General features: G+C 47.5%; 1 pseudogene; it reads right to left on the bottom strand.

Annotated features, from left to right (window-relative positions):
• Positions 1-61,090: 61,090 nt before the first annotated feature.
• LOC131571268 (uncharacterized) lies at positions 61,091-132,009 on the bottom strand (annotated as a pseudogene).
• Between the last annotated feature and the right edge of the window lie 12,170 nt (positions 132,010-144,179).

Genomic DNA, 144,179 nt, shown 5'->3' with positions numbered 1-144,179 from the left:
CACCTTTGGCATAGATACAAGAGGCTTTTCTTTCCTTTTAATAATGGGTATGTAATGGGTCAAATTTTCTCTTTTCTTTTTTAAAGAAACCTTCCTACAGTTGAGATGGAGCTGTGGCTGAGCCAATGAAATTTTGAATTGCCACCACAGTTGCTTCTATTGACAATTTACTAATGTTTGTGACTTGTCTGTATTCTCCTCATAAGTGACATGTTGGGAGACCAAATAGTAGTCAGAGAACTTCATTTTATTTTTTGAATGAAAAAACAAGTGGTGTAGGAAAACTCCTATGGATGTATAATTTTTCGCAACATAAACTTCTACATATTTGAAATCATGTTAACCTTCCCAGCTCTGCCTTGGGAGGTTTTACAATTATTAAAAAATGTCTGGCTACATTTTTCAGATTTCATAATAAGGAACTAAAGAATCCTAACAGAAAACAAAAAATGTCCATGAGGAATGGTTCTCTTCACCTTCCTCAACTCCTTTTCAGTGGCTGTGCTGTCACCTCAGTGGCTGTGCTGTCACCTCAGCAGCAGTGCCATTGCAGCAGTGAGTCTGAGAGGCGGCAGCTGTCTGGCCCACACGGGGCTGCTGGCAGAGCCGGCTGCTGCCTACTCCAGGCTCAGGCAGGCACCTGAGCAGCCTCGCTGCACGGCCAGAGCCATCTCGATGCTGCAGTGCAGGCCAGAGGCGCCGCTCAGCCGGAAGCTGCAGGACTTGCCGCAGGGCAGTGCCGTGAGCTGGGAGTGGCGCGACTGCGGCAGGAGCAGCCAGGCCGACAGCACCAACATTTGCACCCAGTGGGTCACTTTCTTGGCATCCAAGTACGAGCCTGTGCAGAGGGTGTCCATCAGGTACCACTCCTGATCCGTGGGTAGCTGGCCATCAGAGGCATGCAGAAAGCACGTGTGCCCGAGCAGCTGCTGCCCGGAGCACAGGCACTCCAGGGCCACACGGATGCGCCTGGCTGGCCGCCACTTCCTGCTCTCCAGGCTGAAGGAGTGGCCGGGGGGTGGCCGCAGGATGACCAGTGTGTGGTAGGTGCTGCTGTTCTCCTGGATGCTGCAGACTGCAGGGCTGGTGTCCGTCCCAACAGCTGGGTGCAGCTCTGGCATGAAGCTCCTCCAGGACAGCACTCGGCAGACACCGAGGAGCTCATCCACCAGCTCCTGCAGCACCTTCGTGCTGGGCAGGCCCTGCTGCAGAATCACAGAATCACAGAACAGCTGGGCTTGGGGGTGACCTTTATGGACCATCCAGTGTAACCCCACAGCAATGAGCAGGGACATTCCCAATGAGATCAGATTGCTCACAGCCCACTCCAGTGTGCGATCTCCCCACCAACCTTTCGGGGAGGGATCAGCCCTGAAGAGCTGAAGAGCTGAAGAGCCAAGAGGGCAGCTCCAGCCTAAGACGAGTTCCCAAGAGAGCACTGATAACTCCTGAAGAGAGAAGCCTGAAGAAAAAATAAAAAACAAAAACGGCCAAGAGAGTCTGCAAAAAACAGCAGTCACTGAGAATTCCATCTCTCAGCTTCTGCCAAAGAAAGTTCGTAGCAGAGCAGTCCAGATCAGAACCAGAAAAGCGCCTCTAAATCCTTCTCCTGTGACCTGTTAGACAAAGACCGGGAGCCTTCAGACAGCTCTAATGACAAATTCAGTGAGAAAGTCAAAAATAAGAACATGAGGAGCGCACTCTCCCAAGAACAGCGAGAAATTTTGTCCGCCTTACAAGGCGTGGCTGAATCATACACAAAAGAGATCCCAAAGAAAGAATTAAAACAGTTATTGTTGTGAGCGAAGCTCAATTATCCACTTGCAGAAACATGCCTACTATTCGAAGTGAGGTTTTAGCAAGAAATTAACAGACATTTATATATCTTAGTAACGAAAAAAGATGAGACAGCGTTGAAGCTGCTCTCGCCAGCAAGAATAATGCTAGAAAGCATTTCAGTGCAGTCGAAAAGACTAGAAGAGCAACGAAAAGGTGCAAGACCCTCAGAAAGAGGGGGGGAACAAAGCTCTGAGAAAAAATTTGCTCTGGCCTCAAGTAGCCAAAGAGAAAGAGCTCTCAAAGAAAGAGAGCAAGAAATAATATTAAAGCCTCCAGTCCCAAGACCCAGAAACCCCAAAAAACTCCTAAAGTGTCCTGAAACCCCGGAGAGTACAAAAGAGTCAAGATCAGAAAGAAAGATGCAAGAAAGAGAAAAGAGATCGGGAGGGGCGCTTTCTCGCAGCAGCGCAGTGACAGAGCAGAGCAGCCAAGCTGCGGCAGTACAGGCGGGGGGCGCAAGTAAAGAAATAACGAGAAACACGAGTTCCAGTGCAGCTTTAGTCTGTGCAACGCCGGGGGCAGCAGCCGCCCCGGCCGGCAGAATAGCAGAGACACACGCGAAGAGCAAAACTCGCAAAGACCCGGGGGGGGGGGAATCACAAACCAGCGCAGAGGCGTTAAGCACAAGCAGCGAATTGAGAAAAGCTGCGCAGCCCCAAAGGGCCACCGTAAAGAGACGCAAGAAGCGCGCAGTTGTGACGTCAGACCCAGTGCAGAAGTCGGCTCAAATTGCAGAGCAGGCCCGAGAGCTGGCGAAAGGCAAGCTGCGCACACCAGTGAGAAGAGTAGTCACAGCGTCAGAAGAAGAAGAAACAGAGTCAGAGACAGACCGAAAAGAAGAGACTTCAAAAGTAGAACAAAAGAGAGAGAGTGACGTCAGCTCAAGAAAGACAGAGAGCGGCTTGGAGAGCACGCATGCGCAGAGAGCAGAATGCAAGTGGGGGCAGGCCAAGTCCCCTGTGACGTCTCAAGCGAAGAAGAGCCGTGCTCGAGATTCTACGTCCCGGAGCTCCACACCCTCTCCAGACTTAGTGCCTTTATTCAAAACCCTTAGAGTCCAAAGCTCATCCCTTCAAGAGAGACGTTCTAGTGTTCGAACTCCAGCTAAATTAAAAGCCAAGCAGACTCAGTCTCAGACACGGCAGTCGACCAAAAGAAAAAGAGCAGTCGAGCTCATTCCATCATCCGAGCTGGGGAGGCCAGTGACAGCTCCAACTAGTAAGAAGCAAGAGTTTCGCTTGTGTTTCCACAAATCGAAGTCTGAAGTGAGTGTCAGCATGACATGTGAAGCCATTTCGAACACGAGAACACAAGAACGCTAATCCAAAAAACAAAGAGACGAGTACTCAAACTGCAAAAAGGAATTCAGAAGAGAAATAAAAAGAAACTAAAAACTAGTTAATAAGATTAAAAAGTATTGGAGAAAATTGATAAATATTGTATACGTAATTTTGAGTATAAAGATAAGTGACCACCCCGAGGGCTCTCAGTGTGCTCATAGCTAGCTTGCTGTGCAGACCTCTGTTAAGCTGAGAAAAAATCTTTAAGATAAACAACTAATAAACACCGAGACCGAGAAAAAACCTAAAGCCTCTTCTCGTCCTTTGAAGCGTGAGCTATCCAAAGGCACCCCGAACCTTTCCAAGTCATTTAAACGGCCAAAAAACCGACACTCCAGCCTTACCCTGGTTGTGCCCATTGGTGATGGGCTGGGCACAGACAAAATGCTGCCTCCCCAGTCTGCACCTTTGTCCTTCTCATGCTCACTGACCTTCTCCTTGCTGCTGAACTTCCCCCTGACAATGTTCCACTTGCTGCTGGATCCCTCCTGCATCCTGCAGCTGGCAGAGCCACGGTTCCATCTCCTGACCAGCCAGAAGGCCAGAGAAAAAACAGCCTCAGTGAGCAAAGGCAGCCACAGCAGCTGCTGTGCAGAAAGGAACTGGCTTTCCATGATGAAATTGTTGCCATCCATCTCCTGCAGGAGCTGAATCCTTTCCTGAAGCAGATACTCCTCACGCTCCTTCATCCATTCAGCTTCACTCTTTTCAGTTTCTGGATTCACCTTCTGCCCAGTGTTGGTGAGCCATGGCAGCCACAGCAGCTGGCGTGCAGAAAGGAACAGGCTTTCCATGATAGACTTGTTGTCATCCACCTCCTGCAGGAGCCGAGTCATCTCCTGATGCAGAAATTCCTCCTGCTCCCGCATCCGCCTGACCACATCCTTATCAATATTCATGTCTGCTTTCAACCCCCTGGGGGTGCATAACAGGGCCAGGATGAAGGCCAGTGTTGGAGACATGGCCTGGTGGGAGAAAGGGGGCTCAGCACGTCTGGCTGGGAGGGAGCAAGGGGCTGGAAACACTGCAATGTCCCCAGAGCCTCTCTGGGCACCTGCCATGCTGAGAGCCCCAAGCCCCACTTCTCCCAGCCCTGGGGACAGTGCCCTGCCCTGAGAGTCCCCACTCTCCCTGTGGCTTTAAATCCCCAGGGCATCTTTCCCAGCCCCCATCCAGCCCAGCTGTCCCCCTGTGTGTGCACTCACTGACTGCCAGAATCCAACTGCCCAGTGCTGCCCTGGACACAGGTGCCAGTGTGACCTGTCCTCTGTGATGTCACGGCCATCAGAACCATGTCACTCAGCTGCCAAGCTGGCCATGCCCCTGTGCGGAGGATCAGTAACAGGACATCATGCCATCATCAATATGATCAGTTGAAATGGATTTATTATGAAAAGCAAACTATATTTATGCTGTTCTCTATTGTTCACACCTCAAGCTAATACATGATTGGTCAAATCCTTTTTATGCATGCATTTTAATATTTCAGGTAATTTTGGTTAGTCTTTCTTCTTCATGCGTCTCGCTGCGGTTTTCTTGTCTGCCTTTGCATCCTAAACTGTCTGCTTCTCAGTGTATTCTTCTCCTTTCATGTCCTTCAAGGGCATTGTGACCTTACTCAGTTTCTATGAAGGCTGGATTGTGCATATGTTGCATATGTCCAGTGTCCTGCAAAAACTCTCAACACCCCTGCTAACAGCTCCCACTGTGACCCATGCCCTGGCATGTCACAGCCCCCAGAGCCACACCTGCCAGGCCACAAGCCCCAGCCCTGGTCCCCACTGCCGACCTCAGCGGCTCCTGGGCATCCTCAGCCTGGGTGCAAAGGCAGCCACAGGAGCCCCCCAGAGCGCTCTGGATCCAGGCTGCAGACACCCTATAGCCACCACTGAAAGGGACATGGATGGGGACTGCAGCTGGATCTTCCAGTGCTCACCACTCCTGTCTACCCTCTAGGGGAACCCAAACCTCACCTGCAGCAACTTCAGAAGTCTAGAAGACTCTTTGCTCTATATGTGTGAATGTCATGTAAAGTCATATACCAATGTTCAATTGCTCAAACACATGCAAGTCATCTGACAGAAAAAAAAATCAAAGAAACACAGAAATATCAAAGCAACTGCTCTGTTGCTTTGATATTTCTGTATTTCTTTGACTTCATCTATCATGCCTAAATGTTTACTTCTTCCATTTTTGAACATCCTTCCTTAACATTCGCTCTCATCTCTTTGGTCTGTCTGGTGTATCATAAGTGAGAGCATCCAGGGGAACAAGTATGTTTTCTTCAAAGGGACGATTATACTCCTCCTGGATACGGCTCATGGCGGCCACGAAGCGGGCGTTGCTGCACCGAAGCCCCTCCTGCACTGCAGCCCCTCCTGCACCGCAGCCCTTCCTGCACTGCAGCCTCTCCTGCACCGCAGCCCCTCCTGCACCGCAGCTCATCCTGCACCACAGCCTCTTCTGCACCGCAGCCCCTCCTACACTGCAGCCCCTCCTGCACTGCAGCCCCTCATGCACCGCAGCCCCTCATGCACCGCAGCCCCTCCTGCACTGCAGCATCGCATTTCATGGCGAGGAGCCGCTCCTGCCACTGGCCGCTCCCCATTCTGCACACGAATGAGACTCTTTGTTCTATATGTGTGAATTTCATGCAAAGATACATACCAATGTTCAACTGGTCAAACACACACAAGTCATCTGATACAATAAAATTTAAAAAAAAATTTAAAAGGCAGAGCTCTTTTATAGCTGTTTCTTGTGAGCTTTTAAGAATGCTTTCCATTTTCAAAATTCTGTTATATTCTAACTGCACAGCTCTGTCTCCTTTTTATAATGGTAATTAGAAGATCCAACTGAATTTGTCTTAAGAATAAGGAGTCTTTAAAGCCAGTGAGAAGCAGAGAGCTAAAACTCTCTAACAGCCTTACTAAAAGGATGTGTAACTAAAAACAATTTTTTCTCTCTATGTATTCTAGACGTAACAAATCCGTGAACTGAAATTTGCAAATACTCAGTCTTTATTAAATCTTGCAGCCTATTACAATTTAATTTTTTCTTGCAGATGTAATCTTTTTACAGGTTGTTTTTTGAGAAATTACTTCTGAGGGAGCCCTCCTTGCCCATGCAGCCTCTTGGAAACCTTACTAACCCACCAGCAAATAAATGGTCCCATGGCCAAAGTGACCCACATGACCTGGGGAAGCCTGCTCTGCCAGCACCTAACATTACCATAATTAGTGACCAAAACGATTAAGCTCAACAGATTTGTCCATCAGTTTAAACCTGGCTGCAGACACTAAATTGAATTTTGAAGTAGAAAAAAGAAAATAGCAGCCTCAGTATTGGTCCTTGGGGTTACTGCTGCAAAAAACTTTAAAAAAATGCTAAGTGAATTGAAACTGCTAGCTCAGTAAGCAGACCCATGCTACATCCTAAGCACCAAGTGAGCTGCTAACAAATGCTAATGGCACCAAGCATGTAACACTATAAAACCAGCAGCAAGAGACTTTTCACTGCTTGCCTGTGGACACAGCTGCCACGACTTCGAGAGGATGCTCTGCTTCAACTTTTCTTCACACTCAGCATCTACACATGTAAACATCCAGGGCTGAAGGAGCAAGTAAAGGACTTAAAAGTTGAGAAGAACTCAGATGACATCAATGAACTTTTTGGACAATGGAGGTTGACAGGATAGGTTTCATCATTTCTTAGAGGAACTTTTTGGGTTGTAATCATTGTTTATACTCCTGTTTCCCTGTTTAGTTAAGTGTCTGCAGAGGTCCACTGAGGAAGTCTTCATAGTCAGGAAAATCAGAGGAGTTGTGGAATCCTCTGACTCCCCCCCTCAAACTCAGTATCATAGAGTTTTCCCCACCTAGGCTAATAGAGAAGACTTAACCCATGATGCTCTGCAGCACTACTGCCAATCTACATCAGTTTGTCTCCCCCATTGGCCCGTTGACACTGCCCACCCCAATTATTCATCCCTCATCCCCCCTACAGGTTGTTGTTGCCCTTGGCCCTGCCCTTTGCCCGCCCCTGTGCCCTCCGGTCATTGGTCACTGACCCCACACTTAGGTCGTGCAGAACAGATGGTTTGCTCCTTTGTCTCTGGTCCCTCTGGTGTGAGGGATGCAATAAAACCCTCCCTGGAATATCTCATGCAAAGACCCTTCCTGTTCTTCCTCCGCTGAGCTATCTGTGAGTCTATGAGTCCATGCACACATGGACTGGAAATGGCTGTTCTTGTGGCCTTCCTCTGAGCAGCTTCTGAAGGTGTGGTGCTTTGGACCAGAAATGAGACTTCTGGGATGCTGTAGTCACTACCATCAGGCCACCAATGGATGCTCAGATTTTAGAATTGGCATTTGGTACCCCCACTGAGGACCAGATCCGCCTCTGAGAAAAACACAGGGGTTAAAAATTAGAGCTGCGCCCCTGGTAAGCTCTCTTTGGACTTCCATTGGGAAAGGCTTTGGATCTCTCCCCTGGTCCCAGCTGCTGGCTGGGCGGGGGGAGGGGAAAAGCCACGCGGCCATGAAGTAGGCCCAGCCCAAGGATGGAAGGGTGGAAGAGATCAAGAGACATTGGGCAGCCACACCCTACCCAGGGAAGAGAGATAGAGAGAGAGGGAGAGCCGGCGTCTGAATTTGATAGCGGTGCCGGCCCAGGAGGAGAAGGGGCAGGGAGAGTGCGGTGAGAAGGTGCTGAGGTGCCAGGAAGGGCAGTGTGGGAGTTCCGGAGCTCTGGGACAGGCAGAGACTGAAATTTTTACCCCTCTTCTTGCATGATTGAGACTTTTTAAATGCTGATCCTCCTGGAGCTGAATAAGAAGAGAGATAAGAGATGAGATAAGGGATAGGCCCGAGGGAAGTGCAGAAGACCCTTGAGTGGGTCGAGAGATGATAGAGTGACCTTTTGGCTGGACTTTTCTTGTGTGGCCATAGACTGAACCAGTTTTTTTCCTGTGACACAGAGACTGCATTTAGGGGGAGGCAGTGCCTCAGAACCAGGAGGGTTCAGTGTGGGTACCCCTCGGTCCCAGGGGGTGAAAAATTGGGGGGGACAGATGTCCTGAAGGAGAGACTGTGCCTTTTTGGAGTGAGACAAGGCATCCTTGAAAGACAACCCTAGAAGCAGGTCCATGCACAGTGGTGAGAGCACTGGGCATGGGAGGAAGGTGTCACGATGGCAAAAGGACTTTCTGGGCAGTGCTGAGTGGCATGGAAACGCACGACGTTTCAATGTGTTTCCAGGGGAAGCCTATGGTGCAAGAAGGACTCCTCTTCATGAACTGAAGATTGAGTATTCTAAAGGGTGGTGCCGGACTGAGAGTTGGTGATTTGGGGGAATGTATTGCATTGGGAAATTTGGTGGGGGGGAGGAGGAAAGTGATTTTGTAAGGTTTTCATTTTTTCCCTTATGAGTTTTTTTTTCTTTTTTTCTTGTAGCTTAGTTAGTAAAGTTTTCTTTATTTCTAAGCAGGAGCCTGCTTTGCTTATTCCTGGTCACATGTCACAGCAGACACCAAGGAGAGGGTATTCTCACAGGCGAACTGGCATTGTGCCAGGCCAAAACCATGACAGAAGGAGACACCTCAAAGAAGGCTGCAGCATTTCCACCACCCTGCAATGCTGCAACAGTGAACAAATACACAAAAATCAACTTAAGTTTAAAAAATGAAATTTTTTATAAATTACTACACCTGCACTGCCAACATACAAATATCAATTTAAGGTTACAGAAGAAATTTATTGTTACTATCATGCAATGGAAATATTTACAAATATTGCGGCGAGGTGTAACAGGCCTTCAAGGTCAGTGTCTGGCTAGCTGAGGTTAAGGCCGACACCCAGCTGCATATCCTTCCAGCACCCCTTGGCGTCGTAAGGCCTTGGGCTGTGCTGGTTGTGAACTGGATCGCTGCTAAACAACAAGAAGAAAGGAGTTGGAAATTCACTGAGGGTGAAACAGGTTTATTGGAAAACCCACGATGCCATCCAGGGAGGGACCCCCTGATGTACCAGCGAATGACACAGAACAAAAGGTGCATCAGGGTTGTTGTAGTGTGTTTTTAAGTTTCTCGGTTTGCTCCCCCATTTTATGTATGTTCCCCCTATTACTCTTTGTAAATGGTTCCCTCCTCTCCAGTTTTCCCCCCTCAGAGTTTGTTACAGTTATGTTACTATGGTTACCCCTTCTCCCTCAGTTGCCAATCCTCTAAGTTATGTAACTTCCCCTCCCCTGTCTCTCCTTATAAGTAAGATTTCCTCCTCCCTGGGCCCAGTCAATCACCCCCCTCCTCCCAAGCTTCTGGAACCTTCGGTTAGCTGGGGGCTGTGGTTGGCTGTGGTTGGCTGTGGTCCCAGGGCCCCTCCTATTGTTTGTATTCACTGGTTATTTTTGTATGTCAGTTATGTTCGGTACTTCCCCTAATGATTTCTTATTGGATAGCTGGGCTTCCCTCCCTTCTCCACCCCTCTGCTTTAAAACACTGTGTCTCCCTCTATTCTTGGCCATTTGCTGTTGGTTCTTCTTCCCTGTGTTGGTTCCCGTGGTGTGAAGGTCCGCCCGAAAGAAACGGGTGACGAATGATTTTTGGGTGCAAAAATAACCAACACAAGGCACAGGGGTTTTGCAGTAATAAATCAACAAGGTGCAATTTATTGATTATAACCACAGCTAAATATGCGTTTGGTTAAGGGATCCGGGGAAGAGAAGGCTAAGACAAGTAAAAAGGGAGGAAAGGAGGTCAGGGAATGGGGTATAGCTACCAAAACGTGATGTCTTGGGGGTCCTGCCGCCGAAACTCGCTGGTACACGTCGTGGGGAGATCTCAGAGGACAGTCGGACCGAACCCCAATATATATACTGTTCTTGGTTGGGGGAAGGTAACTGAAATTAGGTTTCCATGGAGGGGAGAAGTCCATTGTTTTCATGGCCGAATGCTCACATGTACGTTAAGTTTTCCCCCTCCCTGAGTTGGGAGGGAGTACAGTCCCAGTCTCTGGAAGGAGGTTGCCAGGGGGGTGCCATGGGGGTGCCAATAGGGTGCCAGAGGGGTTCTGGGTTCCTTGACGAGGGGATTCGCATCTTGGTTGGTCCATCACGGTGACTGAAGACAGGCAAGAGGGGTCTTCTCATGGTGCGGGGGGGGAGCCACCCCAGAGCTCAGTCTAGCCAGCTCACGAGTTTGGAAGAAAGTCCAGTTCAATTGTCCAGAAAAGGGCAGCATGCCCCCTTCGAGTACAGCATGGCGTGTTCTGCAAGCATCACTTGTGAACACACTAGATAAGCAGGAGACTTTCTTTCCCAACCGGCTCAGCAGTTTTAACCCTTCGGTAGTCTTTTCTCATGACAATTGTGAGGCAAAAAATGAAGGATTTTCGGATGGACTTCTACACGACCCTGTGACTCACGATTGTCTTGAGGAATCTTCATCAGCAGAGCTCTAGAGTATCTTCGAAACTTGTTGCACGTCGGTAGCATAACCCCGGAAAAGTAGGCATGACAGGGGAGAGGGGATAAAAGGGGAAGAGAAGGATAAGAAAGAGGGGAAAAAGGGAATCAACAAACATCAACATAATTAATATTGATCATCATAACAACTTCACACGTGGTTGTTTGTTATAACAATTAAAAAAAATTATGATTAATTTTAACAATTTCAAAAAATATTCATCAATTAAAGCAATATCATTTGTTTAACAATTTCAAAATGATTAAAACAAATCACAAATAATCAACATAACAAACAAATCATAATATAATCATCATCTTTTAAAATTATTTTCTAAAAATTAAAGTAACTTTCTGCAAATCATACTTGATATTCAAGAAGTTGTTCTAAAGCCCATATGCCTGATTCATAACCGTTTTGTATCAAGTGTTTTGGGGACATCTTTTGTATTGAGTACATCAGCTAAGCGGTGTGCATTGACTACAGTTGACAGTTTCTTAAGCTTTTTCATCATTCTCCAATTCAAAATGAATAGGGCTGCTGACAAGATAAAGCCAAGCGTAACTAGGATCAAAAGAACAACAATTGGATGGCACACACTGTTCAGAACACCTGTGGCAGTAGGTGACCACCCAAAAAGAGTATCCCACCACCTATGCTCAGCATCCTGCTTTACCCTCTCCATAACCCGGTGTATTTGTTCCATGTTGTGATGAACAGTCACCAGGGTCTTCTGTCCGCTCTCCTTGATTTTCTTGAGGATGTCAATCAGGTCCTGATGGAGCAATAGTTGTCTCACGAGGGTGAGGTTCATTCCGATAGGAGTGGGCATCAGCTTCTGGATCAGTGTGTAGTTGGATTGCAGTAGGTGGTGAGAAGTGACTGGAGCTTCATAAGAGAAATCGCATCCTACTATCTTAGTAAAGTTACAAGCACAAAAATTTGAATGATTTTTCGCATCTACCACAACATCTTCTACAAAAGCAGAATCACATGTCGTTCTAAAGCATGCACAGCCATTGCCTGTGTATATAAGAACTGTCTGGGTATCCTCATGTGGACGAATCTCGAAATGACAGATGTTCTGCTCTGTGTCCAAACAGATATCCTGAGCTACAATTGCATTGCTTTCACAGATAAACCCTTGCTGTTCTCGGACAATACAAGTTTCCAGGTTAACAGTTTGCCATTTGTCATCAACCTGACGGGCCCATCCCCTATGTTCAGAAGGATAGAGAACAGCTCCGTCATGGTTTAATCCTAATGCAATAACAGGGAAGACCAAATGTACAGAGGCATTGCATATGGTTAGGACAAAAGCAGTGGCTGTGTTTGAAATGGGATCATAGGTAAAGTTCACCAGGTTCCACCAGGATTGGAATTCTCTTTCAAATTCAGTGGCACTGTCCCAAATTATTTTCCGAATTTCTGTGGGGAAGGTGCCTTCCTCGCCCTCTCTTATGATTGCAGCAGAGACAGATTGCATCCACAATGGTGCCTGGATACAGCTGAGGGCTAAGGAAACATTGTTCTGTGTAGCACTAAGTGCATCAATTACCAATTTATGATCATCCACATTCACTTTTTCCCAATTTGGCAAAATGTTTGACAGCAGCCCCAAGGCTGACAGAGATGACCTCAGTGGTTGCTGCAGTCCGGCCAGATCTCTAGTTGTAGCAGCCAATTTGTTCATTAGTACTTCAGAGTCAATGCTATTCAGAATTCCCAATCCTGTACCCACAACACCGGTCACATCCCTTGGTGTCCTCTTAAAGGAGCTTCGTTTCCGAAGCCAAGTGGTCCAGCCTTCAAAAGAGGTTTGCAGGAACGGAGAACAGGCTGGTTCAATATCTGAAACATTGTTCTGCATTAGCAATTTGACCTGTTTGAGAGACCATGCCGGATTGAACAATATTTGTTGTTGGCCAGTTTTCCTGATCACATAAGGTCCAATCTCGAAAATTATCGGGATGAGTGTGACCGGTGGTATGGGTGAAGTGGTAACAGTGGTGACAGTGGGAACAGTGGTTTCAACATTAATTACAAATTTAAAAGAAAGGCCTTGAGTATCCTTGGCCCAGAGACAAATTACCTCTGTAGTGCCGGTTAATGTGAAACTGTACCAGCAATCCCGTACGCTTGGGTGCGTGCAGATTTGCTGCTGTTCGTTTTCCCGATCTGTGGAAACACTGATTGACCTCGCTTTGCTGTAATTAGACCCATTAACCATTCGGCACCCAACACTAATTTTTTCACCCACTACTCCATGAACCTGCCAGGTTTTGCATCTTTCCCATTCTTGTCTGGTGTACAACATATCTTCATGTGTAACTACTGTTAGCAAGTTCAGACCCGTGACATCTCCCGTAGATCCGGTGGATTGCAGGAAGGCATGAGACCAAGGCCACTTGAAAGAGTTCCCTGCTGCTCCTGCCATTCGGGATGTGAAGTTAGAAAAAAAAGGCTCTCACTTAGGGTCTGAGAGAGTGTAATTACAGCACTCGGTGTGGGTTGTGGTACAGTGTTTATCTTAAATGTGTAAACCAAGCCTCTCAGTCCTAATGGACTAGCTGTGTCATTCTCCCAGCGACGTGTCACGTAAGTGGATTTGGCCAAAGCAAAACTGTACCAGCAATCAAGTGATTCATCATTACAATCTTTTGTAATTGCAACATTGGTGGTTTTGGCACTAGAAACATAACTACCAACATGTTCCTGGCGGCAACACAGAGTAAGGGGACTTTCTATTTTGGAACACCCCCATTTCTTTGTGGGACACAATCTTGCTGAGGGGATGTTCAGATAATTCTTTCTGCCTGCTTCCATAAAATTTCCAGCAATTATGATGGAGGTGGCCTTTTCATGGAAGGTTCCTTCCACTTTTCTGCATGTTACCACAATTGACTCACCAACCATTCCTGTAAGGGTTCTCATCAACTCATTCTGGTCCCACCTCCACTCATTCGGGCGGTACACCTTGGAGTTATGCTGCACTAGGGTTGCCAGGCTCGGGTAACGACCCTTAGGATAGGTTCCAAGGGCACTGGTGTGTTGAACAATGGCTTCAAGCCACAGCTGCTCACCGGGTGGTTGTCCATGAAATTGCGGTAAAATGCAGAGAAGTATTAGCAAGGTTATCATGTTTTCAGACGACTCTCATGTCCCTCGGGGTTCACCTGTAAAAGCAAGAACAACAAAAAATCCTGCCACTGAGAGGCAGAAAGGAGTTTAAAATGAGGGGATTATCCAGCATGTGTGTATGCGGTGCTCTTTTCCAAGAGCGTCAGAGGCTACCCATGCATATTTATTCAGAGGGGTTTTCAGCACAAGTGGTACTTCGCCCACCGAGGGGAGGTCCACTAAGACAGGTTGTCCAGGGTAATGTGATGGATTGTTTGCATCGTCGGGACCTTCCAGCGAAGGGATGATGCTTGGAGGTGTGGGGTAAAAGGCAGTGACTTTGGGGCAGCCATTCACTCCCCACCTGCTATTTACCCCTTTAACAGCCTCCCACAGTCGACAGTCCCAGCTTGCTTTGTGGGGCCTAAGGAACTGCTTTAAAAAGGCCATTTGTCCTTTCTACGATCCCGTTAGCCTGAGGGTAGTAAGGAGTGTGAAAAGTCCACTTTATGCCTTTGGCTTTGGCCCAATCCTGAACCACCTTGGCAGTAAAGTGAGACCTGTTGTCAGACTGAATTTCTTGCGGCTTTGGAAAAGTTCCAAACCACCCCTGCAAAGCTTTAACTGTATTTTCACCTGTGGCCCTTTTAAAAGCATCAGCTTGTACTAAGCCAGATACAATTTCCACTCCTACTAACACAAAATGTTTACCTCCTGATTTCTTAAAAGGACCAATATAATCTATCTGCCACGCATCCCACAAGCCTTTACCTTTCCTCAAATGCAGAGGGTCATCCTCTAAAGGATGCCTTTCCAGTTGCTTGCGGCACTGTTCGCAGGCCGATATGCATGTTTTACACATTTCCCTGGTGACTGGCCAGCCGCAGGCGTGTGCTTCCTGGTACAGATCTTTGGCACCTGTGTGCTGCCTTTTTACATGTAACCATTCTAACAGTTGATTCCAATCCTCTGAGATAGTTTCTTTTTTCAGGGGGCTAAGCCTTGCTAGTTCATCAACTTTGTTGTTCCATTCACCTGCTTGATTCCCATCAGTTTGATGAGAAGCTACCCAACCAACCAGAAAGTTTCCTTTACTGGCAATTTCTAGGATTTCTTTCCACTTACCTTTCTGCCACACTGGGATTCTGTTAACTTCCCAGCCATTCTGTTGCCAAAAAGGGAGCCACTCAGTGCAGCCTTTGTATACCACATATGAATCAGTATAGATGTAAACAGGAGAAGTGTTTTGCGCCTCACGCTGGAAAACACTCCAGAGGGCTATGAGTTCTCCTACCTGAGCGCTGCCCTCCCCTTCTGTGATAATCTTTTCACCAGATGAAATATGTAAGGCAGCCGCCTTATATTTACAAATTTTTCCTTCCCGCTTTGAGGAAGCATCTGTAAACCAACAGTTTGCTGCTATTTCAGGTGAGAATGGTGGTGCTATTTTTATTACAGAAGCAGGTTTGTGTTGGCTACTATCTAGGCTCTCAGTATCTTGTATTGCTAAGAATTTTGCAGCACCTTCTGTGACAGAAAAGCTATTGCAGTAATACTCTATTTGAGCATACCATTTCCTGACTGATGACTTTTGAGCTATGCCGTCAGGTGGAGGGGTCCCATTTGTGACAGCTTTAATTACCTTGAAGGGACCTCTCAAGATGATAGCTTGCTGCTGTGTGATTTTTTCTACTTCAATGAGAGCTAAGCTAACAACAAACAATCCTTTTTCCCAGGTAGTGTATCTTTATTCAGCATCTTTAAAACCACGGGAAAAGAAGCTGACAGGCCTTGTTGGACCCTCAGGACCTCGCTGCCAGATGTGTATTGATAGCCCTGAGGAGGCAAATCCCCATTCCACTTGGAAAGGGTCTTTAGGATGGATGGGCCCCAATGCCTGATGTGCAGTGGCTTCAAAAATCAATAACTGCAGTGCTTCCTCCTGAGAGGGAGTCCAATCCCATTTGATTCCTTTCCTCAGTAAATTGTAAAGGGGCCTAGCAATGATTGAGAAATCTGGGATGTGTTTCCTCCAGAATACTAACAGTCCTAAGGCTTGCTGGAGGCCTTTTTTGTTTTCAGGCATTTTCATCTTCTCTAGAGAAGTTAAAGTGTCAGGTGGGATGCATGTGCTGCCAGATCGCCACCAAATTCCCAGGAATTTCACTTCCTGAGAAGGCTTTTGGATTTTCTCTGAGGGGATCTTTAAATCAAGGCTCTCCAGATGAGAGATTATATTCTGCTGGAGATCTCCCACCTCTTTAATTTCCTGTCCTCCTACCAAAATGTCATCAATGTATTGGTACACAGCTACAGTGTCAGGTTTAGGTATTTTTTCTAATTATTTTGCTAAAGCATGATGTGCTAGGGTTGGAGAGTGTTTGTATCCCTGAGGGAGTCTGGTGAATGTGTACTGTTGTCCCTCCCATGTGAATGCAAAGCGATCCATGTCCTCTGGCTGTATAAGTATCATGAAGAACATGTCTTTGACATCTATGGTTGCCATGATTGTGTGAGCCTTTTCTTGTATTGATGTTATCAGTTCAGCTAAATTTGGCACTGCTGCAGTCAGAGGGTCAGTGTTGGCATTCAGCCTATGGTAATCAACCGTAAGCCTCCACTTCCCATTAGGCTTTCGGACTGGCCACACAGGTGAATTGTATGGGGAGTGTGTGTTAATAATTATTCCTTGATCACGCAATTCCTGAATAACTGGTTTGATGCCTTCTCTAGCTCCAGAAGGCAAGGGATACTGTTTCACATTGATTGTTTTACTGTAAGGCAGTGCGGGTGCGGTCTGAAGCAGTCTAATGTTAAGTTGTGGAGTGCCAAAAGACCACAGGAAACCCTCAGTGTCTTCCCACTGCCTTCCTGAGAGGACATCCATCCCTAGCAGATTATTTGGTATGTCCCCAATTACCATTTTGACAATCAATTGATTTTCTTCTCCAGGGAGTGTTATTTTGACTAAAGCAACGTTCATGGGTTCTATGGTTCCTAAAGCATTAAGAACGCAGCATTGCTTTTTTGTTGGAACAACTCCACACTTCTGGGCATCTCTATGTGTTAGTGCAGAGGTCTGGGCTCCCGTATCAACAATATAGGTTACCAGAACCTTTTTAGGACCCGTGATTGCTGTAATTAACATGTCTCCTGATTTATTTTTTGTGAGCCTTCGTAAGTAAACCCAATCTCCACCCCTTCGCTCACCTGTAAGCGGTGGAGATATTAGTTTCCCGAAAGCTCTGTTGATGAAGATTCACTGTTTGTGTTTTGGGGCACGGGTGGGTGGGCAGTTATGTTGCTTAGATTCTGTGAAAGAAGTTGCGAAAGAGTTGCTTCCGGCTTACTGCTGGCGCTTTTCAGGAGACACGCAGCCAGGGTTTCACTGTCCAAGTTCTGTGAAAGAAGCTGAGAAAGAGTTAATTTTGGCTCACTGGCTGTGTTCTGTGGGAGAGGCTGAGATGCAGCCTCACTGCCCAGGTTCCGAGGAAGAGACTGTGAAAGGGTTAACTTTGGCTCATTGCCTGTGTTCTGTGTGAAAGACTGTGATGTATTGTGTGTACTGAACTGTGTACTGGTAGGAGTGTTTGTTAATTTCTGGTGAGGGAGGGGGATCGGGGCACTAGGCTGGGTATTTGTTCTTTTAAAATTCCAGTTAGTTATGATTTTCTGCAATTTTTCAAGTGGTAAACCATCCATTATGTCCCAGGGAACCCCTTTCTTTATTCCCAGCATCCACCAGCATTGTCTGTTGGAAATCTGTTTTCTTGGTTCTATGTTTTCAGTGTTAGGGGTTCCCATAAACCGGACACCTTTTGTTTTTTCAGATTTTTCTTCCAGGGTTTTTACAGGCCCATACTGTCTACAATAGTTTATTAAATCAACTGCTACCTCACCCCATGTCCAAGTCTTGCGATTACTATTAGATGTGTCAGATGGTGTTGTGGGAGCCTGTGTTGGTGTGTAGGGTGAAGGTGCAGTGTCAGTGGACTCAGACTGATCAGTGGAGTTGTTAAGAAATCTTTCTAATCTATCTATTGGGCTTAGAGCCATAACTGTTTTCTGAATAGTGATTGCGGTTGATTTCAATGTTTCTGGAAGCCCACGAATTAAAGGGGTCATAATTTCAGGCTTCACAGGCAATTGCATTGGGGATTCAAAACCAGGAATTAATTTTTTCTCATGAATCATTTGCAAACATGCAGCTTTTTGTACACTTTCTAGGATTTGGTCGGGGTAGTGGCAATTGCTAAGGGATCACCCCTTTCCAGGGGATTTATTCCCCCAGCCCAATAGGCTGCACGTTGTGTTAGAGACCAGGCATCACGCTTATCTCCTGTTGTTAGGAAAACACCATGTCCCCAGTAACCACTGGCTTCTTGTTCAGTTAACTTAATCTGGTCTCCGCCAGTGAGGGACACACGGAACACATATTCTGTTTCTGATTTGTGGGGGAGGCGACTGAATTCCTTTTTCAATTTAGCTAATTCGGTAGCGCTGAATGGTGTTTTGTTTGGTTGTTATGTGGGGATCCATGTCTTAAAAGGTCTTAAATGAGGACAACAATTTTCCCCACAATTTTTAACTATTTCAGATTCTTTTTGTTTTGCTGCCTCAAGTTCTTTGTAAGGATAAATCTTTTTAATGCAAGGTGTTACTTTTTCTTCCTCCTCTGTAGAGGAGTTGATTTTGTGTATGGCTTCCCTAAGAGCAGCTCGCAGCATGTAAATTTCATTTCTGTCCTCATTTAACTGTTTTTGCAAAATTTCAACCAAATTTTGAAGGGAATCTATAATTACCATTTCCTCAGTTCTCCGTTTACAGCGGTTTTCTATGGCTGCAGTAAGACTTGCTCCAAGAACTGAGCAAAGAATGTTTTTATTTTTACCCATTTTAAATTTTGATTCATGTTGCAGAGAACATATTCTATCAATGACATTTTCCAAATTAAACCAATTGTTCTCTGCCCAAGTTTCTCCGCCGGATGACGATTTAGCATGGTATTTAGCAAGCAACATGTAAAAGTCAGCTTTTGCTTTAGGATTGAGATTTTCACTCATTTTGTGTGAAGGGACTAGGACTATACCAGGGAGCTGATTTGCGAACTCAAGTTACACAATCATACAGACTTTTGTTCCACTCTGTCTCTCTAGATAGCTGAAGAAACCAAATCTGTCTGGAGGGCACTGTTTTAATTGCTTCAAATTGTCCCTTCCTTTCCAGACAGTCCGGACACACACACTCACACACACACAAATGTTTTCTCTGTGAGGGGACTAGAAACCTAGGACAGGGAAAAGCCACTCAGCATTCGCTGCGCTGCCCCTCGCTCCCTGTGTAGGTGAAGGGACAATATCTGTCTAAAAGGCACTGCTTAATTACTTCAAGTCTGTCCCTTCCCTTTTAGACAGTCCAGGTACACAAAATACAGCAGTAAAAAAGAGTAACAGGTTCAAATTCAGCTCAAAAAACAACAGTAACAGGTTCAGATTCAATTCAAATACAACAACAACAATATCAATATCAGTATTGATATCAGTAACAGCATCAATGTCAGGATCAGGAGAAGTATCAGTGTCAGTGTCCGTGCCAGTAAAATCAGTAACAGAAGTGACAGTAACAATTTCCCCTGCTTTTGCACCGAAAAATCTTTTGTGTCAATTCCGGAGCCTGTGTGCTCAATCGAGCATGAGATTTGGCTTTGGCGTGTGTAGTCTGTGAGAGGTTACAAACTACACAAAACCTGCAAAATCTCACTGGCTGCTGGAATCCTTGTCCGTGACGCCAATTATGTGAAGGTCCGCCCGAAATAAACGGGTGACGAATGATTTTTGGGTGCAAAAATAACCAACACAAGGCACAGGGGTTTTGCAGTAATAAATCAACAAGGTGCAATTTATTGATTATAACCACAGCTAAATATGCGTTTGGTTAAGGGATCCGGGGAAGAGAAGGCTAAGACAAGTAAAAAGGGAGGAAAGGAGGTCAGGGAATGGGGTATAGCTACCAAAACGTGATGTCTTGGGGGTCCTGCCGCCGAAACTCGCTGGTACACGTCGTGGGGAGATCTCAGAGGACAGTCGGACCGAACCCCAATATATATACTGTTCTTGGTTGGGGGAAGGTAACTGAAATTAGGTTTCCATGGAGGGGAGAAGTCCATTGTTTTCATGGCCGAATGCTCACATGTACGTTAAGTTTTCCCCCTCCCTGAGTTGGGAGGGAGTGCAGTCCCAGTCTCTGGAAGGAGGTTGCCAGGGGGGTGCCATGGGGGTGCCAATAGGGTGCCAGAGGGGTTCTGGGTTCCTTGACGAGGGGATTCGCATCTTGGTTGGTCCATCACGGTGACTGAAGACAGGCAAGAGGGGTCTTCTCATGGTGCGGGGGGGGAGCCACCCCAGAGCTCAGTCTAGCCAGCTCACGAGTTTGGAAGAAAGTCCAGTTCAATTGTCCAGAAAAGGGCAGCATGCCCCCTTCGAGTACAGCATGGCGTGTTCTGCAAGCATCACTTGTGAACACACTAGATAAGCAGGAGACTTTCTTTCCCAACTGGCTCAGCAGTTTTAACCCTTCGGTAGTCTTTTCTCATGACAATTGTGAGGCAAAAAATGAAGGATTTTCAGATGGACTTCTACACGTGGACCATCAATAAACCGACTGTTAACCCCAGCAAGTGGTCGCCTCTTGTTCTCGTCTCTCCTGCACGATATCCAGCTCCGCCATCCAGCCCAGCCCGAGGCCAGGACGCCAAGGGGGGCTGGCACTCCTATGCGTGGAGGGTGTCGGCCATCTCTCACCTTCACAGCTAGCCGGATCTAGGGCCACTTACGCCCTCGCGCAGCTGGCGCCCAACGTAGGGCCTGAAGAGGTGGACTTTTGACCATCGAGCGGACCCCACGGAGTTGGATTTAATTTTCCTGTTGGACGTCAGCTACCCCAGGTAGTAGCAGGCCCCGTTTTAGGGGCAGCACTCCCTGTGGGATTGGAGTCGACACTCTTCGCACCTGTTGAAGACGACTCCAGAGACGAAGACCACCGCCTGTCCTTTTGGTTTCGCCGCCGCTGGTTTTGGTAAGCTCGGGCCCCGACCAGGGGACTTTCCGGGTTTCCCCCCTGCCCTTTTTAAAGCTCCCTAGGGGTACTTGCCCTGTGTTGGGGACCTACCCCCTGCCATTGTTCTTTGAGGACTTTCCTCACCCCCCGCGTTCTTTCTTTTCTTGTTCCTGTGGGTGCCGGCTTTCCAGACACACCTCCCTAATTTCATTCTTCCCTCCAGTTTTGTCCCAGACTTTGGGGCGGTTGGGGGGAGTGGGGGCCGGCGGCGTGCGGCTTGGTGTTTAAGTTTTCGTTGTTTGGCAGGCGCGTGGCGGTAACATCGGAGGATTTTCCCCCTTTCTAGTGACGGAAATTTCTGTCCTAGAAAGGAGCCATGGGTGCTGGCCTGGGAAAATTGCAGAAAGAGGTGTATTATGTTGTTAAAGATTTGCTGCTTGGGGGTGGTCATCGGGCCCCCAAGCAAGAGTTAAAAAGTTTGGTTAAGTGGGTCTTTTCTAAGTTCCCCAACGTCTCACCGGAACTTGCTAGACAGCCACGATTTTGGGCAGCCGTTGTGGCCAAATTAGAAGAGGCCGTTATCTCTGGTGAGACGCAAATGGCCACCGTGGCTTATTGGGCGGGTAGAGTGTACGCAACACTCCGTCCATCAGGACGGAGAAAAGTCCTGCATGTTCTGGTTTATCCCCGCGTTCCCCTTGTTCTGTTGCCCTTGCCCCCAAACCTGTTCCCTCTTTCCGTCGGCTGGAGCCCTCGAGGGGGATTCTAAAGGCCGACCAGAGGCAGGGGGTCCATCCTGCCCCTGCTCCCCCTCGACCTGCTCGGCCTCCCCCTTCGAGGAGCCCTGGCCAGGCTTCTTCTTTTCCCCCTCCTTCTGCCCCAGTCCCCAAGTCCCCAGTTTCTAACCCTAAGTTTGTTAGGTTTGCTGATGGTTCCCAAGATGGCTTCCTGGGAGCCCGAAATGGCGGCGACCACGTGGTTGTTCCCGCCACGGCTCCTTTTTCTCCTCCCAACCCTTTCCTCCCCTGTGGCAATCCCTTTCTCCCCCCAGACCCTGCCTCTCTCTCCGAAGCCCCTCCTTCGTATCCTCCCTCCGTTCCTCCCATTTCCCCACCTTCCGCTCCTCCGTTAGCTCCTCCTCAAACTCCTCCCTCGGTTCCACCCTCGGTTCACCCCTCCCCTGTTCCGCCCTCCTATGTTGCTCCACCTCCGATCTCCATCAAGGAGGCGGAGAATGTGAGTGTGCTGCGCCCACTCCCTCGCCCCACCTCACTGCCAGACCCCGCCTCTACCTCCTCCAGTTCCGGTTCCCACGCTCCTCCTTCCGGTTCCCACGCTTTGTGTTCCGGGGGGGTGGCGTGGATGACCGGAAGCTGGGGCAGGCACCTTTATTGGAAGCTGCCCCGGTGACGTACCACCTTACTGGGGAGGGGAGTTCTCAGGCCTTGTGGGTGCCGCTTGCACAGGCCCAGATCAAGGAACTGTGCAAGGCGCAGAAGGACTACTCCTGGGAGTCCGAGTACTTCCGGTGGATGCTCCGTAATGCCCTTGCGCGGGGAGATTTGGTGCCAGCGGACCTGAGAGCTCTCTTCTCCAGCCTTACAGGGCCCATGGAGTTCCGGGTCTCGGTGGCTGAATGGAGGAGGGAGATCTTGGAGGCTCTCCCAAGTCTTTGGGCGAGTCCTTCAACATCTCATGATGCGGACGGTCTGGTAGTGTCCATTGAACACCGTTTGGGCGAGGGACAATGGGCTGAGGGGGCAGCACAGGCGAAGGCATTATTCCCAACGCAGCTTGTGGAAACATCCAAGGCTGCTGAGCGAGCCTTCCACAAGCTGCGGGGAGTGACTTCCCAATGGGAAGATGACGAGATCCGGCAGGGGGCACAAGAGCCCTACATGGCCTTCATCGAGCGCCTCTACCGGTATGTGGAGGCGCACGCGACTGGGGACGATGATAGGGAGAGTACACTCCGCCGAATGGCATACAGCAATGCCAATGTGGAGTGCCGTAGAGCCATCTGAGCTCTGCCTAGAAGTCCCCGGCCCACGGTGGAGGCCATGATCGAGGCAGTAGTAGGGCAAGTTGTGTTACCATCGCGCCCCAAGAGATCTTCAGTGTCTTTTGTAGAGTGCCCCGACCCGGATTTCGTCGAGCTAGAAGCTGCCCCCGTCGCCGGACCAGGAACACCAGGGTCCGGCCGAAGATCCGCGGCCACCCACCCTTGCCATCTCTGTGGCAAAATCGGGCACTGGATGCCCCAGTGTCCAATGCGTCAAGACTATCTTGAATATAGGAGGAAGCGGGAGAAGGAGGAGGCAAAGGGCTCAAAAAACTGAGCCCAGAGCGCAGCCCCTCCCTATGTGATGACACAAATGCGGCGGGACTAACAACGAAATGCAGGGAGGGAGGAGTGGAGAGAGAGCCGCCCGCCTTCATTTTGCCGGACTTGACATACCTTACGGATGTGACAAAGCCTACCTGTGGTACTGTGCCTGCACTTAACACCTTGTCCTCTGTTTCTCCATACAGGCTGCAGCTAACTAGGGACTTTTATTTCCCTAGCAGCGATATCCAGCTGGTGTCTGTCGACCTTCAACACCCAGGTCGCTGGAGGAAACTGGGACTTTGCAGGTGGACCGTCGTCGGAGACACCAAGCACACACCACAAGACATCCACATCATCCCAAGTTTGGTAACCACCGACCGGGACCGTTTCGCGATAGGGCTGTACTGTGTCCGACCCCCACTCTTCCTCCCCAAGGGACAGATAATTGCCCAGGCTATCCCAGTTCCAGAGAAAGATCACTGGAAGAACCCTGCGGAAAAGTCATCACCGCCGGCGGTAGCCTGGGCACAGTTAGTGGGGAGGGAGAAACCCCGCCTGACCTGTCAAATTTCGTTGGGCGGGGACAAAAAGATCGTCAGGGGTCTTTTGGACACGGGTGCAGATGTGACGATCATTCCCTCTCGGGAGTGGCCGTCACATTGGGACTTGCAAAGTGCAGTGGGCACGATTTCGGGTGTCGGGGGTTTACAATTGGCTAACCAATCAAAGAACATTGTCCAAATTAAGGGGCCTAACGGGCAATTGGCTTCCATACGCCCGTTCGTTTTGGATTACACGGAGCCTCTCTGGGGGAGAGACCTTTTAGCCCAGTGGGGAGCCCGAATTGACTTACCTAAGGCTCCCCAGGTTTTTCGGACAGTGGCCACTGAAGAGCGCCCGACCTGGAAACTGAATTGGCTATCAGATAAACCAGTACAGGTCTTGCAGTGGCCACTTAACAAACAAAAATTGAAGGTGCTCAATGAGCTCATTCAGGAGCAGCTACTTAAGGGCAACATTGTGGAGACTATGTCTCCCTGGAATTCTCCAGTTTTTGTTATCAAGAAGCCCAATAAGGATAAGTGGCGGCTCCTGACTGACCTCCGCCAAATTAATGATTTAATAATTGATATGGGTCCTCTCCAGCCAGGGATGCCCTCCCCAGCAATGCTCCCCCAAAATTGGAATTTGGCAGTGATTGATATCAAAGATTGCTTTTTTCAAATTCCCCTTCACCCGGACGATGCCCCGCGCTTTGCTTTCACGGTTCTGTCCATCAACCGTGAGTCCCCAGCCAAGCGCTACCATTGGCGGGTGCTTCCGCAGGGCATGAAGAACAGCCCTGTGATCTGCCAATGGTACGTTGCTTCGCTGCTGTCACCTGTACATACAGCCCCCGGGGATGCCGTCATTGTTCACCATTACATGGACGGCATCCTCGTGTGTGCACCCGACCACAGTCTGCTTGCCCATGCGCTTGACCTGACAACCAATGCGTTGGTTGCTGCAGGGTTCGAGCTCCAGCAGGACAAAATTCAGAGGATGCCACCTTGGAGATACCTGTGCCTGGAAATTACAAAGCAGACCATTGTTCCGCAGAAATTGGCTATTCGGACTAAGGTCCAGACCCTAGCAGATGTCCATCAGCTGTGTGGGTCCTTAAATTGGGTGAGACCCTGGCTGGGCATTTCGACCGAGGACCTAGCCCCCCTTTTCAATTTGTTGAAAGGGGGAGAGGGGCTTAGTTCCCCTAGGGCTCTCACCCCAGAGGCACAGGTAGCTCTGGAGAAGATCCAAAAAGTTATTTCGGCCAGGCAGGCCCATCGTTACCATCCGGGCCTGCCATTCAAATTCATTATACTGGGAAAGTTGCCACACCTTCACGGCATGATCCACCAGTGGGACGAAATCCTGAAGGACCAGGGCTCAGGAGATAAGCTCTTAATCATAGAGTGGGTCTTCCTGAGTCACCAGAGGTCCAAAAGAATGACACAGCCACAAGAGTTCGTAGCCGAACTGATCCTCAAGGCTAGATCGAGGATCAGGGAGCTGGCAGGTTGTGATTTTGCGTGCATACATATCCCACTTAAATTAGAATCGGGCCAACTTAAATTAAAGACCTTTGAAGAACTGCTGCAAACTAATGAATATCTTCAGTTTGCACTTGACAGCTACACTGGGCGCATCGCAGTAGATCGGCCGGCCCACAAATTGTTCAATTCGGAATTTAAGTTGTCTCTGAAAAAGGTTCAGAGCAGAGAACCGCTGGATGCTATGACAGTTTTTACCGACGCGTCTGGAGCATCCCACAAGTCAGTAATGACTTGGAAGGATCCTCAGACTCAGCAGTGGGAGACAGATGTTGCTATTGTGGAGGGCTCTCCACAAATTGCTGAGTTAGACGCAGTCGTCAGGGCATTCCAGAGATTCCCTGAACCTTTCAATTTGGTTACAGATTCTGCGTATGTCGCAGGTGCAGTGTCGAGAGCTGAATTTGCAGTTCTTCAGGAGGTCACCAGCCAAAAGTTATTTGAGTTACTTAATAGGCTCGTCGAATTAGTCTCCCACCGCGAGCACCCTTTCTATGTCATGCACGTAAGATCACACACAGATCTGCCCGGGTTTATTGCGGAGGGCAACCGTCGTGCCAATTCTTTGGCCGCGGCTGCCGTTACGCAGGGTCCCTCTCCCAGATGTGTTCGGCCAGGCTAAGATCAGCCACCAACTGTTCTACCAGAATGCGCCTGGTCTGGTCCGGCAATTCAATCTGACACAGGATCAGGCCAAGGCGATTGTGGCCACATGTCCCCAATGCCAGCACGACCAGATGCCCACTGTGGCATCGGGGGCTAATCCCCGAGGTCTGGCAAGCTGTGAGGTGTGGCAGATGGACGTAACACACATTCCATCTTTTGGCCGATTGTGTTACGTCCACGTCTCAGTGGATACCTTCTCCGGGGCTATCTGTGCTTCTGCCCACACAGGTGAGAAGGCAGCAGATGTCCAGAAGCATCTGCTTCAGGCATTCGCTGTCTTGGACATCCCTAGGGCCTTAAAAACAGACAACGGCCCTGCGTATACATCCAAGGAGCTGCGGAGCTTCCTGCAGCAATGGGGAATAGTTCATAAGGCCGGCATCCCCTGTTCCCCAACAGGCCAAGCCATGGTGGAGAGGGCCCACCAGAGCCTCAAGAAGATTCTGTCCCGACAACAACCGGCAATGAAGGTGGAGACCCCCCACATCCGGCTGTCGAGAGCGTTGTACACACTCAACTTTCTGAATTGCTCTTTCGACAGCCAGGATTCTCCAGTGGTCTGGCATTTCGGCAGTCACCAGCAGCTGCAGCCTAAGGCCAGGCCACCGGTTCTTGTAAAAGATCCGGAGACCTGGCGGACGGAGGGCCCTTTTGACCTGGTGACCTGGGGGAGGGGATATGCCTGCGTGTCCACTCCCTCAGGCCCCAGGTGGATACCATCTAAGTGGGTTAGGCCCTTCGTCCCGAAACAGAGGACCAAGCAGGAGACAGTGCCACAGGTCCGGCAAGCATGTTGGCGGCAGCGGAGGAAGCAACACCATCCAGCTCCTTCCCTTTCTCCAGCTCTTCCCCAAGTTCCCAAGGAGCCCTCTCCTCCGGCCTCTCCTCCTCCTCTTGATCTTATCTATCACATCTCTTCCTATTCTCCCCCAGCTCCTGAGATCTCTCCCCGTATGTTTTATTTGAACTGGCTGTTTGGAGAGGAACCATTTTTATGATTTCGTTATACTTTCACTATTTTCTTTCGTTTCAGTTGCATCTCCCCGATGGCCTCAACCACATCACCGCTGGTCCCAAACCCTTGCCTGCTGCTGGTAGTCGCAATGACCTTCAGACTCCTTCTGACACCATCGGAGCCGTGGGTCATCCCCCAGCCAAAAGTTAACGTCTGGCGTGCCTTAGCTCAATCCTTAGGTCAGGACAGCATCTGCCTCGACACCGGCGCAGCAGAGGACCCGATGTCGTCTTGCCTTGTGGGGATCCCTTTCTCTCCAGGCGAGTTCCCCGTTACGTTCCAACGTGCCTTTTCCCCAGTCCTATCCCAGAGTCTTACCATTCTCCCCAATTTTGATTCTTCCAATGCCTGGAGAGACGGAGTGGTCAGGCTGGATCCTGCACCCTCTGAGCCCACCGAATTACATCTCCTTGGGTCAGCCAACGCCTCCATTTGTTTTCAGTTCGACTACGGTATAACCCCGATAGAGAAGGGTAGTGAGGTGGTCCATCAGTCCAAGGAAGAGTATCAAGCCAAGCAGTGGTGCCGGGCCGTTCTGAAAATCCTTGGCCCCACCACTACTGGACGGACCCCTTACTCCCTTCCAAGAGGCGTGTTTTTAATTTGTGGTGACCGAGCGTGGGCAGGTATCCCCTCTGGCCTGGTCAGAGGGCCGTGTACTTCTGGCCGGCTGACGCTGTTTACTCCTAACATCACCCAAATTGTCAATTGGAAGAGAACAAACATCACAGCAGAATTGGGCAGAGCCAAAAGAGATTTGAAAGATCTCACAGAAGACTGTGATGACGAAATTACCCATTGGTCGCATTCAAAATCCGTTGCCTTTACCATTCTGTTGCCTTGGGTATCGGTAGCGAAGGCTCTAGGTGAATTGGGCCGCCTAGAGTGTTGGGTAGCTAAGCAAGCGAATCTTATATCAGCTGCGCTTTACGACCTCCTCACAGACGAGGAAATAACAAGGAAGGCGACACTCCAGAATAGAGCAGCAATAGATTTTCTATAGAAAATCTATTGCTGCTTCATCACCACCATTGCGAGGAGTTTGAGGGCCTCTGCTGTTTGAACCTGTCCTCCCAGGCTGAGGATGCCAGACACTCGATCAAGCGACTCCAGGACCTCGTACACCAGGTCAAGTTAGAAAAATCTGACTGGCTGGGGGACGTGTTCAAGGGTTGGGGCCTTAGCGGGTGGGCCAGCTCGATTTTAGAATCTGTTTGTAAAGTTGTTCTGAGTTTGATCGTATTTTCAGTTCTGATCATGGTGATCCGCGGACTGGTCCAAAGACTGCTAACAAAGGCCTCCTCGCCCGCTGTGAACCATGCTGCGATTCCTTTGGAAGAGCACTTCGAGCTGGACGACCTCTCTTCGGAGGCCAAAGATGCTGCAGAAGAAGAGGGGTCCACCGCGCCGCCCCACGAACATCCATGGGCAGGCGACCTCCAGCTCGAAGAAGGCGAGGACTGGCCGGACCAGCCGCGGGTCCCCAACTTTTGAGTTTTTATGGACATTCCTGTTTTCCTTCTTTTATTTGTTAAGAAACGGGGAGATGTTGTAGTGTGTTTTTAAGTTTCTCGGTTTGCTCCCCCATTTTATGTATGTTCCCCCTATTACTCTTTGTAAATGGTTCCCTCCTCTCCAGTTTTCCCGCCTCAGAGTTTGTTACAGTTATGTTACTATGGTTACCCCTTCTCCCTCAGTTGCCAATCCTCTAAGTTATGTAACTTCCCCTACCCTGTCTCTCCTTATAAGTAAGTTTTTCCTCCTCCCTGGGCCCAGTCAATCACCCCCCACTCCTCCCAAGCTTCTGGAACCTTCGGTTAGCTGGGGGCTGTGGTTGGCTGTGGTCCCAGGGCCCCTCCTATTGTTTGTATTCACTAGTTATTTTTGTATGTCAGTTATGTTCGGTACTTCCCCTAATGATTTCTTATTGGATAGCTGGGCTTCCCTCCCTTCTCCACCCCTCTGCTTTAAAACACTGTGTCTCCCTCTATTCTTGGCCATTTGCTGCTGGTTCTTCTTCCCTCTGTTGGTTCCCGTGGACCATCAATAAACCGACTGTTAACCCCAGCAAGTGGTCGCCTCTTGTTCTCGTCTCTCCTGCGCGATATCCAGCTCCGCCATCCAGCCCAGCCCAAGGCCAGGATGCTAAGGGGGGGCTGGCACTCCTATGTGTGGAGGGTGTCGGCCATCTCTCATCTTCACAGCTAGCCGGATCTAGGGCCAATTACGCCCTCGCGCACAGGGTCATAAAGGGAAGGGATGGATCCGGGAGGGGTTTACAAAAGACCAATAGGGGGAGAAGAGGGGATGAGCTTAACACAAATGACATAGTGGAGAGCCCAATAGGTACAAGGTATAGGAGGGGCCCCAGGACCACAGCCAACCACAACCCCCAAAGAGGAGAAGCTTCTGGAATACTAGGTGGAGTGGGGAAGTGATTGACTTAGCCCAGGGAGGAGAAAAAGCATACATATAAGGGAAAAAGGGGAGGAGGAATTATATAACCTAAAAGATTGACAATACACGTAGCCAGGGTTGCTAAGGGGACAACATAACTGGCAGGGCTGTGGCAGGAAAACTGAGGAGGGCAGAACCATTTTACACAAAATGGGGGGGGGGGCAAATACATAAAATGGGGGAGGAATTCAATGAACTTAACGAACACACTACAACAAAATATCAAATGCAGTTAAAAAACTAATGTACTGAAACCATCTACAAACATTAACTGTAAGCAAATATCAATTGAAGTTTAACAAATTTATTACATACTACTACAACTGTACAGCCCATATACAAGCATATAGGGGCCTGAGTAAATATATGTATTGCACTAAAAGATCTCTGATATGTATTGCAGTAAAAGATCTCTGTATTGTATAAGTGACCCTGCCCTGATTCTAGTTATTGTAAATGGTCTGCAGCTGTGATTTCCTTAATTGGGCAGCAGCTGTAGCCCGTGGAGGTAGCTGGGATAAAAGGGGGTGGGGCAGCCAGGGAGAGCTGGAGAGGAGCCCTGGCTGAGAAGCAACAACAATGCTGTGAAGAGCTGCTGTGAGAAAACCACCCAGAAGGTATGAGACCCTAAAAATATGATATACGGCAATATGAATACAACACAAGCACAGAAATATCAATATCCCTCTCTAAATAACCCTATGCCTAGAATTAAATAAATACAGTTTCAGAACTATAGAAATCCATATGCATTTCAATGTAATAGAATTAAACACACAACCATAATAATGTACAGTATAAATATATATTGTTACATATTACATATAACAAGATGCATATAAATATATACATAAGAATCCTATCTATAAATACAAATATCAATGTACCAATATAAAAATCCATCTAACTTTAACAGTAGAACTATACTGCTGTACAACTGTACACGTATGTACACGTATGTGGATATAAGAAAGCAGGGATATAAAGTGAACACAGACATATAAATATAACTAGATACATAGATACACATAACTGCATACATATCTATGTTTTTACATATAGTTACACATATATACGTACACATAACATACATTCATAAATGTAACTAGGTACACATTCATAATATCCCCATAGAAATACCAGTCAATGTATGTAAATATCCCTACACTTGTAACTATCCAAGTCTAACTCTACACATCCATAAACAGCACGAGGTCAGGAGGGATTGCAGCGCCGATGTTCCCAGGCTCTCCCTCGGGCTCCTCCTCCCGTGCAGAGCAGCTCTCCTGGACAGGGACAGCAGATGGGACATCTGGCAAGCAAAGGGAACACTGAGTCAGTATGGGGATGTTTCCCTTGGCAGCTGCTGCACTTCAGTCAGGGAAGAGGAAATCTCAGAGCCTCCCCAGGAGGGTCAGAAGGAAAAGCAGCTGAGCGGGCCAGGCTGTGGTGAGCTGTCCACCTCTTTCAGGCATCCCAGTTGTTCTGAGGGAACTCCCTCATGTCACGTTACTGAACCACCTCTGCAGTTACCAAGATTGTGGCCCCCAAATCAATCAGTATGTATGTCTCCAGCTGCTTGCACCAATGACAGGAATGTCCTCTAACAGTGCAGGGGCACAACGTTACCTTCCACAGGTCATCTGACAGGGAGGGCCTTGTTCTTCCTGTGCTTCCTGGCTTTCTCATTATCTTCCACTTGGAATTTTTACAGCATTTCTGTTTCTTTCCCCTTGATCGGTGCTAAAATGCATGTTTCTCTTCCAAGCTTTAGTTTGTTCAGTGATCCTGTCAAGCCTTTTCTCAGAAGCTTTTATCATGGACTTGAGGGTTAATTTCAGCAATTTTAGTGATTTTCTGTGTGATTTATGCAAGTCTCCTGTTCAACAGGGCACCATTTAGGAAGGTACCAAGAGAAAAGGATGTTTCTACATGTCAGTTCACTAGTGGAATATTCATGGATAGAGAGAGTGATTAGCTGAATTTTACATCTACTCCTAACCTGAATGTGCAACAGGTAACTTGGGCAGAGATTAAAGCCAGATCTCTACTTCTACCAGCCTGTATTCAAATGTCAACTAAATAGAGAAGAGTGAGAATGTTAGTGTTGGGTTCCTAAAGTGCCTTATAAGGTGTTCTTAAAGTAATGGAGATAAAATCTGGGTTGGCATTCCTAATTTCCAGACACTCATTGTCAGTTTCATTGACACTGAAAACAGCAGAGATGTGCCCATAATACCTTATCAACCCATTTGGGGATGTTTTAGGTTCAGATTCTCTGAGGCTTTAGCTCCTTAGATCTTTAGAAAATGCTTCCAGGAATCTAAATGGCTTTCAGAAATTAAACTTTTCTCCTTTTTTCCTCAGTCTTTGCACTCGTGTGCACCAGAAATCTTCAGTGAATGTACTTGAGTGAAATCCATCTCTAAGCTGAATCTCTCAGCTCTTTTTACCCAGGTGGTTCGTGTGTCTCTTCTGCACAGTACAATTTTAAAATATTCATTCCTTTCTATCTCTGCCCTTCTTTTTCTGTTTTAGCTTGCAAATGCATGCAGATGTATGAGAAATGATACACTTCATTTCCAATGCATCACTTCCTGTCTAGCAATTTCATTTTATCCTGTTCTGATGTTATGCTAGCCTCATATGTTTTATTCTTAGTGCTTCCTGTTTTCTTGAATGTGGAAGTTTTATAATCCAATGCTCTCATTCACCTGCTTTCATGAAATCCTTCATTAACATTAGCGCAAGTAACTGTGTGGTTTCCTTCTGCTTTGTAGAAGATTTGGGAAATTCAAGTCCTGCTCAGCTACAAAAAACATTTATGGGGCTGGGTAATTGCCCTAAGAGCTTAAGTTAATGGTAAACAACTGCAGCTTATTCACTTCACAAAAACTGGGATAAAAGACATTGCAAATATTGAGGAATGCAGTGCAAGGTTGATGGGCATCCCTCAGTTATTCAGACAGACTGATCTCACTGGCAAAATTCCTTCTTTTCCAAAGGTTCTCCTTTGCTTTGGCTGTACTTTGTATGGCTGCAGGTCACATTTCCCTTGATTTCATGAAGTATCTTGGTAGGTATTCTTAGCAATACATCTTACTAATTCTGCTCTTGGAGGAATTACTCAGTTCTGCAGTCCTTATTACACGCCCTGTTCTAAAAGACTTTTATACAATTTTCCCTCTGTATTCACACTTGTTCAACAAGGTTTTCTTTCTAAGAATATTAATCACAATATCCCAAAGGATTAAAAGATGCTTGGGTATTTTTTCTTTAAGTATTTACAAAATAAAAAAATAAAAATCCGCATCCTTGCTGGATGTAAAATGCAAATAGAAATAAACTTGAGAATTCTCCCAAAAACCTTAAGAAAAAACCCCATGTATTTTATAAAACCCAGAGTATCCATCTACAGAATACAAAAACGGGCAAGTTCTAGAAGACAAAATTTGTGCAATGGTTCTGCACAGAATTCTATGCTTTCAATCTTTTTGCCCTTCAGGGGCAGTGCCATTCTCTGAACTGGAGTGCTCTGAGCATGTTCTGCTCACACGGCAGCTTTCTGCTCTCCCCTGGTACAGATCATCCTCCCAGCAAAGGGGGAGTGCAGCCACCACAACTCGCAGCACCTTCCCACACAGCAGGAACCTGAAGGACAGAGATGGTTTTCACCAGCTCCTGAGGGTTCTAACCGTGCCACCTCTCGGCTGCTGAAACCCTGAATTTCTGTGTTGCAGTGCGTTAGTTTCCAAGTCAAATGTTCTGTTAGCTTGCGGTATGTTCAAGTGTTCCCTGACTTATTGCAGTTAGTTTCTCCCCTGTGTTATGCCCTCCTACCCAAATGTCCCTCAAGGAATCCCCTCCCTCCTCACCAGATTTTTCCCTGTCTGTCAAGACAACCCGGCCCCTTGGGCCTATCCATCAGCCCAAAGCCTACCCTTTGTTCCACAAAGTTCCCTGTTCCTCACCCCAAGATCCAATCCCCACCCCAACCCTCTCTCCTCCCCTTGTTCTGATTTATTATAGCCTTCGAAACCACACTGTGAGAGTCCCTTATTAGTTACTATATGGTGTCCACCCCCTGTTTTGAAAGATTTTAAAAACCCGTGGACAGGGCTGCTAGGGGTTAACTTCTGTTCTCCTTTGGCAATTCTTTCGTATGTGCCTTCCCCCTGTCTCTCCTAATAAATTAGCTGCACTTTACACTGCAGAAGAGCTTCCTCTGCCTCTTTCACTCGGTCCTCCAGGGGTCTTTACTGCTGGGGAGCTGGCCTAGAGGTTCTGGCTGAGGCAAAACCCTAACCTAGCCAGTTCCCCATTCCTGCCACTGTCCCTGGAACATCACAGAGCTAGCCAGGGCTCCGGAGGGCAGTGACAGTGACCCACGCCTTGGTATGTCACAGCCCCCAAAGCCACACCTGCCAGGCCACAAGCCCCAGCCCTGGTCCTCACTGCCGGCCTCAGTGGCTCTTGGGCATCCTCAGCCTGGGTGCAAAGGCAGCCACAGGAGCCCCCCAAGGTGCTCTGGATCCAGGCTGCAGACACCTTAAAGCCATCACTGAAAGGGACATGGATGGGGACTGCAGCTGGATCTTCCAGTGCTCACCAGCCCTGACTGCTCTCTGAATGAACCCAAACCTCATCTGCAGCACCTTGAGCACATTGACCTTTCTCACCCATCCTGGAACGTGGTGTTCCCACATCATACACCAGCGCTTTGCAGGGAGTGACCAGCTCCCAGCTGCTCTGCTACCCTGGCCTTACTTTCTGTTTCCCAGCAATGAACTTAACAGATACACTCATGAGAATTCTAGCACAACATCTGCTTCTCAGGAGCTCTTAGGCAAAAAACCTCCACTGATGATTAGTTTTTGCTCAGAGAAGGAGGTGCTGACAAGCATAAGGCACATGAAGAGTTCTGGCATAAGAATTCTTGAGCCATAGGATTCCACCCATTATTGTTGCCAGCTTCTTTGCTCATATGTTAGAGCCAGTTCTGGACAGGGGCTGCTGCAGACAGGGTAGGAAAATTTGGAGAAACAAAGGTGCAGGAGACAAGCAAAAAAAAACCAAGGGGGAAAACCCTTAGAAACACAGAGCACAACAGAACTCCTTGGAGTCCTTGGTTCAAAGAAAATGCCACCAGCAGTGAGCGGAGCCCGAGGCTGCTCACTGCCACCACAGGGGTTCCTCAGTCCCCTACTGGTTTTTGTCTGATCCCTACTGAGCTCTCTCTACCCCTTCAGCAGACACAGCCCTGCCTGGAAAGGGCTCCATGCTCTGGTGCTCCCAGTTTGCTCCAGGCTACATTCTTAGCAGCACTGAAAGATGAGGTGAAACAAAGCCATTTTCTGTCCTGCCTGCAAACTCTTCTGCTTCAGTGCTACTGCCAGAGATCATCCCTCTGTTGGCTTGGCACTGTGTCTGCTGCTGCATCCTCGTCCCAGTCCCTTCCATCAGCTCCTGCACATCCGCACTCGTTGTCCCACATCATGAACAGAGAGCTGTGTCAGAAGAGCAAAGGTTGCATTTTCTTGGTCTTTCAAACAGACACAAGACACAGGAGTCCAAATAACTTTGTTGTTTGTTCCTGGCCTCCTTTTAGATAACTCTTTTCTGCTTTAATGCAAAAGTCTCTTTTCCCACGTGGATGGAATGTTCTGTAATGGCAGTTGTTTCAGGCTGTCAGGCACCATGGGAGTTTTCTCTTGTCTCTGTTGAGGATTTGGTGAATTTTCCATTGGTCACTGGGTGGTGTCGCCATGGGCTGGGCTCAGCGGCCGAGTCTGCTGTCCCCAGGGGATGCATTGGGACGCCAAGCCCCTCAGGGCTGGAATTCGGGGTTGGGCGGGTTCGGAGCGCCAGGAGCCTGGGCCCGTGAGGAGCTGCTGCTGGCGCTGGCTGTGCTCAGCCCGCTGTGCCGAGCAGCCGCGGCCATGGAGACACGGGCGGGAGCTGTGGCAGAGGCCGGCAGGCGGCCCGGGCCGGCTCGCAGCTGCGAGGACGCCGACAGCCTGTGCCCTGAGGCCGCGGCCGTGGCGGGCGCTTTGCGGGCAGGGCTTTTCCGAGCCGGCCGCAATGTGCTGCCTCCCGTGTGGGCCGCGGCAGAGGCAGGCGGGAGCGCGGCGGGGCCGGCAGCGGCGGGCAGAGGCCGCAGAGAGCAGCAGCCCGGCCGGGCCCGCTGCGGAGCGGCACGGAGCTGCCGGACAGCCCTCGGCCGTGTCTGTGCGCACAGGGCAGGAGCAGAGGCCGGAGCAGAGGCAGGAGCAGAGGCAGAAGCCGGCCATAGCAGCAGCTCGCCGTGCCCGGGGCCGCAGTCGCAGCTCTCCCCTGCCGGCCACAGCAGCAGCCGCTCGCCTCCGAGGCTCCGGCGCTTCCCGAGGACGAGGTGCTCGGCCCCCAGCACGGCCTGGAGCCCTGCAGCCAGAGGAGCCGCCGGCGCCGCAAAGGGCAGCGCAGAGGGCGCAGGTTGAGGAGGAGGACATGAGGCTCGCTGTGGGCCGTGCTGGGGCAGCTCTGCCCTCTCGGCCTTCGCTTTGAGCCCTTTGCTTCTTTTCCAGGAGCCCTGATCCCCATTCTCAGCCAAGGGACCCCGCAGTCCTTTCCAGGGCTGCAGGAAAAGCTCCCTCAGTGACAGAATCACAGAGTCACTGGCTTGGAAGACAGACACCTTCAAGATGATCGACTCCAACCCATGCCCTAACACCTCAACTAAAGCACGGCACTGAGTGACACATCCAGTCTTCTTTTAAAGGCTTGCAGGGATGGTGAGTGCACCAGCTCCCCGGAAGGGTCTGTCCCAGGAAGAACCAAGATAACACTGGGGCCTTCTACCCCCCAGTACTTGGAGCTCTGGAAGTTTGTCTTTCTGCTTAGGCAAAGGCCATGGAAAAGGACTGGGAAAAGTAGTCACTTTTACATAGGGTAGCTTATATATAAAAGTAGTCACTTTTATATAGTCACAAATAGGGTAGCCTACAGAGCTCTAAATAGATGTGCAAAGAATACAGAAAAAGTAGAAAAGAAAAAAAGGCAAAACCCAAATGGCACCAGCAAAGATCTTGGGCATGAACACATAGATGCAGAGGGTCTTCTTAACCCTATTTCTTTGTATTTCTGGGAACCAGAGGAATCCTGCTTGAGCCTCTGTGGAGATGGGTTTGGGAGAAAAAAGTTCATTTCTTTTTTTCTCCTTGGGGCAGCTCCTATTCCTAACATCAGCTGAGCCTCTCTCCAGCCTGATGCCTGTTCTGATTGTTGCAGCAAAACAATTGATGGCAGACATAAGACACTGACACTGGCAGAGAGGTGACTTTTTCCAGCCCCAGCTGTGAGTGGGAGTCAGAAGAAAGACTCCAGAAAGCACAACTCCATTGGAAGATTGCCTTCCTTTTCATTCTGTAAAGAAGCTCTAGATCCACTTGCGAATTGTCAGTTGTTTGTTAAGGATGGGGAGTTCTCTTTCATGATTTTTTTCATGTGGTTTGGAAGTGGATAAGGTTTCTTTCATTCACAAACTCCAGACCCAAGTGCTTTTGGAATATGGCCCACTGGGCAGTTTTTGCCCAGCCATAGTATTTGTGGATATAAGAAAGCAAGGGCAATGGTATTTGCAGCCAAAACCCAGCAAAGCTTGGCTCAGCCAAAACATCCTGGGAGACAGAGGCCTCCAGCTGTTCCTAGAAATCAGCAGAGTTCCAGCCAAAAGGTTCTAAGTGCAATCTCTTTGCCTGGATCAGAGCCTTGCTCAGCTGAAGAAGCAGAAAGATCAGCAAGGAGTTCCCAAAGGCCCATCCCATCATTTTGGTTTTGCTCATCTTGTGTAAGTTTGCAACTAAACATGTGTTTGCAGTTGAGATAATGAGAGGGAAAAAAAACAGTAAAAAGAGGCTTTATGGCAGGGCCGTGACATTCCACAAGAGGAATCACTGGTGTGCATTTCATGGACCTCTCTCGATCCTGTAAAAGTATTGTAGCCCTGATTTAAAATAGACCAGTGTGAACCAACTTGGAGAGACAGAGACTAAACTGGTGTATGGGGGTTTTTTTAAGAGTGAGGAAAACTACCCAAAGGGTGTTGGTTTGTGACATTTTAAATTATACTACCTCAAAATTATGAACTGCAATAAATCAAGAGTTAAAAAATAAGTGTTTCTGTATAGGAATAATTAGAAACACAAAAATATGCAGATATGAATGCATGTTTTCATAAAAATCATGAAATTCTAGACAAAAAAATAGATGCTGTGAACTACAATAGAAAGGCAGGTAGAACTGTACTTGAATTAGCTCTTTTTACATTGCTGGAGTTTTTTCCTTCTGAAGAGGAGCTAGTAGGGTATTGCTGAAGAAAAGTGACCCAGGCAGGATTGGGTAGCGTGCTGTGCTCCGTGCAGAGGCTGCCAGGGGCTGCCCAAAGAGCGCCCTGCTGCAGCCAGAGCCCTCCTGGCCTGGGGCCTGGGAGCAAAGGGCCAGGGCAGCCACGTCCTCGTCCTGACCCTGCCACTGCTCCTTGCTGCTGCTGCTGCTGCTGCTGCTGAGGGAAAGAGCCTCTCCTAAGGCCCCATGAACGAATGCACTTACACAGCCCTGGGGATGCCAGTGAAGGAAACCACATGTCATGTAACGCATGTGTGACCAGAGTCACCATACCCCCTCCTAAATATGGAATTGTTGCACGTCTCTAGGACAGGCAGAAATTTAAAGAATTAATTGGGCACTTGAGGGCAGAAGAGGCCGGAGGAGTAAAACAGCTCTGAGGGGAAGAAACCATCCTATCTGGAGGGGGAAACATATCTGCCTGCTCAGAATTGGTTGAGGGAACATGTCTCTAATCCTCTCCTGAAAGGGATGCTTTAGGTGACCTTTGCACCTCCAACTGCCTTGGACCAGAGCCAGAAAGTTTCAATTATGTAAATGTTGCGTAGATAGATGGATAGACAGACAGACTGACAGACAGACGTGACCGTGGTCACAAGGATTTTCAGGATGAGAGAGACGAGAATGTTGATTCCATGATCAGAAGGCTTGATTTATTATTTTATGATATCTATATAACATTATAACTATACTAAAAAACAAATAGAAGGAAAAGTTCTCAGAAGGCTAGCTAAGCTAAGAATAGAAAAGAATGATAACAAAGGCGCTCTCTCCAACTCTGTCCAAGAGAACTTAGTCCTTGATTGGCCATTAATTTTAAACATCCAAGATGGGCCAATCACAGGTGCACCTGTTGCATTCCACAGCAGCAGATAACCATTGTTTACATTCTTTTTCTGGGGCCTCAGCTTCCCAGAAGGGAAAATCCTAAAGAAATGGTTTTTATGAAAAGAGGTCTGCGACATAGACAGATCTCATTACTGAAATCTCTCTTTACTGTCCTCTCTGTTGCTACACACATCAAAACTTGTTAGCCAGTGTCCCGTTCAGCAGCAATTCTGAGATTGCTTTCCTGTTGCTTCAATAAAGCACACTCTTGGGGAATCTGGAGCATGTAGGTCCTTATGGAAAGGGATCAGAGCCAGAGCATTGCACTGGGAACTGCACTCTTTGTGCATCTGTGCCTCGATCGAGTTCTTCTCTTGGACTCAACCACACTGACTGTGCTGAAGTGGCTGGAATCACAAATGCAGCCCAGCCCCTCCCAGCTCCTGTGATCTCTGAGCTGGAATGCAAGGGCATTGATCTCTTTCTCAATTCCCAAACAAAACACACATTGATTCCCTGGGCTGCAAAAAGGCACGGGCACTGCTAAGCTCAAAGTGATTTTTAAGGCCATGCTGGCTGACCTGGAACCACAAATGCTCCTTCTGTACCAAGGTACCTGCACCAAATGATGTGTTCTCATGCAAAAACACTGCATTCTCCAGAAGTGACACCTTGGAAATTAAAATTGTAGCAGACCCAGTCCCAGTGCTGTAAAAGGGCAGGAAATGATGAGGAAAAACACCTTAGATGGGAGAAAAAGAAAATGATTACTCCCCTTCCTCCAAGCAAACAAAAAAAAAAAAAAAAAAAAGAAAAAAAAGGGAAAAAGTCACTTCCAAAAGTGGCTCAAATATTTGGATGCACTGAGGAGATGCTGAAGATCCCTGAGGAGCCTCTCATTGTCCAGGCTAAAGCTCCTTAAGCACCTCCTCACTGGTCTTGTGCTCCACTCCCTTGCCCAGCTCCCCTGTCCTTCTCTGCACACACTGCAGCCCCTCCATGACTTTCTGCTTCCCAGGGCCCACAAGTGCACACAGCACTCCAGCTGTGGCCGCAGCGCTGCCCAGCACAGGGCCACACTCACTGCCCTTCTCCTGCTGCCCCACTGCTGCTGGCACAGCCCACCATGCCCTTGGCCTTCTTGGCCCCCTGGCCACACGCTGCCTCATCTTCAGCTGCTCAAGACAAGAAGCACCCCTGGCTCCTTTTGGCCCACACAGCTCTCCAGTCACTAAGTTTCCTGTTTGACTTCAAAGACAGCATCCATCATTTCAAGTTGTCCTTCTTGTTCTACAAGTGCATCTTCTAAGGAGAGATCATTAAATTTATAGGAATAGAATTCTCAGTCCCTCTGACTAAATATAAGTGGGATAATTCAGCTCTCTAGAATAAGTTGCTCTTAGTTCTGTGTTCCCCTCTGGCTGCTGTCAGCAAGCAACATTATTTCTGCAAATCTGAGTTTGTAGTTCTTCAGGGCTCTGAGATGGAAATTAGGAAATATCCACTTTTGCCTTTGTTGCTGGCTGTGAGAATGTTGAAGGCATGAAAATGGATTTTCTTTCAGCCTCCCTAGCTGGCCCTCTACACACCACTGCCATTGGCCAAGCTGACAGCTGGCTCTACAATTCTTAAACACCAGGAACATTAAAATCTCGCCTTCTCACTCAACCTCAGGATCAGCACCGCTCAATACACGCTTCAGGTGACCTGTAGTGAGCAGGGGAATTGAACCAGATGCTGTGAGAAAACTGCTTGGGCTGCTGAATCACACAGAAATAGTCAACCCAAACAGAGATGATTTCCCATTTCACAACATCCCTCCAAGAGACACATTTCATTCACGCAGCCAGCAAGAGATCAGGACAGTATTGTTGCTTGTCCCTACACTTTGGCCTGTTTTGCCAGTAAATGAATGCAAACTTGACCAAGAAAATGCACATTCTTCTTCAACACTCAATGCTTCTGTGCTACCAAAGACATAAAACAACTTCTAAAATCCTCTCCCTCCGGTACTTTTTAAAAATAACCAATGGCATGCACCAGTTCTATTAACTTGCTGGAAACAGTGGCCCAGAAAAGCTTCCCCAAAATCCACCTGAGTTGTGGCAGTTCTGTTGTGAAATAGCACAGCAGCAGCTCCATGCTGGGGTGGTTCCCCTCGCAGGGGAGTGTCCTGTGTGGGTGTGGGCAGATCACTCCTTCTTGATCCCATAGGAGCGTCTCCACCTCTTCCACTGCGCGCACAGTCTCGGATGTATATCGAAAGCACCGCCGGGGAGAAGGAGATTTGAGGCACCGGTGCAAATCCAACTGGGTTTATTAGCAGATGGTCCGAGGTTTAAGGAGGGAAGGAAAGCTGAGGTGCCACGGCAGTTGAAGGGAGCCGGTGTCTGGATGAGCTCAAGCCCCAAACCGGGGTGGGACCAGGGTTTATAAAGGGGAGAGGGTAGGCAGGGTCGGGGTACAAATCAAGCAGTGGAGAAAGGGCTCAGAGGAGGGGACAAGGTGGGGTGATCGGGAGTACAACTGTAGGAGTGTGGGGAGAGGGTGCTCTTGTGGCGAGGTCCAGTGGGGGAGTGGGGAACAGGGAATATTCCAGAAGGGAAGGAGTAGGCTACAGCTGATTGATGTTAGAATCATCCCAGGGCACTCTCGCCTCATCTTCCCTGTCCCCTCCTCCCACAGCTCCAGGGTTCTGCAGCAGACACTCACTGCTTTGGAGTTTGCACTTCCTTGCAAAGGGAATTACTGTTTTAGCACTCAGTAAACGGTCAAGTTAGTCAGTCAAATCCTTTCAGGAGAAAATGTAGAAAGAAAGCAGCTTTCCCTGAATTCTGGAAACAACTGCAGAGTTTTTGGAAGGTTTTGCAAGAAAGTCTTCCAGACTACATTTTCAAGCTGTCTTGCTTGTCCCAGCAAACTGAGGAAATGACAGACTCTGTTGCCACAGACTCTCTGTGGAGGGAACAGGAGCCCTGCAGGTTCCCTTGCAAATGCTGCCACTGCGGCTACAGACACCCCCTTTTTAGCTGAACGCCTTGACAGGAGCTTTGCCAAACCAGTGGCCTCCTTAATTTTCTTTTTGTTTCAGAATCAGAAACTCTGTCACTGAGAAAGAGCAGGAAGACATACAAAGCCAGGTTAGGATACACCCAGGGAAAACCTCTACATACGTGCAAAGTGAGTCACATAATTGATGGAAAACCAAAGTGAGTCACAAAATAGATTAAAAGGAAATGCCATATGGAGCAAAAACTGCAGGAGAAAGATGGTGAATCATTGTAACACTGCTCTGCAAGTTTGCAGGCTGTGCTTCAACATCAAAAAAAGCAAGGCTTCTGTCAGTGTGCAAGTGTCCACAAACAAATGCCTCAAGCAGGAGGGTTCTCCTGCACTGAGCACGGCCTAGGGCTGCTCTGACACTTAGGTTTTGCGTGCACCAAGGCAACCTTCTGATGTCACTACAACGAGGTGGCAACCATGCCCCAGCAGAACAAAGCAAATGCTTTGTGTTGGTCTGTGAATTTATGCCAAGCAATAACCAACCTTCCCCACAGCAAACAGAAAATAGCCTGGGAAGTTCACCTCTGTCACAAAGTGTTGTATTTGTTTTGCTCTCCTTTTTAAACTCCCAGAACTCCTTCCGCACGGGACGGTCAGGCATCCAGTGGCCCACGTTCCCACATAGATGGCAGGGGAAGTGCTCTTGTGAACCGGTTCAGGGGTGTTTGGTCGAGGCCGGTAGTCAGCTGGAGGAAAAACAGGATCAGAGCCCATTGGGACGGCTTCTGGGATGTCAGCAGCAGCAACGCAGCGGGGCAGTGGTCTAGCCTGGTGGTCGAGGTCTCTGGAGGGCATGGTGATCTTTCGAGAGCAGATCTCAATCATCCATTGCAGGGAGATTGGTGGATCCATCGGCAGGCTCGGGATGGAATCCCTGCACACTGCATTGGCATTAGTGGTTGCTACTTCACACAGGAGCTGCTTCCTGGCCTCTTCTCCCTGCACCTGCGCCTCGATCACCTTCTGGGGATGCTCAACAAAGAGTATGAACAGCTTGTCTGCCTGCTGCAAAATCTTAGAATACGAAATCTGGGGTGCGGTAGTGGGAAGCCTAAGTAACGCCCTCTCTGCTGCCTTCCGGCCTTCTTTAAGGGTCTCAGGTGGGATAAGTCTTTCCTGGATGTGCCTGTCTGCCAGGTCTCCCTTCCCGCACAGGTGCTCGATGGAGATGGTATCACCATTTAAGTTTTGCCCTGTGTGGGGATCGTCCCACAAGGAGGGAAGGATCTCCACAACTTCCTTTTCCCATGCCGCCTCCCACGCAACAAACTCGGTGGGGTTGAGGAGGCACTAGAAAATGTCCCGGAGGTCACAAGGGGTGACCTCTGACCTTGCTAAAGAGGCCCTCAGGATCCCCCGGGAGTTCTCACTCTCCTGGGAGTAATCCTTTTGGGCCTTGCAGAGCTCCTTAATTTGTTATTGTGTCAAGGGAGACCATTGGGCACACGTTCCCCCCCCCCTCCCTCGGGATGGTACGAGACCGGAGCCGCTGATGGAATACAAACCGGCTCCGGACCTTCCGTGCACCAAGGCAACCTTGTGATGTCACTACGACAAGGTGGCAACCATGCCCCGACAGGACAAAGCAAACGCTCTGTGTTGGTCTGTGAATTTATACCAAGCAATAACCAACCTTCCCCACAGCAAACACAGAATAGTCTGCGAAGTTCTCCTCTGTCACAAAGCAGCACAAATTCCCCTCATGGGCCAAAGCCTGTTGTTCAAGGGATCCGAGAGGAACTCCAAGAGTGCCCCAAGCACCTACAGGCTGTACCCCAACTGAGCACTCAGAAGGGACCCAAGCAAAAGAAACCAGACCAAGAAAATGGCCCACAGCATTGCCCATCTAAGAAAAGACTCTTCACTTTAACCTTTTTAAAGGTTTATTAAACCCTAACAAAGGATTGAATAAGGAAAAATTGGAGTAATTGGGGGAATACAGGGTTCAGCACTCCTGTTGAAGATAAAGGAATTCACAAGACTAAGCTCTGTTTGTTACACTTAATGCCTCTCTTTCCTATTCTGGGAATCAAACACAAGCGTTTCATCAATACACCCTGCAAGTCTTCTTGCTGAGTCAAGCCACATTGCTGTGTCAATAAAGCAGCCAGGACTCAGTTTCTTCATGCAGGGAAAGCTAATTCTTTATTCACATAACTGATTTTTATATTATTTTCACCGATCTCATGGTCAACTCCTTGCCACACAATTTATTGCTTAGAAGGCGTTTTGGTGTGTACATACTAGGACTCACTCTTACTCAGGTGATAACATTTTTCTTTCATGGACGCTCCTGGGACAGATTTCTTGTTTATTACAGATGCAAACAGTTTTCTTAGCACAATAGCTTGATTTGCTAACTGCACTTATTCTTAGGACTTTTCCCATGGGAAGTTAGCTGGCACATTGAAGTTGTAACAGGCCAGCTGGGAATTTACCATGGCAAGGCCTGAATTTATAAGGCCTTTCTTTTCTAATCCTCCTACCTGTGTGCAACACATTATGACTTTCTTTCAGAAATTAATGAAGAAAACACAAATTGCCTACTGAAATTATTCTGCTCCCTTTCAAATCAGTTCACTCCTCAAGCAAAACCCTCAGGCACATCCTGGATTCCCTCTCTCCCAGCAGCTCAGAGCTGCATTGCACAGCACTTGCTGTGTGCCAGAGAGCACAAAGCAGGCTGGCCTGGTGGACCTGAATATTCCTGCAAAACACTCTGCATCTCACACCTTTGCTCTGGCTCAGTGCAGAACTGCAGGATTGCGGGCGCTTCCTCCCAGAGCTGCGTGAGGCGCTGGCTCCTGCAGATGTGCCCTGCCAAGCTGTCCCTGCCTCACGCTGGCCTCGCTTGCCCTGGCACAAGAGCCGGGCCTGAAGGAGGCTGCCCTGTGCTCCAGCCTGCCGAGCAGCCCGGCTCCCTGCCCCGGTGCCCAGAGTGCTGCACACACTGCTGACCTTTGCCAGGAGTTGCAGGGCAGCCGGCAGAAGAGGAGGAATCCTCAGGCAGCCCAGCGGCCCTCGGCTGCCCTTGGCCTTTCTCTGCTCCTGGGCACACTGCAGACAGCCAATGCCTCCAGGCTGCGCTGTGCCCAGCACGGCTGCGCTTCCCCTCGGCAGCAGCCAGCTGCCACCTGGGCTCTGAGAGCGGAGGATTCGCCCGCTCCCAAGAACAGGCACCCAGAGCCCGGCTGCTGCCTCTTGCAGCTCCAAGGGCCTCCTTCCAGCCTGCCTCTGCCGGGGCTCAGCCTGCTCCGGCCTCTGCCGGGGCTCTGCCGGGGCTCCACCCCGGCCAAGGCCGGGCCTGCTCTCACCTCACAGGCGCTGACAGCTCTGCACCACAGGAGACCTTCCCGAGCACCCTCTCTGATCTTTCTGCTTTCTCACTTGAGCAAGGCTCTCTTTCCACCAAAGACATTGCATTTAGGGATACAAATCCAAGTGGCAGGAACCCAAATGCTCTCGAGTCAAATGCAATGCACACAGATTTTTGGTTTTGCCTGCAACCTGTGGCATAAGTGCCACAAGTTTGCCAAAAGGGCACAGTGGTCCATATTATAAAGGCAGTGTGGTCTGGAAAGCATGAATGAAGAGAGGCTTTCCCCATTTCAAACTGTACCAAAGACACCATAAATCATCTAACAATTCAGAAGGATTGGTGAGCTTATTCACAAGCTGAAAAAGAAAGGAATCTTCCAGATAAGCCAAAGTTTCAGAAACTTTGTTTTCAGTCCTAAACTATAATTCTTGTCTACAATAGTATTCTTCAGTCCTACTCTAAACTGGCTGTGGAGAAAATGGTCCTCCACTTTCCTCCTCTTCAGTGAAATGGTGAGTGATGCCAGAGTATGGATGCTACTCACTTGAAAAAAAAACAACCAAGAACATTGAACCATGAGTTTCCAAGCTCAGTGCATCACAGACTTGTATCAGGATTGCTCTGGTTCTTAGAAAGACCCAGAAAGAGGAGCAGTGGGGCTGTCTGCTCCCCATTCATCCCCAATATGCAGGACCTTGCCATCACAGGCAAAGGTGGCCCAGAATCCCACTCATCTGTTTATTGTGATGTCTTCATCTTGCTGGGATTTTTGCCCTGCCAGTGCTCTAGAAATGGTGCTTTCTGTCCCTGGGGTTTCTTCCTTTCAGGAAACTCCAATGACTCACATAAGTCCCTTCCTTTGCAAGACAGGCACTGTGCTGATTTCCACAGGGACAGAAAGCAGTGTCTACCTTTTCATGCCCTGCCCCTCGTGTGCTGGATGGCACCTTCCTTCCCAGCAGGGCCAGCCCAGTGGCACTGGGCCCTGCAGTTCCCTCTCTGCCACACAACCTGGCAGTAACCATGGCACAGTTCCCGTCTGCTTGAGTGTGCCAGGCAGCAGATGGGTCTGGGACAAGTCCCACCCAGCTGTCCCTGTTTGTGTGGCAGAAACCTCTAAGGGTGGGCTGGGGGGCACAAACCAGGGCCCCTCAGAGGCTCACAGTGAGCCCCCCAGAGCCCCTGCTGCCCACAGCCATATCTCTGACTGTTCAGCTGGGACTGGCTTCCTTGGGTTCCTCCACCACCATTTCATGTCTCTGTACCCTGCATTGCTCTACTTCAATTCTTTTGCCATTAGATAAAATTAAACACCCAACAAAATGACAAAAGAAGGTGACAGAAACAGTCAGAAAACAGAGCACCTCTCTCTCAAGAAATGCAGAGGTACTTTCCAAGACTTCAGAGTGGCTTTGAAAAAAGTGGGGACACCTTTTTTACAGGGCCAGTTACAAGAGGATGTTGGCGAATATTTTTAAACACAAAGGAGATCTAATCAGAGGAGGTCTAAAGAAAAACTTGTTTACACAGAGCATGGTGCCACCCTGGCACAGGTTTTCCCAAGAGCTTGTTGGTGTCCTGTCCCTGGAACCATTCACGGTCAAGTGGCAAAGGGCTCTGAGCAACCTGATCTCTTTAAAGATGTCCCTGCTCATTACAGGACACTTGCACCAGAGGACCTTCACAGGTCCCTGCCAGCCCAACCCAGTCTAGGATTCCTCACCATTTTCATTTGAAGAGCAGCAAGAGTGGAGGTGAGGAGGAAGGGGGCTCAGCTGATGCCTTGGACTTGAGGGGAGGAGGAGCCCATCTCTCAGACCCTGTTTCACCTACAGCCCCTTCACATTTTACCTTCAGGAGCTCACTGGCAGACCAGCGCTGCTCTTCTTTGTGAGGCAGCAGCTCAGGAAATCATGCAGCAAAACAGAGAGGAGCTTGGGCTGCAGCAGCTGTGACGTCCCTAATGTGGCTATCAGGCTTTTAGCCTGGATAAAAAGGAAACACAAGGCTCTACCTGCTGCTTTCACATCTGTAGGTGCTCTCCCAGATCCCTTTGTTTAAGCTCCATTCTGCAGTGGCAGTTCCTGCCCTGGCAGAGACCCAGAGATTACTTTCTTCTACCAATCAAAAACCCAAACCCCGATGCAGCCACAGCTTTTCCACCGTCCCGCAAATCTTGCCTTGACAGCTGATTTCATTGACTGACCTAGTTAGTGGGAACTACATCAGCAAAAGCACATTTGCTTCTCTGAGGATTCACATCAGCTTGACAGGCCTTTTGGAAGAGGGACTTTGCTATAGTAACTAATTCCAAGGATTAGTACATGAAAATCATTTCTCAGTGCTTTCTGGTCCCTTAAGCACTGCTGCCATAGAACAAAACTCATCAAGCTTTTTATGTTGTTCCTGAAAACAATGGGAATTGGAAGAAAAGAAAGAAAATGCACCAAGTGTTCCTCAGGTTAGGAAACAAACATTTACAATCTCATCTTCAACACATTCACATTAAGATGCCTGCACAAATGCTTTGGGATGAAAATGCCTGCTTGGGCCCACAGGAGTCACCTGCAGCTCTATCTCTTAGCAGTGTGAAAATTTCTGCTTTCCTTTTGTGGAAAAGGAAAGCTTCCCATGTGCAGCGGTGTGTATGTGGCCACTAAGGCGAAGTCCGGCTAGCTGAGGTGGCCGACACCCCAACTGCATAAAGTGCCAACCCCCTTTGGCGTCCTGGCCTCAGGCTGGGCTGGATTGCGGACTGGACTCACTGCTTAAGGACGAGAAGAAGGAGCCGCACACCTTGCTGGGGGCGAAGGTCGGTTTATTCGATGACACAGGGGCACCAACCGAGGAACAGCCAACCAGCAAAATGGCCCCGAGGAGCGGGAGAAGTAGGGTTTTAAAGATAGGGGGTGGATAAGGGAGGGATTCACAGCAGACCAATAGGGAAAGGTATAGGGAGGAACTTAACATAATGGGCATACAGAAATATCCAATAAATACAAAGTAAAGGAGGGGCCACGGGACCACAGCCAACCACAACCCCCAGAGAGAAGAAGGTTCTCAAAGACTAGGAGGAGTGGGGGGTGATTGACTGGGCCCAGGGAGGAGAAAAAGTTTACTTATAAGGAGAAATAAGGGAGGAGAAATCACATAACTTAACTGACTGACAAACCCAGGGGCAGGGGTAACCATAGCAACAAAACTGTCAGGAGGGCTATGGCGGAAAAACTGGGGAGGACAAAACCATCTTACATTGGAAAGGGGGGAAACAATACATAAAATGGGGGAGCAATACAAAAAACAACACATTACAACACCCATGGTCAAATCAGAAGGAGAATTCTCATCCCTTTGGTCACCTTCTACTCATTTGGCTACTGAAGTCAATGCATTAATGGTAGGCCCATCCCGCAAAGTGCCAGGATACACTGGGAGGTTTTGGCAGGCTCTCCACATCACCAGGCTCTGGCTTGGTGATGTGAGATAAAGTGCCTTGGGCTAGGGGAGAAGCACGGTCACTGAGGGTTTCAGCAGCACTGCAGAAGGAACAGAAGAGACTCTGTGGCCTTTACACCCTCATGCCCAGATTTCAGGCATGTTTGCCAGTGAGAAGAAACTGCACAGTGGATTTAAGTTCCTCTCTAAAAACCACTGCCTTAGAAACTTTGCTGGGTTTGGGCTTCTTTTCCTCATTTCTGGAAATGTAACAGCAGTTCTGTGAGGCTTGCATGGGCATCTTCACAGACAGACAAGTGGGAACAACTTGAAATCCAAAGCAAAATGTTGCATGAGAAGGGTTGGGGAGTGTTTGCCCATGCTAAGGCTTGAGCTGTCTGGCAATCCCCTTCCATGATGTGCAGACACATCCAGCTGCTCCCCAGAACTCAGTCCCTCTGGGCACACAGGCCTCTGGAACCACCTGATGATTCCAGCCTTTCTCCTGCTCAAGAGCATCTAACCTAAGCTGAGCTCCAGTTTGTTCAGCAAAGCCAAGGATGCTCACTTCCATGCAGCTGACAGTGTCCATGGAGCTCAGCAGGTCTTCCTGATACTCTTCAGGGCAAGGAATTACAGTGTAATTTGGCAAGACATCAGGGGAACAATATCCAATGTGGTTCATGCAGAACCAAGCTCTAGCACACTGACAAGCCAAAGGGAGAGAGCTCATCCTGCTTTTGCAAGATGGTATATAGAAACAGACTTGGAAGTCCTCAAACCTCAGCTTGAAGAATCCACCTAAAACAGACAAAAATAACAATGGCAAGAGGCCTTGGAGGCTCTATAAAAACACCCACCAGGATAATAATAACTCCACACTGTCAGGGTCTGTCCTAGTGGACAGATGACCTGATGGTTCGTAGGAATGATCTCAGAGTGCAAAGACCAACACAGTACAAGGGGTTTGCAGTGATAATCAAATCAAATGTGGTTTTATTGAAATAACTACAGCAAAAATGCGATAGAGGAATTAAGGGAGAGAAAAAGATAGAGAAAGAGAGAGAGAGAGAGAGGGGATATAGCTACCAACGCAGAGATGAAGTCCTTTGGTCCAGTCCAGCCGAGGGTCTGCCTGCTACGCTGGGGAGATCTCCAAGGCTCTGGCTAACTCAGAGTTTTTTATTACTGAAAATTGGGGTGGGGGGGGGGGGAACAGATACAATAGGGAACAGATGTAACAGGTAGTCTATGTTCTTAGCAGTAAATGAGCTTGATAGATGTAACAGGTAGTCTATGTTCTCAGCAGTAAATGAGAGCCATTATTTTCTTGCTCCAGTGGTCACAATCTGGAGGCAAACATCTTGCTTTGGTCAGCTTGCCTCCCCACACACCTACCCCGGGCTGGGGGTTTCAGTCCCAGTCCTTGGAAGGAGCAGAGGGGCGTGTTAGGAGTTTCATGTCTCAGTCTTTGGTGGAGAATCTTCTTCCATCTCAGTCTGTCTGTCACGGTGGTTGTAAAACAGGTGAGGGTCTTCTGTGGGAGACCACCTGAGACTCAGGAGAAGTCCAGCCAGGCCGAGAGGTGGGACAGCTTCCAGAGCTGCTATTGTTGCAAACGGGGCATGGTGCCCTCTTCTTAGCATACAGCAAACACACCTGTGAAAACAATAGCTCAACACTGAGCTTTCAGGTCTCAGGGCCCACGGCATGTGACTTTGGTCCTTCAGAGCCAGATACAGACGGGGGGGGGGGGGGGGGGGGGGGGGTCTTCTCTTCAGTGGTCTCCCAAAGACGATCGTGAGGCAGATGAGGGAAAATTCTGACAGACTTTCACACACGCTAGTGGAGTAAAATAAATGGTGGCCAAAGAGTCTTTGTTACTTTCCTCTTCCACAAAGGAAAGGAAAAATTCCAAGCCTAAAATGGCCAATGCACTGTCCTTGATTAAAAGCAATTATGGCAATTCATTTAAGTATGCAGACGTGAGCAGAACAGAGGGATCACAGGTCATGCCTGACGTTCCCTGTTCATTGGTGGAACCTGCAAACTGATTTTATACTATTTATAAATGTGTCAATTGTTGGTTTCATAGAGCTTTTTTGGCAAAAGCATGGGGTTTTGTTTTGTTATGTTATAGATCCCCTCTCTTGGACTTAGAAAGGTAAAATTTTAGTTAAAGGTCAAAAGCAAAGTTTTTAAATTGAAGAGGATATGGGAGGATCTTTTGCCAAAAATTAGCTCACAAAAAGCATGGAGCAAAATCCAATGATACACTGGTGTTGGTTGGTGGGTTTTAATTGCTTCTTGTAGTGCAGATTTGCCTGTGGAACAACCAAAACCAAATGTTTGGGTGACTTAAGCCAAGGCATAAGGCTTGGATACCATGTTTGTCTAATTCAGAACCAGAAAAGCCTTTCTCAACCTGTCTAGTCGGTGTGACAGTAAAGGATTTGCCCTTGGTCAAAAAGCAAGTCAGTAGTAAGCCTGGTGAAATTAACAATGGGAGCAATCCCCAAAAACATTTGGGACAAAGAACTTTCCCAAGCATTATCTGAACTCCAAGAATTAGAAATCCTTGGTCCTTTAACAATGGATTTCTGCCTTACAGCTAACAATCACTGAGAAGGTCATCCTCCAAAGTACAAGGTTACTCCCCATTATTTTGCATACAGAAATTCAAGGTTTTGGTGTAAATAGTCAGACAGCACTGGTGTCTGCCACTATGTTCAGTTTGATGGACTTTCCTTTTTGGGAAATAACAGATGAAATGAATGGTCTTTCTTTACCTAAACTCTTAGAAAAGTAGACATGAAAGTCATTGTCATCATCTAAATAGTCTTGTCCAGATATGATATACATTTGGGCAAAGGGGTACCCTTTGCACAGGGCATAGGGGGGTCGTAACATTTTACTGTAACAGTGATTTCATTCCCAGGATCAATAGTTACTACTTCAGGGAGAATGGTAAGCTTGTGCAGTGTATGATGAGTGTCTCCAAGGAGGAGCATGGTGGTGATGTGATCATGGTGAGGGGGACCCAAGTATCCTGCAGAGACCCTTACCAGATCCTCATTGGCAAATAGCAGATGGACGGAGCTATATGAAATTCTATGAGTGTCTTGGTTCAGGTTGCAGGTTCTCCTGAAGAACCTGAGTCCCTCTTCATGGCTCCAATCCTGGGAAATGAGTTGTCCAGGAATTGAGTCTCCTGGATGGTAGAAAGAGAGAGAGACTTTGGCAATATGCCCTGCCATTTGGTGTCTCAGTGCGGGGCCGCTCTGTGCTCTGCCACTCATTTCCCGGATGTTGTGGGGACTGGTAATTTCCAGGCATTCTTCGAGAAGGCATACATGGTTGATTAAAGTGTCTGGGGGGCAAATGCTGGCAATTAGATTGGAAATGGCCTAATTTGCCACAGTCAAAACATCTCACATTTTTTATGTTCACCATTGCCTCCCCCACTCCTTTGGCACTGGCTGTTAGTAAAGTGTGTTTGAGAGAGGAGGCTTTACTGCAAGCATCAACCATCGGGGGATGGTCAGCTCAGGCTCTGAGGGAGAGCTCTGAGGATCTTTTTCATTTCTACGTTGGCATTTATTGTGGCCATTTTCCTCAAGAACTCATCATTGGCCTCAACATTATCAATTTGGCACTCAATGGCTTCTCAGAGGTGGTCAACAAACTTAATAAATGTCTCTTTAATCCCTTGGTGGATGGAAGAAAAGTTCTGGATGGGGGGTATTTCCATCAGGGATCTTTAAAAGAGCAGTCTTTGCAGCAGCTTTGATATCATCTAGAATATCAGCGGGTAGCATGACCTGGTCTTCTGGTCTGGAGAACTCCCCCTCCCCTGCTAAATCCTCAAAGCCTTCTTCCCCTTCTCCTAGCACAGCACTTAAATCCCATTTAGAAATAATGGGCTTTAACAGCTTTCTCTATTGCATCTCCCATAATAAAAATTCAGTGGGAGAAAGTAACGCAGTGGCAATATATCATAAATCATGAGGGACGTGTCCAGTAAAATTTAAGTCCAGAATATTTTTAATTTAAGGTGAATTGCAGCCATAATCTTTGGCCACCTTTCTCAGCTCCTTCACCTGGGTGTAAGGAATTTGCTCCCATTGCGGATTCCTCCCTTGTTTTTCAATGACCATTGCCACAAAACAATCAAGGTCTCACACCAAGCCCAAATCACCCTCCCATAATGCTTCCTCCCTCATCTGCGTCCAGCTTCCTCCCGGTTTGATTGTGCTGCCAGGGATGTTAGTGTTCCCATTCTCCTCAGAGGATGAGACCCAGCAGGCTGGGGCACAGAGTCTCCGACTGACCGGCGGGACCTGGTGTCTTGGGTCCCAGCAGGCCAAGATGGCCTGCTTCTGGCCAGGCCTACTTCTGGTTCTGGCGGCATGGGAATGGGAAGAGGCTGAAGAGGGAGGGGCGTGGCCTGGTGGTGGGCCTGACCCACCCACTGGGGTGTGGCCTTCCTGGAGGCCAGCACACCCCACAGGAGGTTCACCCGAGGGTATGGTGGAACGGACGGAAGGGGTGGGTCCCGACGGTGACACCATTGACGCATTTGCAACCAAAGGGAAGGGACCCAATTCAGGGGCGGGGCTCGGCACACGATAATTGGGAGGTGGAGGGGCCGGAACATGAGGGGGTGAAGGAGATACACCAATTTGTGGAAAATATTCTGGGCACCTGACCTTTTGGTTGGGACCATTTTGCACTTAACTGTTAACACTTTTAGAACTGAGGATTGAACTGGGAACAGGGGAGCTAGGGACAAGGGAGTGGACAGGGCTTGGGCTGGAGTGGCCAGGTCCAGCACAAGAGTGGGACTGAGTGGGGTGAGAGGCAGCAAGGAGTAGGTGACAACCCTGTGCCTGTGGGCAGGATCTGGCTCCCATCCCACTCATAGGGGAAGCAGGGTTAGGATCAGGGAGGGAGGAACATGGGAGAGGAGAACTCGGGACCCTGTATTCCCACTTTGATTTTACTAATTTAAGAATTGAATCTAAATGAGGATTAAAGCTGCCTACCTTGTAATTCCCCTTAACTTGTATATCATAAATGCTTCACCCAACTTTTCCCCAAAATAACACCAGAGAAATGTCATCCCGGGTAATCTTGGGAAAATGTTCAAACAAAAAGTGAACAAAAGATTTGAGGACCCTCTTTGAAAAAGAAACATCTCCCAAAACCAGGGTAGTTTTAACTTGGACATAGAACTTTCGTTGGGCTGGAGACAAACGATTACCCATCTTCCCCCAAAACCCAAAATCTTCCCCCCACGAGACAAAAGAAATAACTTCAAAGGACAAGGCCATGTGTGATGCCCTCTCCCAGGGACCTGGCAGCCCTTCACTGCAAGCACTCACCAATTGAAGACACACAGGTGAAAGGAAGATGCCTCAGGGGGCTTGGGCATTCCTGTCTGTCCTTTGGCTTCTGGAAGCTTCCTCCAAAGCTGCAGTCTTCACTCAGAAAAATCCAAAGCAGTGCTGACAGGCCAGGAGGAACAGTCCTCACAAAACGAAGGAAAAAGCTCCTCCCGGAGCTGGCCCTATACAGCATTTTTTTCCTGACGATCTGGAATCACAGATCTGTGGATTCTCAGGAGATGCTCTGCAGGACTGGACACTTGCCCAGGATCCCTGTTTGGGCACCAGCACCGGCTGGCCAGAGTAGCTTCCCCCGGCAGGTGCTGTCATGGTCCCTGCAGCACCAAGAGTGTCTCCACCTTGGGCTGCCTTGACAACTCCCCCAGCCCTCCAGAGGCCTGAGCCCGGATGGTGAAATCAAAGCCTTACCAGAGTGATGAGAGGATTCTTCACATGGCAGATCCAGAAGGTTTTATTGAGGGAAAATCCAAGGGTCCAGGTGAGGTGAGGGTGAGGCATTCCAGGTTCATCTTCTCCATGGCTGTCTCCCACACTCTGGCTTACTGCATGACATCCTGTGTGTCAAATCAATGTATTTTATTTCTTCTTGTGTCTCCTTCCTGCTGTTTCACATCCTCTGATAAGGGTTTAGTATGTCCTCCTTAAATTTAACATGGTATTCTCGTATTGTTCCCTGGTGGTCTGGTATGGGTCAGGGTTATCTTATCACTTGGACAGGCTGGTCAGTGGATGGCCTTACACTGTTTTTAGTTACACACAAGCCCTTTTTTGTCCCCCTTATGTTTAGCTAGGGTCTGTAACACAATACACTCATCACACGATTGTTTTCATAAGTGATCCATAGACATTATATTCATTACACTACTGTTTCTATCAGCAGCACAGTGCATACTTAAGCTGATAGATTCTATTAGTTTAACAAGCAGCTAAAAAGAGTTCTAACTGATGCTATTTCTAAATGCTTATAATCACCAACAATATGCATAAGCTAATACATAAATGCCAAAGTCAATATTACCTGGTCATTTGTCACAGAGCTGTTCATCCCAGAGCTGGAGGTTGTTTTGGAGGAGCTGTGGCTCACTGCAGAGGGCAGGTTGTAGATGGCAGGGAACGGTGCTAGTTGATAACTCAGCTCCCAGCACCTTCAGCTTCAGCCATTTCACTGAGGACTGAGGTCTCTCTGTCAGCACAGAGAAAGAACCAGGCTGGGCTTCTTTGTGGCAGCTGGCACTGTCTGTGTTTCAAGCTCTCATGGGTGCCATTTGCACTGCGAGGGCTTTGAGCTTATTGGGATACTTCAAAACTTCAAAAGTTTTGAACACTTGGAAGAAGTCTGCCTATTTGAAGAGCAGGCTTCAAATTACCAAATGAAAGTCTGCCTTTCTGGACATCTTTTACAGTCTTTGATAGAAGACTGTAAAAGTTGCCTTCAAAGGGAAAGATGGACAGAGGCCAATATTGACCCAATGTTCCCTTTGCTTCCCAGATTTCCAGCTGATCTGCCTTGCCAGGAGGGCTGCCCTGTGTGGGAAGAAGGATCAGAGGGACAGCCTGTGACCATCGGGCAGGTGGAATCCCTTCTAGTATACATAGATTTATAGATTTCCATAATTGTATTTCTATATCCATGTAGTACACATTTATGGACTTACAGAGGTGTGTTTATATGTGCATATATATACATCAATAGAGTTAAAAATATCTATATTGTTATAGATGGGATAGTTACATTTATAGTTACATTTATAGATAGTTACCTTTATAGACTATGATATTTACATTGAGAGTTACATTTAGATGTCTACTTTTAGACACCTACATTTAGATACCTACATTTAGATGCTTACATTTAGATGCTTACATTTAGATACTTAAATATAGATTTAGAAATGTGCATAGTTATTTAGTTGGTGATATGTGGAAGTTTAGATGCATAGATTGCCTTGTGTAAGCCTAGTCTGCATTTTTACCTCTCTTCCCCCTCGGCTTCCTTTTTCACCTCTTGCTTTTCCCCCGGTACCCCCTGTGTCCCCTGTCCCTGTGCTGGGTCCGAGCTGGTGGCCGGGCCGGGCAGAGCAGCGCTTCCAGCCCCGGCTGTCCCTGGAGCGGTGGGAGCTGCCGCTGGCCCCAGGCACTGTCCCCTGAGGAGCTGCTGAAGGACGGTGAGACAGAGGGGGCTGAGGAGGCGGTGGCACCGAAGGGACGCTGACCCTGAGCTGCTGCTGGGGCTGAGGGCTGTGGGGCAGCCGAGGCCCATGGTGGCACTGAGGTGACAGGGAAGTGACATAGGCTGAGGGCTGGCGGGTCTCAGGGGACGGGATGGCTCAGAAGGGACTGAGGAGGGGCTGTGAGGGGCTGAAGAAACTGAAGGGGGCTGGGGCTTCACCGAGAGCATGGCGGGGCTGAGGAGATGGAGGGGGCCAGCAGGGAGCACAGCAGGGACTGCAGCTGTGCTTGGAAGCAATTCCAGAGCCTTCACTTTTGCCACAACTGCAAGGAAAAACCTTGAGGACAGCCGGAGACTGACGGGAGGTAGCAGGGAGGAGCTGAAGGCCAGTGCAAGAGCAGTGAACGGGGACCTGCTGCTGCCAGCCTGCAGAGAGCCCGGCTGAGGCCACAGGCCTGGAGAGGCAGGCTGGGGCTGAGGCTGCCTTGGGCTGTGGCCGTGGGCACTACCCGGCGGGGCAGGAGCGGGCCCTGCCCGTGCTGGGGCCGCTCAGCGCAGCTCTCCCGGCTGGCACAGGGGCTGTCCTTGGGCAAGGCAGCTGTGCCGGCAGGGCCCGGGAGCTGTGCCGGTTCTGCCGGGCTGCCGGGGCTGCGGGACAGTCCCGCTGCGACTGCGCTCACCACAGCCTGGCCCGCTCGGCTGCTTTCTCTTTCCCACCCTCCTGGGGAGGCTCTGACATTTCCTCTTCCCTGATGGAAGTGCAGCTGCTGCCAAGGGAAACGTCCCCATACTCACTCAGTGTTCCCTTTGCTTCCCAGATGTCCCATCTGCTGTTCCTGTCCAGGAGAGCTGCTCTGCACGGGAGGAGGAGCCCAACGGAGAGGCAGCTGGGATCCCTCTGCTTGGAGTTCTCTTTAAACATACACAGACTTGCATGTGACAAGGATTATTATATGGATATATACATATGTAGCCTGGTATTTGTACAGGTATATTTCTATACATATGGCATTATATTTATGAATGTACTATGTATATATGTACGTATAGGTACCTGCATACATACGGGTTTGCAGTTACACATTTGTATGTAAATGTAACATTGCGTCCTGGTTGTGGGAGGTGATTGGCACGCTCTTCAGAAGAGGTCGCATCCTGCCTTAGCCATCAGCAGGCAGGGTCACAGTGCGGTCCCTGGCTGGGATCCTAAACCACCGAGCGACTGCTAAACTTGTACCCAACGCAGAAGGAACAAGTAAAAGGAAAAAGGAAGGACTGTGCTTGCGTCTTCAAGCAGCTTTGTTTCTTTCCCACTCAGATGCAGTGCCAGGGCGGTGCCGCTTGGAAGCAGCAGTGTGTCACAGGAGTTACTCTTTCCCATGGCAGGCACAGTGCTGAAGCGAGGCAGTGGAGGCAGTGGCAGTGGCAGTGGCAGTGGCAGTGGCAGTGGCAATGGCAATGGCAGTGTCAGTGGCAGTGTCAGTGGCAATGGCAGTGGCAGTCTCTCGCCCGCAGCGGGGCTGTGTAGGCAGCAGCAGAGATTCCCTGTGACCGTGGTCACAAGTGTTTGCAGGTGAAGAGAGAGGCGAGAATGTTGATTCCATCATCAGAAGGCTTGATTTATTATTTTATTATATATATATTACATTATGACTGTACCCAAAAGAAATAGAAGGAAAAGTTCTCAGAAGGCTAGCTAAGCTAAGAATAGAAAAGAATGAATAACAAAGGAGCTCTCTCCGACACTTTCCCAGAGAGAGCTTGGTCCTTGACTGGCCATTAATTATACACATCCAGCATGGGCCAATCACAGGTGCACCTGTTGCATTCCCCAGCAGCAGATAACCATTGTTTACATTCTTTTTCAGGGGCCTCAGCTTCCCAGAAGGGAATATCCTAAAGAAAGGATTTTTATGAAAAGACGTCTGTGACATGTCACCTTTTTTTATTTAGTTAAATTAAAAAGTGTTTGTAATTTTCTCTGCTGTTCACATGCGGAGGAAAGAACAAACACTTAACAGATTATCTGTTGCCAATCAAAACCTCACTCAAGTGCTGGTGTGGAATGAACAGGGAATTTCTTCACCTGTAGAATATACAATTCTATCAAATCACCAAAACAATCCCACAATACAAGAAAATGAAAAAACAATGCAAAGAAATGAGTTTCAGTAAAAGTCCATGGACTGAAAATGTTTCTCTTCGCCATCTCTGAAACTCCTTTTTGGTCCTGAGACTTGCTGCAGAAAAGTCCATCAATATTTATCAAAAGTCCATTGACAGTCATCAAACAATTTCAAACAATTTTGAGACAACTTTTGCAATGTCCTGGCCACAGCCCTTGAACAACTTGGGCTGAAGCTAATTTTTGGCCCTTCAATGCTTCAGAGCTGCTGCCAGCTATTTCAACTCTTTTTATTTAATTTTTTTTTGGGGGGGCGGGGGGGAAAGACCAGTAGCAGCAGCAAAAGCAAAGTCAGGAGAGGCCCTGGGGGACCCTGGCCAATGTGGAAGGACCAGGAACCCCAGACCTGGCCAACAAAACAGTGGCCCAGGACCAGAAGGGGGAAGCAAAACCCCCAAACCCAGCAGGAGGCCAGGAGGTGGCCCTGGCCCAGGGACCTGAACCCAACAGCTCAGGCCCAACCCACAAGGCAGGCTCTGCCTTGCCACAGACCTGCACCCTGCTGCCAGTACAATGGCAGAACGGGTGGCCAAACACCCGTTCTTTTCCCCAAAATCACCAAGGCATGCCAGTAGCACGGGAACAGAAACCACCCCAGAAACTCCATCTTGGGTCTGGGGATGTTGTTTCCCCGCAGCAAACAAGCAATGGTCGCTTCCCGCTGTGCCCTCTGCCCCTGCAATGCAAATGCAGAAGATGTTGCTCCCATCTGCCTCCCGGCACCACGCCAACCTTCTCCAGCCTGGGGACCGGGGGCAGAACTATTGGGACCTACCTGCCCCACGCTGCTGGGCCGTGCAAGGGGCAGGAGGGACGGCAACCTCCAAGGGGCAATCCCCAAACAAACACCCCCCAACCCGCCAAGAATGCTCATTTTGAATGCAGACAGCCGGGCTGCACCCACAGCCAGCTGGCGAGCCATGTCTCCTCCACGGAAGGAGAGACTGACATCTTCTTCCCCTGTCCCAGCTTCCCTCACAGGGGCAGCCTCGGGACAACCCGAAAATCTCGGGGGGTGTGGGAACTCAGCACATCACTCCGGATGTCCAGTGTTACCGAGACAACCCTTGGGGGGTCTCAGAAATCCTGGAATGTTGCCAGAAGTGCTTGGTGGTTGGATTTTGACCCTGCACAGGATGTGCCACCTGTCTGAGGACAAGAGAATCACTTGGGGATAAATGGTGTAAGAATTAAGTATTCACAGGGTGGAAATATAGACTTTAGGATTTTGGTACAGGGGGATTATGGAGACAAGATGGAGGAATCAGGGCGTGTCATGTCCTTCTTCTTTCTTCTTCTTGTCATCCATTTTCTGTGTTGATGTTGGCACTTTGGGCTTGGTTCTTGGTGAAGGTGCACTTGCTAATATGGGTGAAGGGTATTGGGAAATAAAGGTAAATATGATGTACGTAGTTTTTAGTATAAAAATAGACGACCACCCAGTGGAAGGTCAGAGTGCCCTTGGCTGCCTTGCTGGTCAGACCTCTGTTGAGTTGGAAGAAAATTTTGTAGATAAGAAATAATAAACAATATTGAAGACTGAAAATCTGAAGAGTCCAGACTCGTCCTTTGAAGCGTGGGCTGTCCCAAGGCCATCCTATGTGTGGCCATGCAGAGACGAACAACCGGACCGGTCATTTGGTGTTCCTGGCTGGGCTCTCCCACCAAGGGGGGCAACCCTGAAGTCCTGAAGAGCCAAGTGGGCAGCTCCCGAGTTGGACGTGTTCCCAGGAGAGCACTGATAACTCCTTGGGAAAGCAGCCAGAAAGCAGCCAGGAGAGTCTGAAGAAGCAGCAGCCACTGAGAAGACCATCACACTCAGCTTCTGCCAAAGAAGGTTCGTAGCAGAACAGCCCGGATTGGAATCAGAAAGGCGCCTCTGAATCCATCTCCTGTGATCTGCTGGACGGAGATCGGGAGCCTTCAGATTGCTCTGATGATGGGAATTCGGTGAGAAGGTCAAAATTAAGAACCTGGGGGGGCACACTCTCCCAGGAACAGCTAGGGATTTTGTCCGCCTTACAAGGCTTGGCAGACACACATACGGTAGGGACCCCAAAGAAAGAGTTCAAAGACCTTTTGTTGTGGGTGAGACTTAATTACCCGTTTTCAGAGACGTGTCTGTTGTTTGAAGTGGGGTTTTGGCAAGAAATTAGTAGACATCTTTATCTCTTAGCTACAAAAAAGGATGAGACGGCCTTGAAATTGCTGTCTCCGGCAAGAATTATGTTAGAAGCTACCTCAGTGCAGTCAAAAAGATTGGCGAGGCAACAACTTGTTGCAGGTCCCTCAGGGGCGGAGGGAGGAGAGCAAGGCTTGAAATAGAGATTGGCTCTGATCCCAATTGACCCTGGAGAAAAAGCTCTCAAGGAAAGGGAGCAGGAAGCAATGTCATTGCCTCTGGTCCTACCACCCCGAAAGCCGAAGAGATCCCTAAAATGCCCTGAAACCCCAGAGAGTGCAGGGGCTTCAGGGTCCAACTCAGACACAGATGACACCATCCCAATCCCAGAAGAGTTGAGGTTTTCTCCCAGCAAGATCGAGGAAGCGGGTCGCTCCTTAGGGGCGTGCCCTTCCCGCTCGCAGTGGCCAAGGGGAGACGGCACAGGAAAAGCAGCGGAGTCGGAAGGGAGGGTCCAAGGGGGAAAGGAGGGGTAGGGGGAAGCGCTTTCTTGTGGCAAGCAGGGCAGGGCGACGGTGGTGCAAGCTGGTGGGGGGGGCGCGCATGCGGAGGTGATGGTACACACGGGTTCTGGTGTGACTTTTGCGAGCGCAGTGCCAGGAGCAGTGGTTGCCTCAGCCAGCATGGTGCCAAAAACACATGTGAAGGGCAAGGCTTGCGGGACCTCTGGGGAGGCTTCTTAGACTGACGCGGCAGCATCAGACATGGGCAGCGAGTTAGGGGTGGTTACAGAGCTCCAGCCGGCTACTGTAGGGAGACGCAGGGGACGCGCGGCTGTGATGTCAAACCCGGCAGTCGGGACGCGGAGGTCAGCCCGAATCGCTGCGCGGGCAGAGGCACCAGTGGGGGGCGGGCTGCACACGCCGGTGGGAGGCGTGGATACAGCGTCAGAGGAGGAGGAGAGAGAGTCAGGGACAGATCATAGGGAGGAGACTTCAGAGGCGGAATTGGACGGAGATAGTGACGTCAGCTCGGGGGAGATGGGGGGCGTTCCCGAAGACGCGCGTGCAAGGAGAGTAGAGTGCGGTCGGAGGCGGGTCCGATCCCCTGTGACGTCTCAGGCGAGGAGGGGCCGTGCTCGGCGTTCAACATCCCAGGGCTCCACCCCCTCTCCGGTCCCAGTGCCTTCAGTTGCAATCCCCGGAGTCCAAGCCTCTTCCATCCAGGGGAGACATTCACGTATTCAACCTCCATTTTTAGCTCAATCGAAAGCCATGCAGACTCAGTGTCAAACAAGATCGCGGACACGGCAGTCTACTGAACGAGGGGCAGTCGAGTTCATGTCGTCATCAAGGCTGTCCAGGCTGATGACAGCGCCACCTCGTGGGGGGATAACTGAAGTGCATGACATGCTGGATCTGTTCGGTGGAGCCACAGTGCCGTCTTGTGGCGAGACTGCAACAATGCAGTGATTTTTTTCCAACAATGTATAAAAAGAAAAGCACATCTAAGAAAACAATGACAACACAACAAATAGATTATCCTTCAACTTCGGGATTTCGTGAAGATGAAGAGTTTTCAGATGAAGCACAGCAACAAGGAGAAGACATCATACAGATCACAGCATCAGAGGGAATTCTGGTGTGGATGCTGTCGGCAGCAGAAGCAGCAAAGAGCTTCTTGCATTCTTTTGATACAGCCAGAAAGACATACCCACGGGAATCTCAAGTTTCTTTTTCAGATTTGGGAGCGAGGCCAAAAACCTCAAGGCAAAGAATGTAGTATAAAGAATAACCAATTACTTCCACGACTACACTGTTCATGCAGATATCGATGGAGTTTCCAGACAGGGAGTTCGAATAGCCGGTGAAGACAATGGACTGGAAGTGCATCAGGAAAGCATTGTCAAAAGAAAATTATTTATTTCCAGGTTCAGGAGATTTGACAATACCAGTGATGTACAATGCACAGGGACAGAATCCAAGGCTGGAAAGGATGGGTCATGAGACAATCAAAGATTTAGTGAAGGCCGCTTAGAATAATGAGCTGAGTTCACAATATTTCAAACAACTCTTGAGGGGTACATTTACCATGTATGACCTCACACCATATGATATTCGGAGCCTTGTGTCAGTGATTCTCACAGACACACAGAACCTCATCTGGGAAAGAAAATGGAGAAAGTACATCTCAGAGTTGAAAAACAAATATCAAGGTGGGCCAAACACGAATCTCACAGAAGCACAGTTAGCAGGAGATCCTCCAGATGACAATCCAGGGAAGCAAGCAGTACGACTTCCACGAAGAGTGTTGAACGACATCAAAGAGGCAGCGCGAATGGCAATCCTGCAGATTGCTCCAGCGGGAATGCAGGACGTCCCATTCTCATGCATCAGGCAAGTTCCCACAGAACCATACATGTCGTTCATCGATCAACTTGCGCAAGCTGTGGATCAACAGGTGAAAATCGAAGAAGTGAAGAAGCCTCTCTTGGAGAGTCTGGCTTTTGACAATGCCAACCCGGATTGTCAATGGGTCATCAGTGCAATGGACAGCCATCCTTGGCAGAGCTGGTGGAGGCATGCAGCAAGGTGGGAACACCTCAGCATGTCACGTCGATTGTGAGGGACGAGCTGAGAGAAGAATGGGAAGAACAGATAAAGGGGCACTCAGAGAAACAGTTGGAAGACAAAGCATTGGAAAAAATGCTGGAAAAAATACTTCACCAGTAGAAAAAAAAACATGAACAAAGTTCTTGCAACAATGCAGAAGAAGAACAATCCCCCAGGAGGAAAATGCTACAAATGTGGGGCATTTGGACACATGAAGAAGAATTGTCCACAGACGCATGCAGCAGAGCAAACACAAAAATCAGAAAAGCCAGTTTGTGCATGGTGCAGAAGAGGAAGGCACTCTGTGAGAGAATGTTATTCTCAGACAGACGCGGAAGGAAATCCTTTACCGTATCCGGGAAATGGAAAAAGGAGCACGGATAATCACCAGCGCATGCAGACACAATTGATGGCGGTGACACAAGAGTAAACAGGACAGTCATCAGTGAGCAACAAGCAGATGCCCTCAGCAAAGCCCTCAGCTGATTCCACAGCAACCCAGACCTCCTTCCACCAGGACCACAGTGCACATTGGCAGCCTCAAAATTATTATGCTTCCTGGATGAAAATCATGCAGAGACACCAACGGGTATCCATGGAGATTCATACAAAAGACAAGATTTCTTAATAGTGGGACAAGATAAAAGTAGCACCCTCGGACTCATTGTTTATCCTACAGTTGTCTCAGCAGACAAGAACACAGAATTGACAGTTTTGGCAAGAGCACTTCGTCCACCATTGACCGTGCCAGAAAACACTCTGGTCGTGAGAGCTTTTGCCTTGCCACCACACACCATTGGAGAAGTCATGTCAATCTTCGACCAAGAAGGTCTTCCTTTGAAGGCGCATGTTGAAATACATACTACATGCGTGAAACACATAGGTTGAGATCGACCCACACTCGCGTGTTGATTGACATGGGGAGACAGAACGATAGCAATCAGAGGAATGCTTGACACAGGGGCAGATGTCATAGTAATATCTTACATCTTTTGGCCACGCAATTAGAGCTTGGTCGTGCCCTTGGATTCTCTCTCAGGCATAGGGGGGGTTTCTCTGTGTCTGCAGAGCGAGAATTCCATCGTTGTCACAGGACCAGGAGACAAGATGGCGATCATTCATCCTTTCATTGTCCAAAAGCCAATCACAGTCTGGGACAAGATCTTTTGGCACAATGGGGCACAAAGATTGAGGTGGATTTTCAGTATGGGTCACTGCAGCACTCACCACATTGAAGTTGACATGGGGAAAAGATGATCCAGTTTTGGTGGATCAGTGGCCCCTTGAGCGAAAAAAGTTGAGTGCATTGAAAAACCTGGTCCAAGTACAATTGCAGAAGGGACACATCAAGCCAACAGACAGCCCTTGGAACTCTCCAGTGTTCGTCATCAAGAAGAAGCTATCAGGCAAATGGAGGCTGTTGCGTGATCTCAGGAAGATCAATGAAGTCATTGAAGACATGGGACCACTTCAGCTGGGACTTCCATCTGTCTTGATGATTCCCAGAGATTGGCCGCTTGTGGTCATTGACCTCAAGGGTTGTTTTTTCAGTATTCCACTCCATCCAGATGATGCTCCAAGATTTGCCTTTTCAGTTCCAAGTATCAACAAGGAAATGCCTCTGCAGCGGTACCATTGGGTGGCTCTTCCTCAGGGTCTGAAGAACTCGCCAACAATCTGTCAATGGTATGTGGCATGAGCTTTGTCACCAGCGTGGAAGAAATTTCCGAAGGTGAAGATCATTCATTATATGAATGATTAGCTCATTGTGGCATCAACAAAACAGGAGCTGCAAAAAGCTCGTGATTGTGTGATTGCAGAAGTGCAAAAGGCAGATCTGGAAATCGGTGTTTCAAAAATTCAGGAGGTTGCAACTTGGAAATATCTAGGGTGGAAAATCTCAGAGAAAAAAATAAAACCTCAGAAGATGGAGGTCAGAACAAAAATCAACAATCTACATGATTTACAGCAACTTCTAGGAGAGATCAACTGGATGAGACTGAATTTGGGAATCATGAACAGTGACATTCCAGCGTTGCTCGATCTCTTGAGAGGAAACACAGACATTCGATCTCCCAGGACACTCACGCAGGAAGCGAAGAAAGAATTGGAGAAAGTTACAGATGCTATACAGAAAAGGCAGGCACATCAATTTGTTCAATTGTTGCCTTTTCAGTTGGCAGTACTGGGGAAGAAAACACTGTTCCATGGTTTGATCTTCCAATGGGATGCATCACAAAGAGACTCTTATAATCATAGAATGGATTTTTCTACCGTACAGGTCTCCAAAGACAATTCTCACAGATTTGGAAATGGCGGCACAAGTCATCATCAAGGCGAGAACAAGGTTGCTGACAATGGCAGGATGGGAATTCTCAGTCATCTGATTGCCTCTGAAAAAAAGTTATTTCGATTGGGCGATGCAGAAATTGAAAGACTTGTTAATTGTATTGTTAGCTTTTCCAGGAACTTGCACGATCAGTTGTCCGCAGCACAGGGTGTTGCAATCGCAAATATGCTACTGAGCAAAGCCAAGAAAAAGCGAAGAACCTCTGGACGGGATCACAGTGTTCTCTGATGGTTCAGGAAAGACGCACAAGTTGGTGATCACATGGATGAACTCAATGACAGGGGAATGGGATTCAGATGTGAAGACGGTTCAAGGCTCTCCAAAAATTTTGGAATTGGCAGCCGTTGTCTGAGCATTTCAGGTGTTCGAACAACCTCTCAATCTGATCACAGATTCTGCATATGTTGCGGGTGTGGTCAAACGATTAGAAAGTTCGCTCTTGAAAGAAGTCAGCAACGAAGTCTTATATTCATATCTGGCAAGCTTGAAATGATTGCTAGAAAGCAGGGAACAAGAATATTTTATCATTCACAATAGAGCACACACAACACTTCTGGGATTTCTAGCGGAAGGGAATGCTCAGGCAGACAGGTTGACAATGCCTATTTCACAAACACTTCCGGACATTTTTGAGCAGGCAAGATTGAGTCATGCGTTTTTTCATCAGAATGCACAGGCACTGATGGAATCCTTTAGTCTCACAAAGAGTCATGTGAGGGAAATCATTAGTGCTTGTCCTGATTGTCAGCTTGTGCAGCCACTGCTTCCACAGGAGAAGTCAATCCGCAGGGACTGCAAAGTCTTCAGTTGTGGCAAGCTGATGTCACAAAATACCCATCATTTGGGAGGCTCAAAAATATTCATGTTTCAGTAGATACATTCTCAGGAGCAGTCTTTGCTTCAGTACATGCAGGGGAAACAGCAGAACATGCTTGTTGACATTTCTGCAAGCATTCACATCATTAGGTGTTCCTCAAGAAATAAAAACAGATAATGGTCCAACATGTATAGGCAGGGTGCTTGACAAATTCCTTAAAAGGTGGGGTGTCAAACATACATTTGGTATTTTACATTCACCCACAGGTCAAGTAGTCATTGAAAGAACACATCACACCCTGAAATCCCCTCTGGACAGACAGAGAAGGGGGGAGCCAGAGGCAACGCCTCACATTAGGTTAAATAAAGCATTGTATGTGTTGAATTTCCTATATGGTTTGTCTTCAGAGCCCAATCCACCAATCGTGAGGCATTTTTCAAACAGCTCACAGGCAAAACTAAGGAAAAATCTTTTGGTTTTCATCAGAAACCCAGAGACAGGTCAAATAGAGGGCCCCTTCAAACTAATCACCTGGGGCAAGGGTTTGGCTTGTGTTTCCACAGGGCGAGGTCTGAAGTGGGTTTCAGCATGACACGTGAAGCTGTTTCGGATGCGAGAGCAAGAGAACACTGATCCGAAAAACACAGAAATGAGCACACAGACAGAAGTCGAGGCTCAAGCTGCAGACAACGACTCAGAAGAAAAATAAAAGGAGCAGAGATTTTGGGGGGTTTTCCTTTAGGGTCTTGAGTGGAAACATGTCAATGCTTTCTCACGAGGGTGAAGTCATGAGCTTCACAGTGCTCATGTGCCTCATTCTTTCATTTATTGCTTTAAGCAATGAGGCAAATCTACCCATTGATCAGCCAAAGCAGAATGTGTGGGAGACTTGGGCCCAAGCAGCAAATTTGGGAAGTAATTGCTTGACACATTCGAGGCCAGGGAGACCATTCTCAGCATGCATGGTTGGGTTGCCAGTGGATGAATGGCCAATTCCAGGACACTCCTCAGTCGACATTTCGCAGGTCGTTAAAGATCCTGTGAAGGAGTGCTGTGCTTGGACGCTTCTTCGTCCTGTGGCTTCTACCGAACCTCAGGAATTAGAGATCTTTGGGTCCATGACAATGGAACTTTGCATGCAGTTTGAAACTCCAAATGTGACAAAAACAAACAAAACTATTGATGTCACTCCCAATCATGAATTTTATAGAAATGCATCAGCTTGGTGTAAATACACTAAGAAAACAGCCAAAGGATCAATTCAGGTTCAGGTGCAATTGCTACGAGGATTGTTTTTAATTTGTGGGCACAGAATTTAGCACGGCATTCCTGCCAATGCCAGGGGAGGTCCATGCAGCATTGGGAAAATTTCAATGTTGTCATCAGATTTGAAATTGTTGAGAGAGAAAAAACACAAAGAGAAAAGATCATTACAACATTATGGGGCAGATTGCAATGACGAAGTATACACTTGGGACAAGGCAAGGAGAATTGCTACAGCAATTTTCTCACCTTAGACAGCGTTGGGGGTGGCCTTGACTCAACTGGACCAGACGGGTTGCTGGTTGAGCAAGCATGCTCAATCCGTGTCTCTCGCACCAAGTGACATGCTGAAAAACATCAACAGTGTGAGACAGGCGACTCTTCAAAACAGAGCGGCAATCGATTATCTGTTGCTTGCTCATGGACATGGGTGTGAAGATTTTGAAGGGATGTGCTGCATGCATCTCTCTGACCATTCAAGGTCGATTCACAAAAGTATTCAAAGAATAAAAGATAGTATAAATAAACTCGGGGAGATCACTGGGTCTTGGATTGATGACGTGGCAGGATTTATTGATCTTTTTCCTTTATGGAAAGGGTTTTTAAAGATAGGTCTATAAATCTTGATAGTGCTCTTAGTTCTCATGCTTGTTATCCCATGCATCTTTTTATGTATACGGCATGTCATGAGTCAGGTTGCGAAAGACGTGCTTTTGGTGCAAACAGAAGGGGGAGATGTGGGAACTCAGCACATCACTCCGGATGTCCAGAGTTACCGAGACAACCCTTGGGGGGCTCGGAAATCCTGGAATGTTGCCAGAAGTGCTTGGTGGTTGGATTTTGACCCTGCACAGGATGTGCCACCTGACTGAGGACAAGAGATCACTTGGAGATAAATGGTGTAAGAATTAAGTATTCACAGGGTGGAAATATAGACTTTAGGATTTTGGTACAGGGGGGTTATGGAGACAAGATGGAGGAATCAGGGCGTGTCATGTCCTTCTTTCTTCTTCTTGTCATCCATTTTCTGTGTTGATGTTGGCACTTTGGGCTTGGTTCTTGGTGAAGGTGCACTTGCTAATATGGGTGAAAGGTATTGGGAAATAAAGGTAAATATGATGTACGTAGTTTTTAGTATAAAAATAGACGACCACCCAGTGGAAGGTCAGAGTGCCCTTGGATGCCTTGCTGGTCAGACCTCTGTTGAGTTGGAAGAAAATTTTGTAGATAAGAAATAATAAACAATATTGAAGACTGAAAATCTGAAGAGTCCAGACTTGTCCTTTGAAGCGTGGGCTGTCCCAAGGCCATCCTACACATGACCGTGCAGAGACGGAACAACCGGACCGGTCGGGGGGGAAGTCACGCTGGGTGCAGGAGCCGCTGCGGCAGCTGTTGCCGGGAGCGCTGGGACCGCGGGCAGCTCCAAGGGTCCCGTGGGCTCGGTGTCGTTTTCAGCAGCCTACTGAACTGGAACTGGCTCGGTGGAAGGCGGCAAGGGTGCTCGTGAACATGCCGCTGTTGTGTCACTTGGCTCCGGGAGCAGCAGCGCAGGCGCGTGCTCTGCCTCTGCGGGAGAGACTGGCGGGCACGGCATGGGGTCAGCAGCGGCGTCTTCTGCTCGCTCCGGTATTGGTTGCAGAGGCACAGCCGTTGTCTGCAAAAGCTTTGGAGCAGGCACGGAAGGTAGCAGGGGGGCCGGCAGATCGCTGTTGCCTAGCAACATCGGCGCAGCCGCAGGAAACAGTGTTTCTGCGATCACAGGCGCAGACTGCAAAAGCGGCAGGGTTGGCACGGGAGGCAGCAGGACAGCCGTGGGGGGGCGGCGCTGAGTCGCTGTTGTCGCCAAGGGCGTCTCCTAGCAATACAGGCGCAGTTGCAGGAACTGCTGCGTCCGAGATCGCAGCCACAGGAACTGGCTGAGCTGCGAGCAGGGCTGTCCGGAGACGCAGACGTGGGTGGGTCCGGGAGGCATCTCCGCTGGCTCGGCAGTCGGGACCTCAACGGCCGGTGCTGCCCCTATCTCTGAGTGAGGTGGGGCACAGGAGGCTGGCCGTGGCAGGGCCTGCAGGGCTGCCAGGAGAGGCGCAGCCCACTCATCACCCCCCACAGAGAGACAAGGCTGGGGGAAAGACGGCTCCATCTAAGAATGTTCTGAAAACGCAGAGAAAATAACTTTTTCAGCTCCAAGAAAAATATTCCCCCCCAAATCGTCCCCCTCCAAGGGGTCTTCTCCTTGGAAGAAGAATGCTGGAGTTGGGGGAAATGGGACGAACCCGTTGAAGTTAGCAATCCATGGAAAAACAGCTGCTCTCCATTTCAAAACTGGAAAGAGCATCCTAAATGCTGGATAAATCCGGGAGTATCCAAACCCACAACCCAAAAAAAATTGGAAAATGGAGTCCATGCACTCCCATACAAACACATCCAGAGCATACAGCACATTCCTAAAAAACCCAAAAAGCTTTGCCCATCAAAAAAAAAATCATAGAAATCTGCCTCCGACAGGAGAATTCCATCCTCTTCACCCCATTTTTTCAAGAGGGCAGTAAGTTTCTCCTCTGAAGGGGAAAATTGAACCTCCTCCTCTATGGGAGAAGTCCTCCACCTTTGCAGCCACAAACTGCGAATGGCTGCATTTTCAGGAGGGGATAAACCTCCTGCGACAGCAACAGCATCCACCATGCTCTGGTCATCTGCGTGGTGCTGCTGAGCTCTCTGAACATCTTCCGTGTGGCTTTTCAGAAGGTTCTCTTGGTGGTCAGCCTTGCTGTGGACTCTGTCCAAATCAGGATCTTCAGTTCTTCAGCTCCTGGCTAGAATCCACTTCTGTGGTCACTTGTGAATCAACCATCAGTGCCACACATTCGGGGTTTACCCAGTGCAGCAACTGCTCCTCTGGGGTCTCACCAAGTGATGATTTGTCCTCCTCAGTCACTCGAGATTACCAATTGTGACCGTGGTCACAAGGGTTTGCAGATGAAGAGAGAGGCGAGAATGTTGATTCTATCATCAGAAGGCTTGATTTATTATTTTATGATATATATATTACATTATGACTGTACTAAAAAGAAATAGAAGGAAAAGTTCTCAGAAGGCTAGCTAAGCTAAGATGTAAAAAGAATGAATAACAAAGGAGCTCTCTCCAACTCTGTCCCAGAGAGATCTCGGTCCTTGATTGGTCATTAATTATACACATCCAACATGGGCCAATCACAGGTGTATTACAGCGACCTGATGAGGTCTTCAGGGTGAGAGAGAGACGGAATCTTGTTTCATGATCAGAAGGCTGGATTTATTGATATATGATATATAATACATTATTACAATACTAAAAAGAATAAAGAGAGAAGTTGCGGAGGCTTCTAAGCTAAGAATAGAATAGAAAAGAATGAATAACAAAGTTCTGTGTCCAGCAGAAAGCAAGGACAAATTCTTCTGTGAGTGGTCAGCAAATCCAAACACTCACAGAAGACCAATCACCACTGCACCTGTTGCATTCCACACCAGCTGATAACAATTGTTTACATTCTTCTGGGGCCTCAGCTTCCCAGAAGATGAACAAATCCCAAAGAAAGGATTTCTATGAAAAAATGTCTGCGACACAGGTGCACCTGTTGCATTCTCCTGCAGGAGATAACCATTGTTTACATTCTTTTTCTGGGGCCTCAGCTTCCCAGAAGGGAAAATCTTAAAAAAAAGATTTTTATGAAAAGATGTCTGTGACAATTCCCTTCACGGTACGAGCTGTGCAGGCAACGGCAGCGACAGCAGAATTGGTCACACAGGCCATGCTGGCAATATGAGCGATCTCTCTCTCTCTCTCTCTCTCTCAGCAGGAGCCGCTGCAGCGCCGGTGGTGCAGAGGGAGCACTGGGGAGGGAGTGCAGGAACGGCAGCATCTTTCCCCTCACCAGGACGGGACAGCTGATGCCACATGGGTGATCTTCTCTCTCGCAGCAGAGAGTGGTGCCGGCTGCAGAAGGCTGCAATGCAGCGGGTGCCGGTGGGCGCAGGAGCTGCGCGGCTTGAAGGGAGGCAGTGGCAGAGAGTGGGGAAAAGAGGAAAACAGCGGCTTTTATGCAGGAGGGGGATGGAAATCCGAGAGGGGGTTGTCTGGCTAGCTCTAAACATAACCTGAAGCAGGTAGAACACAGACCAATCGCAAAAAGGAAAAATCCTAACTGACAGGGAACTTTCCAGACAAAGGAACTGGATCTTTGAGGATAGACAGGGAAGAATCTGGAAGTATTAACTGCCATGGTGAGACAGGGGGCAAACAACTTCAGACAGAGACCAAACATCTTCAAACCACCAATGCCACAGGCAGGGAGAGACCAAACATCCGCAAACCACCACTGCCACTGAGGCAGAGTGGAAATTTTCCAGAGTAGAAATCCATTTTGATTTAGGTGGAATGTACATCTTTGAGTTAAGTCTGTAGCTTGCTGTTTAGTCTGACTGCCTGTTCTCGCAAAGGACCTGCTCTTGGAGAGACTGCTTCAGCCGAAGGACAAGAGGTAGGGGGGGAGCAGGGGGGCAGATAGAGCAGGGCAACCTGACCCAGGAATTCTTTCTGATAAAGAAGAAGTAGCGGCAAGTGTCATGCCATGAAATCAGTGGAATGAATATGTCTGAACATATTGAGAAATAGCATGCATATGTATTTAAGAAGGAAATAAAAGGTGATGTGTGTGGGAATCCATAAAATCAGAGGAAGGTTGTAAGAGACAGGCCTCAGATACAGTGGAATTGCGAACAGAACTAAAGCAGCAGAAAAAATTATTTAAACTGTAGAGAAGATATGGGAATAAGAACAATAGAGCTGTGTATTAGTCTTTGTTTGGCTTTCTAAGTTGCAAGAAGTTTATCTAGCAGATATTAAGGTTAAGCTTATGAATAGTGCTCTGTGCGTTGTCTCTTATAAACGGGTATTGTACTCGAAAATAAGCAAGCATTGTTTTAGCCAAAGGTACGTGTGCTTATGGTGATTGGATAGAATTACTGTCAATATGCTTTTGCTTTGTGTAATTGGCCAAGAAGGCTATATGGTATGCTGTAACATTAAGCTTTCTGGCCTGCTGCCTGGACAGTGAGCTGTTCGCATCGTTCCATTATAATAATCATGTAATGAGACTGATGCTGAAAAATAAATAGCTCAACACACTCTCCCAGCAGCCCCATCCTGTTTGCATCTGTAAATAAACTGTCGGCATCAGATCTGGAGTTCCCAGAGGTATACATGTCATTTTAGGGGAATGATTCTCACGTGCGTCCAGCACTGTAATAAACATACTGGCTTTACAACTTCCACAAAAGTTGTGGAGTTTGTTTGCTTCCGCAAATCACCACAGGCAGGGCTTCAATCCCTCCCTGCTACATATATGTATCTAGTTCTTTATGTATGTTGTAATATCTGTGTTTAGATTTCAAGTATACTGTTGTGTAGGTATCTATTTGTATTGATGTAGTTTTCGGTATATGTAATTTTAAATAGCTATACTGGTATTTGTATATATGTCTGATTTTATATTTTTAGCTGTATACTGATCTATTTCTATATATGTTATATTTACATATATATCCGGATGTATAGCTGTATATTTGTATCAATGCAGTTGTTTAGATTGGTAATGCTTTTTGTCTCTTTATAGATAGGTTTGTTTTATGTATCTCTTTCTGGAATGTAATACGTAACATTTAATCTGTATTCACATCTGTATATTGTGGTGGTTATATATGTATTCAGTTCTATGTAAATGTGTATGGAGTTGTATAGTGGTGGAAATCTATTTGTTGAGTTCTTGAAAAATTCGCCCACTATTTGTCAATAATTTGTGGCAAGAGATTTGACAATACTCTATTCCTGACCCAGAGATGGGGCAACTAAGTGTCACAGACATCCTTGGTGAAAAATCCTTTCTTTAGGATTTTTCCCTCTTCTGGGAAGCTGAGGCCCCAGAGAAAGAACGTAAACAACGGTTATCTGCTGCTGTGGAATGCAACAGGTGCACCTGCTGGCCTATGTTGCATGTTTACAATTAAGGGCCAATCAAAGACAAGCTCTCTCTGGGACAGAATCAGGGAGAGCTCCTTTGTTGATTTATTGCTTTTCTATTCTTAGCATGGCAGCTTCTGAACTTTTCTCTCTATTCCTATTAGCATAGTAATAATGTAGTATATATAATAAAATAATAAATCCAGCCTTCTGATCATGGAGTTAAGATTCTTGTCTATCTCTTCACCCCTGAAAGACCCTTGCAAGCCTGGCAACAACCGAGAGGCTTTTAAAAACTTTTATTCTCTTTTCAGTCTCATGAGAAGAGTGAAACAATACAGATGTTAAAATTCACAATTTGGTGAATCACAATCAGAAGCCAACCATTTCCTAATTGTAATACACTAGCAGCGTTTCTTGGCCTATCAGCTTTTTGCCACACCATGCTGTAGATGCCTTAAAGCCAATCACTGAAAACTACCCCTCGTGCATCCCACTACAATGCATCTTTCATATTTCTATTTCTCCAAAGTATCAAGTCTCATTTGCAAGGCCATCTTTTGAAACCTTTTTCTAGCTCCACTTCTTTTACAACAATATCTGTCCTATTCCATGGGTAAATCAGCATTTCTTGTCTCAAGGTTTGAATACAGAGGTATACTGTGTGGGCCTCCTGTCAGGCCCTGAGAACTCTCTACAAATCCATCTCCAACACATGGTTATGACCAAGGTTATGACCCCATCAGTAATGATTATGACCATAGTTATGACCCCATTACAAACGCCACCACTGCCTTTGCACTTACCATACATAAAGCCACAATTGATGTTATCCACCCTATCATTGCATCAGGATTAAATCGTGAGAAGGCAGTACTTTACCTCTCTGAACATCGGATATGAGCCAGAATGGTAGAAAAGAAATGGCAAATTGCAAACATAGAATCCTTTGTTACTCAACAACAGTGGGGATTCATCTGTGAAAGCAATACCATTGATGCCCAAGACATATGCTTAGATACTGAACAGTGTGTGCCACTTTGAGATCCACCCAGACACCATTCAGAAAACAGTGCTTATACACACTGGTCAAGGCTCTGTATGCTTGAGAACTGCCTGTGCCTCATTAAAAATGGACAATAAAAATTGATACTTACTTATTAAAAATCACTCCAACTTTCGCATTAGTAATTTTGTTAACGTTATAGACTGTGATTTTACATATTCAGTGCCAGTTGTCTCTCACCAACTGATGAAGGCTAACTACAAAATGTATCACCCTTTATCACCTGCACCCATTGGCATAAACCTTACTTTGGTAAAACAGTTGATTAAAGATAAAGATCTTAGTGAGATCTTGAGAAAAATGAAAGAGAAGGGAGAGAAAATTTTAATAACTGTTCATCAGGATGCAAAAGAAATTAGCAGGGTTCTGCAAAACATAAAGCAAGAAGCAAGTCATCATTGGTGGGATGTACTTTTCGGATGGTCACCAAAAGCAACAGGTATACTTAATGCTCTAATCCCTCCAATTATTGTTTTGCTCCTTTTAGCTGCCAGAAGCTTAATTTTGTCCATTGCAACACTTATTTGGAATTGGAGGATGCTACAACTAATGGCAGTCTTGAATTCATTGCCAAGAGCATATGGAATAGCCTTCAAAGATACTTACTGTATGACTTGGTTAGATGAGGAAGAAACGGTGTATTAGTAAAAGAATTTACTAACCCTATAGAAAAAGGGGGGAATGAATCAAGGATTTAACAAAACTGAAAGAATTAAAAGTTTACTAGATTTAGTATGGGGGGGGGAGAGTATAGCAAGAAGAGTAGAAATAATAAGGGATAGGTAATTTTTAGCAGGTAAAGTAGTTAAGGCTAGGGTAATATATCACTTGCCTGTCTTTACTATATTTAAAGAAGCAGGATGGGATGCAGATTTCTTTGTGACAAAGAGGAGGACCGTAGCCTGCACCTGGGCCCTAAAACTTCAGCTAAAGCCAAGGGCTGTGAAAGCCTGCATAAGTAAAGAGGTCAAATTGAGGAAGATGTCTTCTGTCTTTCATCAGAAGGAGACCATTCCTCACTTCAAAACCCACCAACCCATTTGAAGTGAAAGAATCCACAAATGTGACGGAACTTTGAACTCAATTATAACACATTTTAAAGTGGGGGTAGGTGGGTTAGCTAATGCAAATGTATCAGACATTTTGGGAATTATATGAATATGTAAGACGTTTTTAGATGAAGAGCCAGAGCCTGTGATTCTTCGCACTTGTCGTTAGGTGAAGATTCATTGTGTGCCTGCTGCTGTAATAAACACACCAACTTCTAACTTTAACTAGTGGCAAGTTTTATTCTGTGCTTCACCACGATGGCTCACGACACCAACCACATGGCAACAATGGCTCCATTATGCACTGTTCCTCTTTCAAAGATTAACTACCCATGTGTTGTGGTGTGATGTCATGGTTTGCCTCAGATACCTCAGGTTTCTCCCTGTAGATTTCTTTCCCAGGTGTGTCAATCACCTCTCCTTTCCCCCACCATGACCCCTGCTGAGCACTGTCTCTCAGTCCTGGCATTCCAGAAGGGCATTGAGTGATTGGTAGAGTTCAAAAGATGCCTTACGCCCCTGGAGGACATTGGGCCATCCAGGTGCCATTTGTCCCTTGTGACTTCTCCCCCCTTACCTGGTTGGTGGGATCCCTACCCCTTCTCTCCCCCTCTCCCTGGGGTTAAAAGGAACAGCAACCACGCGGTTCAAGAGGATCTGTTAGAGCTGTTATTGGATTCAGAGGCCTGTGGGCCAGGAATAAAGCTCTGGATCGAAACCCTCTAGCAGAACCCGACTCCTTTCCTTCGTCCTCGCCTTAAAGCTTCTGCACCAAGGTAAACCTGAGCTCCTGCATGTCTGGACTTGTCTCTAGCACCCAGCTGCAGCATCCAGCTTAGCCAAAGGGGTGTCTGAGGTAAAAACACCATAGTTGCCACCTTTTAGTCATGCAGCAAGGGCCAGACAAGCCCAGGCACATCCCTTCTGGCTATATTGGTAATTAATTCCAATACTCACAAATTGACCAATACACTGTTTCTCATTCAAAGGTTAAGTTCCTACCCATTGAACAATACCCTTTTCTTCATTTCTCGTTGACCTGCTCAAACACAGATCAAATATGACAGGGCCTCGGACACAATTCCATTCCTGCCATAGTTATTTGCAAAATATCCCATTCCTCAAATTCTCCTTTTCTGGTCAAGAGCCTCCTAAAAACACTTTCTTTCCCTTAAATGTGTTTCAGCTATGTTCTTAGAAGGAACACTCTCTCTATTCTCAAGGCCAAGAAAGCCACTTGCACACATTAAGCACTGCAATGACGGAATACAGGGTTCAGCACTGCCTGCTAAAGCTAAAGGAATTCACAAGACTAACCCCATTGGTTACACTTAAATATTTTCCCAGCGCCTCTTCTTCCTATTCTAGGAATCAAACAAAACATTTGTCATGAAGTCCTGCAAGTGCTATTGACACGTTACAATTTTATTTTTGAAATTAATGAAGCAAACATAGATTCCCTACTGAAATTATTCTGGTCCCTTCCAAATAACTACTCAGACAAAACCCTCAGGCACATCCCGGATTCCCTCTCTCCCAACAGCTCAGAGCTGCATTGCACAGCGCTTGCTGTGTGCCAGAGAACACAAAGCAGGCTGGCCTGAATATTCCTGCAAAACACTCTGCATTTCACACCTTTGCTGTGGCTCAGTGCAGAACTGCAGGATTGCAGGCGCTTCCTCCCAGAGCTGCGTGAGGCGCTGGCTCCTGCAGATGGGCCCTGCCAAGCTGTCCCTGCCTCACGCTGGCCTCGCTTCCCCTGGCACAAGAGCCGGGCCTGAAGGAGGCTGCCCTGTGCTCCAGCCTGCCGAGCAGCCCGGCTCCCTGCCCCGGTGCCCAGAGTGCTGCACACACTGCTGACCTTTGCCAGGAGTTGCTGGGCAGCCGGCAGAAGAGGAGGAATCCTCAGGCAGCCCAGCAACCCTCGGCTGCCCTGGGCCTTTCTCTGCTCCTGGGCACACTGCAGACAGCCAATGCCTCCAGGCTGGGCTGTGCCCAGCACGGCTGCGCTTCCCCTCGGCAGCAGCCAGCTGCCACCAGGGCTCTGAGAGCGGAGGATTCGCCTGCTGCCAGGAACAGGCACCCAGGGCCCGGCTGCTGCCTCTTGCAGCTCCAAGGGCCTCCTTCCAGCCTGCCTCTGCGGGGCTCAGCCTGCTCCAGCCTCTGCCGGGGCTCTGCTGGGGCTCCACCCTGACCAAGGCCGGGCCCGCTCTCACCTCCCAGGCGCTGACAGTTCTGCACCACAGGAGACCTTCCCAAGCACCCTCTCTGATCTTTCTGCTTTCTCACTTGAGCAAGGCTCTCCTTCTGCCAAAGACATTGCATTTAGGGATACAAATCCAAGTGGCAGGAACTCAAACTTTTGAGTCACGACTGAAGGACTGAATCCACACAGGATGTCTTGGCTGCCTCTCCCCTCATTTGGTTTTGCCACCAAATGGTATTACCTTTTCTGTCTCAACTAGAAATACCACAGCTGTGCCAAAACCAGCCAGTGGGCCATTGTTAGCGTCTGTCTGAATTTTCCCTCATCTGCCTCACGATCGTCCTTGGGAGACCACTGAAGAGAAGACCCCCCGTCTAGAACATCTGGCTCTGAAGGAGAAAAGTCACATGTCAAAGGCCCTGAAACCTGAAAGCTCAGTGTTAAGCTATTGTTTTCACAAGTGTGTTTGCTGTATGCTAAGAAGGGGGCACCGTGCCCCGTTTGCAACAACAGCAGCTTTGGAAGCTGTCCCATCTCTTGGACTGGCTGGACTTCTCCTGAGTTTCAGGTGGTCTCCCACAGAAGACCTGTGGGGGAAGGGTATATATGTCCAATTGTGTCAGGAACCCACGTTTTAAAAAAGGAACCCACTTGCCGTGACAGTTACATCCAGATATGGACAACACTGGACAATCCAGACCAGTGACAAGAGCTTTTTTAATTTTTTGCACATCAGTCTCAAGACATTGTTAGACAATGGAGACAGGATGTTAACAGCTCGTTGATCCACAGGGAATGCTAAGGAAGGTGGGGTATTACAGAATGACATAAAACCATCTCAGTCTAGATTTCAGTCAATCATACATAGAACAACACATATTGACAAGCATTCTATCCAATCTTATAAAACACACGTAACGGTAGTTAAAACAAAGACTGGTTCATAAGAGACAAAGAACAGAGCTCTATTCATGCTAATCTAAAGATATACATTAAATAACCTTGTTGCCATCCTAAAGCCAATTCTACAGAGGCCTATTGTTATTTGTCACGTATGCTCTACTGCTTGGGAAACTTTTCTGCTGTATTTGCAATGCTAACAAAACTTCAGTCTGAGGCCTATACTTTTTTGACCATTTCCTAAAAACCCTCTAACTTTATGGATTCCAACAAAGACCCTCACCTGTTTTACAACCACTGTGACAGACAGACTGAGATGTAAGAAGCCTCTCCATCAAGGAGTGAGACGTGAAAAGGCCCCTCTGCTCCTTCCAAGGACTGGGACTGAAACCCCCAGCCCAGGGGAGGTGTGTGGGGCAGGCAAGCTGACCAAGCTGAGATGTTTGCTTGCAGGTTGTGACCACCGGAGCAAGAAATCAGTGGTTCTTGCCTGCTGCCTAGTTTGGACTCTGTGTACCCCCAACTTTCTATCCTTTGTTTCGGTTGCATTTACTTTCTCTTCCCCCAACAAAAAAGGGTATAATTGGTGTGCAATTCAGCCGTGCCTTTGAGATCTCACCAGCGTAGCAGACGGACCCTCGACTGGACTGGACCAAAGGACTTTGTCTCTGTGTTGGTAGCTATATCCCCTCCCTCTCTCTCTTCCCTCTCTTTCACTGTCTCTATCTTTTTCTCTCCCTTAATCCCTCTATCACATTTTTGCTGTGGTTATTTCAATAAAATTGCATTTGTTTTGACTATCACTGCAAAACCCCCTTGTACCGTGTTGGTTTTTGCACTCTGAGATCACTCCTACGAACCATCAGGTCATCCATTCACTAGGACGGATCCTGACAGCTGTATTCCAAAGGCAGTGTGGTCTGGAGAGGATGAATGAAGAAGAACCTTCTCCACTTACGAACCACACCAAAGAAGCCGTAAGTGTGACTTAGCACCAGTAAAAAACAAGTGGTCATTCAGAAGAAAATGCTGAGCTGTCTGAAGGGGTCCGAAGGAGGGGAATCTTCCGAATGAGTTGATGTTTCAGAAACTTTATTTAATAATAATCCTACTCTATAAACCTATACTATAAACTTACTCTATAATCCAAAACTACTCAACAATTCTACTCTAGAGTCCTACTCTACAATCCTACTCTAAGTTGTTTATGGAGATAGCAACTTGATTATTATATTCTTCTTCTCCACTCCTCCTTCTTCATCTTCACTGAGTGGATGAGTGGTGCCAAACTGGATGCTGATTTGGCTAAACATACAAATGGATGCTGTCCACAGGAAATAAAACAACAAAGAACATTGAACCATGACTTTCCAAGCTCAGTGCTTTGGAGACTCAATCAGGATTCCTCTGGGTCCTAAAAGACCCAGAAAAAGCAGCAATGGGACCATCTGCTCCCCCAGTCATCATGTGCATGACCTTGCCATCACAGGCAAACCTGGCCCAGAATCCCACTCATCTGTTTATTGTGATGTCTTCACCTTGCTCGGATTTTTGCCCTGCAGGTGCTCTAGAAATGGTGCTTCTGTCCCTGGGGTTTCCTCCTTTCAGAAAAATCCAGTGATTCACATAGGTCCCTGCCTTTGCAAGACAGGCACTGTGCTGATTCCCACAGGGAGACAGAGCAGTGTCTACCTTTCCATGCCCGGCCCCTCGTGTGCTGGATGGCACCTTTCTTCCCAGCAGGGCCAGCCCAGTGGCACTGGGCCCTGCAGTTCCCTCTCTGCCACACAACTTGGCACTAACCCTGGCACAGTTCCCGTCTGCTTGAGCGTGCCAGGCAGCAGATGGGGCTGGGACAATTCCCTCCCAGCTGTCCCTGTTTGCGAGGCAGAAACCTCTAAGGGTGGGCTGGGGGGCACAAACCAGGGCCCCTCAGAGGCTCACAGTGAGCCCCCCAGAGCCCCTGCTGCCCACAGCCAAATCTCTCACTGCTCAGCTGGGACTAGCTTCCCTGGGTTCCTCCACCACCTTTTCATGACTCTGTACCCTGCATTGCTCTACTTCAATTGTTTTGCCATTAGATAAAATGAAACACCCCAGGAAATTACGAAACAGGGCAACAGAAACAGTCAGGAAACAGAGCACCTCTCCTCTCAGGAAATGCAGAGAGAGGTGGAGGTTTTCAGTTTTGTGAAGAACAGGCCCCAGGGAGACTTTGTTGCCACTTTCCAAGACTTCAGAGTGGCTTAGAAGAAAGTGGGGACACCTTTTTTAACAGTTCCAGTTACAATAGAATGTGATGAATATTTTTAATCAAAATGGGGATCAAGTCTGAGTAGGTCTAAGGAAGAACTTGTTTACTCAGAGCATAGTGCAATACTGGCACAGGCTGTCCCAAGAGCTTGTACGTGCCCCATTCCAGGTCAGGTGGCAAAGGGCTCTGAGCAACCTGATCACTTTAAAGATGTCCCTGTTCATTGCAGGATTTTGGACCGGAGGACCTTCACAGGTCCCTGCCAGCCCAGCCCAGTCTAGGATTCCTCACCATTTTCAATTGAAGAGCAGCAAGAGTGGAGGTGAGGAGGAAGGGGGCTCAGCTGATGCCTTGGACTTGAGTGGAGAAGGAGCCCATCCCTCAGAGCCTGTTTCACCTGCAGCCCCTTCACATTTTACCTTCAGGAGCTCCTTGGCAGACCAGCGCTTCTGCTCATCTGTCTGCAGGCAGCAGCTCAGGAAGTCACGCAGGCAAGACGAGAATCTGTTGGGCTGCCGGAGCTGTGGTCTCTCTCCCCTGGCTGTCAGCTGAGCCTACAGAAAAAGGAAACACCAGGCTGCACCTGCTACTTTCACATCTCTAGATGCTCTCCCAGATCCCATTGGTTAAGCTCCATTCTGCAGTGGCAGTTCCTGCCCTGGCAGAGACCCAGAGATGACTTTCCTTTACCAATCAATAACACAGACCCTGATGCAGCCACAGCTTTTCCACCATCCTGCTGATCTTTCCTTGGCAGCTGATTTCATTGACTGACCTAGTAAGTGGGAACTACATCAACCAAAGCATGTTTGCTTCCCTGAGGATTCACACCAGCTTAACAGGCTTTTTGGAAGAGGGACTTGGCTATACTAACTCTACTATTTGCAAGGATTAGTACATGAAAGGCATCTCTGCAGTGTTTGTTGGTCCCTGAAACACAACTGCCATAAAACAAATCTCATTGAGCTTCTTTTCCTCTTCTAGAAAACAGTGGTAAGTGGAAGGAAAGAAAGGAAATCCACCAGCTATTCCTCAGGAAAAGAAAACAAACATTTAGAATCTGATATTCAACACAGACACATTAAGATGCATGCACAAATATATTGAGATGAAATTGCCTGCTTGGGTGCACAGGAGCCACCTGTAGCTCTGTCTCTCAATGCACATTTTTGCTTCTTTATGTGGCAAAAGGAAACCTTTTCATGGTCAAATCAGAAGAAGTGCCATGCCTATGGTCACTCTCTGCTCATTTGGATGCTCAAGTCTATGCATTAAAGGTGTTCCCATTGCAGAAAGTATTGGGTAAGAAATGGGAGGTTTGGCAGCATCTCCATGACCCCAGGCTGCAGCCTGGTATCCATAAAAATGCCCATCACAATGCAGACATCTCTGTGCTGGTGGCACTGAAATAGATGGTGACCAAAGAGACTTTGTTATTATCCTCTTCAACCAAAGGAAAATTTCCAGGCCTTAAACAACAAACACATTCTGCCTGACTATAAATAATTAGGACAGCTTTCTTTCTTTTTCCCACACCACCAGAGGTCACAAAGGGGGTTTTATCCTGTCCCTCTGCAGCTTGCTCAGCCACTGGCCATGGTGGGGAGCTGGAGTCCTCACTGTCATTAGAACTGTGCAGGCCAGGGATGGCCCTGCCCCTGTGGTAAAGAAACACAGCACTGGCGTCAACTGCCCACGTTGGATCCCAGCCCAGGCATCTGACTGCAAGCTCATCAATTTGTTAAAGTACCAAGAAACAGCCAAGGGTTTGGTGTACAATTCTAACTGCAGTTGGAGAAATACACATCCTAAACACATCCAGGCATCCCACACACATGACTGAACAATGTACAGATGACTTGAAAAACTGAAAGTTTCAAAGATCCACAAGGACTTGGAAAAGATGCTACAGTATGGAGGAAATTTGATGTGCTGTGGTTCAAAAAGGGAAAAGAAAGCAGAACTGCTTGGGCATTGCTTTGTTGGTTGTTTCTTTTTCACTTTTTCTTTTTCTGTAAAACTGTAACTGGGAAGACTCAACCTCCATTTCAAAGGATATTTATCACACATCCAACCGTTCCACTGAAAAATTCTTGTCCTTAAGAGCCACAGCTCCAACAGGGTTCAAAAAGCAAATGAGAAATGTCAGGCATGGCTGGAGGCCAAAATGGCAACTTTCTGAACTGGTTAGGTTTCTGAACTGCCACTTCCCTTCTGATGCAACCAAATCTACAGTGGATGCTGATGTGCTGCAGGGACATTTTTAGAAGGGGACCTTGGTGGAAGTGGGGCCAGCAGATGGCAATGGGATTTTGTCCAATGGCACATGCAGGACATGGACAGGTGAGAAAGACAGTGGGATCAGTGAGTATTTGCTCCTTACCAAAACAGGAGTTGCATTCCTGCAAGGAACTTCTCGTTCCATCATTTCAATGCCCACGATCCCAAAAGACCATATGTCCACTTTGGGGCCGTATGGTTGGCCTGTCACCACTTCAGGCGCCAGCCACCCAGAAGTGCCGGCCACGGAGCTCCGTCTGCTCTGCCCAGGGCTGAGCTGAGCAAAGAGGCCAAAGTCAGCTGTGGGGAAAACAACAAACCATGAAAGCCAGTTCCAATTAGGAAAACAAGCAAAAGAATTCCCCATTCTCAGTCTAAGAATGTGCTCTTGAATCTCCCAGAGAACTTTTCACACTCGGTTTCCTTCGGGCTTTAGCCAAGGTAGTATGAAATTGGCCACATCCAAAAATACCCAGGTTTTTTAACACTCCCTCCAACAGTGGACTTTATTCCCCTGAAGCTTTAGATTGTAGCTCACTCCCTCTGGAAGGGACACACACAGACCAAGAGCAGTCTTGACTGCTTGTGGTTCCTTCTCATACCTCTGTGCACATTGCAACTGTGCCCTCAACTCACAGCAGGGGTCCCTGCACTGCCACCAGCACCATTTTTGGGGAGCTGGCAGTCACTCAAAGCAGCCCCACACCCACATCCCTGGAATGCTGCAGCTGACCAAGAATATACTGACCCAGCTTGACAGAACCATTGGTTCTGAGAAGGATGTTGCAGCTCTTCACATCTCGATAGATCACATGGTTTGAATGGAGAAAATCCAGTCCTCGCAGGCACTGAGCAAGAAAACAAAGAGGAGGGCAAAAATAAGTGATGGGATTTTATCACACAAGAAAGGAAACAAAGAATCTAAAAGATTCCCTCTGCAGGGGAATGGGCAGTAAGGCAGAACACAGTGCCACTGAGAGGAAGAGCTTGCTGCTCCAACACTTGCAGAGCAGGACCTTTCTGAGGAAAGGCACGTCAGCTTCTGAAAGAGCAACAGCACCTGCTCTTGTAGACTGTCCCCTGCAAACCAGCCAGGATGACTGCTGCTGCCGTGGATGTGCTATCTCCATGCAGAAGACAAATGAGGGTTTTGCTGAGAAAGAAAAAGTCCCTCCCTTTGGTGTGGAGCAGATCACTTTTGGGTGGGAGGCTGCATGACAAAGGTTTTATTGCTGGCCTCAGCACAGACTTGGAAGTATCACATCGGTCACCTTCCTGAAGTAAAGAGCATTTTGGCTGCACTCCTATCTTTTTAGATGAGGACTGTGAGAAAGGACTTTTTTCTTTGATGCTTGTTTCAAATCCTGCCACCAGCACCTTTGCTTTCACAGGCAAGGAATGCAGTGAAGACAGACTCCAGGAAAACATTTAGAGAGGCAAAGTGGAGAACAGCAAATACAAATACATGAGCCAGAGCGAGAATACAACAGCAGGAGATAAGAGTACTGGCACTGAGTACAGGGAGTGCAGGGGCACTGGCAGGCCTTTCACTTGAAGTGCTTCTACTCTCCCATAGCATACCAGCGACACAGAAACAAAGCTTGGCACATGAAACCTCTCCTGTTCTGAGCCCCTGTTTCCCAGACAATCCTGCCCTCAGAAACACAGATGGGATTGCTGACCTCCCGACAGATGGCTGCCATCTGGTCTTCAGACAGGCAAGTCTTGCTGATGATGTCGCTCAGAGTGCCTCCATCCATGAACTCCATTACTAGCCAGAGTTCATCACCCACAAGGTAGCTGGAAGAAGGAAACAAGGGTGTGGAGATGAACATGCATTGCTAGGTTGTGCCCTTCCTTGATTCTTGTTTCAGGTTCCTTTGTGACTAGGACAGAATCAAAGGAATAGACATTACCTCTCAGCTGTGCATTGTTTGCAATCTGTGCAGAAGAAGAAAGGCACAGCTGTGAAAAAGGAGATGTCTTAGATGGCTAGCAAGTTAAAAGTGCAGTTTAGTAACAGCCCAGATAAAAATATGTCAGGCATAGTGTTTCTGGAAATAAGCAGAAATTTCCAGAAATTTCTGGAATTTTGTTATTATCCTCTTCAACCCAAGAGTCTTCCTTGCATGCACAGCAATGGAAAAGAGGGGACACAATCCATGGTAAATTTATGTTAGTTTATCCAGATGGAAAAAGACACTTGAAAAAAATCAAGCCCCAAAACAAAGTGGTGGCTGTGAACTTACAGGCTATTGATTTAGTAAGATATGACTGATCCAGGTTTATGAGTAATTTTCAAACTATGTACGCCAGAGAAGACTCGTGCAGACAAGATGGACTCTCTTCCCATCCATTAGAGATGAGAAGAGCAATAATAATTGGCCAATAATTACAGCTCTATTTTCTGCCACTGACCAAGTGGGATTTTACCTTGCATGTTTGCTATATGTAAAGAAACATTCACAAAATCTCACCTGTCTAAATAGTTGACCAGGTTGGGATTCCTATTAATTTTCATGACCATGAGTTCATTTGCTTTCAATTTCTTCTTCCTCAGTCCTTTTAGATTTATTTTCTTTATGGCCACCTAAAATGACATTGAAAATCAGTAACTTGAGAAGTTGGTGGCACGAGACCACAGCGCACATGGAGCGAGTGATTTTGCAATGACACAGCTGAGCTGTGCCAAACTGCCTTGTGATTAGGCACTGCAGTAATTAGGAACTGACATTCCAACAGCCCATTTCTCTGCTCCCTCGGGGGACAGTTACAGGACACCTGCAGCCACTGACGTTTTGTCTTGACCACTTGGTAACAGTGGTGTCTAAACTATCACCCCCAAGCCTCTGACCACACTCTCTGCTGCTTTGTTTGGGATTCAGAAGAAGTAATCCATGCCTTAATACTCTGTGGATACATCTTGGGCCACGGGCAGGACTTAGGGCTTTTAGGGACACCTTGCAGATCTCTCCCTATGTGCAGTTCCCAAGTGCAGCACTGCAGGTGGCTAAGGAACTACCAGTAACTTTCAGATGGATTTGCTGGCAGCCAGAAATGAGAATGCAAGACTTTAAGCTGTAGCCCCAAAGACCAGTGAGGTGCTCTAAGGCACCACCTTTGTTTTAGCAATGGAGAGCGAGTGAGCGTGTCCTTCTCTGAAAGGAAGCGCTGCCCTGCGTGCCTCCCTCCCAGCAGCTGAGGAGGACAAAGTGCCAAATGTATTTTGCAGGCTGGCACCACTCTGTGCTTCTTGTGCCTTTTCAGCACGGCTCTAGCCAAAGCTCCAGCCACAGCTCACACCAGAGGGGAAAGCCACTAAGAGCAGCAGAGTCTGCGGGGCCTGTTGACATTTACCTCTCCTCCTGTGGCATTGTCAACTGCTCTGCACACATCCCCAAAAGTCCTAGAAACAAAAAAAACAGCAAGGAAAGTAGAAGCCATTTAGATCTTTCAGGGAAAGCCAGCCCACTCAGGAGGTCTCTGCTATGAGTGCCAAAAACCTGCAGGATGCAGGAGAGCTCTGCCAGAAGACAGATGATGGATTTTCCTCTCAAGTGCAGGCAGTGGGCCTGTTCCTGAAGTTCTTGGGTTTACTGCCTCAGCTCAAAAATAAAGCTGCGTCTTTCATCTCAGGTTTCAGTTTCTAAACTGTTCAGTTTTTATCCTGACCACAGAGTATTTCCTTCAGCAAACTCTCAGAAAGAAATGTTCCTGAGAACTGTTATCTGACAGCTATCAGGGAGTAGGTTTCTCCTTCAGGTAAGCAACTTTCTTCCCTCTTTATTAGGATGGCAGTATGAATTGGAGATATAAAAAAATGCTAAGGAAATTAACACAGAAGTGTCTCACACTTGAGAGATGAGATTTTCCAGGTCCTGTTCCTTGCTGCAGGCAAGACTTTGGCAGCATGGAGGTGTCTCTGACAGTGCCTTCTGAGCAGCAAATACACAAATTCTGAGCAGCACTGAGAGATGGGACAATCTATCCCCAGTGTGGGAACATGGGGATAGATGTCTGTTTGCAGCTTGCCTGACTTCATAATGGATAGACATTCCACCAGAAAAACACCTGGCCCATGGTTATGTAGAAGTAACTGAGGTTGGACTCACCCACTGCCAATATCTTCCAGTTTGGTATATTTCATCCAGGGATTTTCCTTGTTTACTATTTTCCCTGAGGGAAACAAAATGCAAGATGCTGACATTAAAGCAGAGACCTCAGCTTCCAGGAGATACAAAAGGCAGCCCCAGTGCCTGGAGCTCTGAGCCCTTTGTGCTCAGCTGGGTAACAACAACAACAACCAGGCAGACAGGTCTGCAGCACAGGTGGCCAGCACAGAGACTGATTTTGTACAGTGGTTCCTGATGGGACTCCTGAATGTGCCCGTGACACCAAACTCAGGAGAAACATTTGGTACGGCTATGCTGACACCTGCACACAATGCACTGTCCCTCAGACAAGAAACACAGCAGACGTACGCAGCAGCTCCAGGGAGTCACCCTAGATCTCCTGTTGCTGAGCAGCAGCTGGGTCAGCGCGGGAGGTGAACAAACTGCCCTGGCTCCACTTCTCAGGTCGGGGAGAAAAGGCTCCTTTAGACGATGCTGCTGCTGCTGCAGCAGGTTTGGTGAAAGAGCCCGTGTAGATCTGGGACAAGAAATGAGTTGATGTCAAAAAGGTGGCTGGCAGAAATTACCCTGAGATCCCTTTGTGAAATGCAAGCCCTTAGAAATGTGCTGTCAGCCACATGCATGGCTTTTAAATGGCTTTTTTCTGATGCCCACTTCTCAAACTGGATGGATCAAAACCAAAGGCTAGTTTTATTTGAGTTCATGGTCAGATTCATGTTCCATTTTCATGGATTTTCCAAAGGATGACTGCCACAATCACCATTCTACTTCCTCTCAAGGATTCCTTTCCCCCTCCAAGAGCTGCAGACACACTTTCAGTTCCTTGTTAAGAGTTCTGCCTCCTCCCACTGCCTTCTCTTTTCCTGCACCATCAGGTCATGCTCAACCTGTAGCACTTCTGGTGGGCACTGTTCCTGTGCCTCACTCCTAACTTGGGGCCCTTCAGAGCCAGAGATTTGCTGGTAATCTTCACAGGCTGCCCGGTGAGATGCCAACACTCGCTCCTCAAATGAAACAGAACAAAGACACTACAGCTTTTTCCTGTCAGCCAGGAGTCATCGACTCTGAGGAAAGGGAAAGAACAGATTGACAAGGGATACAGACAGCTTGTTTCAATCCTCCATCTGGGTCACCATGTTCCACTGTAAAAACACCTCAAGAAACCAAGAGAGCAGGAACAGGCCAGGAGGAATCAATTTGGATGACTGCTGGCCAAAAGGCCAAAGGACAAGTCCCTCTATCCAGGGCAGCAGAAGAGATTGAGCACACCCGGAAATGCCCTTCAGAGTGATTGTGATACACACTACAGCAGGATTGCAGTCAGAGGCATCACCCCACTCCCTGCTGCTCTGCACTGGAAAGGCAAGAAGGGCAGAAAACACCAGTTTGGTGACTGCAGTGACTGCATCCCTCTTTCACTCGCTTTTGTAGAGACTGAGGGAGGGGATTAAGTTTCTCTCTGATGATTTTTATTTCATCCTCCAGCTTCTTCTCCCTTGCCTTCATCCGAGTTTGAGCTGTCTGAAGCTCTGCGTTCAGCTGTGCCTTCATCTTCTCTAAAAAACAAGAGAGAGGATGTTTCATGGGGTGGGTGTCTGCCACTCTTTCACTCACCTGGTTTTGTTGATCGCCCCTCTGCTGATTGAGATTCTCCTCTTGAATTCTTCCCATGTCTTCCTTGCTCTTTCTCTTCACGTCCATGATGTCACTCTGAGCTTCAGGCAGCTCTGCTTGTGGCTCTGCCTTGATCTTCTGTACACACAAATGCAGAGCAAGTGACTGGGAACTGCCATCAGCATCGGTTTTTTTCCTCTTGCAGCCCCAAAATCACATTTATTCAGCCACTTCTTTCTGCTTCCCTACCCACATCTGCTTCCATTGCAAACCTCCTGTCCCAGGACTGATCTCTGCAGATTCCAAGGCTCTGTACTTCCAGTGCCTGTGGGATTCCTGGCCTCCTCAGTCTCAAGAGCTCTGGTTTATGGCCCTCTCCCTGCCCTTCCCTCTGAGCCTTGGCCAGTCAGGCTTACCTGGCCATTCTCCTGTGGCTCTTCCACCTGCTGCCCGAGCTGCTCTTCCTGCTCTTGGGCTGGGAACAGCTCTCCCTGAGTCTGCCATGGCATCTCTGATGAAGCAGTCTGCTCCTGCTCTTTCTCTAGAAGCACCTGCACAGAAAGCAAGAGAAGATGGGTTTCAGCTTCCCATATGACCTTTGTGGGCCAAGACTCAAAGACTGCTGGGCTCACACATTCCCAAAGCACTGTGCTGCTGCTCTGCTGGGTCGTTCTCTGTTTGAGGGGAGGCACAGATTCCAAAGTGACCCTGGCCCTACAATCAGGGGCCATCTGGGACTGAAGCTCCAACAGCCTCTCAGGCAGCTGACAGGGAAGCTGTGGCATTTCTCAAGGGTCTGGTGAGGGCCTCCCTCTGCTTGTGCCATGTCCTGTTTGTCTTTCAGTAGTGACTGACACCCTGCCCTGTCCCACAGCTCCATCCTGGCTCTGCAGGTGCTTCCTGGGTGAGCTCAGCCCTTGTGAGAGACACTTCTAGAGTTCATGTTCTCTTCACCACCTAAAACATGGAATACTTCACCACTCTAAGACAGGCAGAAAATTAAAGAATTAACTGGGGCCTTCAGGGAAGAAAAGGCTGGAGGAGAAAAACAGCTCTGAGGGGAAAAAAACACAATATCTGAAGGGGGAAACATCTCTGCCTGCTCTGAATTGGTCGAGGGAACATGTCTCTAATCCTCTCCTGAAAGGGATGCTTTAGGTGACCTTTGCACCTCCAACTGCCTTGGACCAGAGTCGGGAATATTCAATTATGCAAATGTTACATAGTGTAGACAGACAGATAGACAGACAGACTGATGGATATCACCACTATCATCTCTGTTTACTGTCCTCTCTGTTGCTACACACATCAACACTAGGTAACAGTGCCCCACTCAGCAGCAATCCTGAGATTGCTCACCTGTTGCTTCAATAAAGCACACTCTTGGGGAATCTGGAGCATGTAGGTCCTTATGGAAAGGGATCAGGCTCAGAGCATTGCACGGGAACTGCACTCTTTGTGCATCTGTGCTTGAGCAAGTTCTTCTCCTGGACTCAACCACACTGATGGTGCTAAAGTGGCTGGAATCAGAAATGCAGCCCAGCCCCTCCTATCTCATCAGATCTTTGAGCACCAGCTAGAATGCAAAGGCATTGATTTCCTCCCCAGATTCCAAACACAACAAAAACAGATTTCTTGGCTGCAAAAAGACAGCGGTAGTGTTAGCCTGAATGTGAATTGCAAGGTGTAATTAACTAGCCTGGCAGAAGAAAAGTTCCTTCTGCACCAAGACGCACACACCAAACTATGAGTTCTAATGCAAATATATATTTCATCTTCAAGAACTACGAATGTGCAAAATAAAATTCAACCGGAATTTCTCATGGTGCTGGAAACAGGCAGGAAAGATGTAGGAAAATCAGCACAATCATCACCATGAACATTATCAAAAGCCAAGAGACAGCTGGGGAAAAAGACTTTGTAGAACTGAAGAAGAACTCAAGAAAACTGCAGAGCAGTCTCACAAGCTAAACACAGCTTTCCAACAAGGGAAAACAAACAAAGCCCCGTGACCTACAGCACTACCACGCGCGCCCTCAGCCACAGCACTGCAGAAGCCCAGAGACAGAGCTTCCATGAGCCAAGCAGCCAGATGCTCTCCCAGAGGCACCAGCCCTTTGGGCCTCAACATCACACGTCAAAGGCCAAGTTCTGCTGATGCTGCCTGCAGGAAATTCCAAGCTCCTGGCAGCACTCCAGCACTCAGCATCCTCAGCCAGCAACTTGAAGCACTGGCTTCTTCAAAACTTGCACCTCTGCCTTGCACTAAAGACAGCACCACCCACAAATGGCATTACGGGCTCGGAATATTCCGACTCTGGTGTGGGCAATGATGGAGTTTGTCGTTCATCCACCTCGATATGCTCCTCTTGGGCTTCTTCTTGAGGAGCAGTGAGAGCCAGGGGAGAGACAGCTGTTGGTTCTGTCAGCTGTGGCAAGAGAGAAGCATGAGGCACAGGCCATGACCTATCATTTAGAAACTAATTTCTTTTCAGATCTTCCACTACATATTCTAAGGAGAAGTCAACATTTCATAGCGACATAGCCATTCTAAGTCTCACAGACTAAAAATAAATTGGCTACCTAAAAAGAACTGTGGATGTATATAAGGTTGATATTGCTCCCTGGCTGCTATCAGGGAGCACTGTAAAATGGAGTTATTAGCTCTTGAAAGCTCTGAAATGAAAAAGTAGGAAAGCAACAATGGCTTTCCTAATGCTGCTGCTGATGTGGAAAACTAAAATTAGATCAGAATCCCATCCAGAGCTGAAAAAGTTCAAAAAATGTAGTGCAGAAGCATCTTTGCTTGCTGAAAAAGCAGAAAATTAACTTGGCAAACCACTCCTAGGAAACCAAAAGCCACCAAGCCAGCGAGCCAGCCAGCTACAAGACGGAAGTGTCACCCACTCCAGTGCCTATTGCACTTGGATTCATTGAGGGGAAATTTAGTTGGGAAACAACCCTTGTGCTGAGCACTGTCATGTAGGGATTGGTGGAAGTCTGCCTGAAGGTCCCTCATGAGCTCCAGTTTTCCAGGCTAAAGCTCCCTCAGCACCTCCTCAATGGCCTTGTGCTCCAACCCCTTGGCCAGCTCCTGTGTCCTTCTGGGCACACGCTGCGGCCCCTCCATGACTTTTTGCTTCCCAGGGCCCACAACTGCACACAGCACTCCAGCTGTGGCCGCAGCGCTGCCCAGCACAGGGCCACGCTCACTGCCCTGCTCCTGCTGCCCCACTGCTGCTGACACAGCCCACCATGCCCTTGGCCTTCTTGGACACCTGGTCCCAGGCTGGCTCTTCTTCAGCTGATCTTCTACCACACCCCTGGGGCGTTTTGACCCACATACTTTCCCAGCCACAGATTTGACCATTTGACTTCCAATACAGCATCCACCATTTCAAGATGTTCTTCTTCTTCTGAGCAACACCAGAAAGCATTGAAGGACTTGCACCTTCACCCCTACACCAGGCTCAAAGGCACTTGCCAAGGCTTCAGACTTCATCACTAAATGCACAAACACAAACTTGTGCATTGATGCTTTTCTGCCTCACCAGGAGGCTTCATAACTACTCACTTTCTTTCTTTGGCCACACAGGATAAGAATGGCCCCCCACAGCTTTATGGACAACATAACCATCTCAAAACCCAAAAGAAAGCTGAGCAAAACGACTTAATAGAACTGAAGTAGAACTTGAGAAAACTGCCAACCAGTCTCACAAGCTGTGATGATTTGACATTGACAGGAAGTAGGTTTTCTGGGATGTGCTGTGGTCGCCAATAGGTGCTCAGATTTTAATATTGTCACCTGGTTTGGCCCCTGAGATTTGGACACGCCACTGAGAACACACAGGAGTTAAAAGCAGTGCTGCGCCCTTGGAAGTTTCTTTTTTTGGATTTCCGGCGGGGGCTGCAGGTCAGACCTCCCCTGCCCAGCGGGGGAGGGGAAAGCCACATGGTCCGGGAGAGGTAGGCCTGGCCCTGAGGGGCCCATGGGGGGAAGAAAGAAGTACTGGGAAGCACCAGGCAGACCATTACCACCTCCCACCTCGGAAAGAGAGAGAGAGAGAAGAGAGAGCTGTGCTGGGGACTGTTATCTTGAAACCTGATATCATGTGCTGCCTGCATGGCTTGGCCTGTGGGAAGGGGGGCAGTGAGGAGTCCAGCCATTTGAAGGAACTTTTAACCCTTTGTGGACACTGAAAACTTTACAGAACATTACCCCTTCCTAGAAGAGAGATAACAGTAGAGGACAAAGAAGGAAATGGGCAAGTGATGAAGGTCTGGACCAGAGAGAGAGATGCTGGAGGAATAGAGAAGACGGAGTGGCATTTTTGCTGGACTCTTTTTTGTATAGCTGTGGACAGAGCAATGTTTCCTTGTGATACACAGACTGGATCCAGGGGGAGCAATGTACCAGACCCAGGAGGGTTCAGTGTGGGTACCCCTCGGCCCCAGGGGGTGCAAAAAATATGGGGGGGGACAGATGTTCCAAAGCTGAGATTGTGCCTTTTTTTTTGAGTGGGATGAGGCATCCTTAAAAGAGGAAACCCTGGAAGCTGCCCTGGTCCAGTGGTGGGAGCACTGGGCATGTAAGGAAGAGGTCACGATGGCAAATGATTTCTGGGTGTTGCCACATGTGACAAGCCCATGGCATAAAGAAGGACGCCTTCTCCTCTTGATGAACTGAGGATTGAGTATTCTAAAGAGAGGTGCCGGACCAAGAGTTGGTGATTTGGGAGATGTATTGTATTGGAAATTGGTGGGGGGAGGAGGAAAATGTTTTTGTAAGGTTTTAATTTTCCTTGTGTGTGTTTTTTTTTCTGTCCTTGTAATTTAGTTATTTTCTTGTAGCTTAGTTAATAAAGTTTTCTTTAATTCCAAGTAGGAGCTTGCTTTGCTTATTCCAGGTCACATCTCAGAGCAGACACCAAGGAGAGGGTATTTTCATAGGGGCACTGGCATTGTGCCAGTGTCAAGCCATGACACAAGCCAAACACACCTTTCCAAAATGGGAAAACAAGCAAACAAAGGCCTGTGACCTCCAGAACTAGCACGTGTGTGCTTGGCCACGCCAAACACAACATTCCAAAACGGGAACACAAAAAACAAAGGTCCGTGACCTCCAGCACTACCACCTGTGCCCTTGCTCTTAGCGCTGCAGAAGCCCACAGATAGAGATTCCATGAGCCAAGAAGCCACATGCTCTCCCAGAGGCAACAGCCCTATAGAGCCCCAACATCACAGGTCAAAGGCCAAGTTCTGCTGATGCTGCCTGCAGGAAATCCATAGCTCCTGGCAAGACACCAGCACTCAGCATCCTCAGCCAGCAACAGGAAGTGCTGGCTGCTGCAAAACTTGCACCTCTGCCTTGCTCTAAAGACAGCACAACCCACAGCTGGAACTTACAGGCTCAGAATATTCCGGCTCTGGCGTGACCAACGATGGAGTCTGGCGTTCATCCATCTCAATTTGCTCCTCTTGGGCTTCTTCTTCTTCAGGAGCAGCAGAAGCCAGGAGAGTGATGGCTGTCGGTTCTGTCAGCTGTTGCAAGAGAGAAGCATGAGGCACAGGCCATGACTTATCATTCAGAAACTCATTTCCTTTCAGATCTACCACCACATCTTCTAAGGAGAAATCGGAACACTTCGTAGCCACATAGCAGTTTTAAGTCACACAGGCTAAAAAAATAATGGGCTACCTAAAAAGAATTCTGGATGTATATAAGGTTGATATTGCTCCCTGACTGCTATCAGCAAGCAAGGTTGTCTCTCTAAACTAGAGCATTTAGGTCTTAAAAGCTCTGAAATGGAAAAGCAGGAAAGCAACACCAACATCTTTGCTACAGCTGCTGCACTAGTGAGATATTAAACTGGAACAGAATCTCATCCAGGCCTTAAAAAGAGTCAGAAACATTGTGCAGAAGCATCTTACTTGCTGGTAAAGGAGAAAACAAACAGGGCAAATCTCTCCCAGCAAGCGCGCAAGCCACAAATGCAAGTGTCACCCACTCCACTGTCTAAAGATCTTGGATGCTGTGAGGGCATGTTTAATAGGGAAACACCCTGTGTGGTGAACACTGTCATGTAGGGATTGATGGAAGTCTGCCTGATGGTCCCTCATGAGCCTCATATTGTCCAGGATAAAGCTCCCTCAGCACCTCCTCAATGGCCTTGTGCTGCACCCCCTTGCCCAGCTCCCCTGTCCTTCTCTGCACACACTGCAGCCCCTCCTTGACTTTCTGCTTCCCAGGGCCCACAAGTGCACACAGCACTCCAGCTGTGGCCGCAGCGCTGCCCAGCACAGGGCCACGCTCACTGCCCTGCTCCTGCTGCCCCCCTGCTGCTGACACAGCCCACCATGTCCTTGGCCTCCTTGGACACCTGGTCCCAGGCTGGCTCTTGTTCAGCTGATCTTCAATTGCATCCCTGGGGTCTTTTGACCACACAGCTCTCCTGCCACAGATTTGACCATTTGACTTCCAATACAGAATCCACCATTTCAAGATGTTCTTCTTGTTCTGAGCAACACATGACAGCAGTCAAGGACTTGCAGCTTCAACCCCACTCTGGGCTCCAAGGCAATGGCCAAACCTACAGACTTCATCACTAAATGCATCAACACAAACTTCCCCCTTCTGCTTTCTTGGCTCACAAGGAGGCTTCATAACTTCTCAACTGTTTTCTTTGGTTAAACGGGATAAGAATGGCCCCCCAAAGCTTCATGGACCATCTCAAAAGCCCAAAGACAACTGGGCAATAAGACTTTGTAGAACTGAATAACTCAAGAAACCTGCAGACTAGTCTTAACAGCCAAACACATCATTACAAAAAGGGAAAATAAATAAACAAAATCCTGTGACATGCAGAACTACCATGTGTGCTCTCGGCCACAGCACTGCTGAAGCCCAGAGACAGAGCTTCCCTAAGCCAAGCAGCCACATGCTCTCCCAGGGGCACCAGCCCTTTGGGGCCTCAACATCACAGGTCAAAAGCCAAGTTTTGCTGACGCTGCCTGCAGGAAATCCCTAGCTCCTGGCAGCACTCCACCACTCAGCACCCTCAGCCAGAAACAGGAAGCACTGGTGGCTCTGAAACTTGCACCTCTGCCTTGCTCTAAAGACAGCACCACCCACAGCTGGCACTTACGGGCTCGGAATGTGCAGGCTCTGGTTTGGTCAATGATGGAGTCTGGCATTCATCCATCTCAATTTGCTCCTCTTGGTCTTCTTCTTCTACAGGAGCAGCAGGAGCCAGGGGAGAGACAGCCGTTGGTCCTGTCATCTGTGGCAAGAGAGAAGCATGAGGGACAGGCCTTCACGTAGCATTTAGAAACTCATTTATGATCAGATCTACCACAACATCTTTCAGGGTGAAATCAGAACATTTTTTAGCAACACAGAGATTCTAAACCCCAGCCACCAAATTAGAATGGGCCAATTCAACAGAACTCTAGATGGATTGAAGGTTGATATTCCTCCCTGACTGCCATCTGCAAGCAACACTCTCTCTGTAAAATGCAACACTTAGTTCCAGAAAGCTATTAAATGGACAAGTAAGAAAGTGAAAGCAACTCCTTTGCTACTGCAGCTGAATACGTGGAAAAATCTAACTGGATCACAATCTCATCCTGGGCTGCAAAAGGGTAGGAAATTTTGTGCCGAATCATCATTGCTTGATGGTAAAGGAGAAACTAAAAAGGGGCAAACGTCTCCTAGAAGACCAACAAGCCAACAAGGCACAAGATGGAAGTGTCACCCACTCCAGTGTATAAACCCATTGGTTGCAGTGAGAGAAGGTTTAGTAGGGAAACAGCCCTTGTGCTGAGCACTGTGTGGTAGTGACTGATGGAAGTCTGCCTGAAGGTCGGTCAGGACCCTCCCAGTGTCCAGACTAAAGCTCCCTCAGCACCTCCTCACTGGGCTTGTTCTCCTTCAGCCTTGCGCAGCTCCTGTGTCCTTCCCTGCACACACTGCAGCCCCTCAGGGACTTTCTGCTTCCCAGGGCCCACAACTGCACACAGCACTCCAGCTGTGGCCGCAGTGCTCCCCAGCACAGGGCCACGCTCACTGCCCTGCTCCTGCTGCCCCACTGCTGCTGACACAGGCTACCATGCCCTTGGCCTCCTTGGACACCTGGTCCCAGGCTGGCTCTTCATCAACTGATCTTCTATGGCTCTCATGGGGCCTTTTGACTCATGCAGCTCCCCAGCCACAGACTTGCCCATTTACCTACTAATACAGCATTCAGCATTTCAAGATGGCCTTATCGTTTTCAGCAACACATGACAGCTGTCAAGGTCTTGCAGCTTCACCCCCAATCCAGCCTGCAAGGCACTTCCCAAAGCTACAGACTTCATCATTAAATGCAACAACAGAAACTTGCCCCTTCTGCTTTCTTGGCTCACAAGGAGGCTTCATAACTACTTACTTTCTTTCTTTGGCCACACAGGATAAGAATGGCCCCCCACAGCTTCACGGACAACACAACCATCTCCTTGCAGCTTGTCAAAAGCAAAAAGTCACCTGGTACAAAAGACTTTGTAGAACTGAAGAAGAACTCAAGAAAACTCCACACCAGACTCACAAGCTAAACACACCATTCCAAAAATGGAAAACACAAAAAGACCAGTGACCAGGTGCCCACAGCCGCTGCGCTGCAGAAGCTATGAAATAGAGCATCCCTGAGCCAAGCAGCCAGATGCTCTCCCAGAGGCACCAGCCCTTTGGGGCCTCAACATCACACGTCAAAGGCCAAGTTCTGCTGTCGCTGCCTGCAGGAAATCCCTAGCTCCTGGCAGCACTCCAGCACTCAGCACCCTCAGCCAGCAACAGGAAGCACTGGCTGCTCTGAAACTTGCACCTCTGCCTTGCCCTAAAGACAGCACAACCCACAACTGGCACTTACAGGCTCAGGATATCCAGGCTCTGGTGTGGCCACTGATGGAGTCTGGCGTTCATCCACCTGAATTTGCTCCTCTTGGGCTTCTTCTTCAGGAGCAGAGAGAGCCACGGGAGAGACGGCTGTTGGTTCTGTCATCTGTGGCAAGAGAGAAGCATGAGGGACAGGCTGTCACCTGTCATTTAGAACCTGATTTCCTTTCAGATGTCTCACTGCAACTTCTAAGGGGAAATCAGAATATTTCATAGCGACATAGGGATTATAAATCCGACCGACGAATTTAAAATGGGCCAATTCAACAGAACTCTAGATTCTAGGATATGAGCTTGATATTCCTCCCTGGCTGCTATCTGCAAGCAACCTTGTTTCTGTAAAACGCAGCTTTCAGCTCTGGAGTGAAAAGTAGTAAAGCCACAGTAATGACTTTGCGACAGCAGCTGCAGTTGTGGAAACTTCAAACTGGATCAAAATCTCATCCAATAGCGCAAAATGGACATGAAACATTGTGCAGAAGCATCTTTGCTTGCTGGAAATAGAGAAAACTATCAGGGAAAACCTCTCCTAGCCAACCAACAAGCCAACAAGGCACAAGATGGAAGTGTCACCCACTCCAGTGTCTAAAGCACTTAAATGCAGTGAGGGGATGTATAGTAGAGAAATGACCAGTGTGGTGAGCACTGTGGTATAGGGATGGATGGAAGCCTGCCTGAAGATCCCTCCTATGCCTCCCATTGTCTAGGCTAACGCTCCCTCAGCACCTCCTCACTGGGCCTCTGCTCCACAAACTTGCCCCACTCCCCTGTCGTTCTGTGCACACACTGCAGCCCCTCCATGACTTACTACTTCCCAGGGGCCCACAGCTGCACACAGCACTCCAGCTGTGGCCGCAGCGCTGCCCAGCACAGGGCCATGCTCACTGCCCTGCTCCTGCTGCCTCACTGCTGCTGACACAGGCCACCATGCCCTTGGCCTTCTTGGACACCTGGTCCCAGGCTGGCTCTTCTTCATCTGATCTTCTACCCCACCACTGGGGCCTTCTGACAATCGCAGCTCCCCAGGCACAGATTTGACCCTTTGAATTTAAACACAGAATGGTGCCCCACAGTTTCATGGACAACAGAACCATTTCCTTGATGCTTATCAATAACCATAAGACATCTGGCCTAAAAGACTTTGTAGAACTGAAGAAGAACTCAAGAAAACTCCACACCAGACTCACAAGGTAAACATACCATTCCAAAAATGGAAAACAAAGAAACAAAGTTCTGTGACCTACAGCACTACCACATTTGCCCTTACCCATAGTGCTTCAGAAGCCCAGAGATAGAGCTTCCCTGAGCCAAGCAGCCAGATGCTCTCCCAGAGGCACCAGCCATTTGGGGCCTTAACATCACAGGTCAAAGGCCAAGTTCTGTTGTTGCTGCCTGAAGGAAATCCCGAGCTCCTGGCAGCACTCCAGCACTCAGCACCCTCAGCCAGCAACAGGAAGCCATGGCTGCTCTGAAACTTGCAACTGGCACTTACAGGCTCAGGATATCCAGGCTCTCGTGTGACCAATGATGGAGTCTGGAGTTCATCCACCTGAATTTGCTCCTCTTGGGCTTCTTCTTCTTCAGGAGCAGCGGGAGCCTGGGGAGAGACGGCTGTTGGTTCTGTCACCTGTGGCAAAAGAGAAGCATGAGGCACAGACCATGACCTATCATTCAGAACCTCATTTCTTTTCAGATCTACCACCACATCTTCTCAGGAGAAATCAGAACACTTCATTGTGATATAGGGATTCTTACGCCCACTGACCAAATTTAAATGGGCCAATTCAACAGAGCTCTAGATGGATATGAGCTTGATATTCCTCTCTGGCTTCTGTCAGCAAGCAACATTGCCTCTGTGAAACAGAATTTTAAGTTCTTGAAAGCTCTGAATTTGAAAAATCAGAAGGAGACCCCAACTCTTTGCTACGGCAGTGGAAGGCATGGAAAACTGTAACTGGATGACAATCTCATCCAGGGCTGGAAAAGGGTAGGAAACGTGGTGGAAAAGCATCTTAGCTTGCTGAAAAAGGAGAAAATGATCAGGGCAAACCTCTCCTGGCAAACCAATATGCCAACAAGCTAACAAGACACAAGGTGGTAGTGTCACCCATTCAAGTGTCTAAAGCACTTGAATTCAGTGAGTGGATGTTTGGCAGGGAAATGGCCCGTGTAGTGAAACAAAGTAAAACTTTTCCAGGATAGAAAGGCGTTTTAATTTAGGTGAGATGTACATTTTTGAGTTGAGTCTGTATTTAGAAATCGTAGTTATTTAGTCAGACTGCAAGCCTTACTCAGTGAAATTACTTCAGCAAAGGACAGACATGAAGGAGGGAGACAGATTATGATAGAGACAGGGACTGCTGTAAGGGCAAGTCAACATGACCTCAGAATTTTTTCTGATTAAAAGGAACTAATGGTAAAAGTCACACGAAACCCATAAAAATGAATATGTATGAACCTATTGTGAAACTGTATGCATATGTATTTGAGAGAGATAAAGAGAGACCTGAAGTTCTCAGAGGCATGCATGCCTTTTTTGAGGAGAGTAATCTCTGCATGTGTCCAGCGCTGTAATAAACACACCGAGCTTTATAACTTTCACACAGTTGTGAGGTTTTCTTGTTTTCTCCGCAAAACATTATGGCAAGCCAAGCCAGGAATTCTCTGTCCCCACAGTGGCAGGGGGGATAGACGGACCTCCAAGGCGCATCCTAGGATTTTTTCCTGGAGGGGCTCTTCTCATCTCGACTTGCCTCCTGCGGGGACAGACAAGGACCTGCTGGCTGCGGAGGAGAATACGGTATGTACTGAGGGGCCCCCCGGGGGAAAAGAGAGCTAGGGATTAAATCACTCAGAGACTCAGAGACGTCTGGGTGCAGCTGGTGGAGCAGCTATATTAGAGATGGAGTTCATCGTTCTGATAGGGCAGAACCGCTAGTGACCCTGGGGGTGGGTTGAGCGGACCTGTGTATGTGTGTATTGGGGGTTCATCATTCTGATGGGGCAGAACCGCTGAACCCGTGTGTGTTTTGTTTGTGTGTGTGTGTGTGGTGTCCGGACACTGTGTCGTTGTATGGTTAATGCATTGTGTGATCTTTGCACTGTGTTTGTAATCCTGCAGGTGTCTAAGTGTATGGTGTATAAAAGAGAGTAGATCTACAGGAATCTACAGTGCGGGGGGGTGAGTACTACCCGTGTTTGAAGCAGCCGAGTGAGGCCTGAGGTGTGCCGGCTGCAGCAGGCTGTGGGGGCAGGGAGAGAAATGCCCTGCAGAGAAGAGAGTGAAGGAACGTCAGTGATGGTTTTAAAAGTAGTGATTTGTGTAGATTTGGTACATGTTAACCATGAGTACGAGCTCAGAGAGTTCCTTTGCCCTGGATGTTTGGACTTGATCTTCAGACTGTGTACTGTTATTTTGATAGTGTCCAGGAAAAACTGATGTGAGTAAATGCTGAATTATGGTATGTTGTGTTGTGTTTAGAAAAGTAGGCACTTTGAGAGATATGCCCTTTCCCAGTGATATTGTGTGGTGATTTTCTTCCACTGCATTCTGGTAATTTGATTCTCAGATTGTATAGTAGTGTTTGTGGAGATTTTAAGATTTTGTTTGCAACAAGAGTAGCATTTTACACAGAAGGACTATGGTATGGTGATTTATGCTTAACTACGATAAAGCGAATTAAAGGAATTCCAAGAATTCTCCCCCTCACAGCAATTCAAGCCGTGGCTCTAGTGAATTTTAGATAAAAGGGGGGGGGTGGTGCATGTGTGTCTGTGTCTGTGGGCATATCAGAGTTTCGGCTGGGACAAGCACAGCCTTTTTGCAAGGCAGTACGTAGACACAGTGCTTAATTAGATTGTTCAAGAAGAGAACTAGAAAAGACTGATATTTTGTAAAACAGAGTTTAGATAGAAGAGATGAATGAGTTTATGAGACTTCAGCTGGTACGATAGTAGGTCTGGACTGGGAACGGCCTGCTGTAAGGATTTAGAGTTCTCTGTAATAAACGGAATAGCCTGCCTTTGTGGACAATTCCTCAGGGCCTTTGGTGCATCAAGACACTGGCACGCTGCGTGGGTATTATAGTAGTGCGGTGTTTGTGAGAAAATGCTGGTATTGCTGTTCTAATAAGCATCAGGGCACATGCCCCGAGTGTAAATTAAAGGTTTCTGATCAAGCTGATTCAGAACCTAAGATCTTAAGGCTCGTGTGTGGGAAATCACATCTGATACCTGCCACCTAGAGCTGTGTAGGTGTGTGTAGGTGGAAGACTGAGAAACTACTGTGAAGGTCTGTGAAAAGGGGTTTGGGTGGAAACGAGATAGGACAAGGAGAAAGAGATAATGAGAACTGACCAGAGCAAAGAGGTTCCTAAATTAGCCCCTTTTAGAGGGGCTCACTAAGAGAAGGCTGCCAGTAGGAGCAGGTCAGAAAATAAAAAGATTTATAATACTTCATTGCAGTTAGTACTGTTTTAAAATAGGAAGATAAATGGGATGGGGTTTTTGTATGCTGATATGTCTTTTTGTTTTAAGAAACCACCCAGAATGGCAAAGACCCTGTGAGATCAGACTACCCTCTGGTCTTGGCCCTTGAAAAGGAAAACAAGGCAAAGAGAAAGCAAATCAAACGGTGTTGTTCAGCATACAGCATAAGATAGCAATGTATGAAGTCAAGCAAAGATTATCATGTTGAAATGCAAAGCAATCACAGTTTGAAAAATGAGTACATATGGTTTGTTAAAGGCTCCTCCCAAGGTAAGGGAGGAAGGATAAAGATGACCTCCCCAAAAGGGAAGAATTTTAGTCAACACAAGGGCCATATATTCAGTTTTAAATAAGGTTTTGGTACCCGTGGAGAATGTTTATGTTGTTGTGTGGGGAACAACTGAACAACTGGCCAGTCTGAGAAGGCATACTTTTGCAAACCTTTAAAGTAACATGTGTACTATGTGTACTTAGAAACTTTTGTACAATTTGCTAAACATTCTCAAATGGGAATGGTTACTCTGGAGGCAAATGATACAAAGATGTTAGGCTTAACATTAACAGACACTGACATTTAGAAAGACATTAGTAAGGAGATATTAGAATAAGTAAATACGTGTTTTCGAGGGTATGGGCCTCTGCTGTACCAGGGAGAGTCAAAAACGCCCCCCATGGTAATCAAGCTTAAGGAAAGAACACAACCAGGGAGAATTGAGTAGCACCCTCAAAAGGAAGATAGAGAAGGAATCAGCCCAATAATTGATAGTACTGGATTGAGGGCTGTCAATAAGGTAACACAAAATTTATACCCTGTGGTAACAAAACCATATACTTTACTAAATTGTTTAAAGCAAATCCATATACTTTACTAACTTGTTTAACACCTGAGCTAACCTGGTTCACTCTTTTAGGCCTAAGAGATGCCTTCTTTTGCCTCCCTATTCACAAAGCCAGCCAGAAAATTTTTGCATTCAAACCCAGCTCACATAGTCCATGTGCCTGAAGGCTTCAAAAATTGCCCACTCTGACTGGAGAACAGCTTGCAAAGACCCAGAGTCCCGGGAAGCTCCACAAGAGGAAAGGAGGCTGTTGCAGTACGTGGATGATCTTCTAGTAGCCACTCGGACAAGGGAAGCCTGGACGGTAAGCCTTTTGAATTTCCTAGGACTCCAAGGATACAGAGTCCCAAAGAAAAAGGCACAGGTAGTGAAACAGAAGGTAATCTACCTGGGGTAAGAAGTGAGTGCTGAGCAGCAGAAGGCAGGGAAGCCTTATGCCAAACCCTGAAACCCCAGACAACGAAGGAACTCCGAACCCTCTTAGGCATGGCAGGGTGGTGCCAGCTGTGGGTTTATAATTATGGACTGCTCGTCAGACCCCTCTATGCTCTTATTGCCAATGGAAACAGAGATCTCCAGTGGACAAAAGGAGCCACATGGGCCTTTCACCAGCTAAAGGCTGTCCTCATGTCGGCTCCAGCTTTGAAACTTCCATTTGTAAATAAACCATTCTTTCTATTTTTCCACACAAGGAATTACCCTGGGAATATTGGCTCAGGACTTGGGTCCATACTGAAAGGCAGTTGCTTACTTCTCTAAGCAACTAGATGCAACAGCCAAAGGATGGCCAGGTTGCCTCAGAGGTGTAGCAGCAGCTGTGCTGAATATTCAAGAGGCACCCAAGTCTACCCTAGGACAAAAATGACTGTGCTAGTGTCCCACACAGTGTCCACAGTACTGGAAGTAAAGGGTGGCCACTGGCTCTCACCATAGAGGTTTCTGAAATACCAGGCCATCATGGTAGAGCAAGGTGATGTAGAGATAGTGGTGACTAATATTGTCAACCCAGCTTCTTTTCTCAGTGGAAATCAAGAAGGAGCAGTACACCATGATTGCCTAGAGACCATTGAAGCTACCTACTCCAGCCGCCCAGACTTAAAGGACACTCCTTTGGACAACGCAGAGACCTGGTTCACTGACAGAAGCAGCTACATTGCCAGTAGAAAGCGACATTGCAAAGTACACAGTGACTACCTGCAGAGAGGTAATAGAGTCTGGACCCTTACCAACAGGGACCTCTGCGCAGAAGGCTGAGATAAATGCATTGAGCCATGCCTCAGAAACAGTAAAAGGCATTCAGAGTTGTGCATGCACATGGAGCCATCTGGAAGGAGAGGGGACTGCTGACCTCACAGGGAAAGAAGAGAAAATCTGGCTGCTGGAAGCAGTTCAGCTACCTGAAAAAGCATGTTAAGGCACACCAGAGAGTGAGCTTAAAATTGGAGGAAAGGACTGACCTGGTGGATGGAGAGGCAAAGAAAGCAGCAAAGGGTGAAGTACAGATTTTCCTCGAAGGTAAGCCATAATATAATAATACTAATCAAAAGAGATGTACAACTACAAGGGGTGGGCTACCATTGAAAGAGAGCTTCCCATTTTCGTGGTTACTAGTGAAGGAAGAGCACTAGAAAACACTCTAGGGCCTAACTACTTAAAAGCTTTTTATAGAGTGTGGCTCCTTTCCCAAAATGACCAAGGCTGCCAGTGATACAGAGTGCATTGAAATGAAGTGTTGACTTTGAAGCAGTAATTTCCACAGGCTTTCTAGAACACACATCTGATTGAAAGCATTTATTGTTGTCAGGAATTTATATGCCACTATCACTCAGGTGAGCCAACAATGTGATCCTTGCCTCCAGACTAACCCCAAAATACCCCCGGGCTGAAACTCAGTCAGACTGGGAGAGGCCATGGGCCTGCACAGCAGTGGCAAATTAACTTTTCAGAACTCCCAAGGAAAGGGGGGTATCGGTATTTACTGGTATTGATAGATACATTTTCAGTGTGGCCAGAAACATTCCCCACCAGAACTGTCAAAGCTCAGGAGGTGACCAGAGTATTATTACAAGACGCTTCAGAGTTCCACCTGGGTATAGATTAGGAACTTCATATTCCATACCGCCCCAATCAAATAGCCAGGTAGAGAAAATTAATCATTTGATTAAGCAGCAGATTGTAAGACTGGGGCAAGAAGTTAATCTACCCTGGCCCCAAGCTCTTCCACTAGCAAATTCGAACTAAAACTTTGAGCTAAAGGAATGCTGAATCCTTTTGAAATGCCTTATAGAAGACCATATAGAATACAAAGGGAATGTCCACCCACTTTAGGGTGATAACACTGGCCACCTACATGGTGGCTTTAAGCAAACAGCTCAGAGAAATTGAGAAACATGTGGCTGTAACTCAGAGCAGGGAGTTAGATAGCCTGGGGATGATGTATATGTTAAGTCTCTTACAGAGAAGACTTTGGAACCACAGTGGGAGAGACTGTTCCAAGTGCTTCTCACCACCTTCACTGCAATCAGAATCAAGGAGCAGAATGCCTGGATCCATCACTCTCAGATGAAGAAGGCCCAGAAGCCCCTTGAGGAGTGACAGCAGTAGACAATGAACTGAGACTAAAACTTACTCGGGCAAAATGAGTATATTGCGGTCAGGAGTAGTTCATACTTGGGTTCACAGAATTGTTGTATATGTAATTATTACTGAAGTTTTAGAACTAGAGAGCACCTCTATCCATAGCAATGCTGAATGGCCTTGGTCCCAGGCATTTAATCAGTATACTGGATCCATGGGAGAACCTTCTGAGATAAAAGATTTAAACCTATCCACTGTAGTAATTCACGGGGATCAGGTATATGAGGAGCAGGAATGGCAGGAACAGAAACTGTGGACACTTCAAGGGATCAGAGGAGAAGGAATCAAGGTACGGTGCTGGATGATAAATGGGACGGCTTATGAGAGACCAGATGAAATTAGTGTTGTAACCTCTCCTGGTGTTTACGAACACCAGGAAGTTTGTGATAACCTAAGTGAATCAGACTGTTGGTGTAATTTCACCTTGATACAGCCTGTAGAAGTGACTTGCCTTTGGACTCAGGATGCCATCAGACTTGCATTTAAATTCAAAGTAGACACTGCACTTTTTACCACAGCAGGACCTTATACAACCCATACTAAGACTCAAATAGTTCAGACTCAACCCAAACTTGAACCTGAGGTGTATGAAATAGGCCCCTATATAGTGAGGAATGTGGGTGAACAACAATTATTATTCAATCCAGAATGGTCTATCAAACGTGTAGAGTTGATGATGCAAATTAACATCTCAAAAATCCAACCAGCCTGCTCCTCCTTCCAAAAACATCCTTCGAGGGCTGGACAACGTGGTCACAAAGACAGGCATATCTCAGGAGCAGAATAAGAAAGGATCTAACTGGCACATTAGGGACAGGATTAGGAGTTTTAAATGGAATTGATTCAGAAATACTGATGAATAAACTGGCCACTGCAGCAGTAGCCTAACAAAATTGAAGCAGCCTTTACAGTCATCTCTATTGGCATTAGAAACTAGCCAGTGGCAGATTTCAGAAGTACTGCCAAAGTGGGAAATGGCCGGGGACCAAGACCACAAGTTAATAGTAGAAGCACTTAGTACAGTTCAAGTTAATGTGTCTTTAGCTTTCAGTTGTATACAAGCACAGTTATGGATGCAGGCAACAGCAGCTCTGATCATACGGGAAGGGAGTGAAGGTAATTTTCCAGTTTAAATTCATAAAATTGTGTGGGATAATGCAACAGATTTTGAAAGGAAGTTTCAGTCCTGGTAGACTATGGTGAATTGCACCTATGATCCTGCTTCTAATGTGGCCACTGCCTTTGTGCTTACCATATGTAATGCCACTGTTTATGTTATCCATCCTATCATTGCACTAGGAATAAACCATGAAAAAACAATACTCTATCCTTCAGAACATAGAGTGTGGGCACGAAAGATGAATGGAAAGTGGCAAACAGAAAACTTAGAGTCCTGCATTACTAGAGAAGAAAAGGGATTCATTTGTGAAAGCAATACTATTAATGCTCAGGATGTGTGTTTGGACACTGAACAGAGTATTTGCCACTTTGAAATTCATCCAATCACTGACCAGAAAACTGTGCTTGTATATACTGGAAAAGGGTGTGTATGCCTGAGAACTGCCTGTGCTGCTGTAAAAATTGATAGCAATAATGTTATTCTGTCTAGTAGAAATCATTCTAATTTCTGTATTTGTAATTATGTTAAGATTATCAGGTGTGATTTTCCATACTTGGCCCCAGTGACATCCCACCAGCTGGTTAAAACCAATTATACAATGTATCACAGACTATCACCTACCTCTATTGGGATGGACCTATGGAACTTACATTAGTAAAACAGTGAATTAAGCACCAAGACCTACTAAAGACCTTGAAGAAAAACTCAAGGAAGCAGAGAGAACTGTCCAGTGTGATACAAAAAGAAATAACTAGAATTCTGCAAAGAACAGAACAAAGTGCAGCTCATCACTGGTGGGATGTGATCTTTGGGTGGTCACTCACTGCAAATGGAATCTTTAATAAGTTGTGTCATCCCATTGTAGCTTTGTTAATATAAGAAAGAATAAGTTTTAAGATTATCCATTATCAAACGTACTGGTAAAGAACTAAAAAACACTTGTTGTCAAAGGAATTTGTACGAAGTAAAAGAATTCACTTCGTCCTTTTAGGAAAGGGGGGAATGAAGTAAAGTAAAAATGTTCCAGGATAGCAATCCATTTTAATATAGGTGAAATCTACATTTTTGAGTTGAGTCTGTGGCAAGAAATTGTATTTATTTAGCCAGACTGCAAGGCCTAAGCTCAGTGATGTTACTTCAGTTAACGACAGAGATAAAGGGAGGAGACAGAAGATGATAGAGAGAGACAGGGACTGCTGTAAGGGCAAGTCAACATGACCTCAGAATTTTTTCTGATTAAAAGGAACTAATGGTAAAAGTCACACGAAACCCATAAAAATGAATATGTATGAACCTATTGTGAAACTGTATGCATATGCATTTGAGAGAGAGATAAAAAGAGACCTGAAGTTCTCAGAGGCACACATGACTTTTTTGAGGAGAGCTATCTCCGCATGTGTCCAGCGCTGTAATAAACACACCAAGCTTTATAACTTTTACAAAGTTGTGAGGATTTCTTCTTTTCTCCGCAAAACAATGATGAGCACAGTTGTGTAGGGATTAATAGAAGTCTGCCTGAAAGTTCCTCATAAACCTCCCATTGTCCAGACTAAAGCTTCCCCAGCACCTCCTCACTGGCCTTATGCTCCACACCCTTGCCCTGCTCCCCTGTCCTTCTGTGCACACACAGCAGCCCCTCCATGACTTACTACTTCCCAGGGGCCCACAGCTGCACACAGCACTCCAGCTGTGGGTGCAGCAATGCCCAGCACAGGGCCACGCTCACTGCCCTGCTCCTGCTGCCTCACTGCTGCTGACACAGGCCACCATGCCCTTGGCCTCCTTGGACACCTTGTCCCAGGCTGGCTCATCTTCATCTGATCTTCTACCGCACCACTGCGGCCTACAGTCCCATCCAGCTCCCCAGCCACAGATTTGACCATTTGACTTCAAATACAGCATCAGCCATTTCTAGATGGCTGTCATGTTCTGAGCAACACCAGAAAGCAGTCAAGGGCTAGCAGCTTCACCCACACTCCAGGCCCCAAATTAATTGCCAAAGCTGCTGACTTCCTCACTAAATGCCTCAAAAGAAACTTGCCCCTTCTGCTTTCTTGCCTCACTCGGAGGCTTCATAACTAGTCACTTTCTTTCTTTGGAAACACAGGATAAGAATAGAACCTACAGCTTCACAGAAAACACAACCATTTCCTTGAGGCTTATCAAAAAACAAAAGAAATCTGGCCCAAAAAACTTTGTAGAACTGAAGAATTACTCAAGAATTATTGCAGAGCAGCCTCAAAAGCCAAACACAACATTCCGAAAAGGGAAAACAAAGAAACAAAGGTCCGTGACCTCCAGCACTACCACGTGTGCCCTCGGCCATAGCACCGCTGAAGCCCAGAGACAGAGCTTCCCTGAGCCAAGCAGCCACATGCTCTCCCAGAGGCAAAAGCCTTTGGGGCCTTAACATCACAGGCCAAGTTCTGCTGTTGCTGCCTGCAGGAAATCCCTAGCTCCTGGCAGAACACCAGCAGTCAGCATCCTCAGCCAGCAACAGGAAGCACTGGCTGCTCCAAAACTTGCGCCTCTGCCTTGCACCAAACAGAGCACAACGCACACTGGCTCTTACAGGCTCAGGATATCCAGACTCTGGTGTGGGCAATGTTGGAGTCTGGCCTTCATCCATCTCAATTTGCTCCTCTTGGACTTCTTCTTCAGGAGCAGCGGGAGCCACGGGAGAGACAGCCGTTGGTTCTTTAAGCTGTGGCAAGAGAGAAGCATGAGGCACAGGACATGACCTATTATTCAGCACCTCATTTCTTTTCAGAACTACCACCACATTTTCTACGGAGAAATCAGAACACTTCATAATGATATAGGGATTCTTACGCCCACTGACTAAATTAAAATGGGCCAACTCAATACAACTCTAGATGGATATAGGGATGATATGCCTCCATGGTGGCTATCAGCAAACAATGTTGCATCTGTAAAACAGCGGTTTTAGTTCTTAATAGCTCTAAATGGAAAAAGTAGGAAGGAGACACCAACTCCTTCACTAGTCCTGATGCAGATGTGGAAAACCCTAACTCAATAGCATTCTCATCCAGTGCTCAAAAGGGCAGGAAATGTTGTGTGGAAGCATCTTGGCTTGCTGGAAAAGGAGAATATGAACAGGGCATACCTCTTCTAGAAAACGAACAAGCCAAAAAGGCACAAGATGTAACGTCACCCACTCCACTGTGTAAACCCCTTGGTTGCAGTGACAGCAGGTTTAGTAGGGAAACAGCCCTTGAGCTGAGCACTGTGTTATAGTGATTGATGGAAGTCTGCCTGAAGGTCCGTCAGGACCCTGCCATTGTCCAGACTAAAGCTCCCTCAGCACATTTTCACTGGGCTTGTGCTCCATTCCCTTGCCCAGCTCCCGTGTCTTTTTGTGAAATCACAGCAGCCCGTCCAATAGTTTCTGCTTTTCAGAAGCCATAAAGTGCACACAGCACTCCAGCTGTGGCCACAGCGCTGCCCAGCACAGGGCCACGCTCACTGCCCTGCTCCTGCTGCCCCACTGCTGCTGACACAGGCCACCATGCCCTTGGCCTCCTTGGACACCTTGTCTAGGCCTGGCTCTTCTTCTGCTGATCTTCTATGGCACTCATGGGGCCTTTTGACTCATGCAGCTCCCCAGCCACAGAGTTGCCCATTTGTCTTCAAATACAGCATTTAGCATTTCAAGATGGCCTTCTTGTTTTCAGCAACACATGACAGCAGTCAAGGACTTGCAGCTTCACCCCCAATCCAGCCTGCAAGGCACTTCCCAAAGCTACAGACTTCATCACTAAATGCAACAACAGAAACTTGCCCCTTCTGCTTTCTTGGCTCACAAGGAGGCTTCATACTTCTCACTTTCTTTCTTTGGCCACACAGGATAAGAATGGCCCCTCACAGCTTCACGGACAACACAACCATCTCCTTGCAGCTTGTCAAAAGCAAAAAGTCACCTGGTACAAAAGACTTTGTAGAACTGAAGAAGAACTCAAGAAAACTCCACACCAGACTCACAAGCTAAACACACTGTTCCAAAAATGGAAAACAAACAAAGACCCGTGACCTACAGCATTACAACTTGTGCCCACAGCCACTGCAATGCAGAAGCCATGAAATAGAGCTTCCCTGAGCCAAGCAGCCAGATGCTCTCCCAGGGGCACCAGCTCTTTAGGGCCTCAACATCACAGGTCAAATGCCAAGTACTGCTGACGCTGCCAGCAAGAAATCCCTAGCTCCTGGCAGGACTCCAGCACTCAGCACCCTCAGCCAGCAACAGGAAGCGGTGGCTGCTCTGAAACTTGCACTTCTGCCTTGCACTCAAGACTTGATGTCACTTACAGGCTCAGGATATCCAGGCTCTGTCGAGGCAAGTGAGGGAGTCTGGCCTTCATCCATCTCAACTTGCTCCTCTTGGGCTTCTTCTCCAGGAGCAGAGGGAGCCAGGGGAGAGATGGCTGTTGGTTCTGTCATATGTGGCAAGAAAGAAGCATGAGGCCATGACCTATCATTCAGAACCTCATTTCTTTTCAGATCTACCACCACATCCTCTAAGGAGAAATCAGAAATATTCGTAGCGACATAGGCATTCTAATTCCCACTGACCACTTTATATTGGGCCAGTTCAAAAGAACCCTAGATGGATAAAGGGTTGATATTCCTCCCTGGCTGCTATCAACAAGCAATGTTTTCTCTGTACAATGCAGTTTTCAGTTTTTGAAAGCTGTGAATTCGAAAAGTAGGAATGTGTTAACAACACCTTTGCTACTCCTGCTGCAGACATGAAAAATTCAAACTGAATCACAGTCTCATCCAGGGCTGGAAAAGGGTAGGAAACAATGTGCAGAAGCATCTTAGCTTTCTGGAAAAGGAGAAAATGAACAGAGCAAACCTCTCCTAGCAAACCAACAAACCAACAAGCCCAACAAGACAACAAGGCACAAGACTGAAGTGTCACCCATTCCAGCGTGTAAACGACATAGATTCAGGGAGGGGATATTTGGTAGGGAAACGGTCCTTGCGGTGAGCGCTGTTATGTAGGGATTGATGGATGTCTGTCTGAAAATTCCTCCTATGCCTCCCATTGTCCAGACTAAAACTCCTCAGCACCTCCTCACTGGACTTGTGCTCCACCCCTTGCCCAGCTCCCCTGTCCTTCTGTGCACACGCTGCAGCCCCTCAGGGACTTTCTGCTTCCCAGGGCCCCCAAGTGCACACAGCACTCCAGCTGTGGCCGCAGCGCTGCCCAGCACAGGGCCACGCTCACTGCCCTGCTCCTGCTGCCCCACTGCTGCTGGCACAGGCCACCATGCCCTTGGCCTTCTTGGACACCTGGTCCCAGGCTGGCCCTTGTTCAGCTGATCTTCTACCCCCCCTGGGGCATATTAATTCACGCAGCTCCTCAGCCACAGCTTTTCCCAGTTGACTTTTAATAAGACATCAACCATTAGTAGGTGGCCTTCCTCTTCTAAGCAAAAGACAAAGCAGTCAAGGACTTGCAGTTTCATCCCCACTCCAGCTTCCAAGGCACTTGCCAAAGCTGTAGAATTCATCACTAAATGCAACAACCAAAACTTGCCCCTTCAAAATTTTTGCCTCACCAGGCGGCTCCATTCCTGCTCACTTTCTTTCTTTGGCAACTCGGGGTAATAATGGCTCCCCCAGAGCTTCAAGGACAAAAGACCAATTCATTGCGCCTTATCAAAAGCCAAAGAACAGCTGGGCCAAAAAGACTTTGTAGAACTGAAGAAGAACTCCAGAAAAATCCAGACCAGTTTCACATGCCATCGGCCATAGTGCAGCACAAGCCAACAGACAGAGTTTCCATGAGCCAAGCAGCCAGGTGCTCTCCCTGGGGCACCAGCCCATTGGAGCCTGAACATCACAGGTCAAAGGCCAAGTTCTGCTGATGCTGCCTGAAGGAAATCCCTAGCTCCTGGCAGCACTCCAGCACTCAGCATGCCCAGTCAGCAACAGAAAGTGCTGGCTCCTCTGAAACTTGCACCTCTGCCTTGCTCGCAAGACAGCACAACCCACAATTGGCACTCACAGGTTCAGGATATCCAGGTTCTGCTGTGGGCAATGATGGAGTGTGGCCTTCATCCACCTCAATTTGCTCCTCTTGGGCTTCTTCTCCAGGAGGAGCGGGAGCCAGAGGAGTGATGGCTGTTGGTTCTGTCACCTGTGGCAAGAGAGAAGCATGAGGCACAGGCCATGACCTATCATTCAGAACCTCATTTCTTTTCAGGTCTACCACCACATCTTCTAAGAAGATACCAGAACACTTCATAGAGATATCGGGATTCTTACACCCACTGGCCAAATTTAAATGGGCCAATTCAACAGAACTCTAGATGGATATAGGGTTGATATTCCTCCATGGTGGCTATCAGCAAGCAATGTTGCCTCTGTAAAACGGAATTTTAAGTTCTGGAAAGCTCTAATTTGGAAAAGTAGGAAGGAGACGCCAACTTTTTGCTACTGCAGCGAAAGACATGGAAAACTGTAACAGGATGACAATCTCATCCAGGGCTGGAAACGGGTAGGAAACCTGGTGGAAAAGCATGTTAGCTTGCTGGAAAAAGCAAAAATGATCAGGGCAAACCTCTCCTAGCAAACCAACAAGCCAGCACGCCAACAAGGCACAAGATGGAAGTGTCACCCATTCAAGTGTCTAAAGCACTTGAATTCAGTGAGTGGATGTTTGGCAGGGAAATGGCCCGTGTGATGAGCACTGGGAAATGATGGAAGTCTGCCTGAAAGTCCCTCATGAATCTCCCATTGTCAAGGCTAAAGATCGCTCAGCACCTCCTCTATGGGCATGTGGTCCATTCCCTTGCCCAGCTCCCCTGTCCTTCTCTGCACACACTGCAGCCCCTCCATGACTTTCTGCTTCCCAGGGGCCCACAAGTGCACACAGCACTCCAGCTGTGGCTGCAGTGCTGCCGAGCGCAGGGCCTTGCTCGCTGCCCTCATCCCGCTGCCCCACTGCTGCAGACACAGATCACCATGCCCCTGGCCTTCTTGGACACCTGGTCCAGGACTGGCTCTTTTTAAACTGATCTTCTATGGCGCTCATGGGGCCTTTTGTCTCATGCAGCTTCCGAGCCAGAGAGTTGACTATTTCCTTCAAATACAGCATTAAGCATTTCAAGATGGCCTTCTTGTTTTCAGCAACACATGACAGCGGTCAAGACTTTGAGCTTCACACTTAGTCCAGGCCCCAAGTCACTTGCCAAAGCTGCAGTCTTCATCACTAAATGCATAACAGAAACTTGCCCCTTCTTCTTTCTTGCCTCACCCGGAGGCTTCATAACTACTCACTTTGTTTGCCAGACAGGACAAGAATGGCCACCCACAGCTCCATGAACAACAGAACCATCTCCTTGTACCATATCAAAAGCCAAAAGACAGTTGATGGAAAAGACTTTGTAGATGTGAAGAATAACTCAAGAAATCTCCAGTCCAGTTACACATGCCATTGGCCATAGCAAAGTACAAGCCCAGAGATAGAGCTTCCTTGAGCCAAGCAGCCACATGCTCTCCCAGAGACAACAACCCTTTGGGGCCTCAACATCACAGGTCAAAAGCCAAGTTCTGCTGATGCTGCTTGCAGGAAATCCTGAGCTCCTGGCAGCACACCAGAACTCAGCATCCTCAGCCGGCAATACGAAGCACTGGCTGTTCTGAAATTTGCACCTCTGCCTTCCTCATTCAGAACCTCATTTCTTTTCATATCTACCACCACATCTTCTAAGGAGAAATCAGAACACTTCATAGTAATATAGGGATTCTTACGCCCACTGACCAAATTTAAATGGGCCAATTCAACAAAACTCTAGATGGATAGAAGGTTGATATTTCTCCCTGACTGCTATCAGAAAGAAACTTTGCATCCGTAAAACAGAGCTTTTACTTCTTAGTAGCTCTGAGTTGGAAAAGTAGGGAGGACACACCAACACCTTTACTGCTGCTGATGCAGATAAGGAAAACTCTAATTCGAGAGCATTCGCGTCCAGTGCTCAAAAGGGCGGGAAGTGTGAGGAAGCATCTTGGCTTGCTGGAAAAGGAGAAAATGAACAGGGCGTTTCTCACCTAGAAAAGCAACAAGCCAACACGGCACAAGATGGAAGTCCCACCCACTCCAGTGTGTAAAGCCCTTGGTTGCAGTGAGAGCAGGTTTAATAGGGAAAGAGCCTTTGTGCTGGGCAGTGCGTTGTAGCGATCGGTGAAAGTCTGCCTGAAGGCCCGTCAGGACACTCCCATTGTCCAGACTAAAACTCCCTCAGCACCTTGTCACTGGGCTTGTCCTCCATTCCCTTGCCGAGCTCCCCTGTCTTTCTCTGCACACGCTGCAGCCCCTCCATGACATTCTGCTTCCCAGGGGCCCACAACTGCACACAGCACTCCAGCTGTGGCCACAGTGCTCCCCAGCACAGGGCCACGCTCACTGCCCTGCTCCTGCTGCCCCACTGCTGCTGACACAGGCCACCATGCCCTTGGCCTCCTTGGACACCTTGTCTAGGCCTGGCTCTTCTTCTGCTGATCTTCTATGGCGCTCATGGGGCCTTTTGACTCATGCAGCTCCCCAGCCACAGAGTTGCCCATTTGTCTTCAAATACAGCATTTAGCATTTCAAGATGGCCTTCATGCTTTCAGCAACACATGACAGCAGTCAAGGTCTTGCAGCTTCACCCCCAATCCAGCCTGCAAGGCACTTCCCAAAGCTACAGACTTCATCACTAAATGCAACAACAGAAACTTGCCCCTTCTGCTTTCTTGGCTCACAAGGAGGCTTCATAACTACTTACTTTCTTTCTTTGGCCTCACAGGATAAGAATGGCCCCCCACAGCTTCACGGACAACACAACCATCTCCTTGCAGCTTATCAAAAGCTAAAAGTCACCTGGTACAAAAGACTTTGTAGAACTGAAGAAGAACTCAAGAAAACTCCACACCAGACTCACAAGCTAAACACACCGTTCCAAAAACGGAAAACAAACAAACAAAGACCCGTGACCTACAGCATTACAACTTGTGCCCACAGCCACTGCAATGCAGAAGCCATGAAATAGAGCTTCCCTGAGCCAAGCAGCCAGATGCTCTCCCAGGGGCACCAGCTCTTTAGGGCCTCAACATCACAGGTCAAAGGCCAAGCTGTGCGGATGCTGCCTGTGCTGACGCTGCCGGCAAGAAATCCCTAGCTCCTGGCAGGACTCCAGCACTCAGCACCCTCAGCCAGCAACAGGAAGCGCTGGCTGCTCTGAAACTTGCACCTCTGCCTTGCACTCAAGGCTAGCTGTATCTTACAGGCTCAGGATATCCAGGCTCTGGTGTGACCAATGATGGAGTCTGGCCTTCATCCACCTCAATTTGCTCCTCTTGGGCTTCTTCTCCAGGAGCAGAGGGAGCCAGGGGAGAGATGGCTGTTGGTTCTGTCATCTGTGACAAGAGAGAAGCATGAGGCACAGGCTGTCACCTGTCATTTAGAACCTTATTTCTTTTTAGATATCCCACCACATCTTCTAAGGATTAATCAGAACATATCACAGCGACATAGGGATTCTGAATGCCAGTGAACAATTTAAAATGGGCCAATTCAACAGTACTCTAGATGGATATGAGCTTGATATTCCTCCCTGGCTGCTATCTGCAAGCAACCTTGTTTTTGTAAATCGCAGCTTTCAGCTCTGGAGTGAAAAGTAGGAAAGCGACAGTAATGAATTTGCAACTGCAGCTGACAACGTGGAAATTTCAAACTGGATCAAAATGTCATCCAGTGCTGCAAAAGGGGCAGGAAAAGCTGTGCAGAAGCATTTTTGCTTGCCGGAAATAGAGAAAATTATCAGGGAAAACCTCTCCTAGCCAACCAACAAGCCAACAAGGTACAAGATGGAAGTGTCACCCACTCCAGTGTCTAAAGCACTTGGATGCAATGAGAGGATGTTTAGTAGAGAAATGGCCCATGTGGTGAGCACTGTTGTGTAGGGATGGATGAAGATCCCTTGTGTGCCTCCTGTTGTACGAGAAAAAGCTCCCTCAGCACCTCCTCACTGGGCTTGTGCTCCACAACGTTGCCCAGCTCCCCTGTCCTTCTGTGCACACACTGCAGCTCCTCCATGACTTTCTGCTTCCTAGGGCCCACAACTGCACACAGCACTCCAGCTGTGGCCGCAGCGTTGCCCAGCACAGGGCCACGCTCGCTGCCCTGCTCCTGCTGCCCCACTGCTTCTGGCACAGGCCACCATGCCCTTGGCCTTCTTGGACACCTGGTCCCAGGCTGGCTCTTGTTCAGCTGATCTTCTACCACACCCCTGGGGCCTTCTGACAATCGCAGCTCCCCAGGCACAGATTTGACCCTTTGAATTTAAACACAGCATCAGCCATTTCAAGATGGCCTTCTTGTTTTGAGCAACAGCAGAAAGCAGTCAAAGACTTACAGCTTCACCCGGACTCCAGGCCCCAAGGCAATTGCCAAAGCTGCAGACTTCATCACTAACTGCAACAGCAGAACCTTGCCCCTTATGCTTTCTTGCCTCACCAGGAGGCTTCATATCTACTCACTTTCTTTGTTTGGCAACATAGGATAAGAATAGAACCTACAGCTTCATGGACAACACAACCATTTCCTTGAAGCTTACCAAAAACCAAAAGACATCTGCCCCAAAAGACTTCGTAGAACTGAAGAATTACTAACGAATTTTTGCAGAGCAGTCTCACAAGCCAAACACATCATTCCGAAAGGGGAAAACAAAGAACAAAGGTCCATGACCTCCAGCACTACCACGTGTGCCCTCGGCCATAGCACTGCAGAAGCCCAGGGATGGAGCTTCCCTGAGCTAAGCAGCCAGATGCTCTCCCAGAGGCATCAGCCCTTTGGGGCCTCAACATCACAGGTCAAAGGCCAAGTTCTGTTGTTGCTGCCTGCAGGAAATTCCTAGCTCCTGGCAGGACTCTAGCACTCAGCAACCTCAGCCAGCAACAGGAAGTGCTGGCTGCTCCAAAAGTTGCACCTCTGCCTTGCTCTAAAGACAGCACCATCCAGAACTGGCACTTAGAGGCTCGAGATATCCAGGCTCTGGTGTGGGCAATGATGGAGTCTGTCGTTCATCTGCCTCAATTTGCTGCTCTCGGGCTTCTTCTCCAGGAGCAGCGGTAGCCAGGAGAGAGACGGCTGTTGGTTCTGTCAGCTGTGGCAAAAGAGAAGCATGAGGCACAGACCATGACCTATCATTCAGAACGTCATTTCTTTTCAGATCTATCACCACATCTTCTAAGGAGAAATCAGAACACTTCGTAGTGATATAGGGATTCTTACACCCACTGACCAAATAAAAATGGGCCAATTGAACAGAAGTCTAGATGGATAGAAGGCTGAATTTCTCCCTGAATGCTATCATCAAGAAATGTTGTATCGGCAAAATAGAGGTTTTAGTTCCTAATACCACTGTGTTGGATAAGTAGGAAGGACAGACCAACTCCTTTACTACTGCTGATGCAGATGTGGAATACCCTAACTTGAGAGCATTCGCATCCAGTGCTCAAAAGGATAGGAAATGTTGTGTGGAAGCATCTTGGCTTGCTGGAAAAGGAGAAAATGAACAGGGCGTTCCTCACCTAGAAAACCAACAAGCCAACACGGCACAAGATGGAAGTCCCACCTCCTCCAGTGTGTAAAGCCCTTTGTTGCAGTGAGAGCAGGTTTAATAGGGAAAGAGCCTTTGTGCTGGGCAGTGCGTTGTAGCGATCGGTGAAAGTCGGCCTGAAGGTCCGTCAGGACGCTCCCATTGTCCAGACTAAAGCTCCCTCAGCACCTTGTCACTGGGCTTGTGCTCCACCCCTTGCCCAGCTCCTGTGTCCTTCTGTGCACACGCTGCAGCCCCTCCATGACTTTCTGCTTCCCAGGGCCCACAACTGCACACAGCACTCCAGCTGTGGCCGCAGCGCTGCCCAGCACAGGGCCACGCTCACTGCCCTGCTCCTGCTGCCCCACTGCTGCTGACACAGGCCACCATGCCCTTGGCCTTCTTGGACACCTGGTCCCAGGCTGGCTCTTGTTCAGCTGATCTTCTACCACCCCCTTGGGGCCTTTTGACTCACACAGTTCCCCAGCCACAAATTTTCCCAGTTGACTTTTAATAAGACATCAACCATTGGTAGATGGCTTTCCTCTTCTGAGGAACAAGACAAAGCAGTCAAGGACTTGCAGTTTCATCCCCACTCCAGCTTCAAAGGTACTTGCCAAAGCTGTAGAATTCATCTCTAAATGCAAGAACCGAAGCTTGCCCCTTCTGATTTTTTGCCTCACCAGGTGGCTCCATTCCTGCTCAATTTCTTTCTTTGGCAACTCGGGGTAATAATGGCTCCCCCAGAGTTTCATGGAAAAAAGACCAACTCATTGCACCTTATCAAAAGCCAAAAAACACCTGGACCAAAATGACTTTGTAGAACTGAAGAAGAACTCCAGAAAAATCCAGACCAGTTTCACATGCCATTGGCCATAGTGCAGCACAAGCCAAGAGGCAGAGTTTCCATAAGCCAAGCAGCTACATGCTCTCCCAGAGGCACCAGCCCATTGGAGCCTGAACATCACAGGTCAAAGGCCAAGTTCTGCTGTCACTGCCTGCAGGAAATCCCTAGCTCCTGGCAGCACTCCAGCACTCAGCATCCTCTGCCAGCAACAGGAAGTGCTGGCTGCTCCAAAAGTTGCACCTCTGCCTTGCTCTAAAGACAGCACAACACACAAATGGCACTTGCAGGCTCAGGATATCCGGACTCTGGTGTGGGCAATGATGGAGTGTGGCGTTCATCTGCCTCAATTTGCTCCTCTTGGGCCTCTTCTCCAGGAGCAGCGGGAGCCAGGGGAGAGACAGCTGTTGGTTCTGTCACCTGTAGCAAGAGAGAAGCATGAGGCACAGGCCATGACCTATCATTTAGAACCTCATTTCTTTTCAGATCTACCTCAACATCTTCTAAGGAGATATCAGAACATTTCATAGTGACATATGGATTCTAAATCCCACCGACCAATGTATAATGGGCCAATTCAACAGAACTCTAGATGGATATGCGGTTCATATTCCTCCTTGACTGCTATCAACAAGCAATGCTATCTCTGTAAATTGCTGGTTTTTGTTCTTGAAAGCTCTTAAATGGAAAAGGAGGAAACGATAGCAACGCCTTTGCTACTGCTGCTGCAGTCATGGAAAACTCCAACTACATCACAATCTCATCCATGGTGGGAAAGGGACCGGAAACGTTATTCAGAAATATCTTTGCATGCTGGTAAAGAAGAAAATAAACACGGCAAACCTCACCTAGAAAACCAACAACCCACAAGGGAACAAGTCACAAGATTCAAGTGTCCCCCCCTCCAGTGTCGAAAGTACTTGGTTTTACCAAGAGCATGTTTAGTAGGGACCGCTGAGCACTGTCACGTAATGATTGATGGAAGTCTGCGTGAAGGTCCCTCAAGAGACTTCAATTTTCCAGACTAAAGGTCCCTCAGCACCTCCTCACTGGCCTTGTTCTCCACTCCCTTGCCCAGCTCCTGTGTGCTTTTGTGAAAACACTTTAGCCACTCCATGACTTTCTGCTTCCCAGGGCCCACAACTGCACACAGCACTCCAGCTGTGGGTGCAGCACTGCCCAGCACAGGGCCACACTCACTGCCCTGCTCCTGCTGCCCCACTGCTGCTGACACAGCCCACCATGCCCTTGGCCTTCTTGGACACCTGGTCCCAGGCTGGCTCTTGTTCAGCTCATCTTCTACCAAACCCCTGGGGCCTTCTGACCCACACAGCTCTCCAGTCACAGAGTTGAACATTTTCCTTCAAATAGAGCATCCACTCTTGCAAGATGGCCTTCATGTTCTGAGCAACAGCAGAAAGCTGTCAAGGACTTGTGTCTTCACACTCACTCCAAGCCCCAAGCCACTTGGTAAAGGGGCAGACTTCCCCACTAAATGCATCAACAGAAACTTGCCCCTTCTGCTTTCTTGCCTCACTTGGAGGCTTCATAACTAGTCACTTTCTTTCTTTGGAAACATGGAAAGGGAATGGCCCCACACAGCATCATGAACATAATAACAATCTCTTTGAATCTTATCAAAAGCCAAAAGACAACTGGGCAATAAGACTTTGTAGAACTTAAGAATAACTGAAGAAAACTGCAGCGCAGTCCCAGAGGTGAAACACACCTTGCCAAAAGGGAAAACAAACAAACAAAGCCCTGTTACCTTCAGCACTACAACGCGTGCCCTCGGCCACAGCGCTGCCAGAAGCCAAGAGATGGAGCTTCCCTGAGCCAATGATCCAGATGCTCTCCGACATGGCACCAGCCCTTTGGGGCCTCAACATCACACGTCAAAGGCCAAGTTCTGCTGACGCTGCCTGCAGGATGTCCCGAGCTCCGGCACTCAGCATCCTCAGCCAGCAATACGAAGTGCTGGCTGCTCCAAAAGTTGCACCTCTGCCTTGCTCTAAAGACAGCACCACACACAACTGGCACTTACAGGCTCAGGATATCCAGGCTCTGGCGTGACCAATGATGGAGTGTGGCGTTCATCCGCCTCAATTTGCTTCTCTTGGGATTCTTCTTCAGGAGCAGAGGGAGCCAGGGGAGAGATGGCTGTTGGTTCTGTCCTCTGTGGCAAGAGAGAAACATGAGGGACAGGCTGTCACCTATCATTTAGATCCTCATTTCTTTTCACATTTACCACCACATCTTTTAAGGAAAAATCAGGAACTTTGATAGCAATGGAATACCAATTGAAATGCACTGCAAGTTGCTCTCATTTGAATACTTCACCCTGCCTCTTATCTGGTAACAATGTTATTTTTGTAACACCTTGCTTCTAGTTCTTTAAAGTTCTGAAATGGAAAAGCGGGAATTAGGCAGTGATTCCTTTGTTTGTGATGCTGCAGTCATCAAAATGGATTTTTTTCTGGCCTATCCAGCTGGCCCTCTACTCTCTACTGCCACTGGCCAAGCTCTCAGCTTGCTCTAAAATTCTTCAGCACCCCAATATGAAATCTCTCTTTCTCACTCACCTCATGAGCAGCATCTCTGAATGTACGCCTCACATGACCTGTAGTGGGGAAGAGAAAATAAACCAGATGCTGTGAGAAAACTGCTTGGGCTGCTGAATCCCACAGAACAAGTCAACCCAAACAGAGATGACTTCCCGTTTCACAACTTCCCTCCAAAAGACACATTTCATTCACAGCCAGCAAGAGATCAGGACAATACTCATGATTGTGCCTACACTTTGGCCTGTTTTGCCAGAGAATGAATACAAACATGATCAAGAAAATGCATATTGTTCTTTAAAACTTGGTGCTCCTGTTCTAACAAACACATCAAGCACCTTTTTTTATCCTCTCCCTCAGGTCCTTGTTTTAAAAAATCATGCACTAATTCTCATTAATTCTCTTGCTGGAAACAGTTGCCCAGAAAAGCTTCCCCAAAATCCCCCTGAGCTGTGGCACTTCCATTGTGAAACAGCAGAGCAGCAGCTCCAGGGTTCTGGAGTAGACACTCACTGCTTTGGAATTTGCATTTCCTTGCAAAGGGAACCACTGTTTTAGCACTCAGTAAAAGATCAAGTTAGACAATTAAATCCTTTAATGAGAAAATTTAGAAAGAAAGAAGCTTTTCCTGAATTCTGGGAACAACTGCAGAGTTTTTAGAAGGCCCACCAAGGAGGTCTCCCATTCTACATTTTCAAAGGTGTCTTCCAATTCCAGTAAACTGAGGAAATGACAGACTCTGCTGCCACAAACTCTCCTGTGGAGGGAACTGAAGCCCTGCAGGTTCCCTTGCAAATGCTGCCCCTGTGGCTACAGACGCCCCCTTTTCAACTGAACGACTTGAAAGGACGTTTACCAAACTAGTGGCATTCTAATGTTCTTCCTGTTTCAAAATCAGAGACCCAGTCACTGAGAAAGACCAGGAAGACATACAAAAGCCAAGATAGATTACACCCAGGGAAAACCTCTACTTACATGCCAGGTGAGTGAGATAATAACCGGAATAATAAACTGCATAAGCAGCGAAAAATGCAGCCTTGAGTTCCTCCATCCCTGTGGCACTGGTCTACAACTCTGCTGACTCTGCTCACACAGTCGGAAATAAAAGTCTCTCGTCAGTGCACGGCTACCCCCAACAAATGCCTTAACCAGCAGGATGTGCCTGCTCTCAGCAAGACCTACAGCTGCTCTGAAACTCAGGCCTTCTGTGCACCAAGGCAACCTTCTGATGTCACTATGACGATGTAGAAACCATGCCCTGACATCACAAAGCAAACCTTCTATGTTTCTCTGTGAATTTATGCCAAGCAATAACCAACTACAGCAAACACAAAATAGCCTGCAAAGTTCTCCTCTGTCAAAAAGCAGCACAAATTCCTGTCATGGGGCCAAACCCTGTTGTTCAAGGGATCCAAGAGGAACTCCAAGAATGCACAAAGCACCTACAGCCTGGACCCCAATTGAGCACTCAGATAGGACCCAAGCAAAGGAAACCAGACCAAGAAAATGGCCCACAGCATTGCACAGAACCAGGAGAGAAGCCACTGCTGGCATAACAGCTGAAATCATTCCTAAAAAAATCTCCCCACATATTTGCAAATTATTGGACATGCCCAGGGCTCTGGTGCATGTACATCTCTGCCTTTATTCCTCTTTGGAAGCAGTAGAACTGGCAGCATCTGCCTGCATGCAGGAGCTGCTCCAGGCTGGGAACGCGACTGGCGGTGCAGATTTCCAGAGGCTTCTGTGTGCCAGGGGAAGCCAAGGCAGGAGCGGGTTGAACGGTGCTGCTGCTGCTGCTGCTCTGTGCCAGAGAGCCCCGGCTGGGCAGGGCACGGTGCCCACTGCGCTGCAGGCTCTTTCTCCTGCCAGAGCTGGGCACACCTGGAACAAGGCATGACAACTGGTGGGCAAGCCAAGGGGTTTCTGGGGCTGCTCTGCTCTGCACACACTCAGGCCATCCTCGGCTCTCAAAAGGTCCACCAGAGGAAAACATCTGAACAATGTATCATTTTGACCTCTCTTACCTGCTAAGAGAAGTTGCCAAAATGAAAGTTTCCAAGCAGGGCCCAATCCCTGCTGCCAGCTCAGGGTTAGAAAGGAGGTATTACTGTGTTTTAATACTTGGTGCATAGGGAATCACCTCTCTGACATATGTACACCCAGCAATCTCGCTTACTACTTTGTAACCATGGAATTAAGATATATTCAATACTTTGTGGAAACTCACACGCTAAACATTACCCCAATTTATCACACACATTTCTATCACTTCTCAGAATTTATTGACATCAGAGCAGGAGTGTACTGTAGGTCCTTGGTGGTCACTATCACAGGTTCAGGAGGAGACCCATGCACAAAAGAACCTAAGCCACAATCGGGCCTGCAAAGCAAATAATACATACCGATCCCTGGATTCCCAAAAATCTGCTGAGCCAGAGAAGGAGATGGATTGTGGTGCTTGGCACCAGGGGCAGGTAGGCAGTGCACTTCCAGGACATCCCTTGGATCAAAATGCTGTGCATCTCATCCTTCTCACCCCTCCACCCCAGAACCAGGCCCTGTATCTCCTGTTCAGGAGTGGAATTTTCCCAGTGACAGCATCAGCCCACACATGGCCGGTGTGTGAGATGAGGCCATGATGGCTCAGGATACCGACTCCCTGCCACCAAGGGCTCCATTATGCACTGCTCCCCTTTCAAAGCTTGACTGCCCACCGATTGACCAATACATTGTTTCTCTTTCAAGGGTGTCTGGCTTGACTATATCATGCTTGTATCCCCAGTCATCTGTCCTGGTTTTGCTGAATAATAAGTTTTGCACCTTTGAGACTTGTTCCAAGAGTGAAGTGGCGGGGAGAAGAAGTTTGGAGTTTCATTCAGAAACTGCACTCACTCCTCCACATTCCTGCTCCTGCACTGTGATGTCTGCAGGTGGACAGACAGCAGGACAGAGTTCGCCTTCATTTTAGTTAGTTTTAGCTAGCTGAGACAAAGAAGTTCTCTGGACTGTGGGGCTTTTTTCCATTTTCTTTGGACCTGTTTAGACCTTCTCCAGACTGAACACCAGAAGAGCACTGGCAGCTCACACCTGTGACACACCAAGACGGGCCTGGCTGCAGCATTTCCAGCGCCACAGGGACTGACAGGAGACTGAGTGAGCTGAGCCACAGCCCACGGAGGAGACTTTCTGAGTTTGTCTTTCTTTTGGAGTGGCAAGAGGTTCTATTGTTTAATATTGTTTAGGTTTTATTGCTTAATAAACAGTTTTTTCCACTCTCCTCCAAGGAGGTATTTTTTCCCAAACCGGTTGCGAGAGGTGCCAATTGAATCTGCTTTCTAGAGGAACCCCTTCGTGGGTTCACTCCCAAATTTGCCCTCAACCAGGACAAAGGGTCAACTTCCCACCTGTTAAACAAGATACTTTTCTTCATTACCTTGTCAACCTGCTCAAACATCGAATATGGCAGGGCCTTGGACACAGTTGTTTGAGAAATATTCCCATTCCTCAAATTCTCCTTTACTAATCAAGAGCATCCAAAAAACACTTTCTTCCTTTGAATGCATTCCACCTACCTTCTTAGAAGGACCATTCTCTTAATTCTCAGGGTTAAGATAGACACTTGCACACATTAGGCACTGCAATGGGGGAAGGCAACTTGGACACATTAAGCACTGCCGGTTAAAGCCCAAGGAATTCACAAGACTAGGCCCCATATGTTACACTTTAACATTTTCCCAACATCTCTTCTTCCTACTCTGAAAATCAAAACACAAGCATTTTGCCAAGAAGTCCTGCAAGTGCTTTTGCTGACTGATGAAACATTGCATCTTTCTTTCTGAAACGAACAAAAAACCCCACAAATTGCCTACTGCAACCCTTCTGCTCCCTTCCTAATCAGTTCACTACTCAAGCAAAATCCTCAGGCACATCTCTGATTCCCTCTCTCCCAGCAGCTCAGAGCTGCATTGCACAGCGCTTGCTGTGTGCCAGAGAGCACAAAGCAGGCTGGCCTGGTGGGCCTGAATATTTCTGCCAAACACTCTGCATCTCACACCTTTGCTCTGGCTCAGTGCAGAACTGCAGGATTGCGGGCGCTTCCTCCCAGAGCTGCGTGAGGCGCTGGCTCCTGCAGATGGGCCCTGCCAAGCTGTCCCTGCCTCACGCTGGCCTCGCTTGCCCTGGCACAAGAGCCGGGCCTGAAGGAGGCTGTCCTGTGCTCCAGCCTGCCGAGCAGCCCGGCTCCCTGCCCCGGTGCCCAGAGTGCTGCACACGCTGCTGACCTTTGCCAGGAGTTGCAGGGCAGCCGGCAGAAGAGGAGGAATCCTCAGGCAGCCCAGCAACTCTCGGCTGCCCTTGGCCTTTCTCTGCTCCTGGGCACACTGCAGACAGCCAATGCCTCCAGGCTGGGCTGTGCCCAGCACGGCTGCGCTTCCCCTCGGCAGCAGCCAGCTGCCACCTGGGCTCTGAGAGCGGAGGATTCGCCCGCTCCCACGAACAGGCACCCAGGGCCCGGCTGCTGCCTCTTGCAGCTTCAAGGGCCTCCTTCCAGCCTGCCTCTGCCGGGGCTCAGCCTGCTCCGGCCTCTGCCGGGGCTCTGCTGGGGCTCCACCCTGGCCAAGGCCGGGCCCGCTCTCACCTCCCAGGCACTGACAGCTCTGCACCACAGGAGACCTTCCCGAGCACCCTCTCTGATCTTTCTGCTTTCTCACTTGAGCAAGGCTCTCATTCTGCCAAAGACATTGCACTTAGGGATTCAAATCCAAGCGACAGGAACCCAAATGCTCTTGAGTCACAACTCAATGCCTGAATCCACACAGGGTGTTTGGCCTGCCCCATTCTTCCTTTGCTTTTTCCTGCAACTGCCATTGCCCTTTCTGCCTCAACTAGAAATATCACAGCTAGGCAAAAACCTGCCAGTGGGTCCTATTCCAAAGGCAGTGTGCTCTGGGGAGGATGAATGAAGAAGATCCTTCCCCACTTTCAAGACACACCAAAGAAAGCCATAAATGTCACTTTACACATTTAAGAGACAACTGATAGCTCAGAAGGAAATGCTGAGCTTATTCACAGGGTGAGAAATAATGAAATCTTCCAGATGAGTTGAAGTTCCTGACAATTTATTGATTTACAGTCCTACTCTATAATCCTACTCTAAGCTAGTTATGGAGTAAATGGTCCTGATGTCATTATCACAGTGTTAACGTCTCCTTCCTCCTCTTCACTGAAATGATGAGTGGCACCAGGAATGAAGCAGGCTCAGCTGATGTTACAAATGGATGCTGCTCACAAATAAAAACCAAAACAGTAAAAAACAGTGAAGCATGATTTTCAAAGCTCAAGTGCTTCACAGGCAGGCTCCATCAGGATTCCTCTACTTCCTAGAAAGATGTAGAATAAGCACAGACAGGACAATCTGCACCTCCATCTTCATGTGCAGGATCTTGCCATCACAGGTGAACCGGGCCCAGAAAAAACACTCACCCATTTGTTCTTGTTGCTTCATCTTGTTGGGATTTTTGCCCTGCCAGTGCTCTAGAAATTGTGCTTTCTGTCCCTGGGGTTTCTTCCTCTCAGGAAACTCAGGGCAACAAACAAAAACAAAACAAGGCAACAGAAACAGTCAAAAAACAGAGTACCTCTCTGTGGGAATCGTCAAATCTAAGAGTTTTGAGAAAGCTGCAAAAGGCAGGCCTCAGAGACAGCAGTGTCACCTGCAGGGCGCTATTTACAAATCACAAACAGAAGGGGACTGCTGTGGAATGTGCTTTGAGCTGTTTTATTTTTCATCAGTCCCATTACATGATTATTGCAATGGGAAGATGCCATCAGCTCACATCCCAGGCAGCAGACAAAGAATTTCATGCCACAACTTACTTTATAATTTTCTTGACCAATCACACAAAGCAAAAGCACACTGACAGTAGTTCTATCTAATCACCATAAGCACGTATACTTTTGGTTAAAACAATGCTTGCTTATTTCGAATACAACACCTACTTGTAAGCCTTAAAACGCAATGCACAGAGCTCTCTTATTAAGCTTCAACCTTCCTAATATCTTGCTAGATAAACTTTTCAGTAGCTTAGAGAGTTATTCTAGACAAGCATTAATACACAGACCATTGTTTGTCCTTGTTTTTCTACAGTTTAAATAATTTTTCTGCTGACCTATCTCATGGCTGCTGCTTAGCTCTAATCACAGTTCTACCGTATCTGAGGCCTGCCTTTTGCAGCTTTCCCAAAACCCTCTAATTTTGTGGATTCCCACAAAGCAGTAGCCATCAGATTTGTCAGCAGAAACCTATATAAAAAGTAGAAAAGAAATGACAAATAAAACAATGGTTTGTGTATTAACATTTGGCTAGAATAATTCCTTAAGCTTCAGAAAAGTATATCTAGCAAGATATGAGGAATTCTAAGCTTAATAATAGAGCTCTGCGCATTGTGTTTTAAGGCTTACAAGGAGGTATTGTATTCAAAGATATGGAAACCCAGGGCACCAGGAATATTTCTCTGTCTGCTCTGGGGTGCCCTGATCCCCAGAGGAGCACTGACTTGGACCCTCATTCATGGAGAAAGTTGCCAAGATTTCAAGATAGACTAGAATCAACAAAAGTGTGAAATAGATTCTAGAGAGCAGTCTAGGTGTGTCACTTGGTGAGAAATTTAGATTTGGGATTTTTAGGATGTTGTGGATGGAAGCAAGATGGAGGGCACAGGGTGTCATCCTGGGTTTCTTCTTCATGCTTCTTCTTCCTTCTTCTTCATGGGTTTGGGTGGCATTTTGTAATTGGGGGCAGAAAAGTCTGCATTGCAAGGTCTTTGGGATCAGTTTTTGGGTTGAAAGGGAAAATATTCTAGGCATCAGTTCTTAATTGGATAGTTTAGTCTTAAAAGACTTTATAACAAGAGATTGTTAGCCATATTTGCCTTCTGAAGAAAAGCTGCCGAACTCACAGTAGTGAGACTGTTTTACTGATAAGAAATAATAAACACCTGAGTGTGAACATGAGCTACTGTCTCAAGTGCCTTCAATCCAGACCCAGAGAAACCAACAACTGGAACTGTCACAGAAATAAGCAAGCATTGTTTTAACAAAAGGGATGTGTGCTTGTAGTGGTTGGATAGAACTACTGTCAATATGCTTTTGCTTTGTGTGATTAGTCAAAAAACTTTTGAAGTAAGTTATAACATTAAGTTCTTTGTCTGCTGCTGGGGATAAGAGCTGCTGGCATCTTCCCATTGTCATAACCATGAAATGAGACTGATGCGAGAAAACAAACAGCTCGAGGCGCGTTCCTCAGCAGTCCCATCCCGTTCCTGATTTGGACACAGACCCCTGGCCAGCAATAGCGTATAGATGTTAAATTACATCTAGGATAAATGAATATGCATTATTTCGTTCATTTTGATATATTTTCATTTCATATAGATTTGATAAATTCCTCCAGCTTGGGAGAGTGAAGATGTACAGCAGTCCAAAACCTTCTGCCCACACAGCAGTCAGCCCCGAGTGTGTGCATGCACACCCACCCACGTTGCTTGCTCTTCTCAGCATCTCGGGGCTGCTCTTTGCACAGTATTGGGATGAATTTAACTCGACAAAGCCACGAGTGGGGTGTCTGGCTTGTCATGAACACTCATGTGGCAAGGCACAACACAGAGCTCACAAATCACACTACCACAGGCCCTTTCATTCCTGTTGGGCACTGAGGAACTCTTAAAAGCACCACAGACACACAAAAGAAGTGGGAAAAATTGGCATCATACTACTGCTGGTATTCTCCTGGAGGAAAATCTGTTTGGTTTCTTAAGTTCATAGCTTTCCAAAAACTAGGGGAAAAAACCTAGTGCTCAGCACCAGTAGCCCAATTGTGATTGATTTCCTTGGCTTGGCAAAAACTGGGGTCTTTACAGTGGACTCCATCCTTGGTTCAAATCACCTGTCCTCACCTGCAGACAAAAGCACCACCACCAGCAGCAGAAGCTACATCAGTCAATTTTCTCAAAAAGCTGTGTTAAATTTGGGAGAGGAAAGGAAAACATGTCTATCACTGAAGGGGTATGGGAGACAGACAAAGGTGATACAGAGACTCCATCATCAGAAGGCATGAAAAGGCACTTGGGTTTTAGAAATCTACAGTTCTTATATAAACAATGGTGGACCTAAGACCTGACTTGCCTTTAGGAATCTTCCTCTCACAATACTGGTGAACTATGAATAGCACACTCTTTAGAACCATATCTATAAACAACGCTTACAGAAAGAGAAATAATCATTGTTTTAATGTTTTAATTCTTTCCTCTAAGTTTCCCAGGCTTGTCTTGGGAGAAATTATGTCTGTTCTTTCTTCAACTGAACTAAGAATATCCACATTTAACTATGTAATTGACTGAATTTTTCTGCCTTTTCAAACAGGATATGATGATACTGGCCCCTTGTGTTTACAATTCTGCATCATGTTGTTTAATTGTCATTTCATGATTTCTTACAGTATTTGTTAATCAGCTTTTTTCTACTGGCACATTTCCTCCTTTATAGCCATGGCAATTCAGAAATTTGTTTTGCTCTCAGCAAATTTGCTGACAGACTGCAAATCGGACCTATGAGGATTTCAGTTTACCTAAATTTCAGTTTACTTGCAATGTTGAACAGCTACTGGGAATACCTCATTATGGCAGTCTATGTCATTTACAACACTTTCTGATACTTCATTGACAAATCAAGTGATACTGGTTCTGTTCTGCAAGCTGTAGCTGTGTTTGTCTTTTAAATCTGTAGGCTGCGACTAAAATAATCAGCATTAATTATTCAGCAACATAAAAGAAGTGATGAGTTTTCAAACACTATAAATCTAATCCATATAAAATACATTTTAAGTATAACTAAGATGAGCTAGACAAGCTCTTTTTATTGTTATCAAATGATTCTTTGAATCTTCAAGGGTCAATGTCTCTTGTCTCCATCATTTATGAGACCTTCATATTAGGTTCTTTACTGTATCTAGGAGATACTTTTTGCAACCCTACTGTTAACAATGCCTGATGTTTACCAGAGATAACATGACAATTTTATTTTTCTTAGACGACAATTAAAATTATTGTTTGTACATTCCTAAATCAAACTTCAGACTTGTCAATATTTTAACTGGTTCATTTTTCAAAGGACAGCAGTGTTTTTCCTCATGATTTTACTAAGAAAGAAGAGAACACGAGGATAGCAAAAACACAGATGAGAACTTGTTTCTGTATAGCATTTACTCAGCTAATACTTCATACCAAGTACATATATACATTACTTTTAGATAATAATGTAATTAACCAAGTTTACAAAGTGATGTAAAATAATTCTCGGGTCATTGCTTTAAATGATTTCCTCTCTTCCCTTCCTTTAACCTTTCCATTCCTGAGAGCCATGAGTAGTTGTGATAAAAATGTTCCAAGGTATCAATTAGTCCAATGGTTTACTGTCTTTAAAATAAAAATCAAAAGTAGATACATGCCTTGTTTCCCAGAAAAAGAGAACAAAAGAGAAATCTTCATTTTTATTCCTGGGCATTAATCAGATTTAATGGAAATATTGCACAGAATTAAACAGAAGTTGGATAAGATTTTAATCCAAAATACAGCCCTGCAATTGTCATCCTTACTAGTTTTAGCAAAGTGTCTTTATACTATAGGTACCTTAGAAAATAATTTGAAATATATTTCTATGAAAGCATGATGTTGTAAAACAACTACACTTTCTTAAGTTTGCCCTTTCTTCACACAGATGGATGTTACAAACATATAAAATTACAAAAATATATGTATGTATATATGTATATATATATATATATATGTATCTGCTAAAGGAGAGAATGCATGCTTCTAAATGCTGAGCACTTCCTTTTGAAACATAGATGGTACTAAATGCAGACACAGTCTAAGAAATTAAAAATCCAGTATTTGCAGTGGGCCAACTAGTCCTGACGTCTTATAATTTCTATGATTTATGCTCAGGTTTGCTTCCTGCAGTGGTTGGAGCTCAAGAAGCCAAAGAGAGCCTGAAGGACAGGTGACTGCACTGTGACTGCAGCCCCAGGAGGCGTCACCTTGGCGGCTCAGGAGCGGCTCCGCTGTCCATCCGCGATGTGCCCGCTGCTGCTGCATCCTGCGAGTCCTGGCAGCAGGAGCTGCTCCCTGCCGCTGGCCAGCTCTTCTGCCTGGAGTCCCTTCCCCTGCTGGCAGTACAAGCTCCCTCTTGCCTGCAGCCAAATGCGTGCCTGTGCCTTGGGCTGGCTTTGCCACGTCTCTTTTTCCAAGTGTTCGACTCCCAGGCTTCTGCCCCAGCCCAGGGACGTTTGTTGTTTCCATCCCCAGGTAGGTTTACATGGTGGACCATTGTGTCTTTACCTAAGAGATGAATCATTAAGATTGTGGTGCTTTCCTGTACACAATGTCCTGTTAAGACCAAGAACAGGCTGCTCCTGCAGCTTGGTTTGTGCCTATTCCCACACCATTTATTCTACACTGCATGACTAAAGAAAATCTTTTTCCTTACTGAGTTTAGGCTATAGCTTAGTGAAAATATATGTTAAAGGAGAATAAATGCGATAATCCCCATACATTTTTTCCCTCTCCTCCCCAGAGAGGGTGCTGCCTGAAGGGGTTCTAGAGATAGACCACAACTCTTAGACAAATAACCTGAGAAGGATGTTTCACAGAGAAGACAAGTTTATTACCCACAGCTGGACGGACCTGTGAGCAATTGGGTGCCACGGCTTGTCATACACTCATCAGAGCTTCAGGATCAGTGAAGAAATAGGGACAAACATTGATGTGGTCACTCATCATGAAAATGAGAAGTGCCCCAAAGCCAATATCAGTTTAAAAGGGAACTTAATTACAGATTGCTACAACTGCGCTGCTTAGACAGAGTGACCACTGTTACAGGATGGCTACAGAATGGCACAACTCTGCTGACCCTACATATAAACAGAGAAGAATCCATTTCAGTTCACACAATCCCACAAGTATGGTACAGGTTACTAAGTGCTGCCTACATATATCTGTGTGTGTTTATGTATGTAAAGAACCAAACATGGACTGAATTATCTGCATATCCACAGAGCAGGAGTTCTGTGCTCCCAGAGTTTTCTCAGCAGGCCTCAGTGGAGTCCCGGAGTTTTCTCAGCAGGCCTTTGCAGTGAGTTCTGAGCCAATGTGGGGCTCTGCTGCCATCCCAAATCTGCACTTCCCTTGCCCAGCCTGAGTGCAAGTGGGGCACGTGCTGGGCATGGCTGGAGATTTTCATGGCCAAAATCCTCCAGCATTTACATCTGCCCATGGCTTTGGGTAGCACAAATCACAGAACATCCATCTCACTTGACAAATGATATTTCTTGCAGACTGCTAGAGCCACACTGCTGATCGACAAATACACGCTGTAGCTGCTGCTCTCTGTGAAGAGAGGTGTGGCTACAACTCACAAGAATCAATTTCAGTTGAAAAATGTCCTTTTTTTACAAATTGCTACACCCATGCTGACAAAATAGAAATCTCAATTTCTATATAGAAATTGAGAACTATAGAACTATAGCTCTATAGAAATCTCAATTTAGGTTAAAAACAGGAATTTATTACATTTTTACAACCAGTCCATGTAAAAATATACAAATACCAACTTCAGTTAACCAAACCTAATTTATTGCCAACCTCTACAACTCACTAAACAGAAAGATCAATTAGGTGTTTAACAACTTAATTTATTGCATATTACTACAAGTATACAGTCCATATAGAAATACAAAAATATGCATTCCCTCCCCAAGTAACCTTGTACCAAGAACTCTATGGATAGAATTATACGACTATCCCACTCCATGCATATTAAAATAGTACTAAATATATATATACAGAAAAAAATATATAAATACATATATAACACAAACCTATCTAGAAATATACAAATATCACTATGCCAAACTAAATATCTACACAAATGCATCAATACAAATATACAGCTATACATCTGTATACATAGGTAAAAATAATTACACATAGAAATGGATCAATATACATGTAAAAACATAAAAATAGGCATGTATACCTATACAAATACCAATATATCTATTTAAAGGGCCATATATCTATGACTGCATCAAGAGACATAGATAGCAACAAAAACTGTACACATAGGAAGTAGAACTAAAGACAGATATATCAACTTCCATATGCTATGTATATGTTTATATATGTTTGTTATTACATATATGTGTATATATGTACACTTAGATACATATATAAACATATATGTAATAACAAACGTATATAAACATATACATAGCATACATCCATAAATATGACATATAGAAATATGCCTGTACAAATAGCAGGCTACATATGTACATATCCATATAATAATCTCTGTCCTCATGTAAGTCCGTGTATCTTTAAACAGAGCTCCAACCAGAGGGATCCCAGCTGCCCCATCTTCAAAGCCTCTCCGTTGGGCTCCTCCTCCCGTGCAGAGCAGCTCTCCTGGACAGGAACAGCAGATGGGGCATCCGGCAAGCAAAGGGAACAGAGTGAGTATGGGGACGTTTCCCTTGGCAGCAGCTGCACTTCCATCAGGGAAGAGGAAATGTCAGAGCCTCCCCAGGAGGGTGGGAAAGAGAAAGCAGCCGAGCGGGCCAGGCTGTGGTGAGCGCAGTCGCGGCGGGACTGTCCCGCAGCTCCGGCAGCCCGGCAGAGCCGGCACAGCTCCCGGGCCCTGCCGGCACAGCTGCCTTGCCCAAGGACAGCCCCTGTGCCAGCCGGGAGAGCTACGCTGAGCGGCCCCAGCACGGGCAGGGCCCGCTCCTGCCCGCCGGGCAGTGCCCACGGCCACAGCCCAGGGCAGCCTCAGCCCCAGCCTGCCTCCCCGGGCCTGTGGCCTCAGCCGGGCTCTCTGCAGGCTGGCAGCAGCAGGTCCCCGTTCACTGCTCTTGCACTGGCCTTCAGCTCCTCCCTGCTGCCTCCCGTCAGTCTCCGGCTGTCCTCAAGGTTTTTCCTTGCAGTTGTGGCAAAAGTGAAGGCTCTGGAATTGCTTCCAAGCACAGCTGCAGTCCCTGCTGTGCTCCCTGCTGGCCCCCTCCATCTTCTCAGCCCCGCCATGCTCTCGGTGAAGCCCCAGCCCCCTTCAGTTTCTTCAGCCCCTCACAGTCCTCTCACCCTCCTCAATCCCTTCTGAGCCATCCCGTCCCCTGAGACCCACCACTCCAACAGCCTGTGCCACTTCCCTGTCACCTCAGTGCCACCATAGGCCTCGGCTGCCCCACAGCCCTCAGCCCCAGCAGCAGCTCAGGGTCAGCGTCCCTTCGGCGCCACCGCCCCCTCAGCCCCCTCAGCCCCCTCTGTCTCACCGTCCTTCAGCAGCTCCTCAGGGGACAGTGCCTGGGGCCAGCGGCAGCTCCCACCGCTCCAGGGACAGCCGGGGCTGGAAGCGCTGATCCGCCCGGCCCGGCCGCCAGCTCGGACCCAGCACAGGGACAGGGGACACAGGGGGTACCGGGGGAGGAAAAGTTTGTTTAAAAAACGTCTGGATGTGGCACTTCGTGCCATGATCTAGTTGAGGTGTTAGAACATGGGTTGGACTCGATGATCTTTAAGGTCTCTTCCAACCTAGAAATTCGCTGATTCTGAAAAAAGCAAGAGGTGAAAAAGGCAGCTGAGGGGGAAAAGAGCTAAAAATGCAGCCTAGGCCTACACGGCTCAACCTATGCATCTAAACTTCCACATACCTTTAACTAAAAACCTATGCACATTTCTAAATCTATATCTAAGCGCCCAAATATAAGCATCTACATGTAAGCGTCTAAATGTAACTCTATAAATATATAAATTTAAATCTCAAAATCTGGAAATGTAACTAATTCTGTCCCATCTATAACAATATAGATCAATTTAATTGTATAGATGTATATATATGCACATACAAACACACCTCTATAAATCTGTACTATATGGATATAGAAATAGAATTTTAGAAATCTATAAATCTATGTGTACACTTAAGGATTCCACCTGCCTGATGCTCACAGGCTCTCCCTCTGATCCTTCTTCCCACGCAGGACAGCCCTCCTGGCAAGGCAGATCAGGTGGAAATCTGGGAAGCAAAGGGAACACTGGGTCAATATTGGCCTCTGTGCATCTGTCCCTTTGGAAGTAACTGTCCTTCTATCAAAGACAGTAAAAGATGGCTGGAAAGGCAGACTCTCACTTGATAATTTGAAGCCTGCTCTATTACCGCGCCTGAGTGGGCGCAGCTGGTGAGAGAGAGACGGTGAATCTTGTTTCTTGAATCAGAAGGCTGAATTTATTAATAAATGATATAATACATTATAGTTATACTAGAAAGAATAAGGAGAGAGGTTTTGCCGAGCAGCTAGGCTAGCTAGCAAGAGATAGAAAAGAATCCACATCAAAGCTGTGGCCAAGGACTCAGTCCCCTGGCTTGCGCTGGTGATTGGCCCTTAATTATAAACATAAAACATGAACCAATCACCAATCAAAATAGGTGCCCCTGTTGCATTCCCCAGCAGCTGATAATAATTGCTTACCTTGTCTTCGGAGGCCTCTGGCCTCCCGAAGACACAGAAATCCGAAAGAAAGGATTTCTGTGGAGAAATGTCTGCGACACTGCTCTTCAAATAGCCAGACTCCTTCCAAGTGTTCAAAACTGGAAGTTTTCAAAGTGTTCACTTCCCAAGTGTTCAAAACTTCTGAAGTTTTGAAGTATCCCAATAAACTCAAAGCCCTTTCAGTGCAAAGGGCCCCCATGAGAGCTTGAAACACAGACAGACCCAGCTGCCACAAAAAAGCCCAGCCTGGTTCTTTCTTTGTGCTGATAGAGAGACCTCAGTCCTCACTGAAATGGCTGAAGCTGAAGGTGCTGGGAGCTGAGTTATGAACTAGCACCGTTCCCTGCCATCTACAACCTGCCCTCTGCAGTGAGCCACAGCTCCTCCAAAACAACCTCCAGCTCTGGGATGAACAGCTCTGTGACAAATGACCAGGTAATATTGACTTTGGCATTTATGTATTAGCTTATGCATGTTGTTAGTGATTATGAGTATTTAGAAATAGCATCAGTTATAACTTTTTTTAGCTGCTTGTAAAACTAATAGAATCTATCAGCTTAAGTGTGCACTGTGCTGCTCATAGAAACAGTAGTGTAATGAATATAATATCTATGGATCACTTATGGAAAACAATTGTGTGATGAGTGTATTGTGTTACAGACCCTAGCAAATCATAAGGAGGAAAAAAAGGCTTGTGTGTAACTAAAAACAGTGTAAGGCCATCCACTGATCAGCCTGTCCAAGTGATAAGAAAACCCTGACACCAACCAGAGCACCAGAGGACAATTAGAGAATACCATGTTAAATTTAAGGAGGACATACTAAATGCTTATCAGAGGATGTGAAAGCAGGAAGGAGACACAAGAAGAAATAAAATATATTGACCTGATGCACAGGACATCATGCAGTAAGCCTGAGTGAGTTTGAAGAAGTCAAACAAATGAGTTCCCAAAACATCAGAAAGTTCCTAAGAATGTTTGAATACAGCATAAAACACATGAATATGCTTGCATCTCAGCAATGTAACCCTATAAAGATAACACTGTCTCTATACACCCGGTGTTCTTTGGCTGTTGGCCAGGAGCACCCCAGTGCTGCAAATATTGTCTTTTTTTATCCTATTAGTATTAAACTTTTAAAAATTCTAAGCAGTGAATTCTGTTTTTCACATCTGGGAGGGAAAGAGCTCCCTACCAGGCCTGCAGGCTGCACCAGTTTTGCTCAAGAATGCAGACCCAAAGTGCTCTCTCTCTCTACTTTCGTTCTCTCTAATTTAAAGGAGTAATTTCAGTTTTTCCTTGAGGTACTGGATTTGTGACTAATGATTTCCTTGGCCTCAGAGCTTCTGCTGCTTGTATTTTTAATGTATCTCACTATGCCTATCAGCACAGTGGCACTACATGGATTTAATGCTTGGAGACAAAAAGCTCAGACTTCTACACTGACCTTTTGCTGGGCTTTTCCTCTCTTGCTTCAAGAGTCACTCAGTATTGCCTCCAGAGCACTGACATCCTGCAGCAAACTTATCCACGGATATCAGCACAAAACTGGGACACCTGGCTTGGTGACACAACTGCCACAAGGTCAGGTTTATTCCCTGCTCTCTTGCCCCAGCAGAGGACTCAGTGTCAGAGCCTCTGGAGAAGCGTGGAGGGCAGGGCTCAGGCAGGTTGTGCCCGTGCAGGATTTGAACTCAAGGCACCAGAAAGCACCAAGCCTGCAGACAGGAACTCAACTCTTCTCATCTCCCTTCTTGCCAGAGGCAGGCTCAGAGCAGCCATCTCACCCCTCTCTAAACCAGTGAGGGCTCTGTCCCTACCAAGCTCCTCGGGCTCCTGGGAATTGTTCCTGCAGCTCTTGGTGCCAGGCAAAGCTCCCTCTGCTGCAGCTCTGCCCACAGGCTCCCCTCCTGAAGACTCAAGGGCAACAGTAATATTCCCCTTGAAAGAGAAAGAGAAAGGAAGAAATCCTTCTTACCACTTACACAAAACACCTGGTCCAACAACTCCATGGCTCACAGTTCATAATCTCTTGTTCCTAACAAGAACTCTGGGCCGCAAAGGCCTTCAACAGTCAAAAAGATTTGACTTCTCAAACACAGTCCAAAAGCTGTCAAAGCTGGCAGTGTTGAACATGGGGGTGACACTGAAAACATGGAATGGCAGCTAAGGAGGAGTCCTGCCAGCTCCTGGCACAGGGATGTGCCCCTTCCTCCACAGCCCTGAGCACAGCAGTCTCATCGAGGCTGCAGCTTGGCAGGGACAGCATGGGAACACACATCTCTTCCCACAGAGATGCCCAAGAGCAAGGGGACTGAGCTCTGCAACATGGACAGCAAGACTGGCCAGTTTGCCCAGCTGAGGATTTCCCAGATGGAAACTGGACTGCAGGCAACAGCTTACTGAGAGGACAAGAAAGCTGCAGCTGCAGCCCAGCCCCAGCCACGGCTCTGGGAGCGCCCACACGCACGGCAGGGCTCACACAGCAGCAGCAGCTGCAGCCCAGCCCTTGCTTTGCCTTGGCCTTCCCACCCAAAAGAGGCACAGCCCACATCTGCTGCTGCAACAGATGCACCTCTGGCATGCCCCTCCCTGCCTGGGACACTTGGCCTTCAGTGCCACTTCTCCAAACACTCTTCTCTTCTTTCCCATCAAACAAAGCCTGTCGACGGAAGGAGACCAGGACATCAATTAGATCATCACAGGCCCAATTTTATTGATCAGTACAGCAGGTTAAATACAGTTCATAATGAGCTTCATACATATTGCAAAAGTTGAGCTCAGGATTGGTTAGTTACATATCAGCAACTACGCCTACTTCTGCATTCTTATGGTTATACTTTTGATACTTTCTACATATTCTCAGGAAGAATCTCTCTTCCCTATCCTCATGTTGCGGCAAGGGCATTCTGTCCTTGCCTGTCATTGGTCACCGACCGCTGACTTCTCTTTTTAGCTTACTGACTGCTGACTTCCCTCTCTCAGCTTAACCAGTAGCATTATGTCAGCATGGCCTTTCTCAGCTAACCAACTATTAATAATACTCTCCACATTTCCCCCGTTTTCTTCTTGAGCAAGGAAATTAGTTTGCCAGGTTTTTGCTATTGTACGGCTGACCATGTTTTGAATACAATTAAAAATACAAGGCAAAATAAGCAAAACCAGTAAAATTACACTCAGTAGCCCTATGATGCTGCATCAAAAACAGGTTTAGTCCACTTAGCAGGCACCCACAAAGGCCCTGTAGGTGAGGAAACACAAAGATACCCCCGACCCCAATATAATACTTTTGCAGGTTTTTCCCATAATCCTGTACTCGGGTTCTTATACTTAACCCAGATCTCTGTTTCCTTAGTGTTTTCCTGACCTGACCTCGGATGATGTTTAATTGCAGGAGGGGTATCATCTTCCCCAAAAATACATAAATGATTAATCACATACAAAACCTTAGCCAAGCATGCTTGTGGATCTCTCAAATCTTGATGTTTTTCAATATACTGCTTAAGGGTACCGTTTGCTCTTTCCACTATTGCCTGTCCAGTAGGGGAGTGTGGAATACCTGTTGTATGCTTAACAGACCACTGATTCAAAAATTTCTGGACCCTAGCACTTACATAAGCTGGATCATTATCCGTTTTGATACTCTTTGGGACTCCCATGACAGTGAAGCAACTTAACAGGTGTCTGATAACATGTGTAGCTTTCTCTCCTGCTTGAGCCGTAGCCCATATGTAATGACTATATGTATCTATAGTGACATGCACATACTTGACTCTACCAAATCTAGCTACATGCGTAACATCCATATGCCATTTCTCATTTATTTCTAAACCTCGAGGATTAACTCCGACGCCTAAACCTATTCCCCCATTATGATAACTACATGTTGGACATGCTCTAACAATGGCTTTAGCTTCTGACAATCTCAGCTCAAAGTGTTTTGCTAATCCTTTTGCATTTTGATGATATCTACTATGTGCTTCTCTGGCCAATGTATGCTTATCAATGGGACAAGAGTTATCAATGGGCAGGGTAACCAATTTATCTGCACGTTCAGTCCCTTCACCTAGACCTTCAGACCATTTATGGCTCCTAATATGAATCACAGAATATGCTGCATTTCTCTCCTGTAAAGCTTTCCTTAACTGTATCAGTAACTCATACAATCATTTATTATTCACTTCCTTAATTGCTGCTTCCTCTATTCGTCTGACTACTCCTGCGACATACATAGAGTCTGTGACCACATTTAAAGGCTCCTGTAAGTTGGACACTGTCCATACTACTGCTAACAATTCCAGGGTTTGTAAGCTATCTGCAGGGTCTGCTGTGAGGAGTTGATGGTATTTCCCTGATTTCTTCTTGATTACAAAAATAGGTGTATTCCAAGGGCTCGTGGATAGTCGTAGGTGTCCCTTTGTATATTGTTCCTTTACCAATTCATGGGCATGCATAAGACTCTCCCCTTTTAATGGCCATTGCTTAACCATCACCGGTGTATCCATTTTCCAGGTGAGTGGAATGGGGAAAGTCCAAGCAATGGCAATTACCCCAAAGGGTGATGGTTAGTTAACACCACTCCCAATTGTGTTAAAATGTCCCTTCCAATTAAACAAGAAACTGTAGGAGGTAATTGAACAACTGAAAACACAGCAGATACTTGTTGATTATCAATGCACACCGACAAAAGCGGCGATCTGCTTGCCAATGAAAATCCTCCTACTCCTGTGAGCATGTTTGATGATGGAAATAGAGGCCAATGTTGTGGCCATGCTTCTGGAGAAATGATGCTGGTATCTGCTCCTGTATCCAATAATCCATAAAGGGTTATGCTTTGATGCCCATAAGTAATTTCAACTTTTTGCTTTGGTCTATTTTGTAAATCCACAGTCAAAAGTGTAACACCAGTAGAGCCAAAACCTTTTTCATTCCGTGTTTGCCCAGTAAATGATTGTATTCCTGATGTCATTTGTGATAGTGGTACCAATTGTGCGATGCGTTGTCCTTTTGTTATTTTAATTGGAGGATAGAGGGTGTAAACCATGATTTGTATTTCCCCTGTAAAGTCTGCATCAATAACACCAGGCAAAACAAATAATCCCAACATAGTTGTGGAAGAGCATCCTAGTAATAAAGCACCACATGTTTGTCCATTTAATATAAGAGGACCCTTTACTCCAGTTGGTACCCCCTCGTCATTAGTGTGACGTCTACTGCTGCTGATAAGTCCAAACTGAGGCTCCCTGTTGTTGAGGGTTGCAGACAGGAGGTGGCAGCGATGTTATGGCAGCAGCTGGTGTCTCCGATGTCACGGCGGCAACTTGTGTCTGGGCACGGCCCCCGTGATTCGTGCTCCGCCGATCGTTTCCCGACCGGCGCCTACAAGCCATAGAATTGTGGGAGCTGGATCGGCAGTGTTGACACCATATGCCAGTCGCTCGGCATGTTCGGCGTGTGTGTCCTTCGCTGCCGCATCGGTAACACTTGAGGAATGGTTTCGAACCTCCTTGCGTGAATGCCAGTGAGCGCGTCGGAGAGGAGCAAGGGCAGCTAACACCTGACTCTGAGTAGACTCTGCTTGCTTTTGCAACCCTAATCCTAATTCCTTTAAGGCTTCTGCTATAAATGCCTGTGAAGCTGTTGGCATTAATGCCATTCGCTCTAATGCCTCCTCAATAGTCCAATTTGCCCCTAAAGTAGCTAACACTCTTTGTGTTGCTGGATTGCTATTTTGCAAAATACACTGCTTCAATAGCACCCCCTTCATGTAGTCCGCAACACCAGCCTGATCTATGGCAGCAGTGCTCTATCGATAAAATTTCCAAATGATTCTTCTCTACCTTGTTTAATACCCATATAAGCCGGTAACCCTCCTGGCTCTTTAACCATGTCTATTGCAGCACGCACTAATCGCATAGACTCTCTAAGCTTATCTGCTCCCGATATCATCTGTGCCTCTGTACGCAAATATGCCCCTAAGCCCATCAGCTCCTCTACTGTTACTCCATGTAATGGATCTCCCTGAGCTCGTTGTACAGCAACCGACTCATTAACCAGAGCTTGCCAATGTGCATTAAACAATAACTGCTGATGCTGAGTGAATATCAACCGAACTATTCCTCTTAAATCATTAGGGCATAAAACCTGAGTATTAAAAAGATAATCTAGCATTTGCCTAACAGGTTCACTTTTTACTCCAAACTGACTAACCGTAGAATGTAGCTGAGCTAACAGCTTCCAATCTAAGGGAGTATATTCCGCTATATTATGCGTAAGGTTCCCCTGTGCATCATACTGTGGTGTGTATGTGACTGGACATGCAAGACTAGAAGCTACTTCCACCGCCTCGCCATCTCCCATTTGCATTACTTCTTTTGCCAAAGCAGCCCAAGCTTCCCTCCTCTGTTTAGCCATCTCCCCCCATAGATCACGGTGTGTCCCTGGGATGGGATCTGACTCTTTAAGGGTGCTATGCTGCTGGCGCTTCGGTACAGACACCGAGTTTTCGCACGGGGGAGGCGGTGGAGCAGAAGCCGGCTCGCGCGGGGGAAGCGGCCCCCCTGCTGGAGCTGGCAGTGAAACTGGAGCCGACTCGCGTGGGGGAAGCAGCCCCCCCGCCGGAGCCGGCTCGTTCGGGGGAAGCGGCGGAGGCAAAGCTGGCGGTGGAGGTGAAGCTGGCTTGCTCCCACCCCCACCATCCGACCCGCCTGAAGCTGGTGGCGGAGGCAAAGCTGGCTTGCTCTTACCTCCACCATCCAATTCGCCCTCCCCCTCTGACAGGAGGGGTGCAGATGGTTCCACTGTGTCTATAGGAAAATCCTCCACACCACTTTGCTGGGGACTCTTAGGCATAAGTATCTTAGTTACAGAAGGTGCTAAGGGATCATCCTCATGACCATACCCTATATTCCTCTTATGAGCTTCTGTCGCCCTTTCTGCTGCCTTTCTCTCAGAGACCTGCTGATGTAGCGTGTTATACACCACCCACCATAACTTACCTAATTTCTTTGCTGACTTGTCATTGTCTAACACTGTATCCCACAGTATTTCCCCAAACTTCCTCCACTCTGATAACTCATGAACTGTATGTGGGTTAGCAAAGATACCTTTAGCATGGCCGTAAGCTAATAACACTGGTAACTCCTTTTTTTAAATCTATCCCCTTTATTCCTTGCCATTCTAAATATGCGGCAAAGAGGTCGTATGCCGCTTGCTTATCCATACCTAGTAGTCAGCGCACGCTGTTGCAGCTCTCCAGGCTCCTGCGGCACATATTAGCTTGAGTCACCGTTGTGAATCTCAAGGGTGCTTCAAATTCCGGCACCGTCCCAGCTGCAAGGACCCAAACCCAACTTCCTCGACTGTGGCGTATTCCCTTTTTCCTTTTAATCCAAGAAAAAAGGGCAGAAGTTCGGCGTTGCCCGCATTCTCCACCATTTGTCGACGGAAGGAGACCAGGACATCAATTAGATAATCACAGGCTCAATTTTATTGATCAGTACAGCAGGTTAAATACAGTTCATAATGAGCTTCATACATATTGCAAAAGTTGAGCTCAGGATTGGTTAGTTACATATCAGCAACTACGCCTACTTCTGCATTCTTATGGTTATACTTTTGATACTTTCTACATATTCTCAGGAAGAATCTCTCTTCCCTATCCTCATGTTGCGGCAAGGGCATTCTGTCCTTGCCTGTCATTGGTCACCGACCGCTGACT

The sequence above is a fragment of the Ammospiza caudacuta genome, chromosome Z (genome assembly GCF_027887145.1).
Source record: "Ammospiza caudacuta isolate bAmmCau1 chromosome Z, bAmmCau1.pri, whole genome shotgun sequence".
Classification (NCBI taxonomy): domain Eukaryota; kingdom Metazoa; phylum Chordata; class Aves; order Passeriformes; family Passerellidae; genus Ammospiza; species Ammospiza caudacuta.
This window is presented reverse-complemented; position numbering and strand designations above follow the sequence as displayed.